The sequence below is a fragment of the Symphalangus syndactylus genome, chromosome 17 (assembly GCF_028878055.3).
Source record: "Symphalangus syndactylus isolate Jambi chromosome 17, NHGRI_mSymSyn1-v2.1_pri, whole genome shotgun sequence".
NCBI classification, from domain to species: Eukaryota; Metazoa; Chordata; class Mammalia; order Primates; family Hylobatidae; genus Symphalangus; species Symphalangus syndactylus.
The window spans coordinates 14,498,293-14,625,660 of NC_072439.2; the positions used below are offsets into that span (position 1 = coordinate 14,498,293).

General features: G+C 51.5%; 4 protein-coding genes across 26 annotated transcripts; 2 read left to right on the forward strand and 2 right to left on the reverse strand.

The window, feature by feature from the left end:
- The first annotated feature begins 6,173 nt into the window (after positions 1-6,173).
- Positions 6,174-89,516, forward strand: LOC129467060 (putative uncharacterized protein encoded by MIR7-3HG). Of its 17 annotated transcripts, XR_010116544.1 has the most exons (7): positions 6,174-6,702; positions 6,930-7,109; positions 7,435-7,571; positions 7,694-7,795; positions 7,875-7,960; positions 11,380-11,477; positions 14,317-15,246. XR_010116544.1 is itself a non-coding variant. In XM_063620857.1 (4 exons), the coding sequence occupies exons 1-4, from the start codon at positions 6,585-6,587 to the stop codon at positions 9,649-9,651; spliced, it is 441 nt and encodes a 146-aa protein (XP_063476927.1). In that variant the 5' UTR covers positions 6,182-6,584; the 3' UTR covers positions 9,652-9,864. The 17 variants fall into 17 exon arrangements, 6 of the variants coding, with proteins under 6 accessions (XP_063476927.1, XP_063476925.1, XP_063476926.1 ...); XR_010116545.1 differs by lacking the exons at positions 7,875-7,960; positions 11,380-11,477; positions 14,317-15,246 and adding an exon at positions 9,463-9,864 and having other exon boundaries at positions 6,178-6,520; positions 6,635-6,702; positions 6,982-7,109; XR_010116542.1 differs by lacking the exon at positions 14,317-15,246 and having other exon boundaries at positions 6,179-6,702; positions 11,380-12,897.
- On the forward strand, positions 29,385-33,428 carry FEM1A (fem-1 homolog A). 2 transcript variants are annotated; one of them, XM_055251382.2, is made up of 2 exons: positions 29,450-30,413; positions 30,564-33,428. In XM_055251382.2, exons 1-2 carry the CDS (start codon positions 29,701-29,703, stop codon positions 31,708-31,710), a joined length of 1,860 nt encoding a protein of 619 aa, XP_055107357.1. In that variant the 5' UTR covers positions 29,450-29,700; the 3' UTR covers positions 31,711-33,428. The 2 variants fall into 2 exon arrangements, with proteins under 2 accessions (XP_055107356.2, XP_055107357.1); XM_055251381.2 differs by having other exon boundaries at positions 29,385-33,428.
- TICAM1 (TIR domain containing adaptor molecule 1) lies at positions 54,380-70,996 on the reverse strand. The gene is made up of 2 exons (XM_055251335.2): positions 70,836-70,996; positions 54,380-56,967 (listed from the first exon to the last, which is right to left on the reverse strand). The coding sequence occupies exon 2, from the start codon at positions 56,829-56,831 to the stop codon at positions 54,699-54,701; it is 2,133 nt and encodes a 710-aa protein (XP_055107310.1). The 5' UTR covers positions 56,832-56,967; positions 70,836-70,996; the 3' UTR covers positions 54,380-54,698.
- PLIN3 (perilipin 3) lies at positions 77,284-107,514 on the reverse strand. 6 transcript variants are annotated; one of them, XM_063620818.1, is made up of 9 exons: positions 106,554-106,828; positions 100,951-101,033; positions 99,452-99,650; positions 99,216-99,298; positions 91,951-92,236; positions 87,334-87,533; positions 84,270-84,395; positions 84,092-84,166; positions 83,474-83,872 (listed from the first exon to the last, which is right to left on the reverse strand). In XM_063620818.1, the coding sequence occupies exons 1-8, from the start codon at positions 106,579-106,581 to the stop codon at positions 84,092-84,094; spliced, it is 1,080 nt and encodes a 359-aa protein (XP_063476888.1). In that variant the 5' UTR covers positions 106,582-106,828; the 3' UTR covers positions 83,474-83,872. The 6 variants fall into 6 exon arrangements, with proteins under 6 accessions (XP_055107313.1, XP_055107315.1, XP_063476885.1 ...); XM_063620817.1 differs by having other exon boundaries at positions 83,474-83,875; XM_055251338.2 differs by lacking the exons at positions 83,474-83,872; positions 84,092-84,166; positions 106,554-106,828 and adding exons at positions 77,284-78,474; positions 107,403-107,514.
- Between the last annotated feature and the right edge of the window lie 19,854 nt (positions 107,515-127,368).

A 127,368-nucleotide genomic window follows, 5' to 3' on the forward strand; every position in this document is an offset into this window, starting at 1 on the left:
ATGCTTTTTTCAGGAACCTCTGCAAGCTAAGAAGGGAGAATACAGCTTCCACACAAGGGCCTCCCAGGACTCAGGGCTGGTGAGCAAGCCAGGTCTGCAGGAAGTTGGCTTGACTCTGCAACCCAAAAGCCACATTTGGGGGGCTTGCATCTGGTCCCACTTCAGACTCAGGTACCAACCACATAATTTGGCTGAAAGTGGGGACTTTGGTCTCAAAAGGCAGCTCTCTCTGTTTCTCTGCTGTGTGAGCTTGGGCAAGTGTCTCAACTGTCTGTGCTTGCTTCTGCCCCTGGGAAATAGTGCTAATAAGCACCAAGCTTGGAAAGTTAATGTGAGCATGAGATGAAGAGAAGAGCCGGCACCTAGTAGATTTTCAATAAATGGTAGCTGGCATTATCATTTACACAGACTGGGGACTTATTGGAAGGAAGCCGTGACGGCCACAGAACCAACAGAAAGCTAGAAAATCACTTTTGAGAACAGACAGATGCCAAGAGAAGAGCCATTGAGGGGAGCAGCAAGATGGCAGGCAGGGAAATATCAAGCCTAGCCCCAGACAGCCTCCATCTTTCAGTATGACTACAGGCTAGCAATCCGACCTCTGTCTTCTTCCCTTTTCCCCATCTTTCAAACAGGAACAAAACAACAGGTCCTGGCTCCCTGGAGGATGAGGGTGTGAGTTGGAACAGCTACCCTTGGAAAGGTTCTGGAAGGTCCAAATCTGGAACTCATCGCATCATTGACAAATATCTATTGGGGCTCAATATTTCCAGGACACAGTGCTTCACGTTAAGGTTGCCAGAAAGTATGGCAAGCCAAGAAAAGAAACATCAAAGGGGGGTATAGGAAAGCTGGATTCTAGTCCTGGCTGGGCCTCTGACGTGCTGCTTGAGCTCTCTGGGCCTCAAGGAATTGAAAAGTAGCGGGGTTCTATGACAGGAAGGCCACCCTTCAGAGCCTTCTCTGCCCCCTGCTTGCTAGGCGTCCCTGGGGAAAATGTCTCCACCTCTCTGAGACTCAGTTTCCACATCAGAACAGTGAGATTCAGTCACTGTGCTGCAGGGCAGCTTTGAGGAGTAAATTAGATCATTCAGTCATTCAGTGAATTTCAGGCATTGGGAAATACAGTGCCAATTAAAATGGGCACGACCTGGCTCTCTATGGTCTATAAAACACTTAGCACATAGTGAATGACAGACAATGAGTACCAACATCGGGCCATCATCATCACCTGTAAAGTGCTTGGCACAAAATAGATGCTCAGTAAACCCTAGTTCATAATACTGCAGTAGTTCCAGGACCTACATTGCAAGATCCTCTCCTCTCCCACTGCGTCCAAAACATTAACGTGCCAGGAAGCAGGAACTGAGACCTTTATTAGGGATTCCCTGGGTGGCCTCAGGTCAGGAGGGTGACCTGCGTGTGGTCCTGTTTTCATGCCCTGCCTCTTCTGGGTAAACGCCTCTGCTAATCTCCCCTTGCCCGGGCTGCGGGTCAGGTTTCGGGGCCCCAGGCAGATGTTGTCCAGAGTAGCCCTGTTTCCTTAATCCTCAGGGCTCCAGAAATTGTCCTTAGAAGAAAGAACAACAGACTCGCTGAGGTCACCATCTGTGCAGTCTTGATTTGTAAATGCTCATGAGGGTGGCAGGAAAGAGGTCTCTATAGTAACGGCTGAGGAAGGGGCTGCCTGTGCCTGTTTGTGTGTGTGTGTGTGTGTATGTGTGTGTGTACGCGTGCACACAGGGAGGAGGAATCGCCCAAGACCCTTATTCCTAGACTTTTCTTTTCTACCCTGACGAGCTATTAATTAATACTCATTGCTGGCTTGTTATTCCCAGAGATAATTAGCTACTGTTCCTAACTGGAGTCGTGGGGCCATTTTCTAAATAGATTCGTTCGCCTCTGCCCACCCACACCTGTCTATCTCCCGGGACACAAGGAAATGATACAGAACACAGAGAGCCAGAGAGGAGAAAACCTGAACAAAGGGGTCTCTCCAGGAAGCTCAGATTCCGAGTGAATAGACAAGAGCAGAGCCTGAAGGAGCAAAGGCCCAGTGCACAGAAAGTTATTATGAAAATGCCAGCTATAACTGGGAGCGGTGGCTCACGCCTGTAATCCCAACACTTTGGGAGGCCAAGGCAGGAGGATCACTTGAGGTCAGGAGTTCGAGACTAGCCTGGCCAACGTGGTGAAACCCCATCTCTACTAAAATACAATCGCTCTGGAAAAGTTTGACAGTTTCTTATAAAGTTAAATATACACTTCCTATATGACCCAGCCATCACGCTCCTAGGTGTTACCCTAGAGATGTGAAAATTTATCGCCCACATGAAAGCCTGCATGAAAATATTTATAGCAGTTTTATTCCTAATAATCTCCAAACACAGAAGGTGTTCCAGAACCTAATGTCCTCGGACTGATGAATGGCTAAACAGGCCATAGTTCATCCACATGATGGAATACTACTTCATAATAAAAAGGAACTAACTCCGGGTTCACACAATAGCATGGATGGCTCTCCAGTGTATTCTACTGAGGAAAGGAAGCCAGGCCAGGTGCAGTGGCTCACACCTGTAATCCCAGCAATTTGGGAGGCCGAGGTGGGTGGATTGCTTGAGGTCAGGAGTTCCAGACCAGCCTGGCCAACACAGTGAAAACCCATCTCTACTAAAAATACAAGAATTAGCTGGGTGTGGTGGCGGGCACCTGTAATCCCAGCTACTCAGGAGGCCGAGGCAGGAGAATTGCTTGAATCCGGGAGGCAGAGGTTGCAGTGAGTCGAGATCATGCCACTGCACTCCAGCATGGGCAACAGAGTGAGATTCTATCTCTAAAATCAAATAAAATAATAAAATAATAAATAAAAATAAAAAGTAGCAAACATGCATGTGGGCGGAGAATGTACACACATATATATGCATGTACTTCTGGAAGGGCACAGGAAATGGAATGAACAATTGATAAGAGATTAAACCTTGGGGTTGGCAGACTGGGGTCCCCATCCCAACTCCCATACCCTCTCCCTGTGGTCCTTGGGCAAGCCCCTTCCCCTCTCTAGCCATCTATAAAACGTGCATATCAGCCAGGCATGATAGCTCATGCCTGGAATTTCAGCACTTTGGGAGGCCAAGGTGGGAGGATCGCTTGAGCCCAGGAGTTCAAGACCAACCTGGGCAACACAGGGCGACCCTGTCTCTACAAATAATTTTTAAAATTAGCTGGGTATGATGGTGCACACCTGTAGTCCCAGCTATTCAGGAGGCTGAAGTAGGAGGATTGCCTGAGCCAGGAGGCAGGGACTGCAGTGAGCCATGGTTGCACTACTGCACTCCAGCCTAGGTCACAGACTAACACCTTGTCTCAAAAAAAAAAAAAAAAAAAAGGTCTTTCTTTCTTCCTTCCTTTCTTTCTTTTTTTTTTGAGATGGAGTCTTACTCTGTCGCCCAGGCTGGAGCGCAGTGGTGCGATCTTGGCTCACTGCAACCTCCTTCTCCTGGATTCAAGTGATTCTCCTGCCCCAGCCTCCCAAATAGCTGGGATTACAGGCACTCGCCACTATGGCCAGCTAATTTTTTGTATTTTTAGTAGAGACAGGGTTTCACTGTGTTGGCCAGGCTGGTCTCCACCTCCTGACCTCGTGATTTGCCCACCTCGGCCTCCCAAAGTGCTGGGATTACAGGCATGAGCCGCTGTGCCCAGCCAAAAAGCCTGCCTTCCTTTCTCTCTCTCTCTCTCTCTCTCTCTCTCTCTCTCTCTCTCTCTGTCTCTCTCTCTATTTTGAGACAGAGTTTTGCCCTTGTTGCTCAGGCTGGAGTGCAACGGCGCAATCTCGGCTCATTGCAACCTCAAACTCCTGGATTCAAGCGATTCCCCTGCCTCAGCCTCCTGACTAGCTGGGATTACAGGCATGCACCACCACACCCAACTAATTTTTGTATTTTTTGTATTTTTAGTAGAGATGGGGTTTCAACAGGTTGCCCAGTCTGGCCTTGAACTCCTGACCTCAGGTGATCCACTTGCCTTGGCCTCCCAAAGTGCTGGGATTACAGGCACATGGCCAAAAAGTTTTCTTTTCTTTCTTTCTCTCTCTTTTTCTTTCTTTCCTTCCTTCCTTCCTTCCTTCCTTCCTTCCTTCCTTCCTTCCTTCCTTCCTTCTTGCTGTTTCTTTCTCTCTCTCTCCTTCCTTCCTTCCTTTCTTTTTCTTTTCTTTTTTTTTTTTTTTTTTTTTTTTTTTACGGAGTTTTGCTCTTGTTGCCTAGGCTGGAGTGCAGTGGCGCAATCTTGGCTCACCGCAACCCCCGCCTCTTGGGTTCAAGCGATTATCTTGCCCCAGCCTCCCGAGTAGCTGGGATTAGAGGCACGTGCCACCACGCCGGTTAATTTTAGTAGAGTCAGGGTTTCTCCATGTTGGTCACACTGGTCTCAAACTCCAGACCTCAGGTGATCCATCCACCTCTGCTTTTCAAACTGCTGGGATTACAGGCATGAGCCACCATGTCCGGCATTTTTTTTTTTTTTATACAAGATCTCACTCTGTCACCCAGGCTGGAGTGCAGTGGCATGATCTCCGCGCCCGGCTAATTTTTGTATTTTTAGTAAAGACGGGGTTTCACCATGTTGGCCAGGCTGGTCTCTAACTCCTGACCTCAGGTCATTCACCCTCCTCAGCCTCCCAAAGTGCTGGAATTACAGAGGTGAGCCAACGCGCCTGGCCGGGATCTATCTCATGGGGCTGCCCTGAGGCCTTCAGAGCACTCAGCAGATAGAATGTTTGGTGCTGACCCTGGCACAGAGTAAAAGCTTAGGGAAGGGCAAAGAGAAAGGGTGGAAGATCTTCCTGTGCAATCTGAGGAACTTCACTTTTGTCCTGGCCTGAATGATCAGGTCCTGTCCAGCTGTCCCTGATTTATATCCTAACTGTTCCTTCTACGCTTGCTCACCCTCCAGGGCCTGTTCCTTCCCCTACCCCCATGAGGGTCCTTACGCTGACTGTTCCTTCAACCCAATGTCCATACCAACATGTGAGCAGAATTTTCATGTCTTTATCGTCCCTAAAGGCAAGGTTGGTTGCTTAATTCATGTATGTATCTCCAGTGCCTAGCACAACAAGTTTGTTGAGCAAATAAATGGGTGGAATAGATCAGGAAAGAATAACAGCTGCATTATTAGAAAACTTACCATAAACAGACATGATTGCTAGTGCCATGCCAAGCCATACTGGGACCTCAGGCAAAAGGAAAAGTAGAAAGGCTGGTTCTGCCTTTATTTACATTTTGTATATTTTGTTCATTGTGGAATTTGGCATACATTTGGATTTCTTAAAACATTGCATCGATTTTTTTTTTGAGACAGGATCTTGCTCTGTCACCTAGGCTGGAGTGCAGTGGTGCAATCATAACTCACTGCAGCCTCGACCTCCTGGCCTCAAGTGATCCTCTCACCTCAGCCTCCCAAGTAGCTGAGACCACAGGTGCCGTTCTCTCTCTCTCTCTCTGTCTCTCTTTCTCTCTTTGTCTCTCCCTCTCTCCCTCTTTCTCTCTCAGAAATGGGGTCTATGTTGCCCAGGCTTATCTTGAACTCCTGGCCTCAAGTGATCCTCCCACCTTGGCCTCCCAAAGTGCTCAGATTACAGGCATGAGCCATTACACCTGGCCTGAAATATTATTACCTTGATTATTGAGTTTTTTGGTGCCCCTTTAAATTTTGCACCTGAGGCAGGTGCCTCACATAACTCACATTAGCCCCTGCCCTGATTACTTCTAACACGCAATCCACACCATATCATTAATTCCTGAGCAAATACTCTACTAGTATCGCTACTTCACAGTTGCAAAAACTGAGGCACAACTGTGCCCAATGTCCCAAAGGAAGGAGAAGAAAAATCTGAACTTGAACCCCAGTTTCTTTGTTTTTTGGTTCAGAGCCTGCCCAGTATAGCACTACAGTAAGCTGAATTTTATAAATTGGGTTTTGAGTTAAGGAATCAAAAGCTTCAGGCTTAAGTCCCACCTCTGCTCCAGAGTCTTCTGAGCTCTCCATTTTCACAGACGTCAGTTGCCCCAGGTGGAACTGGACTTTAATATTCTCCACATCCCTTTTTTTTTTCTCAAAACAGTTTACCAGCTTTTTCTTTCCTGAACCAGGAGCAATAGCAAAAATTGGGAATGGGAAGAAACAGGTGCCAGCCAGGACACCTGAACCAACTTGGAGCTCAGGAACCCAGGAGGGGATTGGAGAGAGTGAGGAGACTCCGTGGTCCACAATGAACGCTCCTTCCCCATCCAAAAAAATCCCCCAGCCCAGTTTTTGGGCAGATGCCAGACTTTTATTCTGAAGCGTGGGCCACAACCTATGAGGTAATCTTTGGAGCTTCATTCTGAGGCGGAATCCCATTGGCCAGTTGGGGAAGCCCCTCCCAGGATTCCTGGCGCTCCGCCTTCCCCAAAGCCTATAAAGGCGCAGGTCCCCGCCTCGGCAGCCACGGGACACCTGCATCTGCTAACAAGACTGGAAGCAGGTGAGGCACACAGAGCGGGAGGCCCGCAGCTGCGTGGGAGGAGGGGTGGTCCGAGGGACGTGGGATGCCGGGAATGAGGCTGGTTTGCAGGTCGGCGCATGGACATTTTCCCAGAAAGGGACAGAGACGGCGAAGTTTGACGGTCTGGAAAGCAGAGACCAGCGGGGCTGACTGCTTGGGAGGTAAGTTCTGGGGACGTGGTACAGGGTGAGGAGCAGGTATCAGTGCTAGTTGCGACCCCTCCGTGTCTGCCCCCACCACCCCATTGCCATTCTGAAGCTCCCCAGGAAGAAGCTAAGAGGGGAAATAAATTGAGTGGGCGTGGGGTTTCCCAAGAATCGGAGGAACCGAGAACGAAGAGGGGTGGGGGATCCGGGAAAGAGAGAGATGAAAATCAAGTTTTCTTCAGCACGAGGGACAGCTCTCCACCGACCGAAGGAGGAGAATGCTATTTATTTCAGCACCAAGTATCCAGACAGCGCCTCTCGGGAGGTCCGAGAAGTGAACTGCGATCTGTTTCAGCACCAGGGCTCAGGACAGTTCCCAGCGGGCTCCGTTTCGGCGCCAGAACCCTGGACAGCTCCCCCAGGTAAGGGGAGAGCCCTTTGACCCTGATTTTGTAGGGGGAGGACGATTGAGGGTGGTCTGAGGTGCCTGGCATTTCTGGAGACCTGCCCCTCATGTAATGGATTTTTAAACAAAGTATTTTCCAGATAAGCACACACAGGATTCTGCAATTTTCTTTTTTTCGAGACGGAGTCTTGCTCTGTCGCCCAGGCTGGAGTGCAGTGGCGCGATCTCGGCTCACTGCAACCTCTGCCTCCTGGGTTCAAGGGATTCTCCTGCCTCAGCCTCCTGAGTTTCTGGGATTACAGGCACATGCCACCACTCCCGGCTAATTTTTGTATTCTTAGTAGAGATGGGGTTTCACCATGTTGGCCAGGCTGGTCTCAAACTCTTGACCTCTTCATCTGCCCGCCTCAGCCTCCCAAAGTGCTGGGATTACAGGCATGAGTCACCGCGCCTGGCCCAAGTCCGGGATTTTCAACAGGTAAGATGCCTCACTGGGGTAACAGGTGCCTGCTAAGATGACATTACGGTGTCCCAGACTTCGGTGAGAAACCTTGTGCCAATCATTTTACATATATCATATCATGCCATCTTCAACCCTAGGACGTGGGTGTTACTGTGCCCACGTGACATTTGAGGAACCCAAGGCCCCGAGAAAGGCAGAAAAATAACCCACGCAGGGGCTCTCAGCCCACAAGTGAAGCTGTAAGTCAACCCCACCAGTCCAACTGCAAATCCCATGTCTCTGGCATGCCTGGGTGGGAGGTAGGCCCTTGGAGATCAGATCCTGCCTCTCTCCAGGAGAACCGGGACTGGAAAACAGGGAGTCAGTAGAGAGGCAGGAAACTCAGGTGTCACAGCTTGGCTCAGGTGAGAAGGAGGAGCTGGGCAGGGGTCTCAGACATGGGGCAGAGGGTGGTGAAGAAGATTAGAGTGTCTGTGGTCTAGTGCTGTGTGGAAGACTAGTGATTTTGTTGTTCTGATGTACTACGACAACAAGTCACAGCCGGCCTCATAGCGCAGACTCCCTTCGACCTTCGCTGTAAATGGGCTGGCCAGTGGGGGAGAACTGGGGAAGTCGGGGAGGAATCGCTTCCACTCGGAGTGGGGGCTGGCTCACTCCAGGGGATACAGGCACAGGCAAAGGAGGGAAGCAAACAAGGACATACATCCTGTGCTCATACAGCCATGCACCATGTATGGGGTTGGTCACATCACTCGTACGCCCCCACAAGCCTGGAGATAGAACATACCTGACTGTAAACCCAAGACCTCTAACCACCTCATGGCGCTTTCCTGGGAGACCCAATGAGGGAATATTTAAAGCCCTCCCTAGACCAGAGTTCTCAGGGTACTTTTCTATTAAAAAAAAAAATTTTTTTTTTTGGCCGGGCGTGGTGGCTCATGCCTGTCATCCCAGCACTTTGGGAGGCCGAGGCAGGTGGACCACTTGAGGCCAGGAGTTCAAGACCAGCCTGGACAACATGGTGAAACTCCATTTCTCCTAAAAATACAAAAATTAGCTGGGCGTTGTGGCGCATGCCTATAGTCCCAGCTACTCGGGAGGCTGAGGCATGGGAATCCCTTGAACCCAGGAGGCAGAGGCTGCATGACCCAAGATTGCACCACTGCACTCCAGCCTGGGCAACAGAGAGAGATTCTGTCTCAAAAAACAATTTTTTTTTTTTTTTGGTAAAGACATGGTCTCCTGCCTCAGCCTCTCAAAGTGCCAAGATTACAGGTGTGAGCCACCAAACCCAGCCTAAGGATACTTTTCAATAAAAGTTCCAGAAGTGGGCTGGGTGTGGGAGCTCACACCTGTAATCCTAACATTTTGGGAGGATGACATGGGAGGATTGCTTGAGCACAGGAGTTTGAGACCAGCCTGGGCAATATAGTGAGACCCTATGACGTGACACATGCCTGTAGTCCCAACTACTTAGGAAGTGGGAGGAACATTTGAGCCTGGGAGGTCAAGGCTGCAGTGAGCCATGACTGCACCGCTGCACTCCAGACTGGGCAACAGAACAACACCCTGTTTCAAAAAAAAAAAAAGTTTCAGAAAAGATTCTTTTCCTGTCTGCTACCCATCAGTGTCATGGGCCAGTCATAGGACAAGCGTGAACTTGTGCCCGGTGGTGACTTATGACATCATAAAGGCTCACCTCCTTTGCCAGATGTGATAGCTGACACTTGTAATCCCAGCACTTTGGGAGGCCAAGGTGGGAGGATAGCTTGAGCTCAGGAGTTCGAGACCAGCCTGGGCAACATAGCAAGACCTCATCTCAATAAAAAAATAATAAATAAATAAATAAATAAATAAGACTCACTCCCAATTCTCTGCAACGCCCTAAAAGTGACAAACTCCACAGGGTACCTGTTCTCCAGCCTCAGGGCTTTTGCCTTTGCTGTTCCTGCAGCTTGGAATGCACTCACCCCACCTCGACCCAGAGCTCCCCACAACTGACCCTGCCTTCTTCTGCAAGCTCCGTTTCATCAAGGGGAATGATGCTTATTGCCTCACCATTTCCCACGTGAAGTCTGTATTGACATTCTCATAGACCTGGGATATTGTGTCTGCAGCACATAGTCCAATTATTTTCATGTTATCTACTGACAGGTCTATTTGTCTCCCTGTTACACTGTGAGCTCCGTGAGGGCAGAAACAATGTTTGTATTTTCACTGCTGTGTCCCCAGTGCCTGGTCTGGGGCCCGGCACACAGCAGGCATATAATAAGCATGTGTTGAATCAATAAAGGTATCAAAGAATAAACCAATACATCAATCAATAAATGAATGAATGGCCTCAGCACACACAGGAAGATCCTTCTTCTATGTCTCCCCCAGAGAGATACTGGAGGGCAATGGTTGCTGGAGGTGTTTATTGGGGAAGCATAATTGAATTTGTGGACACTTAAGGGCCGGCCAGCCAACTCATAGCCCCAAGAGAGAGAGCCAGGCTCATTTAATTAGCAATTACAAGGCATTGATTCCTCATTAGCTCTGGCAACCCTCATCTCCCTCCTCAGCCTCAGACAAATGAAATCTTTCTCTCTCTCCCAGGAGTACTGCCTCAGTGGGTCCATTAACAAGCAGAGAAAATGAGATTAGAAGACACCTAAATGCCAGAGGCACTTTATGAATGGGCTGAGCAGAGGGAGGTTCAATGTCTGGGTTAGGTCTAATTGTGGGAGGTTTTCTGGTCTATTTAGAATTGCCCCCTGGGAATGCAAGGTCTTTCAGAAAGGAAAAGGCACAGAGATATTGCCATTTGGGGTCCTCAATGGAGGAGGACATTCTGCTATGGGTGTCTCCCAGTCACCCCAAATTAATCATTTCAAAGTGAACACTCAATCTGCCCAGCCCCTAGCTTCCTCCCCTGATGTGCCCATGAATATGACAGTCCCTCTACATGCCCAAGACCCTCCCCTCCTCATCCACTCCCCATGGTCCCCAAGATGAGTCACTGTGCTCAAATCCATCCTCTCTCCTGCAGCCCTCTCCCTCCATGACCTCCGCCTCCCTGCACGTCCTGATCTCATCACTGTCTCCCCTCTGAGCATACACACACATGCAGCCTGTTCATTCTCTACATGCAGCGAGGGGACTTTCCAGAACACACATCTGACCAAGTTCCACTCCTGCCTGTCACCCTTCCAAGAGCCCCACTGACTGCAGAATAACATTCAAATATCCGGTCAGGCGTGGTGGCTCACGCCTGCAGTCCCAGCACTTTGGGAGGCCAAGGCGGGTGGATCACTTGCACAGGACCACAGGCATGTGCCACCACACCCAGCTAATTTTTATATTTTTAGTAGAGAGGAGTTTCACCATGTTGGCCAGGCTGACCTCAAGTGATCCACCCGCCTCAACCTCCCAAAGTGCTGGGATTACAGGCATGAGTCACTACACCGGTTTAATTTTTTTCAGAGTCTCACTCTGTTGCCCAGGATGGAGTGCAGTGGCGTGATCTCGGTTCACTGCAACCTCTGACTCCTGTTTTCAAGCGATTCTCTTGGCTCAGCCTCCCGAGCAGCTGGGATTACAGGCACGTGCCACCACACGTAGCTAATTTTTGTATTTTTAGTAGAGATGGGGGTCTCGCCATGCTAGCACAGTTGGTCTTGAACTCCTGACCTCAAGTGATCCGCCCACCTTGGCTTCCCAAAGTGCTGGGATTACAGGCATGAGCCACTGTGCCTGGCCCTTATTGATTCTTTTTTTCTTTTCCTTTTTTTTTTTTTTTTTTTTTTTTTTTTTGAGATGGAGTTTTGCTCTTGTTGCCCAGGCTGTAGTGCAATGGCATGATCTCAGCTCACCACAACCTCCGCCTCCCGGGTTCAAGTGATTCTCCTGCCTCAGCCTCCTGAGTAGCTGGAATTACAGGTATGTGCCACCACGCTGGGCTAATTTTGTATTTTTAGTAGAGATGGGGTCTCTCTATGTTGGTCAGGCTGGTCGTGAACTCCCGACCTCAGATCCGCCCGCCTCGGCCTCCCAAAGTGCTGGGATTACAGACGTGAGCCACCGCGCCCGGCCAGCCCTTATTGATTCTTATTAAAGCCACACTAACCTTTTATTTCCCCCCAAAGACCCCTGGGAGCCCTCAGTTTTTCCTGGCAGTTTCATCTTTGTACCCCCCGCCTCCCCACACACATGCCTAGCTCAGTGCTGACATCCAATATTCACTTTGGATATAAATGCTTGTGCCTGAGCCTATCACCTTCATCAGACACAAAATCCTGGAGGCCACACACCCCTGTAAAGATAAGCCATTATCCACAGAGGTCCAACCAACTTACCACCCTCTCCCAGCCACCCTGAAGGACCCAGCTTGCAGCTGCCTACTCAATGGCTTTAGAAACTAAAAAAGGTGAATGAGTTTCCATCACTGCCCTCCTGGGCTTTGCTGTTATGGCTGGTTAACTTGACAGAAGAACATATTATACTTCATTTCGTGCCGTTGTCTTGTTGGAAAAAAAGTGACAGCTGGGTGCAGTGGTGCACACTGTAGTCACAGCTACTCAGGAGAATTGCTTGAGCACAGGAGTTGGAGTCTACACTGAGCTGTGATCGCATCACTACACTCCAGCCTGAACAACAGAGCAAGACCCTCTTAAAAAATATGTGAGAGAGGCTGGGCACGATGGCTCACGCCTGTAATCCCAGCACTTTGGGAGGCCAAGGCAGGCGGATTGCTTGAGCTCAGGAGTTCAGGACCAACCTGGCCAACATGGTGAAACCCTGTCTCTACCAAAAATACAAAAAAAAAAAAAAAAAAAAAAATGTCGAACGTGGTGTCACGAGCCTGTAGTCCCAGCTTCTAAGGAGGCTAAGGTGAGAGGATCGCCTGAGCTTGGAAGGCAAAGGTTGCAGTGAGCCGAGATCGCATCACTGCACTCCAGCCTGGGTGACAGAGCGAGACCCCATCTCAAAACAAAACAAAACAAAACAAAACAAAACAAAACAAAACAAAACGGGCATGATGGCTCACATCTGTAATCCCAGCACACTTTGGGAGGCCAAGGCAGGTGGATCACTAGGTCAGGAGATCGAGACCATCCTGGCTAACATGGTGAAACCCTGTCTCTGCTAAAAATACAAAAAAAAAAAATTAGCTGGCCGTGGTGGCATGAGCCTGTAGTCCCAGCTACTCGGGAGGCTGAAGCAGGAGAATTGCTTGAACCCAGGAGGCGGAGGTTGCAGTGAGCTGAGATCATGCCACTGCACTCCAGCCTAGGCAATAGAGCAAGACTCTGTCTCAGGAAAAAAAAAAAAAAAAAAAAAAGTGTGAGAGAGACCCCCTTCTACTCTGGCCATGAGCAATTAAATTATGATTTTAATCACCCAGAGTTAAGTGTCAGAATCCACAGGTTAGCCAGGTGCAATGTCTCATGTCCTGTCATCCCAGCTACCTGGGAGGCTGAGGTGGGAGGATGGCTTGAGGCCAGAAGTCTGAGACCAGTTTGAGTCTTACTATGTTGTGGGCAACAATAGTAAGAATCCCCTCTCTTAAAAAAGAAAGAGGAGGCTGGGCGCGATGGCTCATGCCTGTAATCCCAGCACTTTGGGAGGCCAAGGCAGGTGGATCACCTGAGGTCAGGAGTTTGAGACCAGCCTGGCCAACACAGTGAAACCTGGATCTATTAAAAATACAAAAATTAGCCGAGCATGTTGGCACATGCCTGTAATCCCAGCTACTTGAGAGGCTGAGGTGGGAGGACTGCTTTAACCAGGAAGGCAGAGGTTGCAGTGAGCCAAGACTGTGCCACTGCACCCTAGCCTGAGCAACAGTGAGACTCCATTTCAAAAAAAAAAACAAAAGCTGTCACTCCTCATTCTTCTTCCCACACTCCAGCCCCTGGCAACCATTTATCTGATTTCTATCTCTCTGGATTGGCCTGTTCTGGACATGTCATAGAAATGGGATCACACACTGTGTATCCTTTTGTGTCTAGCTCGTCCCACCTGAGCCTGATGTCCTCAAGGTTCTTGTAGCCTGTGTCAGAGCCTCATTCCTTTTCATGGCTGAGTCATATTCCATTGCATGGATATACCACATTTTCCTTATCCAGACACTGTTTTGATGGGTTTAGACACATGATCTCCTGCAAGGTTGGTGGTCTTATTCCATCCTATTTTGCAGGAGAGGAAACTGAGGCCCAGACAGGTCAAGCAAGTTGCTTGAGGTTGCACAGCTGCTGGTGGCATAGCCAGGATTTCAATCCAGGCAGTTACATCTAGGGTCTGCAAGTTGAACCCCTACCTTCTACTCCTCTAACAGTTCAGTATTCAGAGGCAATGTAGCAATCATTATCATTTTTTCAAAGATGGAGTCTCACTCTGTCGCCCAGGTTGGAGTGCAGTGGTGTAATCTCAGCCCATTGCAACTTCTGCCTCCCGGGTTCAAGCGATTATCCTGCCTCAGCCTCCCGAGTAGCTGGGATTACAAGCACCCATCACCACGCTCTGCTAATTTTTCTATTTTCAGTAGAGACGGGGTTTCACCATGTTTACCAGGCTGGTCGTGAACTCCTGACCTCAAGTGATCTGCCTGCCTTGGCCTCCCAAAGTTCTGGGATTATGGGCATGACCCACCGTGCCCAGCCCATTCCAGGCAGTTGGATCCGGTCTGCAAGTTGAACCCCTACCATCCACCCCTCTGACAGTTTGGTATTCAGAGACAACGTAGCAATTGTAATGTATCTCTCTGTCATTTTCCCAGGGAAGGATGCCAAGACGCAGACAGGAGCTTGTGGCGGTCACCCAGCAAATCATCCCCAGCTAGGGCTGGAACTGAAGACTCAGGCTTGGGGAGGGGTCAGTTCAGAAACCTTGAGGGTCTTCTCTGACGCCTGCTTGGCTCCCTTGCATATGTTTTGGAGAATTTTTTTGTAGGGAGGCAAGTGAGGGAGGAGGGCAGAACTTAAACGCTGCAACATTCAAGGGCTCAAACGGTAGTTGCCTCCCACCAGGGAGGGCAGGGGACCGCCAGAGACAGCCTTGATTATGTCCTGCACCTTAATGGGTCCTTCCTAAGAGAGTGGCTTTGGTTTCCATGACAACAAGCCGGCAGCATCAGAGCAAGAGAGTGGAGTCTCCTCCCCCGACCCACATCTGGTTCTGGAATCTCTACCTGTCTATCCCTGTCATTCCAAATCGCAGGAATCCAGCTGTGGCTCAGCCCAAGGCCAGAGGGGGCAGCCATGCAGTGGACAGCACTCCTTCTCTGTGGCTTGGCAGGCAGGAGGACCCCTGGCCCTGCCCCACGCTGGTAAGGAAGAGACGAATGGATAGAAATAGCATATGCCGGGCCTGGCGCAGTGGCTTACGCCTGTAATCCCGCATTTTGGAAGGCCAAGGCAGGCGGATCATTTGAGGCCAAGAGTTCAAGACCAGTCTGGCCAACATGGTGAAACCCTGTCTCTACTAAAAATACAAAAACTGGCCAGGTACAATGGCACGCACCTGTAATCCCAGCTACTCGGGAGGCTGAGACAGGAGAATCGCTTGAACCTGGGAGGCGGAGGTTGCAGTGAGCTGAGATCGTGCTATTACACTCCAGCCTGGGCAACAAGAGCGAAACTCCATCTTGAATGAAAAAAAAAAAAAATCTACAGCCAGAAAGGGAGCAGTGGCTCATGCCTATAATCCCAACACTTTGGGAAGCCAAGGAGGGATGATTGCTTGAGGCCAGGAGTTCAAGATCAGCCTGGGCGACATGGCAAGACCATGCCTCACCAATAAGTAAATAAATAAAAAATTAGTTGGGTGTGGTGGCACATGCCTATTGTCCCAGCTACTTGGGAGGCTGAGGAAGGAGGATTGTTTGAGCCCAGGAGGAGGAGGCTGCAGTGAGCTATGATTGTGCCACTGCACTCCAGCCTGGGCGACAGAACAAGCCCCTGTCTCAAAATAACAGCAACAAAACAAACAAACAAAACAAAACAAGACAAAAAAACTCTACAGCTAACAGTACACTTAATGGTACAAGACTGAATGCTTTCCCCTAGAATGGGACTAAGACAGAGACGTCCAGTTCTGTAGCCCAGGCTGGAGTGCAGGGGTGTGATCTCAGCTCACTGCAACCTCCACCTCCTGGGTTCAAGCAATTATCGTGCCCCAGCCTCCCATGTAGCTGGGATTACAGGCATGCACCACCACACCTGGCTAATTTTTGGGGGGTAATTTTAGAAGAGACAAGGTTTCGACATGTTGGTCAGGCTGGTCTCAAACTCCTGGCCTCAAGTGATCTGCCCACCTCAGTTTCCCAAAGTGCTAGGATTACAGATGTGAGCTACCATGCCCAGCCGACTCTCATCATTTCTTCCTCTTTTTTTTTTTCTCTTTCTTTTTCTTTTTCTTTTTCTTTCTTTCTTTCTCTTTCTTTTTCTTTCTTTCCTTCTTTCTCTTTCTTTCTCTCTCTCTCTCCTTCCTTCCTTCTTTTTTTTTTCTTTCTTCCTTTCTTTTTTCCTTCCTTCCTTCCCTCCCTCCTTTTTTTTTTTTTTTTTTTTTTTTTTTTTTGACAAAATCTCACTCTGTCACCTAGACTGGAGTGCAGTGGCGCTATCTCAGCTCACTGAAACTTCCGCTTCCCGGATTCAAGTGATTCTCGTGCCTCAGCCTCCCTAGTAGCTGGGATTACAGGCGCCCACCACCACGCCTGGCTAATTTTTGTATTTTGGTAGAGATGGGGTTTTACTATGTTGGCCAAGCTGGTCTCAAACTCCTGACCTCAGGTGATCCACCTGCCTCGGCCTCCCAAAGTGCTGGAATTACAGGCGTGAGCCACCGCATCCAGCTGCCACTTCTGTTCAATATTGTATTGGAGGTTCTAGCCAGTGCATAAGAAAAAAACAAAAAGTAAAGGCATCCACATTGCAAAGAAGTAAAACTGTGTTTATTCATGGGTGCCATGGTTCTCTATGTAGCAAATATTACAGAGTCTACAAAAGGTTGCAGCCGCCAAGAACAATATAAAACGTTAATTATATTTCTATATACTAGTAACAATCTTTCAGAAAATGAAATTAGGCCGGGTGCGGTGGCTCACGCCTGTAATCTCAGCACTTTGGGAGGCCGACGCAGGTGGATCACGAGGTCAGGAGATTGAGCCCATCCTGGCTAACACAGCAAAACCCTGTCTCTACTAAAAATACAAAATATTAGCCAAGCGTGGTGGCAGGCGCCTGTAGTCCCAGCTACTCGGGAGGCTGAGGGAGGAGAATGGCTTGAACCCGGGAAGCGGAGGTTGCAGTGAGCCAAGATCATGCCACTGCACTCCAGCCTGGGTGACAGAGCAAGACTCTGTCTCAAAAAAAAAAAAAAAAAAAAAAAAGAAAAGAAAAAGAAAAAGAAAATTACAGACCAGTGGCTCACACCTGTAATCCCAGCACTTTGGCAGGCCGAGGCAGGTGGATCACGAGGTCAGGAGATTGAGACCACCCTGGCCAACCTGGTGAAACCCCGTCTCTACTAAAAATACAAAAATTAGCCGGGCGTGGTGGTGCACGCCTGTAGTCCCAGCCGCTCGGGAGGCTGAGGCAGGAGAATTGCTTGAACCCAGGAGGCGGAGGTTGCAGTGAGCTGAGATTGCGCCACTGCACTCCAGCTTGGTGACAGAGTGAGACTGTCTCAAAAAGAAAAAAGAAAATTACAGAAAATTGTACACATGAAAGTTTCTCTTTTACTTGTTATGAGAAGGCAGGCATCCTGGGCAATATAGCGAGACCCCACCTCTACAAAAAATAAGAAATTAGCCAGTCATGGTGATGCACCTGTAATCTCAGCTACTTAGGAGGCTGAGATAGAAGGGAGGATTGCTCAGGCCTGGGAGGTCGAGGCTGCAGTGAGCTATGATTGTACCACTGCACTCCATCCAGCCTGGGCAACAAAGTGAGAGCCTGTCTCAAAAATAAATAAATAAATAAGAAAGAGAAAAAGCAGATACGCCTGCTACTCCATAACACTTCTGTTAGAAGGCTAGATGAGGGTGGTCTCTTAAGGTCCTTAATGAAAGAGAAAAAAGACAGGTTCTTGCTATGCTACCGAGGCTGTTCTGTAACTCCTGGGCTCAAGTGACCCTCCCACCTTGTCCACCAAAAGTGCTGGGATTTCAGGTGTGAGCTACTGTGCCCAGCCAGGGACCTCATCTTTGATGGAGAATTTCCCGAAAATGCTCCTTTTTTAAAGTAGGGTCTCATTCTGTAGCTTGGGCTGGAGTGCAGTGGCATGATCATGGCTCACTGCAGCCTTGACTTCCCGGGCTCAAGAGATCCCGCTGCCTCAGCCTCCCAAGTAGCTAACTACAGGCATGCACCACCACGCCGAGCTAATTTTTTTATTTTTTGTAGAAATGGAGTATCACTATGTTGCCCAGGCTGGTCTCAAACTCCTGGGCTCAAGTGATCCTCCTGCCTTGGCCTCCCAAACTGTTGGGATTACAGGCGTGAGCCACGACGCCCAGCTAAAATGCTGTCTTATGAGCAAGGGATGTCAATACAATATTGAATGTACCATACCTGCCAGGTTGTCCATCCTCTGCATTTTTGGTGCTGTCTCTTCCTTCCACCTGTGTGATGGTCTTAAAACATCCACAAACATCTAACTCTGTTTTCTTGTGAAGATCCGATTCTCTCCCCTTGGAAGTGGGCTAGACTTGGCAAATACGATGTGGCAGAAGTGACACTGTGACTTCTGAGGCTGCGTGATAAGAGGTGATATGATACAGCTGCTGCCTGGTTTTCTCTCTGGATGCTTGCTCCTGGGACCCAGCAGCCATCTTGTGAGGAAGCTCAAGCTACATGGAGGTGTTCCTGCTGGCAGTCCCAGTTGAGGTCCTTCAAGATGACTCCAATCCCAGCCTCCTTCTGACTTGAACCATATAAGAACCGCCCCCAGTGAGAACTGTCTAGCAGAGTCCACTCTCAGAATCATGACAAGTAATAATAATAGGTTGTTGTTTATGTCACTAACCTTTAGGTCATTTGTTAAGTCAACTTAGGTAGCTAGAGCAATCTGGAGCATTTGTTTCTTCCAAAGCTCTACCTAAAAAAAAATCCCTGTCCAGGCCGGGCGCAGTGGCTCACGCCTGTAATCCCAGCACTTTGGGAGGCCAAGGCGGACGGATCACGAGGTCAGGAGATCGAGACCATTCTGGCTAACATGGTGAACCCCGTCTCTACTAAAAATACAAAAAATTACCTGGGCGTGATGGCTGGCGCCTGTAGTCCCAGCTACTCAGGAAGCTGAGGCAGGGGAATGGCGTGAACCTGGGAGGCGGAGGTTGCAGTGAGCCGAGACTGCGCCACTGCACTCCAGCCTGGGTGACAGAGCAAGACTCCATCTCAAAAAAAAAAAAAAAAATCCCTGTCATACTTGAAGACCTAGCCTTGTTCATGAAGTATCTCCCAGGTTCCTCCTTCCTTCCCCAGCCGGATACAGTCCATTCATTCTACTGCATCCCCAACCACACAGTCTAACTTGAGTTATTCTCCTCCCATCAGATTCTGGGCTCTTGAGAACAACATCTGCTTGTTTACTGCTATATAACCAGGATCCAGCACGCAGCCCAGCACATAGCAGGTGCTAAGAATATAAATAAATGTGGCTGAATGTATAAATGAATGAAGAAATGAAACAAAGATACATACTAATGCCTTCAGGCTGTGCCACATTATATAAATCTATCTAGTCCCTTCAGGGAGTGGGAGACACACTGAGACTGTTTCTTAGAAACTAAACCATGGCATATTTTCCCAATGAACAGACAGTTCCCCGGAGAGGAAACAGACATCGTAAACAAACTCTTGGGGAACTGTGTGATTTGTTTAGTAATTATAGACAGGAAAATTAAAGCTACCAGCTAGCACGTGGCATGATTCCAGTTACTATTACTGCACCACAGATGACCCCAAAATGTTCAGGCTTAAAACAGTCATCACGGCTGGGCAGAGAGGCTCACGTCTGTAATCCCAGCACTTTGGGAGGCCGAGGTGGGCGGATCGCTTGAGCTCAGGAGTTTGAGACCAGCCTGGGCAACATAGTGAAACACTGTCTCTACACAAAAATACAAAAATTAGCTGGGCATGGTGGCACAGGCCTGTAGTCCCAGGTACTTGGAGGGCTGAGGTGGGAGGATTGCTTGAACCCAGGACGCAGAGGTTGCACTGAGCTGAGATCGCGCCACTGCACTCCAGTCTGGGCAACAGAGACAGACCCTGTCTTTTTTTTTTTTTTTAATTATTTTCTTATATCTTATGGATTCTGTAGGTCAGGAATTTGGGGCAGGGCTCCACTGGGAAGGTAGCCATTTGCCCAAGCCAGAGAGGCCTCAAGATAAATCAATCTTCCCCATATCTTTGTTTTTTTTTAAGTCAGGGTCTTGCTCTGTCACCCAGGCTGGAGTGCAGTGGTGCGATCATAGCTCACTGCAGCCTCCATCTCCTGGGGTCAAGATCCTCCCACCTCAGCGTCTCAAGGAGCTGGGACCACAGGTGTACATCACTGTACCTGGCTAACTTTTTAAATTTTTTCACAGAGACGGGGTCTCGCTGCATTGCCCACACTAGTCTTGACCTCCTGGACTCAAGCAATCCCTCATGTCAGCCTCTCAAATAGCTGGGACTACAGGCGTGCCCTACCATACTCAGCTCATTCTGCCCATATATTGATCTTGAACTTCTAGGCTCCAGAAATGTGGAAAAATAACTTTCTGTTGTTTAAGCCACTCAACCTGTGATATTTAGCTATGATCCAAGCAGACTAATACACTTACTCCTCTTCTCTTCTCTTTCCTTTTCTTTTCTCTTTTTTCTTTTTTTTTTTTTTTTTGAGACAGAGTCTTGCACTGTCACCCAGGCTGAAGTGCAGTGGCGCGATCTCGGCTCACTGCAACCTCCGCCTCCCGGGTTCAAGCAATTCTCCTGCCTCAGCCTCCTGAGTAGCTGGAACTACAGGAGTGCACCACCACGCCCAGCTAATTTTTGTATTTTGAGTAGAGACGGGGTTTCACTGTGTTGGCCAGGATGGTCTTGATCTCTTGATCTTGTGATCTGCCCTCCTCAGCCTCCCAAAGTGCTGGGATTACAGGTGTGAGCCACCGAGCCCAGCCTTGTTTGTTTTTTTTTTTTTGAGATAGAGTCTCACTCTGTTGCCCAGGCTGGAGTGCAGTGGCAAGATCTTGGCTCACTGCAACCTCCACCACCCAGGTTTAAATGATTCTCCTGCCTCAGCCTCCTGAGTACCTGGGATTACAGGCATGTGCCACCATGCACAGCTAATTTTTGTATTTTTAGTAGAGACGGGTTTCACCATGTTTGCCAGGCTGGTCTCGAACTCCTGACCTCAGGTGATCCACCCGCCTCAGCCTCCCAAAGTGCTGGGATTACAGGGGAGAGCTACCGTGCCCAGCCGAGACCAGTGTTCTAAGTGAAGTAACTCAGTAATGAAAAACCAAATACTGTGTATTCTCACTTATAAGTGGGAGCTAAGCTACGGGTTTGCAAAGGCATACAGAGTGATATAACGGGTGGGACACAGTGACTTACACCTGGAATCCCAGCATTTTGGGAGGAGAAGGAGGGAGGACCATTTGAGCTCAGGAGTTTGAGACAAGCCTGGGCAATATAGCAAGACCCCACAAGTATCTAAAAAAAAATTAGCTGGGTGTTGTGGTACATGCCTCCAGTCCCAGCTAGTCAGGAGGCTGAGGCGGGAGGGTCACTTGAGCTCAGGGGTTCAAGCCTGCAGTGAGCTATGATTGCACCACTGCACTCCAGCCTGGACAACAGAGCAAGACTTTATCTCAAAAAATAAAAATTTAAATTTAAAAAGTGGTATAATGGACAGTGGAGACTCAGAAGTGGGGAAGGAGTGGAGAGTGAGGGATAAAAAGCTACATACTGGGGCCAGACGCTGTGGCTCACACCTATAATCCCAGCACTTTGGGAGGCCGAGGCAGGTGGATCACCTGAGGTCAGGAGTTTGAGACCAGCCTGGCCAACATGGTGAAACCCTGTCTCTACTAAAAATACAAAAATTAGCCAGGCATGGTGGCGGGCGCCTGTAATCCCAGCTACTTGGGAGGCTGAGGCAGGAGAATCACTTGAGCCCAGCAGCTGAAGGTTGCAATGAGCCGAGATCTTGCCACTGTCCTCCAGCCTGGGCAACAGAGCAAGACTCTGTCTTAAAAAAAAAAAAGAAAAAGAAAAGAAAAGAAAAGAAAAAACCAAAGCAAAACAAGAAAACTATGTATTGGGTACAATGTACTCTACTTGAGTGACGGGTGCGCTAAAATCCCAGGCTTCACCACTATCCAATTCATCCATGTAACCAAAAACAACTTGTACTCCAAAAGCTATTGAAATTAAAAAAAATTTTTTTTGTTTTTGTGTTTTGTTTTTGAGATGGAGTCTCGCTCCATTGCCCAGGCTGGAGTGCAGTGGCGCAATCTCAGCTCACTGCAACCTCCGCCTCCCAGGTTCAAACGATTCTCCTGCCTCAGCCTCCCGAGTAGCTGGGACTACAGGCACCCACCAGCGCGCCCGGCTATTTCTTTTTTTGTATTTTTAGTAGAGATGAGGTTTCACCGTGTTAGCCAGGATGGTCTCGATCTCCTGACCTCATGATCCGCCCGCCTCGGCCTGCCAAAGTGCTGGGATTACAGGCATGAGCCACAGCGCGCGGCCTTAAATGTTTTTTTAAGGGTCCGTTTTGTTTTATTTTGCTCCCTGGTCTAGCTCAGCTCCAGAATCAGTGCAGACATGCAATATCCTCTCAGTAGATATTTATGGAATAAATAAATCTGTCTCATCTTTGGCATTGCTATGATGGGGTCTATTTTGTCTTTTTCTCTATTTATCCGAATGTTTAAAATATTTTTTTATTAGAAAAAAAAAAAGGAAGGCATCTTAGGATGAAAGCGCCCCCCACCCAACCCCCCGGTGGGGTTTGGCACATCCCTTGCTGTCCCCATCACCTCCCTGGCCCGTGCAGATGGCCTGGCCGTGGTTCTGCACGGGCCGCCGCGTTTAGGCGGTGCTGCAGCTAATGACACCCCGCAGTGTGTGCCTGGCTGGCCGCCCGAGATGTGCCTGTGCATGGCATGGGGACGTTTGCAAGCCTGGAGCCTGGCGCGGGGGCAGGTAGCGGGAGAACAGGCACGCAGATGGCAGAGGGGCTGGGGCGGGGACGCTTGCCTGGCGTGGGCCACAGTCACGACCCAATCGTAGCCCCCACTGTGTCTCTTCATAGTTGCATCCTTGGAAACCGGTGGGGCTGCAGGAAAAAAATTAAAAATCAGATGAAAGAAAATAAAGCAGTGGAGACCTCCAGAATGTGCCAGCGCCACAGAATAGTAGTCAGGGGGGTGCTGTGGTTACAATATGCTTCCTGGGTGATGACTTTATTCATTCCACAGATATTTATTAGTATTAGTATTAGTATTTGAGATGGAGTTTTGCTCCTGTTGCCCAGGCTGGAGTGCAATGGCACGATCTCAGCCCACGACCTCTGCCTCCTGGGTTCAAGCGATTCTTGTGCCTCAGCCTCCCGAGTAGCTGGGATTACAGGCATGCGCCGTCACACCTGGTTAATTTTTGTATTTTTAGTAGAGACGGGGTTTCTCTATGTTGGTCAGGCTGGTCTCGAACTCCTGACCTCAGGTGATCCACCCACCTCAGCCTCCCAAATTGCTAGGATTACAGACGTGAGCCACCGGGCCCAGCTTCCACAGATATTTATTGAGCACCTACTGTGTTCTAGAAACAGGAATGCAGCAGTGAACATGACAGAGAAGAGTCCCTGAACAAACATTCTAAATTTGTAAATTATACAGCAGGGTAGGTTGGAAAGTGATGTATGCTATGGGGGGAAAATAGGCTGAAAGGATCGTTCCACCTTGGCCTCCCAAAATAGTGGGATTATAGGTGTGAGCCACAGTGCTCAGCCTTAATTTTCAATATTGGCCATGATTAACAACTGGTCGGAAAAAAAAAATCCTGAAAATGTAATGATCAGCTCTTGTGAGTCAGTATACACCAACATCTGCACACTCTGGAGGGGTAAATTCTGTTTTGTTTGTTTTGTTTTGTTGAGACGGAGTCTCTCTGTTGCCCAGGCTGGAGTTCAGTGGCATGATCTTGGCTCACTGGAACTTCCTAGGGAGTTGGAGGGAGGGAGGAGGTTGGAGGGAGGGAGGAGGTTGGAGGGAGGAGGTTGGGGGAGGAGGTTGGAGGGAGGAGGTTGGAGGGAGGGAGGAGGTTGGAGGGAGGGAGGAGGTTGGAGGGAGGGAGGAGGTTGGAGGGAGGGAGGAGGTTGGAGGGAGGAGGTTGGAGGGAGGGAGGAGGTTGGAGGGAGGAGGTTGGAGGGAGGGAGGAGGTTGGAGGGAGGAGGTTGGAGGGAAGGAGGAGGTTGGAGGGAGGGAGGAGGTTGGAGGCAGGAGGTTGGAGGGAGGGAGGAGCTTGGAGGCAGGAGGTTGGAGGGAGGGAGGAGCTTGGAGGGAGGAGGTTGGAGGGAGGGAGGAGGTTGGAGGGAAGGAGGAGGTTGGAGGGAGGAGGTTGGAGGGAGGAGGTTGGAGGGAGGAGGTTGGAGGGAAGGAGGAGGTTGGAGGGAGGAGGTTGGAGGGAGGGAGGAGGTTGGAGGGAAGGAGGAGGTTGGAGGGAGGAGGTTGGAGGGAGGGAGGAGATTGGAGGGAGGAGGTTGGAGGGAGGGAGGAGGTTGGAGGCAGGAGGTTTGCTGATTTGTAGCATTTGCCCATTTCCCGTGGTGTAAATATTCAAGCCAAGAATGATTTCCAGCTACCACCAAGGAGCCATAGAACAGAGGAAGGGGGGCCGGACGCAGTGGCTCACACCTGTAATCCCAGCACTTTGGGAGGCTGAGGCAGGTGGGTCACAAGGTCAAGAGATACAGACCATCCTGGTCAACATGGTGAAATCCCATGTCTACTAAAAATACAAAAATTAACTGGGCGTGGTGGTGTGTGCCTGTAGTCCCAGCTACCCGGGAGGCTGAGGCAGGAGAATCGTTTTAACCCGGGAGGTGGAGGTTGCAGTGAGCCGAGATCACACCCCTGCACTCCAGCCTGGCAACACAGCAAGACCCCGTCTCAACAAACAAACAAATAAAAAAGGATAGGATAGTGGGAAGGAACGTGCAGGGGAACCCCAGCACACAGTATCCCAGTACCATCGGGCAGGGGCAGTGGACTTAAATAAACCAGGAAACATAGAACATAGTAGGACACAGTAACAAAAATAGTGAATTTGTGAACATTTGTTATTCGTTACCTTTGTTTTTGTTGCTGTTGTTGTTTTGGAGTTTTTGTTTTGTTTTGAGACGGAGTCTCGCTCTGTCACCCAGGCTGGAGTGCAGTGGCACCATCTGGGCTCACTGCAAGCTCCGCCTCCCGGGTTCACCCTATTCTCCTGCCTCAGCCTCCCAAGTAGCTGTGACCACAGGCGCCCACTACAACACTCAGCTAATTTTTTTGTATTTTTAATAGAGACAGGGTTTCACCGTGTTAGCCAGGATGGTCTCGATCTCCTGACCTTGTGATCCGCCCGCCTCAGCTTCCCAAAGTGCTGGGATTGCAGGCGTGAGCCACCGCGCCCAGGCCGGTTTTTGTTTTGTTTTGTTTTGTTTTTTGATAGAGTCTTACTCTGTCTCCCAGGCTGGAGTGCAGTGGTGCCATCTTGGCTCACCACAACCTCCGCCTTCCCGGTTCCAGCCATTCTCCTGCCTCAGCCTCCCGAATAGCTGGGAATGCAGGCACCCGCCACCATGCCCAACTAGTTTTTCTATTTTTAGTAGAGACAGGGTTTCATCATGTTGGCAAGGCGGGTCTTGAACTCCTGACCTCAGGTGATCCGCCTGCCTCGGGCTCCCAAAGTGCTGGGATTACAGGATTGAGCCACCACACTTGGCCTACAAACACTTTTTTTATTTTTTATTTTTATTTATTATTATTATTATTTTTGAGACAGAGTCTCGCTCTGTCACCCAGGCTGGTGTGCAGTGGCGCGATCTCGGCTCACCACAACCTCTGTCTTCCAGGTTCAAGCAATTCTCCTGCCTCAGCCTCCTGAGTAGTTGGGATTACAGGCGCCCACTACCACGCCAGCTAATTTTTATAGTTTTAGTAGAGATGGCGTTTCACCGTGTTGGCCAGGCTGGTCTCAAACTCCTGACCTCAGGTGATCCTCCTGCCTCAGCCTCCCACAGTGCTGGGATTACAGGCGTGAGCCACTGCGCCCGGCCTCAAAGCACTTTTAGACATGTTTTCTCTCTCACACTCCTGTGTTCTCATTTTATAGATGAGAAAGCTACGTTCAGGGAGCTTGGGCCACTGTCCAAAGCCATGCAGCTGTTTGGCCGTGGACTTGGTTGTTGAATCCAGGAATTCAGCTTTTAGAATTAACCTCTTGTCTGTGTTGAGAGGCAAATGGTTCATAAAGTATTTTCACTCAAAATGCTTAGCCTCCCTACAGTGCCAAATACTATAACAGGCAAAAAGAGTGTCCCAGGGTTTGACCAAGGTCCATCTGGCTGGAGCTTCTCATGTCCCTAAATGGTCTTATGGCCAGTCCCAGGTGCACTGTGGAAGTCTCAAGAGTAGACCTTCAACATGCAACTTTAAGCCGCTGTCCTATTATTGAACCACACTCCCTCTAATTTTTTTAAATAAATCGTGTAATTGCTTCGTGGAAAGAACAATTATATTACAAGATGTTGCCATCTGTGGAAGGACATTAAAACACAATGAAGTGGCCGGGCACGGTGGCTCACGCCTGTAATCCTACCACTTTGGGAGGCCAAGGCAGGTGGATCACTTAAGGCCAGGAGTTCGAGACCAGCCTCGCCAACACGGTGAAACCCCATTTCCACTAAAAATACAAAAATTAGCTGGGTGTAGTGGCGCACTCTTGTAGTCCCAGCTACTTGGGAAGCTGAGGCAGGAGAATCGCTTGAACCTGGGAGGTGGAGGTTGCAGCGAGCCAAGATCCCATCACTGTACTCCAGCCCAGGCGACAAGAGTGAAACTCCATCTCCCCCCCGCCCCCCAAAAAAAAATTACTTCAGGGTGTGTGTATGTATATTTCAAACGGTTGAATTGTTCATTAAAAACATTTCAAATATGCCACGAAATCCTATTTGGAGGCATTTCTTCATGTTGTACCACACATGAGAAAACATCAAAAAAGAATTGGTGGCCGGGCAAGGTGGCTCACGCCTGTAATGCCAGCGCTTTGGGAGTCCGAGGCGGGCGGATCATGAGGTCAGGAGTTCGAGACCAGCCTGACCAACATGGAGAAACCCCGGCTCTACTGAAAATACAACATTAGCCGGGCGTGGTAGCACATGCCCGTAATCCCAGCTACTTGGGAGGCTGAGGCAGGCGAATTGCTTGAATCCGGGAGGTGGAGGTTGTGGTGAGCCAAGATCGCACCATTACATTCCAGCCTGGACAATAAGAGTGAAACTCTGTCTCAAAAAAAAAAAAAGAAAACAAAAGAAAAAAAAAAGAAAAAGAAAACAACAACAACAACAAAAGAATACTTACACTCGTAGGTATTACCCAAGAGAAATGAAAACATATTTCCACACAAAGACCTGTACGCAGAAGTTTATAGCAGCTTTATTTGTAATCATCTAAAACTGGAAAGAACCATCACATAATGGATAAAAGAATGGTGGCTCATTCTTGCCATGGAATACAGCTCCATAATAAAAGGCAACGAGCTACTAATACACGCAACAGCATAGTTGCATCTTGAATGCATTGTGCTGAATGAAAGCAGCAGACCCCAGAGGCCACATACTGCATTTTTCCGTTTCTATGCTGTTATTATGAAATGCAGAGAACAGATCAGCAGTTACCAGTGGCTGCAGGTAGACAAAGGGGTTGACCAAAAGGGCATGAGATAACATTCTTTTTTTTTTTTTTTTTTTTTTTTGAGACGACGTCTCGCTCTGTCACCCAGGCTGGAGTGCAGTGGCACCATCTCAGCTCACTGCAAGCTCCGCCTCCCGGGTTCATGCCACTCTTCTGCCTCAGCCTCCCAAGTAGCTGGGACTACAGGTGCCTGCCACCACGCCCAGCTAATTTTTTTGTATTTTTAGTAGAGACGGGGTTTCACCGTATTAGCTAGGATGGTCTCGATCTCCCGACCTCGTGATCCAACCATTTCGGCCTCCCAAAGTGCTGGGATTACAGGCGTGAGCCACCGCGCCCGGCCGGCATGAGATAACAATTCTGAATGAAGATGCTGTTGAACATCTCGGTTGTGATAGTGGCTACATAACTGCATGTTTGTCACACCTGTTATATGTATTATATTTATTTATTTATCTTGGAGACAGGATCTCCCTCTGTCACCCAGGCTGAAGTGCAATGGTGCAATCACGGCTCACTGCAGCCTTGACCTCCTAGGTTCAAGCGATCCTCCCACTTCAGCCTCCCGAGTAGCTGAGACAACAGGTGCAAGCTACCACGCCCGGCTAATTTTTGTATTTTTGTAGAGATGGACTATGTTTCCCAGGCTGGTCTCGAATTCCTGGGTTCAAGCAATCCTCCCACCTCAGCCTCCCAAGGTGCTGAGATTACAGGTGTGAGTCATCTTGCCCGGCCAAACCTGTCCTCTTTATTAAAAATGCATTTTATTGTATATATATTACACCTCGAATAAACTTTAAAGAATTCGGGTCACCAAAGATTTCTTTTTCATAATATAATTCATTGTCAAAAAATGCCAGGAAATGGATCACCTTACAACTACTAGAATAGCTATTATCAAAAAGATGAGAGGTAACAAATGTTGGCAAAGATTTGAAGGGAACACTTACACACTATTGATGGTAATTTTAATTAGTATAGCATTATAGAAAATGGTATGGAAGTTCCAAAGAAAAATTTAAAAATAGAACTACCAGATGATCCAGCAATCCCACTTCTGGGTATTTATCCAAAGGAATTGAAATCAGCACGTCAGACCGGGCATAGTGGCTCACGCCTGTAATTCTAGCACTTTGGGAGGCTGAGGCGGGCGGATCTCCTAAGGTCAGGAGTTCGAGACCATCCTGGCCAACATGGCGAAACCCGTCTCTACCAAAAATACAAAAATTAGCCGGGCGTGGTGGTGCACGCCTGTAGTCCCAGCTACCGGGGAGGCTGAGGCACGAGAATCGCTTGAACCCGGGAGGCGGAGGTTGCAGTGAGCCGAGATTGCGGCATTGCCCTCCAGCCTAGGCAACAAGAGCGAGACTCTTGTCTCAAAAACAAAAACCAAAACCAAAAAAACCCCACAAAGTTATTGAAAGATAAGAAATAAAAATAAATACGTAAATAAAAGAAGGAAATTCTGACACATACTAGAATATAAATAAATGTATGTAAATGAATAAATGAATATATGAATGTGAGAATAAGAAGTGAGCGCGTCATTTTTTACCCTGTTCTCCCAGCTCAAAACGTTTTCGCCCCGTCCAGCTTTTCGGCCTCCTCCAGGAGCCCCCTGCCGGTGAACCGCTTGCCTATGCGCCAAGCCCAAAACAGACGCGTCCCCTCTAGTCGCGCTTAGCCTTCGGTCTCGGTCCTGATTGGCTCAGAGTCGCTCGTGATGCCTTTTGGGAAATGTAGTCCTTAAGGGTATCGCGCCTGCTTTTTCAATACGCTCTGACGTAGAGACAGCCACGGGAAGTACGTCACCAAATTTCGCCGGTTCCCACAAGCTAGGTCGTGTGGCGCTGCATGACGGGAATTGTAGTCCCCAAATTACTAGCTTCCGCTGCCATGCGCTGTGACTGGAACGCCAATTCCCACCATGCCGCGCGCTCACAGCTCGCAGGGGCTGTCCTGTGGCCTTTGGGGAAGTGTAGTCTTGAGCCCCCAAGATTCATTTTCTGTTCTATGGAGTGGGCCTACGCAAAGGACTCCATTTCCCGGCGTGCTACCATCCGTCGGGTCGCGGCAACCATTTTGTTCCGCCCGAGGAGACCCTAAGATGGCGGCGAGGGGGACGGTGAAGGTTGCCTCCCGCCCGTCCGGGCTCTGATCCTCCGTCTCCCCGTCCCCCGGCGGCCGGCCCATGGCCTGGCGGAGGCCCGAACCATGGACCTCCGCACCGCCGTGTACAACGCCGCCCGTGATGGCAAGCTGCAGCTGCTCCAGAAGCTGCTCAGCGGCCGGAGCCGGGAAGAACTGGACGAGCTGACGGGCGAGGTGGCCGGCGGGGGGACGCCGCTGCTCATCGCCGCCCGCTACGGCCACCTGGACGTGGTGGAGTACCTGGTGGACCGGTGCGGCGCGAGCGTGGAGGCCGGTGGCTCGGTGCACTTCGATGGCGAGACCATCGAGGGCGCACCGCCGCTGTGGGCCGCCTCCGCCGCCGGCCACCTAGACGTGGTGCGGAGCCTGCTGCACCGCGGGGCCTCGGTGAACCGCACCACGCGCACCAACTCCACGCCCCTCCGCGCCGCCTGCTTCGACGGCCACCTGGAGGTGGTGCGCTACCTGGTCGGCGAGCACCAGGCCGACCTGGAGGTGGCCAACCGGCACGGCCACACGTGCCTCATGATCTCGTGCTACAAGGGCCACCGTGAGATCGCCCGCTACCTGCTGGAGCAGGGCGCCCAGGTGAACCGGCGCAGCGCCAAGGGCAACACAGCCCTGCACGACTGCGCCGAGTCCGGCAGCCTGGAGATCCTGCAGCTGCTGCTGGGGTGCAAGGCCCGCATGGAACGTGACGGCTACGGTATGACCCCACTGCTCGCGGCCAGCGTGACGGGCCACACCAACATCGTGGAGTACCTCATCCAGGAGCAGCCCGGCCAGGAGCAGGTCGCAGGGGGAGAGGCTCAGCCTGGGCTGCCCCAAGAAGGCCCCTCCACCAGCCAAGGGTGTGCGCAGCCTCAGGGGGCTCCGTGCTGCAGCTCCTCCCCAGAGGAACCACTGAACGGGGAATCTTACGAAAGCTGCTGTCCCACCAGCCGGGAAGCTGCCGTGGAAGCCTTGGAATTGCTGGGAGCTACGTATGTGGATAAGAAACGAGATCTGCTTGGGGCCCTTAAACACTGGAGGCGGGCCATGGAGCTGCGTCACCAGGGGGGCGAGTACCTGCCCAAACCGGAGCCCCCACAGCTGGTCCTGGCCTATGACTATTCCAGGGAGGTCAACACCACCGAGGAGCTGGAGGCGCTGATCACCGACCCGGATGAGATGCGCATGCAGGCCCTGTTGATCCGGGAGCGCATCCTCGGTCCCTCGCACCCGGACACTTCCTATTACATCCGTTACAGGGGTGCCGTGTACGCCGACTCGGGCAATTTCGTGCGCTGCATCCGCTTGTGGAAGTACGCCCTGGACATGCAACAGAGCAACCTGGAGCCTCTGAGCCCCATGACCGCCAGCAGCTTCCTCTCCTTCGCGGAGCTCTTCTCCTACGTGCTTCAGGACCGGGCCGCCAAAGGCAGCCTGGGCACCCAGATCGGCTTTGCAGACCTCATGGGGGTCCTCACCAAAGGGGTCCGGGAAGTGGAACGGGCCCTGCAGCTGCCCAGGGAGCCCGGAGACTCAGCCCAGTTCACCAAGGCGCTGGCCATCATCCTCCACCTGCTCTACCTGCTGGAGAAAGTGGAGTGCACCCCCAGCCAGGAGCACCTGAAGCACCAGACCGTCTACCGCCTGCTCAAGTGCGCGCCCAGGGGCAAGAACGGCTTCACCCCTCTGCACATGGCTGTGGACAAGGACACCACAAACGTGGGCCGCTATCCCGTGGGCAGATTCCCCTCCCTGCACGTGGTCAAAGTGCTGCTCGACTGTGGGGCCGACCCGGACAGCAGGGATTTTGACAACAACACCCCGCTACACATAGCAGCCCAGAACAACTGCCCGGCCATCATGAATGCCCTGATCGAAGCAGGGGCCCACATGGACGCCACCAATGCCTTCAAGAAGACGGCCTACGAGCTGCTGGACGAGAAGCTGCTGGCCAGGGGTACCATGCAGCCCTTCAACTACGTGACCCTGCAGTGCCTTGCAGCCCGGGCCCTGGATAAGAACAAGATCCCTTACAAGGGCTTCATCCCGGAAGATCTGGAGGCGTTCATCGAACTGCACTGACCTGCCCGGAACGCCTGCACCCTCACCTCTCCCCTCTCCTGCTGAGAGGGGGGAAATGGGGCTGGGGGATAGCGGATGCTTGTTCTTGCCTCCTTCATGCACCAATCAGGAGAAGGGTTCTGCCTCCCATCCCCTTCACCTGCAGACAGGGTCGGAGGTGTTAGTGAGCCTTTGGTGCTAGAAGCCTTCAGGGTCACGTGCTAAGAGGACAGTCTTTCTCCGGGAGCCCGCTCACTCATTCTGAGTTATGAGAAGACACAAGACCTTCCCCACATCCTGTCTGCCCGGGTTACGGAGGCCTTTGCCTTGTTACCTAGAGGCGGAGGGACTGAAGCCATTGCGTTCCTTCCCTGCTAGAAACAGGAAGAGGTTGAGGACGGTTTGCCTTCCCTTGTCCCTTTACGTGGCTGGAGAACTCCAGCTGCTGAATACAGCGTTAGGACTGGGGGCTCCTGAGATGAGAGTTTGAAATTCAGGGAATGAGACCACCTCTCATTTCTTCCAGCATGATCACGCCCTGCTCCCATGCCACCGTAGTCCCTGGCAGACAGGCAGGGCTCTGCCCAGGGCAGCCTGCCACTTGCATAGCTTTTGGTTGGTTTGGTGTTCTGTTTATTTAATAAGTGGGCAGGTTGCAAGCGTTGCACAGAAATTCTAAGATTTTACTGCCTTTTTTTTTTTTTTTTTTTAAGAAAGTTGTTTGTTGGACTCCATAAGTGAATTTCAAGCAGTGAGGATTTTGTGGTGCCTGAGATGGCTGAGGCCACAGGGAGTGAGCTGTATGTGTGAGGAATTTGGTGAGCAAGATAAAAGTCCATGGCGTCGGTCCCTAAAACATGGGCGACCGTACATTTTTATACATCTCCACTCTACGGCCTTTTACAGGCTTTCTGATTTTCCAGACCTTTCCAATTTTCCATTCTCATTAGAGAGAGAACTGTGCTTCCAAACAGAAATCAGGAGTGACCACAAAGCCTGACCACACTGCCACCCAGCAAAGAACTGGCACAATTGGTTTGGGTCTGCATTGCCACAGTGCCCGAGTTAAAACTACAGGCCACTCTGCCTCGCAAACCTCACATGGCCTCTGATTTCGTTGTGGGTGCATCCACAGGTGGCCCGAGCTGTTTTTTCAGCTGCTCCCAGGATTGAGACCCAAGTCATCATGAAAAAGGCCCAAGTACAGTCTTAATGCGATAAATCCACTAGCTAAGATGAGTGCCAAGACCAGCCCTCCAGCCGAGGTTTGGACAAAGTCTCAGGTTCTCGTGACTCAGGGTAAGGTGCTGGGGCTGCCAGAGGACCTGCCCCAGCAAGATTTTTCTCAAGAGCGAGACTACATCAGCCTGGGCAGACGGGAGCAGGTTCTTGGCCGGCGTAGGCAGCAGCGAACAGCAGCAGGGAAGCCATTCCCACTACATCCTCCCTGCAGTAGCCACGGCCAGGCCCTTAGGAGGAGCAGCGACCGCGGGTGTCCAGAAACGTCCTGTCCCTGGATGGAAACTAGGTCTCGTTTGGATTTTTTTTTTTTTTTTTTTTTTTTTTTTTGCCGTGTTAGTTAGGAAATTATTTATTAATTTACAAGACAGGTTTTAACTCAGCCAAGGTGGGAAATGGCGTCCCTGTCCCTCCCAAAGCACAGAGCACAGAATTGAGGCCGTTTACATCGCGAGTCTCCGTGCTGGTGTTTAAGTCATTAAAAAGATATTCAAAGAGAATCGCCTGCCTGATGCGTCCTTGGCGCGGGTTAACTGGGGAAGTCGGAGGTGGGTGGGTCAGTCCATGGCATTGGTCTGAGTGAACAGAGAGCCCTCGGGCCACCTCCCCTAGCCAGAGGTGTTTCTGTGTTATATGCTGGGGCTTTTTTTTTTTTTTTTTTTTTTTTTTTTGAGACAAGAGTCTCACCCTGTCACCCAGGCTGGAGTGCAGTGGCGCGATCTCAGCTCACTGCAACCTCTGCCTCCTGGGTTCAGACGATTCTTCTGCCTCAGCCTCCTGAGTAGCTGGGACTACAGGCATCTGCCGCCAAGCCCAGCTAATTTTTATATTTTCCGTAGAGGCAGGTTTTGCCATGTTGGCCAGGCTGGTCTCAAACCCCTGGACCCAAGCGATCCTCCCACCTCAGCCTCCCAAAGTGCTGGAATTGCAAGCATGAACCATTGCACCTGGCTTCTATGTTATGTACTGGGGCTTTGTGTAAAATTTCATTTGAAAAACAGTATGTTGCTGTTTGAAAAAAAGCCTGGGCAACATAGTGAGAGCCTGTCTTTACAAAAATAAAAAATAGGCTGGGTACAGTGGCTCACATCTGTAATCTCAGCACCTTGGGAAGCCTAGGCAACATTGTAAGACCTCTGTCTCTACAATTTTTTTTTATTTTTTTTGGGACAGAGTCTTGCTCTGTCACCTAGGCTGGAGTGCAGTGACACCATCTCGGCTCACTGCAACGGCTGCCTCCCGGGTTCAAGCGATTCTCCTGCCTCAGCCTCCTGAGCAGCTGGGACTGCAGGCATACACCACCACGCCTGGCTAATTTTGTATTTTTAGTAGAGACGGGGTTTCATCATATTGGCCATGCTGGTCTCAAACTCCTGACCTTGTGATCCACCCGCCTCGGTCTCCCAAAGTGCTGGGATTATAGGCGTGAGTCACCGCCAGCCTCTACAATTAATTTTTAAAATTAACTGGGAATGGTGGCATGCACCTGTAATCCCAGCTACTTCAGAGGCTGAGGTGGGAGGATCAGTTGAACCTAGGAGGTTGAGGCCACAGTGAGCCATGATTGCACCACTGCACTCCGTCCTGAGCAACAAAGTGGGACCTTTTCTCAAAAAAAAAAAAAAACCTCTAACTTAGTCCAAACCCCTGCTTTGGGGTAGGGTTACCCCTAGAAGAGAAGGGTGGTTCCTTTAAGGTGGGGAGAATGAAGTTCACAGGAAGCCTCCCTCAGGAGGGGCTGGTGCCTGAGGAGCTGGGACAGGGATGATGGAGAGCTGTGTGTTGGTGTTTGTGTTTTTGGTCAAACCGAGGCTGCCTTCCAGCAAGACTCACCGATGGAGCCAGTAAGCTTCTTTGGTGAACTTGGATTTCCTAGAGCTGGTTCAGGCTTAGTGGGGAAATCCCCCTTCCCTTTTTCTTTTTCTTTCTTTTTTTTTTTTTTTTCGAGATGGGGTCTTGCTCTGTCGCCCAGGCTGGAGTGCAGTGGTGCAATCTCGGCAACCTCCGCTTCCCGGGTTCAAGTGATTATCCTGCCTCAGCCCCCCGAGTAGCTGGGATTACAGGCATGTGTCACCACGCCTGGCCTCATTTTTGTATTTTTAGTACAGACGGGGTTTCACCACGTTGGCCAGGCTGGTCTCGAATTCCTAACCTCAGGGGATCTGCCCACCTCAGCCTCCCAAAGTGCTGGGATTATGGGTGTGAGCCACCACGCCTGGCCCTTTTTTTTTTCCTTTATCTGCCATCTCATCTCACCTCCTTGTGTAAACTTGTTCCATTCTAAAATCCTGGTTTTCTCCATATTAGAACAGTCAAACCCCCACCAGAAAGCACCACCCCGTTAGCTGGGTCTGTGGGATTTTGCTGAGCCCCTGCCATGTGCCAGGCGGGTTCCAGGCCCCCTTGTGGATAAGGATTGAGCTGTTGATACGAACGTCCGGTTAATCCCTGTGCGCCTGCCTCACGTGGCAGTAGGGAGAGGCCCTGCTGTGGGGTGCCGCATGCTGCTTCCATGGTGCATTGGGTTGGAGGGCTTTTCTCCCAAGGGTGGGTGTCTCCCATCTCTTGGCTTCACGCACCTGCTGTCTAGTTTGATTTGGGACTGGACAGTGCCACAGGTGACAGCTGTTGGGCTGTTGTTTGACTGTTTGGTGTTGCATCAAAGGAGTGGGTTTGAATCAGCAGGTGCTCTCAAAGCTGTCTCCTGGCAGACACAGTACTAGTGAGCATTTATTGAGCACCTACTGTATGCCAGGTACCATTCTCTGTAGTTAAATGCACTGCCTGTTTACACAACAGCCCTGTAAAGGAGGAAAAACATATCAGAGTCCCATGGATGGAACAAAAATAATGAAGTAGGAAAAACAGCCCTCTTAAGATGAAGGTCATCTTTTATTTTTTTGAAACAGAGTCTCTCTCTGTCACCCAGGCTGGAGTGCAGTGGCACGATCTCAGCTCACTGCAAGCTCAGCCTCCCGGGTTCACGCCATTCTCCTGCCTCAGCCTCCCGAGTAGCTGGGACTACAGGCACCCACCACCACGCCCGGCTAATTTTTTGTATTTTTAGTAGAGACAGGGTTTCACCACGTTAGCCAGGCTGGTCTCCATCTCCTGACCTCGTGATCCGCCCGCCTCAGCCTCCCAAAGTGCTGGGATTCCAGGCGTGAGCCACCGCACCTGGCCAGATGAAGGCCATCCTAAAGCTCTACCAGTTTCAGGTGAGGGCTGATCCAGCTGATCCCAATTGTTCCTAAAGACCTGGTTGATGGCTCCCTTGAGACTGGGGTGAGGTGGGTGTCCCAGGATGACCACCAGCAGAAAACAGAGCATCTTTCTCCCAGTCAAAAGCCAAAGTAGGACCTATCTAAAGTAGGTCCTGGTCGGGCACGGTGGCTCATGCCTGTAATCCCAGCACCTTGGGAGGCCGAGGCTGGAGGATTGCTTGAGCCTAGCAGTTTGAGATCAGCATGGGCAGCAAAGTGAGATCCTGTCTCTACAAAAAAAAAAAGAATTAGCCAGGCATAGTGAGATGTAGTCCCAGCTGCTACTGGGGAGGCTGAAGCAGGAGGATTGATTGAGCCCAGGAGTTTGAGGCTGCAGTGAGCCTTGATGGCACCACCACACTCCAGCCTGGGCAACAGAGTTAGACCCTGTTTCAAAAAAAACCAAACAGGTCCTGTATGGCAGGTGGGGGAACTGAGGCTACTAAGAGACATTAAGATTCCTAAGGACGGCTGGGCACAGTGGCTCACGCCTGTAATCCCAGCACTCTGGGAGGCTGAGGCCGGCGGATCACGAGGTCAGGAGACCGAGACCATCCTGGCTAACATGGTGAAACCCCATCTCTACTAAAAATACAAAAAGTTAGCTGGGTGTGGTGGCGGGCGCTTGTAGTCCCAGCTACTCGGGAGGCTGAGGCAGGAGAATGGCATAAAACCGGGAGGCAGAGCTTGCAGTGAGCCAAGATGGCACCACTGCACTCCAGCCTGGGGGACAGAGCATGAGACTCCCTCTCAAAAAAAAAAAAAAAAAAAAAAAAAAAATGCCTAAGGACACAGACAGTACATGAAGGAAAGGCCGAGATTGGAACCCAGGACCATCGGAGTTCATACCTTGTGCTGATTCTCCATCGCGGACAGCAGACACATGGATCCCTTTCTCCTGCTTTCTGGTGTTGTTTTGGCACAAGCTCTCCCATCCCTGGGGCAGGTGGCCCTCCTGCCTCCGCATCCTGAGCGTCTGTTTCCCTCGGGGATCTGCCAGAATCAGCCCCCTAACCCCAACAAAATCACTCATAAAAATAATCTGAGCTAAATGCTTGCTTTGAAAGCTCAGACCTGGGGATTGTAACTTTAGCCTCATACCTTCTGATGAAGGCCATCTTAAAGCTCTACCAGTTTCAGGTGAGGGCTGATCCAGCTGATCCCAGTTGTTCCTAAAGACTTGGTTGCTAGCTCCCCTGAGACTGGGGTAGGGTGGGTGTCCCAAGGTGATGACCAGGAGAAAAGAGAACACCTTCCTCCCAGTCACATCCCAAGATTCGTGACCGAGCGTGGTGGCTCATGCCTGTAATTCCAGCACTTTGGGAGACCGAGGCGGGTAGATCACGAGGTCAGGAGTTCGAGACCAGCCTGGTCAACATGGTGAACCCCTATCTATTCTAAAAATACAAAAAATTAGCCAGGCGTGGTGGCGGGCACCTGTAATCCCAGCTACTTGGGAGGCTGAGGCAGAAGAATCGCTTGAACCCGGGAGGTGGAGGTTGCAGTAAGCCGAGATTGCACCACTGCACTTCAGTCTGAGCAACAGAGCGAGACTCTGTCTCAAACAAAACAAAACAAACAAACAAAAACAAAAAACACCAAGATTCGCTCTGACTGGACCAGCCTGGGTCCCATGTTCTTCCATGACCCAATCCTAGTAGCCCAGGAGTGGGATGTGCCAATTGGCTTGGCCTGACGAGGGCCCCCAGAGGGTCTGTAATCCATGTGTACCTGGAGTTGCTGTAAAATGGGGCCATCTGGCCGGGCGCGGTGGCTCAAGCCTGTAATCCCAGCACTTTGGGAGGCTGAGGTGGGTGGATCACGAGGTCAGGAGATGGAGACCATCCTGGCTAACATGGTGAAACCCCGTCTCTACTAAAAATACAAAAAATTAGCCGGTGTGGTGGCGGGCACTTGTAGTCCCAGCTACTCAGGAGGCTGAGGCAGGAGAATGGCGTGAACCCAGGAGGCGGAGCTTGCAGCGAGCTGAGATCGTGCCACTGCACTCCAGCCTGAGCGACAGAGTGAGACTCCGTCTCAAAAAAAAAAAAAAAAAAGGGGGCCCTCAACGCCATGGAGGGTAGCAAAAAATGTTCACAATAATAAAATGACTACCTTATGTTGATCAGTGAAGAGAAAAGCTCAGAGAGCTCAAGTGGAGCACCTGAGGCCACACAGCCAAGAGGGTGAGCCAAGTCGTTTGTGGTTAAATGCACTGCCTGTTTACACAGCAGCCCTCTAAAGGAGGAAAAACATATCAGAGTCCCATGGATGGAAGAAAAAAATAATAAAGCAGGAAAAACAGCCCTCTTAAGAGGAAGGCCATCTTAAAGCTCCACCAGCTTCAGGTGAAGGCTGATCCAGCAGATCCCAGAGAAACAGGCTCACAGAGAGGGGAGGGGGCTTGTCTAAGCTTACCCAGCCCGGAAGCATCGGGGTCAAAGCTTAACCTTCCCTGCTGGAAGGTGTCGAGAGCCAGGCAGCCCAGCCTGACCTGGGAGATCGGGAAGTGGGGGACCCCCAAACTCGCCGACTGCCTTTCCCAGGCTGCTGCCAATCTGATTCCACGGAACTGAAGTCGGGACCTGGAGTTCTGCTCATTTGCTCATCTACTCAGTCAGTGACTTTCTCAGACCCTCCCCAGCCCTTTGAGGGTCTCGGTCACTGCTGCGTCCTCAGCACCCAGACCAGGGTCTGTCCCACGCCAGGTGGCCTGTAAATATGGGCTGAGTGAGTGAACAGTGAGCGAGTTGGGAATTCACGTCCTCCTCTGACTACTCGGGGCAGCAGCAGGGTACAGAGCAGGCCCCGATGGCTTTGCCAGACCCCAGGGGCCGCCACCCCCATGGAATTCCAGGACTGTTATCCGAGCAACGTCGACGGGGGGAGAACGCCCCTGCCCAAGGTTAAAGATAGCACCGCTCGAATCACGTCACAGGCCAAAAAGGCCAGATTACCCACCAGGGACATTGAATCCGTGTCCCAAGAGAGAGGGGTGGGGCGGGGGTGTGGATTCCTGCGGGGAGCTTCGGGCCTGGAAAAAACAGAGGGTGCTCTGACTGAGTGTTTACCAAAACATGTATTAGGCAAGACCCGGGCCAAATGTGGGTGGCACCGCCCCTGTGCTGGGCCAGGAGAATGTGCCCGCACTGGTCCCAGATCCTGTTTCTCCAGGGGGTTGTACAAGACACCTTGAACTTCTTCATGAACTGGGACATTCAGAATTCCCCGGAGCAACCCCCTCCCTCCGTCCTGTGCCTTGATATCTCCTACTAAAGCTTGTCTTTGAATGTCTGTTAACTTAGTAGACATGATTTAATTATTGATATTAATTCAAATGTATTAATTTGAATTATTAACTTATTAATCATTTGATGTCGATTAAAGCAATGATCTTTATCCAATGTCATCTCCTCCATGAAGCCTTCCCGGATTATCTAAGGTGCAGCCCCACAGCTGGGGACAGTGGCTCATGCCTATAATCCCAGCATTTTGGGAGGCTGAGGTGGGAGGGTTGGTTGAGCTCAGGAGTTCGAGACCAGCCTGGACAATTTAGTGAGACCCACCCCCTCATCTCTACAAGAAATATATAAAAATTAGCTGGGTGTGGTGGTGTGCACCTGTGGTCCCAGCTGCTCAAGAGGCTGAGGTGGGAGGATGGCTTGAGCCCAGGAGGTGGAGGCTGTGGTGAGCTGTGATTGCACCACTGCCCTTCAGCCTGGGTGACAGAGGGAGACCCTGTCTCTAAACAAACAAACAAACAAACCAATACAAATTGAATGGCATTTACATTTTTAATGGCTTCTACATTTTTTAATGGAGATATAATTTGCAAAACATAAAATTCACCATTTTAACGTGGATAATTCAGGGGCTTTTAGTATATTTACACGGTTGCACAACCATCACCAAGATCTAATTCCCAAAAAATAAAGGTTGATTTTTAAAGCCTATTTAAATAAAAATATTAAATGGCTCAAGCAATAGAAAATACATTAAACAGCCAGGCACAATGGCACATGCCCGTAAGCCCAGCCACTCAGGAGGGTGACATGAGATCATCACTGAGGGCCCAGAGTTCAAGACTAGCCAACAGAGCAAGACCCCATCTCTTAAAAGAAAAAAGAAAAGAAAATACATTGATTTTGGCCAGGTGTGGTGGCTCACGCCTGTAATCCCAGCACTTTGGGAGGCCAAGGCGGGAGAATCACTTGAGGTCAGGAGTTCAAGACCAGCCTGGCCAACATGGTGAAACCTCGTCTCTACTAAAAATACAAAATTAGCCGAGTGTGGTGGTGGGTGCCTGTCATCCCAGCTACTCGGGAGGCTGAGGCACGAGAATCGCTTGAACCAGGGAAGCGGTGGTTGCAGTGAGCCAAGATCGTGCCATTGCACTCCAGTCTGGTCAACAGAGTAAGACTTTGTCTCAAAATAAATAAATAAATAAATAATAAAAAATAAAAATAAAGACAGGAGTCTCACTATGTTGGCCAGGCTGGTCCCAAACTCCTGGGCTTAAGCGATCCACCTCAGCCTCCCAAAATACGGGGATTACAGGAAAAAGCCACTGCGCCCAGACACTCCTTTTCCTGGGAAGATATAAAGTTTTGCGGCTTCCCTTGGAAACTGGAAACCATGGCAGCCTCCCAGGGCTATAATAAGGCCGCAGCCACTGAACAGGTTAAAAATAAAAGATCCCCGCCCAGGGGCACTTGGGGATGGCATTTGTGAACCCAGGCAAACCCCAGGGCTGCAGGGAGACACTCTTGGGGGAGGGGACTGGAAAAGAGCCTGCTGTGTGGCCTCAGGCTGGCATCTGCCCCCTCTGGGCTCTAGCTGGGCTGCAAACAACATTAGACAGAGATTTCCAAAGATCCCACAGCTGCGCACCCCTGAGGATTAACTCTGCCTCTAATTTGTCTCTGAGGGGCCTTTCTGGCTCATCCTAGTCCCAGCCTTGCAGTCTCACCGTGTGACTTTGCTTTTTTTTTTTTTTTTTTTTTTTTTTTTGAGACGGAGTTTCACTCTTGTTGCCCAGGCTGGAGTGCAATGGCTCAATCTCGGCTCACTGCAACCTCCGCCTCCCAGGTTCAAGCAATTCTCCTGCCTCAGCCTCCCGAGTAGCTGAGATTACAGGCATGCGCCACTACGACCGGCTAATTTTGTATTTTTAGTAGAGACGGGGTTTCCCCATGTTGAGGCTGGTCTTGAACTCCTGACCTCAGGTGATCTGCCCGCCTCAGCCTCCCAAAGTGCTGGGATTACAGGCGTGAGCCACCGCGCCTGGCCCCCTCACTGTGTGACTTTGCAAAGCAACACTACCTCTCTGTGCCTCAGTCTCTCCATCTGCACAATGGGGCAAAGAGAGCCCTGGTGACCTGCGAATGGGGATAGGTATTTGGCTGTCATTATTGTTGCAGTGTATTATTTACGTATTTTTTTTTTTTTTTTTGAGATGCAATCTCACTCTGTCGCCCAGGCTGGAGTGCAGTGGGGCTCACTGCAACCTCCGCCTCCTGGGTTCACGCCATTCTCCTGCCTCAGCCTCCCGAGTAGCTGGGACTACAGGCATCCGCCACCACACTCGGCTAATTTTTTGTGTTTTTAGTAGAGGCAGGGTTTCACCGTGTTAGCCAGGATGGTCTGGATCTCCTGACCTCGTGATCCACCCACCTCGGCCTCCCAAAGTGCTGGGATTACAGGCGTGAGCCACCGCACTAGGCTTATTGTTGCAATTTACGGAGGGACGAGGGGGCTGTTGGCATGGCTGGGGACTGGGCACTTTTCAGGGAGCCTCCTTTGGGCTCTCTCTTTGGAGCAGGCCCAGGAAAGAGGGACCGTCTGCTCCTCAGCCGGGGGGTCGGGAGAAGCTGGAACCGCTGTCCGATGGTGCCCTCTGGTGGCACTGTCTGCTCATTGCGGCACCTTCTGGGTCCCCACAGATAGTTCATGCGCCCCCTGTCTCCAGGCTTGGGGGACACAAGGCCTGCACCATGGTGGGCCACTCTGGCTCCCCTCGGTCCCTTGGAAGCTCCACGCTCCCTCCTACCCCTCAGGGTTGTTGCCTGTGCCCTGCCCTCCACCCGGAGTGCCCTTTCCTTCCTGGGGGCTGCAGAGAGCTCTGAGCACTACTGGTGGGTTCAGATCCCTGCCCCTGGGTCCCCACCCCCTATTCCTTCTGCATCCCCATCACACCCAGGGCAAGCCCACACGAGACCATCCATTCCCGTGTCTGCTTCCCCTTGGAGCTGTGAGCCCTGTGAGGGCAGCAGCGGGATCCGTCCCAGAAAACAGCGTTCACCCGATCTGAAGCCATTCCAGGCATACAGTAGATGCTCAATACACACTGCTCAACGAAGGAATGAATGGATAATGGGGGGAATGAACAAAATACACCAGCTAGCAGGAAGCGAACGTGGAATCGAGAAACGGAAAAACTGACTTGAGGCCAGGCACAGAGGCTCACGCCTGCAATCCCAACACTGGGAGGCCAAGGCGGGAGGATTGCTTGAGCCCAGGAGTTCGAGACCAGCCTGGGCAACGTGGTGAAATTCCATCTCTACAAAAAATGTAAGGCTGGGCGCAGTGGCTCACGCCTGTAATCCCGGCACTTTGGGAAGATGAGGCAGGAGAATCATTTGAGGTCAGGAGTTTGAGACCAGCCTGGCCAACATGGTGAAACCCCGTCTCTACTAAAAATACAAAAAAAAATTAGCTGCGTGTGGTGGCACATGCCTGTAATCCCAGCTACTCAGGAGGCTGAGACGGGAGGATTGTTTGAGCCTGGGAGGTCCAGGCCACAGTGAGCTGTGATCACACCACTGCACTCCAGCCTGAGCAACAGTGAGACCCTGTCTCAAACAAACAAAAAAAAAGCAGCTGGGCATGGTGGTGCATGCTTGTAATCCCAGCACTTTGGGAGGCCGAGCTGGGCAGATTGCTTGAACCCAGGAGTTTGCAACCAGCCTGGGCAACACAGCAAAACCCCATCTTTACAAAAATTACCTGGGTGTGATGGTGTGCACCTGTGGTCCCAGCTACGCAGGAGGCTGAGGTGGGAGGATTGCTTGGCTGGAAGGGTTGAGGCTGCAGTAAGCTGTGATCAGGCCACTGCATTCCAGCCTGGGTGACAGAGTGGGACCTTGTCTCAAAAAAAAATTAAATAAATAAAGTTTTAAAAAGACTTGGGCATCCACCAGGCATGGTGGCTCACGCCTGTCATCCCAGCACTTTGAGAGGCCGAGGCGGGTGGATCACTTGAGGTCAGGAGCTCGAGACCAGCCCAACCAACACAGTGAAACACTGTTTCTACTAAAAATACAAAATTAGCTGGGCATGGTGGCATGTGCCTGTAATCCCAGCTACTTGGGAGGCTGAGACAGGAGAAGCACTTGAACCCTTAGGAGGCAGAGGTTGCAGTGAGCTGAGATCGCACCACTACACTCCAGCCTGGGCAACAACAGTGAAACTCTGTCTCAAAAAATAAATAAATAAGTAAATAAACTTGGTGGTCAATTCAAATTCGAATATTTTATTTTATTTTATTTTATTTTTTTTGAGACGGAGTCTCGCTCTGTCACCCAGGCTGGAGTGCAGTGGCGTGATCTCGGCTCACTGCAAGCTCCGCCTCCCGGGTTCACGCCATTCTCCTGCCTCAGCCTCTCCAAGTAGCTGGGACTACAGGCGCCCGCCACCACGCCCGGCTAATTTTTTGTATTTTTAGTAGAGACGGGGTTTCACCGTGGTCTCGATCTCCTGACCTCGTGATCCGCCCGCCTCGGCCTCCCAGAGTGCTGGGATTACAAGAGTGAGCCACCGCGCCCGGCCTCAAATTCGAACATTTATTGAGCATCTGCTATGGGCCATACCTTGAGAGCCCACAATAAAGTCCACAGACATGTGGGTCATGGATAAGTTGATTGTATTTGTCTCAAACTCCATAGCGCTGTGGAAAGATGAAGCATATTCAGGGGATCTGGTGGGTGCTGTTTTGAATGAATTATATTATATTATATTATATTATATTATATTATAAATTTTAATTTTTTTGAGACAGAGTCTTGCTCTGTCACCCAGGCTGGAATGCAGTGGTATGATCTTGGCTCACTGCAACCTCTGCCTCCCAGGTTCAAGCAATCCTCCTGCCTCAGCCTCCTGAGTAGCTGGGATTACAGGTGTGCACCACCAGGCCCAGCTAATTTTTTGTATTTTTGGTAGAGACGGGGTTTCACCACGTTGGCCAGGTTGGTCTTGAACTCCTGACCTCAAGTCATCCCCCTGCCTCGGTTTCCCAAAGTGCTGGGATGACAGACGTGAGCCACCATGTCCGGCCTTGAATGAATTTTAAATGAGGTGCTCAAAGAAGCCTCCATTGAGAGGGTGAGGCCTTTGATACCACAGGGAATCAAGAGAGAGCATCCCGTTCTGTCCCCCAGGCTGGAGTGCAGTGGTGTGATTGATCATAGCTCATTTCAGCCTCGAACTCCTGGGCTCAAGCGACCCTCCCACCTCAGCGCCTGGAGCAGCTGGCACAACAGGTGCCCACCACCAGCTCAGCCAGATGGTGACATTTGAGCAAAGACCTGAAGGAAGTGACGAGGGAGGCATGTAGGTACCTGGGGGAAGGGCATTCCAGGCAGAAGTCACAGCCTGTGCAGAGGCCCTGAGGCAGGACCGCACCCAACATGTTGGAGGAACAACGGGAAGGCTCACATGGCTGGAGCAGAGTGACAAAGTCCAGAGGTCAAGGCAGATGGAGAACTGACCCTGGATTTAACAACACAACATCACCAAGGACCTTGAGCAGAGCAGTTTATTTTTATTATTTTTATTTTATATTTTATTGTATTTTTTTGAGACAGAATCTCGCTCTGTCGCCCAGGCTGCAGTGTAATGGTGAGATCTCGGCTCACTCCAACCTCCGCCTCCCAGGTTCAAGCGATTCTCCTGCCTCAGCCTCTCGAGTAGCTGGGATTAAGGTGTGCACCACCACGCTCAGCTATTTGCTGTAATTTTTGTGGAGACGGCGTTTCACCATGTTGGCCAGGCTGGTTTCGAACTCCTGGGCTCAAGTGATCCACCCGTCTCGGCCTCCCAAAGCGCTGGGATTACAGATATGAGCCACCGTGCCTGGCTGAGCAGAGCAATTTCTGGGACATGCGGCTGGGGTTGGTGGTGGATGGTAATAGTTTCACAGGAAGGACAGGACAAGAAGAGGATCCTGGGGGGCCTTCTGGAAATTCTGTTCTGGTGCAAAGCCTGTAGGAAGTGAAGCTCCACCCTGGCCCCTGCCTTCCAGAAGGGCCCTTTGTTTTCATGGCCAGAAGCTGTGCAGCCTCAGAGACTTCCTCCTTTCAGTTCCTGGAGGGAGCCCGCAGGGCCGGGCCAGGGCCTGGGTCATGCAATCTCTAGCTTCAGCATCAGGGTGACCCCTGGCAAAGGCTCAGCATCATGCCAAGCCCAAGAGGGCAACAGATGCTTCTAGAAGAAACTAAGGGCCAGGCGCAGTGGCTCACGCCTGTAATCCCAGTACTTTGGGAGGCCAAGGCAGTAAGATCGCTTGAACCCAGGAGTTTGAGATCAGCCTGGGTAACATAGTGAGATTCTTTTCTCTACAAAAAATACAAAAATTAGCTGGGTGTGGTGGTGCCTGCCTGTAGTCCCCGCTACCTGGGAAGCTGAGGCTGGAGGACTGCTTGAGCCCAGGAGTTCAATGCTACAGTGAACCACGATCTTGCCACTGCACTCCAGCCTGGGTAACAGAATGAGACCCTGTCTCAAAAAACAGGATGGGCATCAGAAAAGATATTCATGTTTTGCTCAGTGAGAGAAGGCAGACACAAAAGGCCACACAGTGTGTGATCCAATTTCTTTTTCTTTTTTTTTTTTTTTTGAGGTGGAGTCTCGCTCTGTCACCCAGGCTGGAGTGCAGTGGCACAATCTCGGCTCACTGCAAGCTCTGCCTCCCGGGTTCACGCCATTCCCCTGCCTCAGCCTCCCGAGTAGCTGGGACTACAGGCGCCCACCACCACGCCTGGCTAATTTTTTTATATTTTTAGTAGAGACGGGATTTCACCGTGTTAGCCAGGATGGTCTCGATCTCTTGACCTTGTGATCCACCCGCCTCGGCCTCCAAAAGTACTGGGATTACAGGCGTGAGCCACTGTTCCCGGCCACATGGTCCAATTTCTGTGAAATGTTCAGGACAGGCTCATCCACAGAGACAGGAAGGGGATGCATGGGTGCCGGGGCTGGGGGGAGGCAGTGGGCAGTGTCAGCTGATGGTTCCAGTGCTGCTTTTTGGGGTGATGAAAGTTTCTGAAATTAGATAGTGGCAATAGTTGCATAATATAGTGAAAACAGTAAAAACCACTGACGTCTCCACTGAAGAAATAACAGGACCAGGCGTGGTGGCTCGCGCCTGTAATCTCAACACTTTGGGAGTCCGAGGTGGGCAGATCACCTGAGGTCAGGAGTTCAAGACCAACCTAGCCAACATGGTGAAACTCCGTCTCCTACTAAAAATACAAAAATTAGCCGGGCGTGGTGCAGGGCCCCTGTGATCCTGGCTACTCGGGAGACTGAGGCAGGAGAATTGCTTGAAACAGGGAGGCGGAAGTTGCGGTGAGCCGAGATCGCACCACTGCACTCCAGCCTGGGCAACAAGAGCAAAAACTCCATCTCAAAATAAGTAAATAAATAAATGGGACATTTTCTTTTTTTTTTTTCTTCCTATTTTTCTTCAAGGCTGTTAGTCTCCCAGGGAATCTGGGCCTTCGTGGCCACGTGGGGCCGGCAGTCGGTGGCCACCAGAGGGCGCTGGGGCAGCGCAAATCGCAGCTGAGCCCCTAGCGCTGGGGACCTGGTCCTGCCTGGAGCTGCCTTCCAGACCCTCCAGAACTTCACCCATGCTGTACCACCTTCTAGAATTCTCTCCCCGCCCGTGGCTCATTTTGATGTAGGCCTGAGGTCTTAGCTTACTTCCTTCTTTCAGAAACTTCCCTTAATCTCCCCAGGCCAGTCTAGGGTCCCCTTTGGGGTCCCACAGCTTCCCCATCAGAGTCCCCATCACCCCATAACTGCCTGATACTGTCTGTCTCCAGCACTGGACAACATAGATTTTTTTTTTTTTTTGAAATGGAGTTTCTCTTTTGTTGCCCAGGCTGGAGTGCAATGGCACGATCTCGGCTCCCTGCAACCTCCGCCTCCCAGGTTCAAGCAATTCTCCTGCCTCAGCCTCCCGAGTAGTTGGGATTACAGGCAGAAGCCACCACGCCAGGCTAATTGTTTTGTATTTTTAGTAGAGACTGGGTTTCTCCATGTTGGTCAGGCTGGTCTTGAACTCCCAACCTCAGATGATCCGCCCGCCTCGGCCTCCCAAAGTGCTGGGATTACGAGTGTGAGCCACCGCGCCCAGCCGACAACACAGATTTTTTTCCTGAGGAAACAAAACAGATTTGTCTTGGTCACTTCCACAGTGACCACCAGCATAGAGCTCGCACACAGGAGGTGCTCAATAAATGTTGACAGATAGGTGGAGGGATGACTCCACCTCCTCCTCCCTCACTGTCCAGTTAACCAGGGCAAGGAACGTATGTCCCCAGGACCCCGTAGAGACTTGCATACAGCAAGTGCTCAATAATTGTTTCTCAAAAGAATTCACAGGCCAGGGGCGGTGGCTCACACTTGTAATCCCAGAACTCTGGGAGGCTGAGGTGGGTGGATCACTTGAGGTCAGGAGTTCAAAACCAGCCTTGCCAACATGGTGAAACCCCATCTCTACTGAAAATACAAAAATTATCTGAGTCTGGCCGGGCGCGGTGGCTCACGCCTGTAATCCCAGCACTTTGGGAGGCCGAGGCGGGCGGATCACAAGGTCAGGAGATCGAGACCATCCTGGCTAATACGGTGAAACCCTGTCTCTACTAAAAATACAAAAAACTAGCCAGGCGAGGTGGTGGGCGCCTGTAGTCCCAGCTACGCGGGAGGCTGAGGCAGGAGAATGGCATGAAGTCCGTGGGGTGGAGCCTGCAGTGAGCCGAGATTGTGCCACTGCACTCCAGCCTGGGTGAAAGAGCGAGACTCCGTCTCAAAAAAAAAAAAAAAAAAAAAAAAAATTGTCTGAGTGTGGTGGCACCCGCCTGTAATCCCAGCTACTCAGGAGGCTGGAGCGGGAGAATCCCTTAAACCTGGGAGGCGGAGGTTGTGGGGGGCCGAGACTGTGCCACTGCACTGCATCCTGGGTGACAGAGTGAGACTCTGTCTGTCTCAAAAAACAAACAAACAAAAAATATGGAGGCAATGAATTAACGGTCTACGCAGCCTCCATATGGGCTAGAATCCAGGAGAGAACACCTAACTCCTTCTTCTGCCCCTGCAGTTCAGTTATGTGGCTGTGAGAGCTCAGATAAGTGACTCCACCTCTCAGGGCCTCAGTTTCTTCATCTGTAAACAACGAACAATGATGATCCCCTTGGCCCAGGGCCTGGATACCCCCCAGGGATAAGGCCCTCAGGTCCTGGGGGCTTTTTTTTTTTTTTTTTTTTTTGAGATGGAGTCTTGCTCTGCCACCCAGGCTGGAGTGCAGTGGCGCGATCTCGGCTCACTGCAAGCTCCACCTCCCGGGTTCACGCCATTCTCCTGCCTCAGCCTCCCGAGTAGCTGGGACTACAGGCGCCCACCACCACGCCCGGCTAATTTTTTTGTAATTTTAGTAGAGACGGGGTTTCACCATGTTGGTCAGGATGGTCTTGATCTCCTGACCTCGTGATCCGCCCACCTCGGCCTCCCAAAGTGCTGGGATTACAGGCGTGAGCCACTGCACCTGGCCTCTTTCTTTCTTTCTTTTGTTTTTTTGAGACAGAGTCTTGCTCTGTCACCCAGGCTGGAGTGCGGTGGCGCGATCTCGGCTCACTGCAACCTCTGCCTCCCCAGTTCAAGTGATTCTCCTGCCTCAGGCTCCTGAGTAGCTGGGATTAAAGGCAAGCATCACCACGGCTAATTTTTGTATTTTTAGTACAGACAGTGTTTCACCATGTTGGTCAGGCTGGTCTTGAACTCCTGACCTCAGGTGATCTGACCACCGTGCCCGCCCCTCAGGGCATTCAAAATGACCCTCCTTTACAGATATACAGGAGGTACGTGGAGACAGCTAGGAATGGGAGTGCCAGAACTGAGGTCCATGGTACAGATGAGGAAGATTAGGCCCAGAAAAAGGCTGCGGGCCAGGCACGGTGGCTCACGCCTGTAATACCAGCACTTTGGGAGGCCGAAGCAGGTGGATCACCTAAGGTCAGGAGTTCGAAACCAGCCTGGCCAATATGGTGAAACCCCATCTGTACTTAAAAAAAAAAAAAAATTAGCCGGGCATGGTGGTGGGTGCCTGTCATCCCAGCTACTCGAGAGGCTGAGGCAGGAGAATTGCTTGAACCCAGGAGGAGGAGGTTGCAGTGAGCCGAGATTCCACCATTGCACTCCAGCCTGGGCAAGAAGAGTGAAACTCTGTCACAAAATAGAAGAAGAAGGAGAAGGAGAAGGAGAGGAAGAGGAAGAGGAGGAGGAGGAAGGGGAAGGGGAAGAGGAAGAGGAAGAGGAAGGCTGCATCTTGCCCCAAGTGCCACAGTATCTCAGCAAGAAGCAGGGGTTTGAACCCGCTGTTCCTGCTGCCAAGGCCAACATGGCTTCTCAGCACAGCCTGGCTGACCTGGGACAAGTGGTTTCCTGGGCCGAATACTTTTTCAGTCACTTTAAGGAGCAGGAAAGGGTTCTCTCAACTGGGCGCCCTGAATGTGCCCACATCTCCTCTCCTCTCGTCTCTACCTGGTCCAGCCCCAGCCAATATCACTCACCCACACCAGTGCAGTCGCCTCTACCCTGGTGCCCCAGCGCTTGCCCTTGCCCACCAAGGTCTGTCCTCCCTGCAGTGGCCACCAGAGGGCGCCTGTGAGCACCGGAGTCAAGTCCCGTCCCTCCTCTGCCCACAGCCCTCCATGGCTCCCACCTCCCTGGGGGTCAAAGCCCAAGACCTCTCCATGACCCACCAGGCCCTGTTTGACCTGCCTCATCCCCTTTTCGCCCTCCCTTCCTCCCACTCTCCCCCTCCCTCACTCTGCTCCAGCTTCCTTGCTGTTCCTCCAACACACCAGGTGCCATCCTGCCCCCAGGGCCTTTGCTTGGGCTGTGCCCTCTGCCTAGAAGGTCATGCCGACTTGCACCTCCAGCCCTTCCCATGACTGACTCCTTTTCTTACCCCCAAGTCTCAACTCCAACACCCCTTCCTAGAGAGCCCCTTCTGCCACCCCGGCTGAAGTTCTTTCTCCTGGGATGCTCACCACCCCTTCTTTTTTTTTGGAGATGACTCTTGCTCTGTTGCCCAGGCTGGAGTGCAGTGGCGCGATCTCGGCTCACTGTAAGCTCTGCCTCCCAGGTTCATGCCATTCTCCTGCCTCAGCCTCCCAAGTAGCTGGGACTATAGGCGCCCACCACCATGCCCGGCTAATTTTTTGTATTTTTAGTAGAGACGGGGTTTCACCGTGTTAGCCAGGATGATCTCGATCTTCTGACCTCGTGATCCGCCCTCCTCAGTCTCCCAAAGTGCTGGGATTACAGGCGTGAGCCATTGCACCCAGCCTGTTTTTTGTTTTTGAGAGTTTTGCTCTTGTTGCCCAGGCTGGAGTGCAATGGCCCGATCTCGGCTCACCACAACCTCCGTCTCCCGGGTTCGAATGATTCTTCTGCCTCAGCCTCCCAAGTATCTGGAATTACAGGCGCGTGCCACCACGCCTGGCTAATTTTTTGTATTTTTAGTAGAGACGAGGTTTCACCGTGTTAGCCAGGATGGTCTCGATCTCCTGATCTCGTGATCCGCCTGCCTCAGCCTCCCAAAGTGCTGGGATTACAGGCGTGAGCCACCGCGCCCAGCCTGAAGCCTCTTCACTTTCTGAAACTATTTTGCTTCCTTCTTTGATAATTTGTTTACTATTCCTTCCTCTCCTCCCCTACGGAAATGACAGCCAATGACTAATCACTTCTGTCTGGGACAATTCCCAGCACACTGTAGGCGCTCGAAGAACGTTGGTGACATGAAGAAATAGCCAGTTCACTGCCCCTGCTCAGGTATTTGCAGCCGGTTCCTGCCTGGATGGTCCGAAACCCTCTGTGGGGAACAATCTCACTGCACCCTGGAATCTCATCTCAGAACTCTGCTCCCCAGGTTTCACTTCAGGGCCGCTGCGGCTGCCACCGGGACCAGAGCTCTGACAAACTCTGAGTCAGCGACTAAAATAGCAAGTGGTGCATGGCTGCTGGGTGATTCACACCAGCCTGCTTCCACGTGGCTGGGCAATGGAGGAAGGAGCCTGCAAAGTCAAATCAGGTTGTCAGGAGGGAGGGGCCCCTCAGCTTCCCGGCTCAATGAGTCCAGTTTCACCTTCGAGGACCCTCCTTTGTTTCCTCCCTTGGAAGTTCAGCTCCTTCCATTGTGATTCCCCGTTTCTGATCTGTGTGACTTTTGGAGTCAGAATTAACCTCTCTGGGCCTCGGTTTTCCCCATCTGTAGGGTGGGTCCATAATAGAAGCTTCTACCTTGTGGGGTCATTTTGAGCATGAAAATGTGTTTATTTATGTATTTAATTTTTTGTTATATAGATGAGGGCTTCCTATGTTGCCCGGGCTGATCTCGAACGTCTGGCCTCGCCTCCTTATGTGCCAGGACAACGGGCCGGTGCCACCGTGCCTCCCTATTTATTTTTATTTTTATTTTATTATTTTATTATTATTATTTTTTGAGATGGAGTTTCACTCTCGTCACCCAGGCTGGAGTGCAGTAGCGCAATCTGGGCTCACTGCAACCTCCACCTCCTCAGTTCAAGCGATTCTCCTGCCTCAGCCTCCCGAGTAGCTGGGATTACAGGCACCCACCACCACATCCAGCTAATTTTGTATTTTTAGTAGAGACAGGGTTTTACCATGTTGGCCAGGCTGGTCTCGAACTCCTGACCTCAGGTGATCCACTCACCTCAGCCTCCCAAAGTGCTGGGATTAGAGGCATGAGCCACCACGCCCTGCCTATTTTTATTTATTTATTTACTGATACAGAGTCTTGCTCTGTTGCCCAGGCTGGAGTTCAGTGGCGCAATCTCAGTTCACTGCAATCTCCGCCTCCCAGGTTCAAGCAATTCTGCTGCCTCAGCCTCTCAAGTAGCTGAGACTACAGGTGCGTGCCACCACGCCCAGCCGGTTTTTCTATTTTTAGTAGAGACAGGTTTCATCATGTTGGCCAGGCTGGTCTCGAACTCCTGACCTCAAGTGATCCGCCTGCCTTGGCCTCTAAATGTGCTGGGATAACAGATGTGAGCCACCATGCCTGGCCAATTTATTTATTTATTTTTTTAAAAAGAGTTGGATGTCTTACTCAGTTGATAAATAAATACATAAATAAGAAAGATGCGGCTGGGTGTGGTGGCTCACGCCTGTAATCCCAGCACTTTGGGAGTCCAAGGCAGGTGGATCACCTGAGGTCAGGAGTTTGAGACCAGCGTGGCCAACAGGGCGAAACCCCATCTCTACTAAAAATCCAAAAATTAGCCGGGTGTGGTGGCGAGCTCCTGTAATCCCAGCTACTCGGGAGGCTGAGGCAGGAGAATCGCTTGAACCCGAGAGGTGGAGGTTGCAGTGAGTCGAGATCTCTTCACTGCACTCCAGCCTGGGTGAGAGAGCCAGACTCCATCTCAGGAAAAAAAAAAAAAAAAATAGAGATGGGGTTTCATTATGTTGCCCAAGCTGGTCTTGAATTCCTGGCCTCAAGCAACCCTCCCACTTCAGCCTCCCAAAGTTCTGGGATTAATTACAGATGTGAGCCACCACAGCACCTAGTCTTGTTTATGTATTTAGACACTCCAGAATCAACACATGTTAAGTGTCCAACAACCTTGGCTCCATTCTTATTCTTTTTTGTTGTTGTTTGTTTGGTTTTTTTTGTTTTGTTTTTTGTTTTTGAGACGGAGTCTCGCTCTGTCGCCCAGGCTGGAGTGCAGTGGCGCGATCTCGGCTCACTGCAAGCTCCGCCTCCCGGGTTCACGCCATTCTCCTGCCTCAGCCTCTCCGAGTAGCTGGGACTACAGGCGCCTGCCACCACGCCCAGCTAATTTTTTTTGTATTTTTAGTAGAGACGGGGTTTCACCGTGGTCTCGATCTCCTGACCTCGTGATCCGCCCGCCTCGGCCTCCCAAAGTGCTGGGATTACAAGCGTGAGCCACCGCGCCCGGCCCATTCTTATTCTTAGAAGGTCTGTCACCCTGAAAAATATTAATCCCTTCCATGTGCGTCCCCACACTTAATGAGTGCTGCACCTGCTACCCAGGTACGGTGTACCTGATATGTGGTTCTGCATATGATCTGCTGAGGCCTTGAAACAACAGCCTCCACAGACCCATTTCTCAGATGAAAAAGCAGAGGCTCCGACAGGGGAGGCACTTGCCCAACGTCACACAGTGGCATCAGAGTCCAACCTTGGTGGGGGCATCAAGGCAGACCCCAAAGAGAAAGGAAGGGCTGCAGCAAAAACTGCTAAATGTCCCGCAATGGCATTCATTCAAATTCATTCATTCATTCATTCACTCATCCATTAATTCACTCACTCATTCATTCATCCACTCATCCATTCACTCATTCATTCATTCATTCACTCCCTCGTTCATTCATTCACTCACTCATTCATTCATTCACTCACTCGCTCACTCATTCATTCATTCATTCATAGCTCACTGCAGCCTTCGCCTCCTGGGCTCAAGCAATCCTCCCACCTCAGCCCCCTGAGTACTTGGGACTACAGGTATGCACCACCACGCCCAGCTAACTTTTGTATTTTTGAAGAGACAGGGTCTCACCATGTTGCCCAGGCTGCACCCTCCCCGCCCTCAACAATATCTCTTCCCTCCACCTTTCCTGGTATTAGAACCCAGACTCGGGAGGCACGTGGCCGTTCAGAAAGGACTACATCTCCCAGTGTTCCTTGCGGCAGGAGCAGGGCCATGTGATTATTTTCTGGCCAATGGGATGAGGGCAAAGGCCGGTCTACGCCCTCCAAGAAGAGGCGTGCACTTCCCGCTTCCGGTTCCTTTTGCGGGAGCAGGAGCCACGTGTTTTATAACAAATAGCCAGGCAGAAGGTGTCCCAGAGGACAATGGCGCTGCGGAAGCATTCAATAAATATTTATTATAATTAAAAGACCGTAGCAATACCCCCACCACCAAGACCCCTCACCCAGAAATAGAGAGATTGCAATTGTAAACACCGTATCCAGTTCTGACCACCCTGAAAGCCAGGGCATCATCGTGCCCGTTTTGTCCTAAATGAAGGGCTCCCAGGCAATGTCCTGAAAGTGGCAGATGACCCCATCTCCCACTGTCCACAGGGCACGGGGCAGACCGGGGTGGTCTATGGGGTCCTGCCCAAAGCTGATGCCTGGGTCCAGGGGTGTTCCCCAGGTGGTCAAGCGAGGACATGCGGTCATTCTGCCTCCTGCGTCTTGTCCTCGGGCGCCTGGGACCCTCTCTGGTTCCACATATGGTTGTTCAGCCCCAGCTGTACCATCTGTGCATGGTGGATAATGAGGGGTTGCAGTCCTGGTCTCTGAGGGGGTGCAGGTGAGGCCGTAGGGAAGGCTGGGGACTGCGGGAAGGGCAGTGACTGTGGGAAGGCTGCTGGCTGTGGGGAGGGCGGTGGGGGGGTGCCAGCCTGCCACGCGTGCAGGGGTGGTGGCTGCGGGCACCCCGGCCAAGTGGGAAAGGGTGGCGGGGCTCCCAGGGGCACCTGGCCCCCAAAGGGCATTCGAGCCCCAAAGGGCGCCCCAGTCCCAAATGACATGTGGCTCCCAAAAGCCACCTGGAGCTGCTCTATCTGTGCCTGGTAGGACAAGTAGCTCTGGAGGTAGGCCGAGTAGGCTGTGTTCAGTGCCGCCGCCTGCATCCGCTCACCGTCCAGGTGTTGGCTCTGTTCCCTCAGGGCTCGGGTGTCCTGTTCCTTCCTCCACATGGTCTTTCGGGCCTGAAGCCTGTGGGGCTTGAAGGTGTTGGCCACCTTCCTGGCGAAGATCTGGGAGTGTTCGTCCAGCCGCACCAGCCCGGAGAGCAGGCTGGCCGTGTCGGAGCTGAGCTGGGCGGGGGAGCTCTCCAGGGGCAGGAAGGGGATGACACAGTCTGGCGACCCCTGTCGCGTGAGGTTGCTCATCATGGCTTGGTTCACCTGGTGCAGGCTCAGGCGACAGTCGAAGTTGGAGGTGAGAAGTAGGATGATGAAAGCTGAGTGGTCTATGGCGTCCTGCAGGCAGCTCAGCTCCCCGCGCCCCGGCACCTGGAAATCCTCGCAGAAGGTAGCCCCGTCGGGCACGCCAAGGGCCTCCAGCTTCTCCCGGACCCGCAGGGCGATGTGTTCGTCCGCCCTGGCATGGAGGATCACAAAGTTATAGAATTTCTGTTCCGATGACGATTCCAGGGAGGAAGGGAACAGGGGGGTGGGGGTCAGGTGAGCTGAACAAGGGGCTGATGAAGGAGGAGGAGGAGGAGGGGATGTTTCTGGGGTGGTAGGAGTAGGTGGGCATGGCCTGGTATTTGGAGAGGTGGTATCTTCTACAGAAAGTTGGAGAGGCGTCTGGTCTTTGACAGAGCAGAGGTTTTTGACTGGCTCCAAAATAGGCAAGGGGAGAGACTGGGGGCCTGCAGACCCCTCGGTGCACTCCACCGGGTAGTTGGTGCTGGTTTCTGGAGCTGTGGGGGTATCAGGGAGGCCAGTGGAGGTTGCATCTGGGGCCACTTCAGGAAGCCCAGGAGGTGGGCTGCTTGGCAGCTCTGGGGGACTGACAATCTCCCCCGATGGCGGCCAGCTCATCTCCTCAGGCTCCTGGCAGCCACCGGGGACAGGCTCGGGCACCAAGCTGGCCTGGGGGTCGTCACAGAGCTTGCTGGGCCCATGTGGGCTGCGGTGCAGGCTGAGAAAGGGCATGGTGGGGGACTGGCTGATTTCCAAGTTGCTGGCCAGGGAGGCGGGGCTGCCAGTGGATCGCAGGGAGCACCCTTGGCTCCAGTCTGAAACACCGTCAATGGGGCGTGGGAGGCTCCTGGTCCCAGAGGGCAAAGCCGAGGATGGTGGGAGGCAGCCCAGATTGGACTGGAGCGTCCGGATGCTCCCTGGATCCCCAGCAATGTCCCACCCACACCGGTTTCGGGCCTCATCCTGAAGTTCCCCCAGCCGGTGGTCGGCCCTGGAGCTGAGGGTGCGAAGGGCTTCCTGGTAGGCCACGTCCCGCAGCGAGGCCGGGCACAGCCTCTCCTCAGCCAGCAGGTGGTATAAGCGGGCCACAGCCCAGGACACGTCTGGGGGCTCCTCTCGGTCCTCGGTGCTGTCCACGCCAGCCCACTGGCGGGCCACCAGCCGGGCCACCGCATCGGCCTTCAATGCCTCTAGAGAGATCCTGGCCTCAGTTTCCTGGCCCAGCTTCAGGAGAACCATGGCATGCAGGAGGTCCTGCCCCTGGCAGCCTGGGCGTGGGGTCTTCAGTTTGTGCTTCAGATACAAGAGCTTGTCCTGGCCTGCTGCACCTAGAATGTCGAAGGCGCTAGGAAGTGACGGGCCCGTGCAGGCCATGGGAACAGGTGGGTGCAGCCTCCGGCAGCAGAAGCTGGGGGTGGTGAAGGCATGTTCCACACTGCCCGTCTTCTGCACACCCGGCGTCCCCTACCCATTCACTGTGCCAGGTTCCGCAGGAGCTGCCCAAGCAGATCTGTAGGAAACAGGAGAAGCGAACACACTTACCCCCAAGAAAGGTCAGCACGGGAAGGCGGCCCACACACCCCTGCCTGCTTTCCCCGCCTGCCACCCAGACCTAGCCAGGTGACCTTCGGCAACACCTTGCCTCCTTCAACTTCCAACTTCCATTTCTTCCTCTGCAAAATGCTATGAGGCCAGTGTGGTGGCGCGGGCCTGTGATCTCAGCACTTTGGGAAGCTGAAGCAGGAGGATCACTTAAGCCCAGGACTTCAAGACAAGCCTGGGCAACATAGCCAGACTCCATCTCCACTAAAAATTTAAAAATTAGCTGGGCTGGGTGAGGGGGCTTACGCCTGTAATCCCAGCAATTTTGGAGGCCGAGGCAGGGGATCACCTGAGGTCAGGAGTTCGAGACCAGCCTGGCCAACATGGTGAAACCCCGTTTCTACTAAAAATACAAAGAATTTGCCAGGCGTGGTGGTGCACTCTTGTAATCCCAGCTACTCGGGAAACTGAGGCAGGAGAATCGCTTGAACACAGGAGGTGGTGGCTGCAGTGAGCCAAGATCATGCCACTGCACTCCAGCCTGGGCAGCAGAGTGAAACTCCGGCTCAAAAAGCAAAAAAAGTAGCTGGGCGTGGTGGCACGTGCCTATTGTTCCAGCTACTCCGGAGGCTGAGATGGGAAGATCGCTTAAGCCCAGGAGGTTGAGGCTGCAGTGAGCTATGACGGTGCCACTGCACTCCAGCCTGGGCAACAGAGTGAGACCCAGTCTCGAAAAAAAAAAATGCTATAGTCTGAGACTTACCTGGTGTTACCTGAGAGGTAAACACTATTACACTATTTTCCCCATTTACAGATGAAGAAAGTGAGACACACAGAGGTGATGTCACTTGCCCAAAGTCACACTATCAGTGGATGGCAGAGGACGGATTTCAACCCAGGCAGTCTGGCTGTGGAGGCTGTGTGCCTAATGGCATACACTTATAGACTTGTTTTGGGGAACTGAGTTGTATTAACACAGAGATACTTCTGAGCTTGATGACTGAAAGCCAGTAGGTGCTCAATACATGCTTGCTAAATAAAGTAGTCAGCCTCGGCTGGGCACAGCGGCTCACACCTGTAATCCCAGCATTTTGGGAGCCCGAGGAGGGTGGCTCACCTGAGGTCAGGAGTTCAAGACCAGCCTGGCCAACATGGTGAAACCCCATCTCTACTAAAAGTACAAAAAATTTAGCTGGGTGTGGTGGTCTGCGCCTGTAGTCCCAGCTACTCAGGAGGCTGAGGCAGAAGAATCGCTTGAATCCGGGAGGCAGAGGTTGCAGTGAGCAAGGATCGCACCATTGCACTCCAGCCTGGGCAACAAGAGCGAAACCGCGTCTCAATAAATAAATAAATAAATAATCAGCCTTCTAGATGGTCCTCGAGGACCCAACATCCTGGTATTTGCAGTCTTGAGCAGTCCTTCCAACACTGTCCCAGAGTTGGACTATGAGATTAACAGAATATGGCAAGGGAACCGGGCGCCACATCCGCTCATTTTTCATGAGAAGCCAGAGATCTAGAGTTTTAGAAATCTGCTCATTCTTCTCGGGATGACAATCAATTCCAATATTTTAAAGAGACCTTGTGAGTTTAAAAAACGTTTGGGCCGGGCGCAGTGGCTCATGCCTGTAATCCCAGCACTTTGGGAGGCTGAGGCGGGCAAATCATGAGATCAGGAAGTCGAGACCAACCTGGCCAACATGGTGAAACCCCGTCTCTACTAAAAATACAAAAAATTAGCCAGGCATGGTGGCAGGCGCCTGTAATCCCAGCTACTCAGGAGGCTGAGGTAGGAAAATCGCTTGAACCCGGGAGGCGGAGGTTGCAGTGAGCCGAGACTGTGCCATTGCACTCCAGCCTTGGCAAGACAGTGAGACTCCATCTAAAAAAAAAAAAAAAATTTGGAGCCAGGCCTGGTGGTGTGTGCCTGTGTCCCAGCTACTCGGGAGGCTAAGGCAGGAGGATTGCTTGAGCCAAGGAAGTAGAGGCTGCAGGGAAGGATATATACATAGCATTCATTCATTCATTCATTCATTTAAGAAGTAATTTTTTGGCCGGGCACGGTGGCTCATGCCTGTAATCCCAGCGCTTTGGGAGGCTGAGGCAGGTGGATCACAAGGTCAGGAGTTCAAGACCAGCCTGGCCAACATGGTGAAACCCTGTCTCTACTAAAAAAAAAACAAAAAAAACAAAAAAAACAAAACTTAGCTGGGCGTGGTGGCGTGTGCCTGTAATCCCAGCTACTTGGGAGGCTGAGGCAGGAGAATCGTTTGAACCTGGGAGGTGGAGGTTGCAGTGAGCCGAGATCAGGCCACTGCACTCCAGCCTGGGCAAAAGAACAAGACTCCATCAAAAAACAAAAAACAAACAAAAAGAAGTAATTTTTAGCCAGGTGCGGTGGCTCGTGCTGCTAATCCTAGCACTTTGGGAAGCCAAGGCGGACAGATCACTTGAGGTCATGAGTTCAAGACCAGCCTGGTTAACACGGTGAAACTCCCATCTCTAATAAAAAAAAAAAAAAAAAAAATTGCCGGACATGGTGTCGGGCACCTGTACTCCCAGCTACTCGGGAGGCTGAGGCAGGAGAATCACTTGAACCCAGGAGGCGGAGGTTGCAGTGAGCCGAGATCGCACCAGTGCATTCCAGCCTGGATGACAGAGCGAAACTCCGTCTCAAAAAAAAAAAAAAGTAGTAATTTTTTTCAGTATCTGCCATGTATTGGGTACTAGTGAATATACCAGTACGCAGACAAGGAAAAACAGCAATAGACTCTTCCCTGGTGCAACTGACTGTCTAATGGTATGTTAGTTATATGTAATATATAAGCATCACATATATTACATACGACAATATAACAGGCATGTGTGGATACACACACACACTTACATGCAACCACTTATTTGAGGACTTACTACATGCTATATTGTGCTCCCCTCTGTTCTTTAAACTGGGCACAGTCCTGCCTCAGGACCTTTGCACTGGCTGCTCCCTCTATCTATATCACTGTTACCCCCCAGGTATCCCTATGGCTCACTTGCTTACCCTCCTTCATGTTTTTGGTCAAGCCTGTCCTGATCCCACTGTGCAGATCTCCCTTTGACAGGGGCCACAAAAGATGGCCCACCATTTTTTTTTGTTTTTCTTTTTTTTTTTTCTTTTTTGAGACAGAGTCTCACTCACTCTTGTTGCCCAGGCTGGAGTACAATGGCACGATCTCGGCTCACCGCAACCTCTGCCTCCCGGGTTCAAGCGATTCTTCTGCCTCATCCTCCCAAGTAGCTGGGATTACAGGCATGCACCACCATGCCTGGTTAATTTTATATTTTTAGTAGAGACGGGGTTTCTCCATGTTGGTCAGGCTGGTCTCGAACTCCCAACCTCAGGTGATCCACCCATCTCGGCCTCCCAAGTGCTGGGATTACAGGCATGAGGCACCCCACCCGGCTTTTTTTTTTTGAGACAGAGTTTCACTCTTGTTGCCCGGGCTGGAGTGCAATGGTGCAATTTCAGCTCACCGCAACCTCCGCCTTCCAGGTTCAAGCAATTCTACTGCTTCAGCCTCCCGAGTAGCTGGGATTACAGGCATGCGCCGGCACGCCTGGCTAATTTTGTATTTTTTGTAGAGACAGGGTTTCTCCGTGTTGGCCAGGCTGGTCTTGAACTCCCGACCTCAGGTGATCCGCCTGCCTCTGCCTCCCAAAGTGCTGGGATTACAAGCGTGAGCCACCGTGCCAGCCAATTGTTTTTTATTTTTGTCTTGTTTTGAGACAGAGTCTCGCTCTGTCGCCCAGGCTGCAGTGCAGTGGCGAGATCTTGGCTCACTGCAACCTCCATCTCCTGGGTTCAAGTGATTCTCCTGCTTCAGCCTCCTGAGTAGCTGGGACCACAGGCGCCCACCACCACGCCTGGCTAATTTTTGTACTTTTTATAGAGACGGGGTTTCACCATATTGGCCAGGCTGGCCTCGAACTCCTGACCTTGTGTGATCCGCCCACCTTGGCCTCCCAAAGGGCTGGGATTATAGGTGTGAGCCACTACACCCAGCCAATTGCTTTTATAAATAAAGTTTTATTGCAACACAGACATCCTCACTCACTTACATATCATCCATGGCTGCTTTCCCACTAGAGTGATGGAATAGCTACAACAGAGACCATGTAGTCTACAAAGTGGAAAATATTCACTCTCTGACCCTTGACAGAAAAAGTCTGTAGACACCTGGGTTATGAGACAGGCATGTGATTTTTTTATTTTCCATTCCACAGAGGGGCAAACGTGACTGAGATCACACAGCTAGTGACTGATAGAGCAGCCATTTGATGCCAACGTTTGTAACTATAACACCAAGTGCCTTTTAATTATTATGGGGCATGACTGGCTATTATGGGTTCAATCGTGTCTCTCCCCAAAATCATATCTTGAAGTGCCAACCTCCAGTAGCTCAGAATGTGACTAATTAAAAGGCCTATTTTTGGTTTGTATTTGGCTTTGGTGTTTTTGTTTGTTTGTTTGTTTTTGATGTTGAAAGTATTTTTATTTGGCCGGGCGTGACGGCTCATGCCTGTAATCCTAGCACTTTGGGAGGTGGAGGTGAGCTGATCACTTGAGATCAAGAGCTCGAGACCAGCCTGGCCAACATGGTGAAATCCCGTCTCCACTAAATATACAAAAATTACCCAGGCGTGGCCAGGCGCGGTGGCTCACGCCTGTAATCCTAGCACTTTGGGAGGCCAAGGTGGGCAGATCACCTAAGGTCAGGAGTTCGAGACCAGCCTGGCTAACATGGTGAAACTCCATCTCTACTAAAAATGCAAAAATTAGCTGGGCGTGGTGGTGGGCACCTGTAGTCCCAGCTACTCGGGAGGCTGAGGCAAGAGAATAGCGTGAACCCGGGAGGCGGAGCTTGTATTGAGCCAAGATAGCGCCACTGCACTCCAGCCTGGGTGACAGAGCAAGACTCTGTCTTAAAAAATAAAAAAAAAATTAGCCAGGCATGGTGGCACACGCCTGAAATCCCAGCTACTCAGGAGGCTGAGGTGGGAGGATTGGTTGAGCCTGGGAGGTGGAGGCTGCAGCAAGCAAGCTAAGATCTCACCACTGCACTCCAGCCTGGGCAACAGAGCGAGAACCCGCATCAAAAAAGGAAAAGGCGGGGGGCATTTAGATACAGACACATAACTGCACAGAAGGAAGATGATTTGAGGAGACCCAGGGAGAAGGCAGCCGTCTGCAAGCTAAGGAGAGTCCTCAGAAGGAACCAACCCTACGACACCTCGATCTTGGACTTCCAGCCTCCATAACTGTGAGAGAATAAATTTCTGTTCCTTAAGCCATCCGGTCTGGGGCACTTTATTACCACAGCCACAGCAGCTAATACACTGCATGTACTCGCAGTCTAGACCAGCCTAAACACTCTCTGTCTGTGTTGTCCAGGATGGCAGTCCCCAGCTACCTGTGTCTACTGGGCACCTGAAATGTGGTTGTGGTAGTGAAGACACACTGAATTTTAATTTTTTTTTTTTTTTTTTGAGACAAGAGTCTCGCACTGTCGCCTGAGCTGGAGTGCAGTGGCGCAGTCTCGGCTCACTGCAAGCTCCACCTCCTGGGTTCATGCCATTCTCCTGCCTCAGCCTCCCGAGTAGCTGGGACTACAAGCGCCCGCCACCATGCTGCCCGGCTAATTTTTTGTATTTTTAGTAGAGACAGGGTTTCACCGTGTTAGCCAGGATGGTCTCAATCTCCTCACCTTGTGATCCGCCCGCCTCGGCCTCCCAAAGTGCTGGGATTACAGGCGTGAGCCACCGCGCTCGGCCAATTTCTTTTTTTAGATGAAGTCTTGCTCTGTCGCCCAGGCTGGAGTGCAGTTGTGTGATCTTGGCTCACTGCCACCCCCCATCTCCTGGGTTCAAGTTATTTTCCTGCCTCAGCCTCCCCAATAGCTGGGATCACAGGCACATGCCATCACACCCGGCTAATTTTTGTATTTTTAGTAGAGACAGGGTTTTGCCATATTGGCCAGGCTGGTCTTGAACTCCTGACCTCAAGCCACCTGCCTGCCTCGGCCTCCCAAAGTGCTGGGATCACAGGTATGAGCCACCATGTCTGGCTTGAATTTTAACTTTTATCCAACTTATTTATTTATTATTATTTATTTTTATTTTATTTATTTTTTTTTTTTGGAGACAGAGTCTCGCTCTGTCATCCAGGCTGGAGTGCAGTGGCGTGAGCTCAGCTCACTGCAACCTCCGCCTCCCACGTTCAAGAGATTCTGCTGCCTCAGCCTCCCGAGTAGCTGGGATTACAGGTTCGCACCACCATGCCCGGCTAATTTTTGTATTTTTAGTAGAGATGGGGTTGCCTCATATTGGTCAGGCTGGTCTCGAACCCCTGACCTCAGATGACTCACCTGCCTTGGCCTCCCAAAGTGTTGGGATTACAGGTGTGAGCCACCGTGTCTGGCCACATGTTCTTACTTCTAAGGGTGAGCTGAACATTGAGTACACAAGGACACAAAGAAGGGAACAACAGGGCTGGGCACAGTGGCTCATGCCTGTAATCCCAGCACTTTGGGAGGCCGAGGCAGGTGGATCACCTGAGGTCAGGAGTTCAAGACCATCCTAGCCAACATGGTGAAATCCCATCTCTACTAAAAATACAAAAATTAGCCAGGTGTGGTGGCAGGTGCCTGTAGTCCCAGCTACTAGGGAGGCTGAGGTGGGAGAATCACCTGAACCCCAGAAGTTGAGGCTGGAGTGAGCAGAGATCATGCCACTGCACTCCAACCTGGGTGACAGAGCAAGACTCTGTCTCCAAAAAAAAAAAGGGAACAAAAATACCGAGGCCTGCTTAAGGGTGGTGGTGAGGAGGAGGGAGAGGATCTAAAAACTGCCTATTAGGGTCAGGCACGGTGGCTCACGCCTGTAATCCTAGCACTTTGGGAGGCCGAGGCGTGTGGATTGCCTGAGCTTAGGAGTTCGAGACCAGCCTGGGCAACATGGTAAAACCCCGTCTCTACTAAAATACAAAAAATTAGCCAGGTGTAGGCCGGGCGCGGTGGCTCACGCTTGTAATCCCAGCACTTTGGGAGGCCGAGGCGGGCGGATCACGAGGTCAGGAGATCGAGACCACGGTGAAACCCCGTCTCTACTAAAAATACAAAAAAATTAGCCGGGCGTGGTGGCGGGCGCCTGTAGTCCCAGCTGCTCGGAGAGGCTGAGGCGGGAGAATGGCGTGAACCCGGGAGGCGGAGCTTGCAGTGAGCCGAGATTGCGCCACTGCACTCCAGCCTGGGCCACAGAGCGAGACTCTGTCTCAAAAAAAAAAAAAAAAAAAAAAAAAAATTAGCCAGGTGTGGCAGTGTGCACCTGTAATCCCAGCTGCTTGGGAGGCTGAGGCAGGAGAATTGCTAGAACCTGGGAGGTGGAGGTTGCAGTGAGCCGAAATGGTGCCATTGCACTCCAGCCTGGGCGACAGAGCGAGACTCCGTCTTAAAACAACAACGACAACAACAAAAAACTACCTATCAGGTATGACAGTTATTACCTGTGTGATGGAATAATCTGTACATCAGACCCTGTGACATGCCATTTACCTATATAACAAACCTAGACATGTACTGGTTAATTTTTGTATTTTTGTAGAGATTGGGTCTCACCATGTTGCCTGAGCTCAAGTGAGCCTCCCACCTTGGCCTCCCAAAGTGTTGGGATTACAGGCGTGAGCCACCGCAGCCGGCATTTTATCTAATTTTTAATTAATTAAGGTAGGGTGCAGTGGCTCATGCCTATAATCTCAGCACTTTAGGAGGCTGAGGTAGGAGGATCTCTTGAGCCCAAGAGTTTGAGACCAGCCTGGGCAACAGTGAGACCCATCTCTACAAAAAATAAAAATAGGTGGGGCACGGTGGCTTACACCTGTAATCCCAGCACTTTGGGAGGCTGAGGCAGGTGGATCACCTGAGTTCAGAAGTTCGAGACCAGCCTAGCCAACACAGTGAAACCTTGTCTCTACTAAAAATAAAATTAGCAGGGCGTGGTTGCGGGTGCTGGTAATCCTAGCTACTTGGGAGGCAGGTGGATCACCTGAGGTCAGGAGTTCAAGACCATCCTAGCCAACATGGTGAAGAGACAGGAGAATCACTTGAACCTGGGAAGCAGAGGTTGCAGTGAGCCAAGATCGAACCATTGCACTCCAGCCTAGGCAACAAGAGCAAAACTCCGTCTCAAAATAAATAAACAAACAAATAAATAAATAAAATAAAATTTAAATAATTAGCTGGGTGTGGTGGTGCATGTCTGTGGTCCCAGCTACTTGGGAGACTGAGGTCAGAGGATCGCCTGTGGCCAGGAGATCAAGGCTGCAGTGACCAGAGATCATGCCACTGCACTCCAGCCTGGGCAACAGAGTGAGATGCCGTTTCAAAAACAACAAAATTAAAAAGGTATGGAAGATGCCTCATTCATAATGGAACATTATATTGGAACATGTTGGGTAATATTGAGTTAAATAAAATATATTATTAAATGCATTTACATACTGGATTAAGAAAATGCATTATTAGGAGATATATATATATATATATTTTTGAGATGGAGTCTTGCTCCATTTTCCAGGCTGGAGTGCAATGGCATGATCTCGACTCCCTGCAACCTCTGCCTCCCAGGTTCAAGCGATTCTCTTGCCTCAGCCTTCCGGGTAGCTGGGACTACAGGCATCCGCCATCATACCTGGGTAATTTTTGTATTTTTAGTAGAGACAGGGTTTCTCCATGTTGGCTAAGCTGGTCTCGAACTCCTGACCTCAAGTGATCTGCCAGCCTCGGCCTCCCAAAGTGCTGGGATTACAGGCGTGAGCCACTGTTCGCGGCTGCTTCATGTTATATTTCTGTTGGACAGCACAGTTTTAGACATCTCCACTACAGTCCAGTAATATTGGAGTATGGCCCATTTTCGACACAAGGAAACAGAGGCACAGAGAAGTTGAGTAAGTAGTCCAGAGTCACACAGCTTATAAAGGATACAGCTGGATTGGAACCCAGGCTGTCTGGTTGTAGAACCCACTGAGCTTTTTGGCTCCTTTTAATATTTCCAGATTTAACACAGACTCCAGCTTATGTGGACCTGGTTATAGGGCCTGAGAAACAGCCTCAGCTAGTTTTAATTAAACTAATGTTCATGAAATAAGCATATGGCCTAAGTACTCCTCTAGAGAAGTGGAGGATAAAAGGTTTTTCCTAATAATCTTAGGAAATAACAATAATAATAATAATAATAAAATAGTGCAGGCACAATCAGACAATAAGAAAAAGGCCAGATGCCCAGCTTCTATCTCTGTTGTAAGCTCTACATAAAATGGGATAAAAATGAAAATGGGCCGGGCGCGGTGACTTATACCTGTAATCCCAGCACTTTGGGAGGCTGAGGCGGGCGGATCATGAGGTCGGGAGATCAAGACCATGCTGGCTAACACGGTGAAACCCCGTCTCTACTAAAAATACAAAAAATTAGCCAGGCGTGGTGGCGGGCACCTGTACTCCCAGCTACTCGGGAGGCTGAGGCAGGAGAATGGCGGGAACCTGGGAGGCAGGGTTTGCAGTGAGCCGAGTTGGCGCCACTGTACTCCAGCCTGGGTGACAGAGTGAGACTCTATCTCGAAAAAAAAAAAAGATCTTATATTCAGGTGGGACCACAAGTCGGCCAAAACTTTTTGAAATGATCAAGACAACTACTTGGAATATGGTCCAATACTCCCACCCCCCGTTAAGTTCGATGATCCACGAATCAACTGCTCTTTCCACCTCCCAGGGGTTCCTGGGAACGGTTGTGTGTAAAACTTACAAAGCAAAAAGCAAACATACATTGGCATGTACTCTCCAATTTTTAGCTGATAAGAGGGCATAGATGATAAAGTGTGGAGAAGGGTCGTGCTGGGACAGGGTAGCAGTGGGGCTGGGCGTCATGCTGAAAATTGAGTTTAACACTTAGAATTCACACTCTTTTTTTTTTTTTTTTTTTTTTTTGAGACAGAGTCTCGCTCTGTCGCCTGGGCTGGAGTGCAGTGGCGCAATCTCAGCTCACTGCAAGCTCCACCTCCTGGGTTCCCGCCATTCTCCTGCCTCAGCCTCCCGTGTTGTTGTTTTTTGACAGGATCTTGCTCTGTTACCAGGCTGGAGTGCAGTGGTGTGATCGTAGCTCACTGCAGCCTCAACCTCCTGGGATGAAGAAGTGATCCTCCCACTCAGCCTCCCAAGTAGCTGGGACTGCAGGCACAGGCCACCATGCCCAGCTAATTATTAATGTTTTATAGGGACGGGGTCTGGAACTCCTGGGCCCAAGCGATCCTCCCACCTTGGCCTCCCAAAGTGCTGGGATTACAGGTATGAGCCACTGCACCCAGCCTATATGTCAGTAAAATATATATACATATATATGTATTTTTTAGATGGAGTCCCACTTTGTCGCCCAGGCTGGAGTGCAGTGGTGTGATCTAGGCTCACTACAGCCTCTGCATCCTGGGCTCAAGTGATTCTTGTGCCTCAACCTCCTGAGTAGCTGGGATTACAGAAGCCTGCCACTACACCCAGCTAATTTTGTTTTTTTTTTTTGAGACCGAGTCTCCCTCTGTCGCCAGGCTGGAGTGCAGTGGCGTGATCTTGGCTCACTGCAACCTCCACCTCCTGGGTTCAAGCAATTCTCCTGCCTCAGCCTCCCGAGTAGCTGGGACTACAGGTGCACGCCACCATGCCCAGGTAATTTTTGTATTTTTAGTAGGGATGGGGTTTCACCATGTTGGCCAGGATGGTCTTGATGTCTTGATCTCGTGATCTGCCTGCCTTGGCCTCCAAAATTCTAGGATTACAGGCGTTAGCCACAGCGCCTGGCTAATTTTTTTTTTTTTTTTTTTTTTTGAGACGGAGTCTTGCTGTGTCCCCCAGGCTGGAGTGCAGTGGCGCAAGCTCGGCTCACTGCAAGCTCCGCCTCCCGGGTTCATGCCATTCTCCTGCCTCAGCCTCCCGAGTAGCTGGGACTACAGGCGCCCGCCACCACACCTGGCTAATTTTTTTTTTTTTTTGTATTTTTAGTAGAGACGGGGTTTCACCGTGTTAGCCAGGATGGTCTCGATCTTCTGACCTTGTGATCCGCCCGCCTCGGCCTCCCAAAGTGCTGGGATTACAAGCTTGAGCCACCGCGCCCGGCCAAGCGCCTGGCTAATTTTTGTAATTTTAGTAGAGACGGGGTTTCAGGCTGTTCCCAGGCTGGTCTCCAACTCCTGACCTCAATTGATCCGCCTGCCTTGGCCTCCCAGAGTGTTGGGATTCCAGGCATGAGCCACTGTGTCCGGCCTGTATAGGACTCTTAAAGTAGTGCCTGGCACACGTGTGCCCCACGAACATTAGCATGCAAGACTGAAACCTCCTTGCAAGAAGGACTCAGGGGAGTTTTGCAGAAAACGCTACAAAGCCAGCCAGACTTAGAATCATCAAGGCAGGAGACCTCCACCTGTATTCCTGGCAATCTCTAAAATCACGTGATCTTTCTTCTCATTCTCTCTGTCCACGGGCCTGAACTCAACTCTATTTCAGTGACTGTTCCAGCTTCCCCCGCCCGCCTCCCCTGCCCACTGCCACCTCCACCTTCTCGAGACCCAGCAAGTTTCATTTCTTACTGTCCATGGCTGGGACAAAGTCCACTCCCCACTCTGAAAAGCAGGCGCCTGGCAGGATAAAAACACCCACGGGGTAGGGGGGTTCTGGCTCTGCCACCTGCTGGCTTGTGTGGTCTGTTTCTCAGCCTCAGCTTCCTCATTTATAACACCCACATGAACTGGTACTTAGGATGAAGGGGAGTCTGTTTTGAAGCTTTGATGTGAAAATATGGTTAAAAACTTTAGATCAGTGCCCAGCAAGGAGCAAGAGCTTGATATAATAATATTAGTGTGACAATAAATATTGGCAGACTTTTTCTCTTCCTCTTCCTTTTTAAAAAATTTTTTGATTTTTAATTTCATTTCTTTTTTTTTTTTTTTTTTTTTTTGACACAGAGTCTTGCTGTGTCGCCCAGGCTGGAGTGCAGTGGTGCAGTCTCGGCTCACTGCAACCTCCGCCTCTTGGGTTCAAGCGATTCTCCTGCCTCATCCTCCCGAGTGGCTGGGATTACAGGCACGCACCACCACACCTGGCTAATTTTTGTATTTTTAGTTAGAGACAGGGGTTCGCCATGTTGGCCAGGCTGGTCTCAAACTCCTGACCTCAGGTGATCTGCCTGGGATTACAGGCGTGAGCCACCGTGCCCCACCCCCATTTCATTTTTTTTAGAGACAGGGTCTCACTCTGTCACCCAGGCTGGAATGCAGTAGTGGGATCACGGCTCACTGCAGCCTTGAACTCCTGGGCTCAAGCAAGCCTCCCACCTCAGCCTCCCGAGTAGCTGGGACTACAGGTGTGCGGCACCACACCTGGCTAATTTTTGTATTTTTGGTAGAGACAGGGTCTCACCCATGTTACCCAGACTCCTGCGCTCAAGCAATCCTCCTGCCTCAGCCTCCCAAAGTGTTGGGATTACAGGCATAAACCACTGCACCCGGCTAACTTTCTTTTTGAATTTTTTTTGTAGAGATGAGTCTCACTATGCTGCCCAGGCTTGTCTTGAACTCCTGGGCCCAAGTGATCCTCCCACCTCGTCCTTCTTAAATGTTTTAACCACCTCTCCCACTCTCCCTCCCACACTCTCATGCAGTCTTTCATGCATCGAATATGCATTTACTGAGCACCTACTAGGTCCAGGAACTGTTCAAAGTGCCACTGCATATCAAGGCGGGCACATCCGCCCTCACAGAGCTCCCAGTCTGGTTCAGGGAGACCAAGAGTAAGCGAGAAAATAACCCAAGATCATTTCAGAGAATGAAAAGTAACGTGAAAGCCATGAGCTGGGGGCTGTTTGGCTCTGAGAGACTGGCTGGGAAGGGGCTACAGGGGACGACGGTGGTCAAGGGAGTCCTTTGCGGACAGGAGGTGACGCTGAGCTGAGACCTAAAGGAGCTGAGGGAGGAGGCTGGGTGGAGATCAGGGAGGAAAGCTTCCGGAAGGTGAAGCCACCTGCCCCAAAGGCCCTGGGGCAAGACTGCGCCTGGCGAGCTGGAGGAACAGTGAGGAAGCCCATGTGGCTGGATAACCATTAGGAGCGGGAGAAAGGAAGAAGGTGTGCGGTGGTACAGGGTGTGAGGTTGGGATCCTGGGTGTCAGGGAAGAATTCGGGGTGTCAAGGAGGAATTTGGGATGTTGGGGAGGGATCCTGGGTGTCAGGGAGAAATCTGGGATATTGGGAAGGGATCCTGGGTGTTGGGGAAGAATCCAGGGTGTCAGAGAGGGATCCTGGGTGTCACAGAGGAATTCGGGGTGTCAGGGAGGGATCTTGGGTGTCAGGGAGAAATTCAGGGCGTTGAGAGAAATATGGGGTGTCAGGTAGGAAGCTTGGGCGTCAGGAATTTGGGGTGAGAAGGAATACGGGGTTTCGGGTAGGAATCCTGGGTGTTGGGGAGGAATCTGGGGTGTCTGGGAGGAATCTGGGGTTTGGGGGAGGAGTCAGGCTGTCGGGGAGGAAGCCAGGGTGCTGGGGAGGATCCCCACAGTGGGGGAGGATCTGGGCCACCAGCGAGGGGAGCTGGAGGTTGAGGGGAACGTCGACCTCCCAACGCGCGGCGCCAGGCCCCCCCACCGGGGCCCTAAGAGGGAGGCCAGGTGGCCTGGAGTCCTGGCGAGCGGCGCCGGCGCAGGGCCATCCCCCACACCCTCGACACCTTCTCCAGCTCAGGCCCATCCTCGCCCCTTCCCCACCTACCAGGGATCCGGGGCTGCCGGCTGCGCCACTGGGTCCTGGGGGCTGGGGCTTCTGCGGAGTTGCCCGCGGACCGTAGCGGGCTGAGTGCGCTGGCTCCACCCTGCGGCCCGCGCCCTGGGAAGGAAGCGCGCCGCCCCTTCCGCGTCCCGGGTGAGTGTGGGACGTGAGGTCACGGTTTCGGAGTCCTGCCCCGCAGCACCGGGAAAGTCCCCGGGGCGCCCCGCACCCATGCGCTTTCTCCCCAGCCCTTGCTGTCACGCTCAGCAAGCGTGAGCACCTACTGTGTGCAGGGGGCCAGAAGAACTCGCATGTGCCCTCGGGGAGGCCACAGTCATCTGGGCTGGGGTCCCAGATGAGAAAGTAATCACAACTGTAAAGTGGGATCAACTCCGTTAGCGATAGGTGCTTTTCAGGAAATAGATGTAGCAGCTGTTTTTATTTTATTTCTATTGTTTTATTATTTTCTTCTTTTCTTTTCTTTTTTTTTTTTTCCGAGACGGAGTTTCGCTCTTGCCGCCCAGGCTGGAGTGCAATGGCGCGATCTCAGCTCACTGCAACCTCTGCCTTCTGAGTTCAAGTGATTCTCCTGCCTCAGCTTCCTGACTAGCTGGGATTACAGGCATGTGCCACCACGCCTGGCTAATTTTGTATTTTTAGTAGAGACGGGGTTTCTCCACGTTGGTCAGGGTGGTCTCGAACTCCCGACTTCAGGTAATCCACCTGCCTCGGCCTTCCAAAGTGCTGGGATTACAGGCGTGAGCCACGTGCCCGGCCTAATTTTATTATTACAATAATTATTATTATTTGAAACGGGGTCTCCCTATATTGTCCAGGCTGCTGTCAAACTTCCAGGCTCAAGCAATCCTCCCGCCTTGGCCTCTCAAAGTGCTGGGATTACAGGTGTGAGCCACTGCACCTAGCTTATAATATTATTTTTAACACCACATTAGATAAGATCTAATAATCACAGTGATTTTGCAGTGGTGACAAGTGTCAGATGTGTTTCCTGTTGCAATGCAATCTGAAAGTGTCTGTGGCTTTTATTAGGGACAAAGGGACAAAGTCCCAGGTCCTGCGGCTGCCTTCATTAATAATTGAGGAAATGGTAATTATCAGTTACAGTCAGTGAAAATAAAGATGTGAATTTTTTTTTTCTCCCATCAGAGTTCACAGAGACCCTGAACACCCCTAAGAGGCTCAGGGACCCCAGGCTGAAGTTCACCTAAAAGTTCTTGTGGGGAGATAGCAATGGAAGTTATGTTGATGTCAAATCCCCCACAGTTCCCCTTATTGAGTACTTCTCTCCAGTGAGGGAGAAATTTTATTGAACACTGACTGTGTTCCAGGAATCTCTAGGCTCTGGGAATACAGTAGCCAGGAAGACAGAAATGGTCTTACCCTTCAGGGTCTCCAGGGCTGGTGGGGGAGAGAACATTAAACACATCCGCCCGGCCTCTCTATCTCCCACCCCAATATTACCAATTCCAGGAGTGTCTAATAGGTGCTTGTCCCCATGCAAAACTGTGCCCAGACTCTTTTTTTTTTTTTTGAGACAGAGTCTCGCTCAGTCACCAGGCTGGAGTGCAGTGGCGCAATCTCGGCTCACTGCAACCTCAGCCTCTCGGGTTCAAGCGATCCTCCTGCCTCAGCCTCCCGAGTAGCTGGGAATACAGGTGCATGCCCCCATGCCCAGCTAATTTTTGTACTTTTAGTAAAGATGGAGTTTCACCATGTTGGCAAGAATGGTCTCGATCTCTTAACCTTGTGATCCACCCGCCTCACCCTCCCAAAGTGCTGGGATTACAGGTGTGAGCCACTGCACCCAGCCTTTTTTTGTTTTTTCTTAACAGATGGGATTTCACTCTGTCGCGCAGGCCGGAGTGCAGTGGAGCCATTGTAGCTCAAAGCGACCTCCAATTCTGGGCCTCAAGTGATCCTCCTGCCTGAGCCTCCCAAGTAGCTGAGACTACGGGCACGCAACACTGTGTTGAATTATTTTTTACATTTTTCTTTTAGAGACAGGGTCTCACTATGTTACCCAGACTGGTCCCCGACTTCTAGCTTTAAGAGATTGTCCCAATTTGGCCTCCCAAAGTGGTGGGATTACAGACGTGAATCACCGTGACTGGGCTTTGGTGGTCATCTGATCAATATCTTTTTTTTTTTTTTTGAGACAGGGTCTCAGTCTGCCACCCAGGCTGGAGTGTAGTGGTGTGATCACTAATCACTGTGGCCTTGACCTCCTGGTCTCAAGCGATCCTCCCACCTCAGCCTCCCAAGTAGCTGGGACTGCAGGTGCATGCCACCAGGCCTGGCTAATATAATTTTTTTTTTTCTTTTGTAGAGATGATGTCTTTCTATGTTGACCAGGCTGGTTTCAAACTCCTGACCTCAAGCAATCCTCCTGCCTTGGCTTCCCAAGGTGTTGGAATTACAGGCATGAGCCACCATGCCTGGCTTGATCAATGTCTTAAAACAACCTTTTCTCCATCAAAATGGGTTTGATGGTTCCCATTTTACAGATGAGAAAACTGAGGCTCAGAGAAGGTGATGGCTGAAGCATTGAGACTTCCAGGGCTGCAGATGGGTGAATTTGGCCACTTGCAGAGAGGTGCAGTTGCCCCCTCTCTTCTTCAGTAAAAGAAACAGGCCAGGTGTGGTGGCTCATGCCTGTAATCCTAGCACTTTGGGAGGCTGAGGCGGGAGGATTGCTTGAGCCCAGGCGTTCAAGGCTAGCCCTGGCAACACAGTGAGATCCCATCTCTACAAAAATTAAAAATAAAGAAAAAATGAGGGCTGGGAGCAGTGGCTCACGCCTGTAATCCCAGCACTTTGGGAGGCCAAGGCGGGTGGATCACGAGGTCAGGAGATCAAGACCATCCTGGCTAACACGGTGAAACCCCGTCTCTACTAAAAATACAAAAAAATTAGCCGGGCATGGTGGTGGGCACCTGTAGTCCCAGCTACTCAGAAGGCTGAGGCAGGAGAATGGCATGAACCCGGGAGGGGGAGCTTGCAGTGAGCCAAGATCGCACCACTGAACTCCAGCCTGGGCAACAGAGCGAGACTCCGTCTCAAAAAAAAAAAAAGAAAAAAAAAAGAAAAGAAAAAATGAGGCGTGGCGGCACGTGCCTGTAGTCCCAGCTACTTGGGAGGCTGAGATGGGAGGACCACGGGAATCCAAGAGGTTAAGACTGTAGTGAGCTATGATCATGCCACTGCACTCCAGCCTGGGCAACCGAGAGAAACCCTATCTCAAAGAAAAAATAAAAATAAAAATAAAAAAGAAAGATAATATTCCAGTAAAAGTCCAAGTTTTTTTCTACTTTCCTTCTCCACCACCTCCCCTAGAAGCCTCCACCCACAAGCCCATCCATTCTGTTTTCCACTTTTTTTTTTTCTTTTTGGAGACAGAGTCTCGCTCTGTCACCCAGGCTGGAGTGCAGTGGCACGATCTTGGCTCACTGCAACCTCCACCTCCTGGGTTCAAGCGATTCTCCTACTTCAGCCTCCTGAATAGCTGGGATTACAGCTGTGTGCCACTACGCCCAGCTAATTTTTGTATTTTTAGTAGAGATGGGGTTTCACCATGTTGGCCAGGCTGGTCTCGAACTCCTGGCCTCAAGTGATCTGCCTGCCTCGGCCTCCCAAAGTGCTGGGATTACAGGCATGAGCCACCATGCCTGGCCTGTTTTCCACTTCTGCACACATATCCACAGATCCGTGATCATGATACTGAATATTCTTTGATCTGATTTTCCTTTTTAATTCGCATAGGACAGAGTTCAGCAAACTGTTTTTTGTAAAGGACCAGACAATAAATACTTTCGGCTGGGCGTGGTGGTTCACGCCTGTAATCCCAGCACTCTGAGAGGCCGAGGTGGGCGGATCACGATGTCAGGAGATCGAGACCATCCTAACATGGTGAAACCCCGTCTCTACTAAAAATACAAAAAATTAGCTGGGCGTGGTGGCGGGCACCTGAAGTCCCAGTTACTCAGGAGGCTGAGGCAGGAGAATGGTGTGAACCTGGGAGGTGGGGCTTGCAGTGAGCTGAGATCGTGCCACTGCACTCCAGCCTGGGCAACAGAGCGAGACTCTGTCTCAAAATAATAATAATAAATTTACTGTATTCCATTGTCAATACATCTTTGACACTTTTGCAAGTCAACATATGTATCATGTATGATATTCCAAAACAGGCATTGCTACCTTAAAATGTGGTAGTTACGAGCACCGTGGAGAGAACTTGACTCTTTGAGTCCGAATTCTTTTTTTTTTTTGAGACAAAGTCTCGCTCTGTTGCCCAGGCTGGAGTGCAGTGGCGTGATCTTGGTTCGCTGCAACCTCTGCGTCCCGGGCTAAGTGATTCTTGTGCCTCAGACTCCCAAGTAGCTGGGCTTACAGGTGTGTGCCACCACACCCAGCTAATTTTTGTATTTTTAATAGAGAGGGGGTTTTACCATGTTGGCCAGGCTGGTCTTGAACTCCTGACCTCAAGTGACCTGCCCACCTTGGCCTCCCAAAGTGCTGAGATTACAGGTGTGAGGCACCATGCCTGGCCTGAGTTCAAATTACTACTCAGCTATTAGTAGCTGAGGTGGGGCTGAGGGTGAGCTCTCTGGATTACACCTCATTTTCCCTGGAGATAATAGCATCTATCTGATGGGATTGGGAAAAAGATCGGGTGAGAGCCAGATGCAGTGACTCTCACCTGTAATCCCAGTGCTTTGGGAGGTTGAGTGGGAGGTCGCTTGAGCCCAGGAGTTTGAGACCAGCCTAGGCAACATAGCAAGACCCACATCTGTGTGTGTGTGTGTGTGTGTATATAAAATTTAGCTGAGTGTGACGGTGCACGCCTGTAGTTCCCAGATGCTCAAGAGGATGAGGTGGGGCCAGGTGTGGTGGCTCACACCTGTAACCTCAGCACGTTGGAAGGCTGAGGTGGGCAGATCACTTGAGGTCAGGAATTCGAGACCAGCCTGGCTAACATGGTGAAACCCCGTCTCTACTAAAAATACAAAATTACATCCTGGCTAACACGGTGAAACCCTGTCTCTACTAAAAATACAAAAAATTAGCTGGTCATAGTGGCGGGCGCCTGTAGTCCCAGCTACTCGGGAGGCTGAGGCAGGAGAATGGCATGAACCCGGGAGGTGGAGCTTGCAGTGAACTGAGATCGCACCACTGCACTCCAGCCTGGGTGACAGAGAGAGACTCCATCTCAAAAAAAAAAAAAAAAAATTAGCCAGGCGTGGCGGTGCACGCCTGTAATCCCAGCTACTCGCTACTCGGGAGGCTGAAGTGGGAAAACCACTCGAACCTGGGAGGTGGAGGTTGCAGTGAGCTGAGAGAGCACCACTGCGCTCCAGCCTGGGCAACAGAGTACAACTCTGTCTCAAAAAAGACGAAAAAAAAAAAAAAGGCTGGCACAGTGGCTTACGCCTGTAATCCAGCACTTTGGGAGGCTGAGGCGGGCAGATCACTTGAGGTCAGGAGTTCAAAGCCAGCCTGGCCAATATGGCAAAACCCCATCTCTAGTAAAATTCAAAAATTAGCTGGGAATGGTGGTGCACGCACCAGTAATCCCTTGATGTGGCTGTTGGTTATAGGGAGTGGATTCCTATGTAGCATTCATTGAACTGTCCATTTAAGATTCATATACTTGGGTGCATATGAATTCAACTTTAATACAGATTAACAAAGAGAAAGTAACATGTGGTTGGTGACGGGGAAAATGAACCCTCTCGTGGACTTAGGGTGGGAGTGAAAAGACTGACAATGATTTGGCCAACAGTCTAGCAGTATTTAGTAAGACTGAGAATGTATCTTTCCCATGTCCCTGGGAGAAGTCCCTGAAGTTCCCCTTCTCTGTAGCTACCGCAGAGAAACACTGTAGATTGTCACCTGGATTTTTTTCTGAGATGGTATCTTGCTCTGTTGCCCAGGCTGGAGTGCAGTAGTGCAATCTTGGCTCACTGCAGTCTCAAATTCCTGGGCTCAAGTGACCCTCCCACCTTACCATGCCTGGCTAATTTAAAAAAAAAAAAAAAATTGTGTAGAGATGGGGTCTTGCTATGTTGCCCAGGCCAGTCTCAAACTCCTGGCCTCAAGCGATCCTCCCACCTCGGCCTCCCAAAGTGCTGGGATTACAGGTGTGAGCCACTGTGCCAGGCCTGCTAGTGTCTTGATCTTGGACTTCCCTGCCTCCAGAACTGTGAGAAATCAATTTCTGTTGCTCATAAATTACTTAGCCTGGCCAGGCACTTTGGGAGGACATGGCGGGAGGATCACTTGAGCTCAGGAGTTCAAGATCAGCCTGGGCAACATAGCAAGACCCTATCTCTACAAAATAAATAAATGAATAAATAAATTACCCTGCCTAAGATAGTTCTGTTCTAGCAACAGAGACAGATGAAGTCACACACACGTACACACATGGCCTGTATGCAGTTGTGGGTGAAGTTTATTAAGGCAATACTGAACACCAGAGCATTTCAACAAGGCTTACCAGACAGGCCCCAGCACCTTTCTACTCTACAATGAGGCTCAGAAGCTCAGTGTTCCACCCCATCCCCAGGAGGCCCACTTAGGCCAGAAATCCCAAGTCCCTTAGCTACAGGCTGCTATCCAGGGACGTCGGTGTAAACGAAGTGGGATATGAACTACGTCCCTGATTTTTTTTTTTTTTTTTTGAGACTAAGTCTCACTCTTGTCCCCTAGGCTGGAGTGCAATGGCACGATCTTGGCTCACTGCAACCTCCACCTCTCAGGTTCAAGAGATTCTCTTGCCTCAGCCTCCTGAGTAACTGGGATTACAGGCGCCTGCCACCACGCCTGGATCATTTTTTTTTGTATTTTTAGTAGAGACGGGGTTTCACCATGTTGGCCTGGCTGGTCTCGAACACCTGACCTCAGGTGATCTGCCCGCCTTGGCCTCCCAGAGTGCTGGGATTACAGGTGTGAGCCACCGCGCCCAGCCTATATTCCTGATTTTTAACAAGGAAAAAAAAAAAAAATCTGCGGGGGAGAACTTTCCTGAAAAATATTTTTTCTGGACATCTCTCTCTACTGACTGATAGGGTGAGGCTCAGAACAGGCTTCTTCCAAGCTCGGAGAGGCTAAGAGATGGGTCAACTGGGTGATGCCCGTTTTGAGAGCCTTCGTTTCCCAAGCGGACAGCACAGAAGAGCTGGGAGGAGTGGCTAGAAAATCAGTTTGAAATGAGCCCTGGGTTGAGGACTCAGGAGCACAGCTGCAGCACAGAGACAGGGCCTGCTGAGTCCTCTCCTCTCCCCTACTTCTCCTCTGGGGTTTTCTCAGTGATTCCAGGGGCAAAGGGTCCCACGAGCCACGTGACAGGTGTGTTCTGGGCCACGTATTCCACCATGTGGTCCAGGGCCTCGCGGGCGCTGGCGACGCGCTCGCGGCTCTGGGCCAGGATGCTGCTGGACAGGTCCTGGAAGGAGTGGATGCTAGAAAAGGTGGCCTGGAGGTCCTCCACCTGGCGGCGGGCCTGCTGCACCTGGTCTTTCACATTGGTGGGGAGGCCCTGAATGCTGGACCCCAGGGAGGTACAGGTGGCCTGCAGTTGCTGGGCAATGTCCCGGAACATGGTAAGCGCCCGGGACTCGACCTGCTGAGAAGGGAGATGAGGACACCAATCAGGACCATTTGTTTCAGGAAAGGCGGTTGGAGCTGAAGCCAGGGAAAGAGGGGAAGAGGGGTTCTACCACTGACCTTGGGGAAAACACTTTCCATAGGCGAAACTTTTTTTTTTTTTTTTTTTTTGAGACGGAGTCTCACTCTCTCGCCCAGGCGGGACTGCAGTGGTGTGATCTTGGCTCACTACAAGCTCTGCCTCCCAGGTTCACGCCATTCTCCTGCCTCAGCCTCCCAAGTAGCTGGAACTACAGGTGCCTGCCATCACGCCCAGCTAATTTTTTGTATTTTTAGTAGAGACGGGGTTTCACCATGTTAGCCAGGATGGTCTCAATCTCCTGACCTCGTGATCCGCCCGCCTCGGCCTCCCAAAGTGCTGAGATTACAGGCATGAGCCACTGAGCTCGGCCTTTTTATTTTATTTTTTTCTTGAGACAGAGTCTCACTCTGTCGCCCAGGCTGGAGTGCAGTGGCGCGATCTCGACTCACTGCAAGCTCCACCTCCCAGGTTCACGCCATTCTCCTGCCTCAGCCTCCCGAGTAGCTGGGACTGCAGGCGTCCGCCACCACGCCAGGCTAATTTTTTGTATTTTTAGTGGAGACGGGGTTTCACCGTGTTTTCCAGGATGGTCTTGATCTCCTGACCTCGTGATCCGCCTGCCTCGGCCTCCCAAAGTGCTGGGATTACAGGCGTGAGCCACCGCACCCAGCCGTTTTTTTTTTTTTTTTTTGAGATAGAGTCTTGCTCTGTTGCCCAGACTGGAGTGCAGTGGCATGATTTTGGCTCACTGCAACCTCTGCCTCCCGGGTTCAAGTGATTCTCCTACCTCAGCCTCCCAAATAGCTGGGACTACAGGTGCATGCCACCACACCCGGCTAACTTTTGCATTTTTAGTACAGATGGGGTTTCACCATGTTGGTGAGGCTGGTCTTGAACTCTACCTCAAGTGATTGACCCTCCTCAGCCTCCCAAAGTACTGAGATTACAGGCATGAGCCACGGCGCCCAGACTCTTTTCTTTTAATTAGAAACAGGATCTCACTTTGTCACCCAGGCTGGAGTGCAGTGGTGTGATCATAGCTTACTACAACCTCTAACTCCTCAGCTCAAGTTATCCTCTCATTTCAGCCTCCTGAATAGCTGGGACTACAGGCACTCACTACCACGCCCAGCTACATTTTTAAAATTTTCTGTAGAGCCAGGATCTCACTAAATTGCCCAGGTCTTAAACTCCTGGGCCCAAGTGATCTGCCCACTTCAGCCTCCCAAAATGCTGGAATTACAGGCACGAGCCACTGCATTTGGCCACTAGTCAAAATTTTTAAAAGGCATAGACAAATCACCAAAGAAGATATAGGGAGAGCCCATGAAAAGCTGTTTGACATTATAAGTCATTGAGGAAATGCAAATCAAAGCCATAAGGAGGCCTGGCATGGTGGCTCATGCACTTTGGGTAATCCCAGCACTTTGGGAGGCCAAGGCGTGTGGATCACCGAGGTCAGGAGTTCAGCCTGATCAACATGGCGAAACCCCCATTTCTACTAAAGATACAAAATTAGCTGGGTGTGGTAGCAGGTGCCTGTAATCCCAGTTACACAGGAGGCTGAGGCAGAAGAATTGCTTGAACCTAGAAGGCGGAGGTTGCAGTGAGCCAAGATCATGCCATCGCACTCCAGCCTGGGCAACAGAGCGAGACTCCGTCTCAAAAACAAAAAACAAACAAACAAAAAAACAAAAAAAACCCCACAAGGTATCAGATGATACCCACTGTCAGTCAAGAGGCGGAGAAATTGGAAGCCTCACGTATTGCTGGTGGTATAGTTACTTTGGAAAACAGTCTAGTGGTTCCTCAAAATGTTAAACCATAGAATTATCACATGACTCAGCAATTCTAGTTGTGGGTGTATGCACAAGAGAAACGGAAACATACGTCCACACACAAAGACATGCACATAGGGGCATAGCAAAAAGTAGAAATGCCTCAAGTGTCCTTCGGTTGATAAATGGGTGAACAGAATGTGATCCATCCATACAACAGAATATGACTCAGCCATGGAAAGTCATGGGGGCCGGGCGCGGTGGCTCACGCCTGTAATCCCAGCACTTTGGGAAGCAGAGGTGGGCGGATCATGAGGTCAGGAGATCGAGACCATCCTAGCTAACACGGTGAAACCCCGTCTCTACTAAAAATACAAAACATTAGCTGGGCGTGATGGCGGGCGCCTGTAGTCCCAGCTGCTCGGGAGGCTGAGGCAGGAGAATGGCGTGAACCCTGGGGGCGGAGCCTGCAGTGAGCAGAGATTGTGCCATTGCACTCCAGCCTGGGAGACAGCGAGACTCCGTCTCAAAAAAAAAAAAAAAAAAAAAAAAAAAGAAAGTCATGGGGATTTGACCCAGGCCACAGCATGGATGAGCCCTGAGGACGTCACGCTCAGCGCGAGAGGCCAGACACAAAAGGCCAAACAGGGTGTGATCCCATTTCTATGAAATGTCCAGGACAGGCCCATCCACAGAGACAGGAGGGGATACGTGGTTGTGAGGAAGAGAAAATGGGGCAGTGACTGCTGATGGGAAAAGGGTTTCTTTTTAGGGGCATGAGATGAGATAGGGATAGTTGCGCAATGCTAAGAACCAGTTATGTGTATGCTTTAAACGCATGACTTGTATGGTATGCAAATGATATCTCAATTAAACTGTTAAAAAGAGGCTGGGCGTGGTGGCTCACGCCTGTAATCTCAGCACTTTGGGAGGCTGAGGAGGGTGGGTCACGAGGTCAGGAGATTGAGACCATCCTGGCTAACACGGTGAAACCCCGTCTCTACTAAAAAAATACAAAAAAATTAGCTGGGCGTGGTGGCGGGCGCGTGTAGTCCCAGCTACTCGGGAGGCTGAGGCAGGAGAATGGCGTGAACCCGGGAGGTGGAGCTTGCAGTGAGCCGAGATCGCGCCACTGCACTCCAGCCTGGGTAACAGAGCAAGACTCCATCTCAAAAAACAAAACAAAACAAAACAAAAACTGTTAAAAAAACAAAAAGTGGAAGCCAGGCTGGGACAGCCTGGAAGAACTTTCTAGGCAGAAGTTGTAAACCATCGGGGGAGAACGTCGTTGAAATCAGGTCCTTGAAAATTTCCTTGGCCAGAGAGTGAGAAGAGCACAGACAGGGTTCGAGACCAGCTTGGCCAACATGGTGAGACCCCGTCTCTACTAAAAATACAAAAATTAGGCCGGGCGCAGTGGGTCAGGCCTGTAATCCCAGCACTTTGGGAGGCCAAGACGGGTGGATCACTTGAGGTTAGGAGTTCTAGACCAGCCTGGCAAACATGATGGAACCCTGTCTCTACTAAAAATACAAAAAAATTAGCCAGGTGTGGTTGTGGGCGCCTGCAATCCACAGGAGATTGAGGCAGGAGAATAGCTTGAACCCAGGAGGTGGAGGCTGCAGTGAGTTGAGATCACGCCACTGCACTCCGGCTTGGGTGACGGAGTGAAACTGTCTCAAAAATAAATAAATAAATAAAATTAGGTGGGCGTGGTGGCAGGTGCCTGTAGTCCCAGCTACTAGGGAGGCTGAGGCAGGAGAATTGCTTGAACCTGGGAGGCAGAGGTTGCAGTGAGCCCAGATCATGACATTGCACTCCAGCTGGGGTGACAGAGTGAGACTGTATCTCAAAAAAAAAAAAGGCACGCACTGGGAGGTAGGGTTCTGCCCAGAGCCCTGGCAGCTGTAGGACTCTGGACTTGAGCCAGGGATTACAGGAAGGTGCCCACGTGAGAGAGACAAGATCTGGTTTTTCATTTGAAAAGTCATTCTGGCTGCTGTGCTTAGCAGTCAGGGAAACAGGAGACAGTTTTAGGCGGCAGGCGGTCCCAGTTCTGCCTCCCAAACAATTTGCATTTATAGAGATATTCACGATATCTTTATGCATATCACTTTTGTAGCCCTTACTATGTGCTTTTGATATGATCTCATTTCAGTTTTTTAAAAATTGATCTGGTTCCGGGCACGGTGGCTCACGCCTGTAATACCAGCACTTTGGGAGGCCAATGTGGGCAGATCACCTGCGGTCAGGAGTTTGAGACCAGCCTGGCCAGGATGGCGAAACCCCATGTCTACTAAAAACTATAAAAATTAGCCGGGTGTGGTGGCGCATGCCTGTAATCCCAGCTACTGGGGAGGCTGAGACAGGAGAATCGCTTGAACCCAGGAGGCAGAGGTTGCAGTGAGCTGAGATTGTGCCACTGTACTCCAGCCTGGGTGACAGAGCAATAAATAAATAAATAAATAAATAGGCAGGGCGCGGTGGCTCACGCCTGTAATCCCAGCACTTTGGGAGGCCAAGGCGGGCGGATCACAAGGTCAGCAACCAAGACCATCCCGGGTAACACGGTGAAACCGCGTCTCTACTAAAAATACAAAAAAAATTAGCTGGGCATGGTGGCGGGCGCCTGTAGTCCCAGATACTCGGGAGGCTGAGGCAGGAGAATGGCGTGAACCTGGGAGGCAGAGCTTGCAGTGAGCTGAGATTATGCCACTGCACTCCAGTCTGGGCGACAGAGCGAGACTCCATCTCAAAAAAAAAAATAATAAAAATAAATAAATAAATAAATAAATAAATAAATGATCTGGGGTCGGGTGTGGTGGCTTATGCCTGTAATCCCAGTGCTTTGGAAGGCTGAGGTGGGAGGACTGCTTGAGGCCAGGAGCTCAAGACCAGCCTGGGCAACACAGTGAGATCCTGTCTCTACTAAAAATTTAAAAAAAAATTAGCCAGGCATCGTGGCACATGCCTGTGTTCCCAGCTACTTGGCAGGCTGAGGCGAGAGGATTGCCTGAATCTGCAATGGCGAGGCCACACTGACCTGTGATGGCATCACTACACTCCAGCCAGGGCAACAGAGTGAGACGCTGTCTCAAAAATAAATAAACAAATATTTCAAAAATTGATATATAATCCACACACCATAAAACTCACCCTTTGAAGTGTACAATTCATTGATTTTTAATATATTCACAAGGTTGTGCAAATACTACCTTCATCTAATTTCAGGACATTTTCTGTTTTTTGAGACAGAATCTCCCTCTGTTGCCCAGGCTGGAGTGCAGTGGCGCGATCTCGGCTCACTGCAACCTTCCTTTGCCCCTGGGGAGCTTAAGTGGGTGGTGGGACAGGCAGCGAGACCCATCAGAGAACACAAGAAGCCAAGGCTTGAGATAGAGTGGAGGGGGCCGGAGAATACTAGTCAGAAGTTGCTGCTAGGGGCTGGGCTCGGTGGCTCATGCCTGTAATCCCAGCACTTTGGGAGGCCGGGAAGGGTGGATCACTTGAGGTCAGGAGTTCAAGACGAGCCTGGTCAACATGGTGAAATCCTGTCTCTACTAAAAATACAAAAAAATTAGCCAGGCGTGGTGGTGAGCTCCTGTAACCCCATAACCCCAGCTACTAGGGAGGCTGAGGCAGGAGAATCACTCGAACCCAGGAGGTGGAGGTTGCAGTGAGCCAAGATCATGCCATTGTACTCCAGCCTGGGTGACAGAGCAACACTCCGTCTAAAAAAAATAAATAAATAAGGAAAAGAAAAAAAGAAGCCACACCTATGCATGCCCAAGAGGAGAAATCAAGGCAGGCTTCCTGGAGGAGGTGTCATTAGCTCCCCAAAGCAGATGAGGCTAGGAAAATCATTAGAAGCAGGTAGGCCCATGAAGCAGAGGTGTAGAGAGTGGCATCGGGACTCCAAGTAACCCAGGCCACCCCCCAGTCCCTCATGGGTACCTCTGGCTTGGGCGGCTCCTTCTCGGGGCCCTGGAGCTGCTTCTGGTTCCAGCTGAGCCACATCTGGTGCAGCTTCTCCTGGCCTTCTACCAGCTTCTGATCAATGCCTTGCTTGACAGTTTCCATCTGGGGCAGGGGAGAGAGAGGTGAGGGAAGGAGGCTCCCCTGGGAGAGGCGGGATTCCAGAAGGAACCCGGGGAATCCTTCCATCATCTGACTTATATGACGGTCTAGAAAAGAGAAAGGGAGGGAGGGAGGAAGGGTTTCCTGGCTACGGTGAGCTCTGGGGCCTTTGGTTTAATCATTGACACACTCAGGGTCTGTGTGGTTGGTGCAAAGAAGGGCTGCGCATCCCCTGTAGCTCCTCCCATTGCGTCAATTTCTCCTGTGCTTGCAAGGGAGCCTGGACATGTGGCTGGCTTTGGCCAATGGGACATGAGCAGATGGAACTAGCAAAGGCTTAAAAAGTGCTTGTAGGCCGGGCATGGTGGCTCACGCCTGTAATCCCAGCACTTTGGGAGGTCGAGGTGGGCGGATCACCTGAGCTCAGGAGTTCAAGACCAGCCTGACCAACATGGTGAAACCCTGTCTCTACTAAAAACACAAAAATTAGCGGCCGGGCGCGGTGGCTCACGCCTGTAATCCCAGCACTTTGGGAGGCCGAGGCGGGCGGATCATGAGGTCAGGAGATCCAGACCATCCTGGCTAACACAGTGAAATCCCGTCTCTAATAAAAATACAAAAATTAGCTGGGTGTAGTGGTGGGCGCTTGTAGTCCCAGCTACTTGGAAGGCTGAGGCAGGAGAATGGCGTGAACGCGGGAGGTAGAGCTTGCAGTGAGCCGAGATCATGCCACTGCACTCCAGCCTGGGCGACAGCACAAGACTCCGTCTCAAAAAAAAAAAAAAAAAATTTGCCAGGCATGGTGGTGCACATCTGTAGTCCCAGCTACTCGGGAGGCTGGGGCATGAGAATCGCTTGAACCTGGAAGGCGGAGGTTGCAGTGGGCTGAGATTGCGCCACTGCACTCCAGCCTGGGTGACAGAGCCAGACTCCGTTTCAAAAAAAAAAAAAAGTGCTTGTAATGAAATATGACTCAGCTTTCCAAAGGAATGAAGCAGGCTGACTTCCGCAATCCCAGCACTTTGGGAGGCCAAGGGGGTTGGATCACTTGAGCTCAGGAGCTCCAGAACAGCCTAGGCAACACAGTGAGACCTCATCTCTATATATTACATAAAGTTCAAGGGAAAAGAAAAATAGTCGGCCAGGCGCGGTGGCTCACGCCTGTAATCCCAGCACTTTGGGAGTCCGAGGCGGGTGGATCATGAGGTCAGGAGATCGAGACCATCCTGGCTAACACGGTGAAACCCAGTCTCTACTAAAAATACAAAAAATTAGCCAGGTGTGGCGACGGGCACCTGTAGTCCCAGCTACTCGGGAGGCTGAGGCAAGAGAATGGCATGAACACAGGAGGCGGAGCTTGCAGTGAGCAGAGACTGTGCACCACTGCACTCCAGCCTGGGGGACAGAGCGAGACTCCATCTCAAAAAAAAAAAAAAAAAAAAAAGAAAAAGAAATAAAGAGGAATGATGGCAGACATATGCTCCAAGATGGGTGATGGGTGAACCTTAGAGGCTGCAGTGAGTCATGACCATGCACTCCAGCCTGGGCAACAGAGTGAAACCCTGTCTCTAAAAAAAAAAAAAAAAAAAGTCATTAAGATAAATGAAGCTATCCATTAGGGTGGGCTCCAGACCATAAAGGGCTGGGCTCCTTAAATGAGGAGATGATTAGAGCCGTGCGTGGTGGCTCATGTCTATAATCCCAGCACTTTGGGAGGCCGAGGCGGGCGGATCACTTAAGGTCAGGAGTTTGAGAGCAGCCCAGCCAACACAGTGAAACCCCATCTCTACTAAAAATACAAAAATTAGCCAGGCGTGGTGGCAAGTGTCTGTAATCCCAGCTACTCGGGAGGTGGAGGCCCAAGAATCACTTGAACCCAGGAAGTGGAGGTTGCAGTGAGCTGAGATTGCACCACTACACTCCTGCCTGGGCAACAGAGCCAGACTCCGCCTCAAAGAGAAAAAAGAGATTAGGACACAGACATACACAGAGGGAAGGGACGACCACGTGAAGACACGGAGAGAAGATGGCTGTCTAGAAGTCAAGGAGAGAGGCCCCAAAAGGACACTCTGATTTTGGACTTCCAGCATCCAGAAATGTGAGAAAATAAGTATCTGTTGGTTACATTTCCCAGGCAGTGCGACTTTTTTTTTTTTTTTTTGAGATGGAGTCTCACTCTGTCTCCCAGGCTGGAGAGCAGCAGCATGATCTCGGCTCGCTGCAATCTCTGCCGCCCGGGTTCAAGCGATTCTCCTGCCTCAGCCTCCTGAGTAGCTGGGATTACAGGTGCCTGCCATTATAGCTGGCTAATTTTTGTATTTTTAGTAGAGATGAGGTTTCACCATGTTGGCCAGGCTGGTCTTGAACTCCTGACCTCGTGATCCACCTGCCTCAGCCTCCCAAAGTGCTGGGATTACAGGCATGAGCCACTGCATCTGGCTGCGATTTTTTTGTTTTTTGAGATGGGGTCTTGCTCTGTTGACTAGGCTGCAGTGCAGTGGTACAATCATAGCTCACTGCAGCCTCCAACTCCTGGGCTCAAGCAATCATCCCACCTCAGCCTCCCAAGTAGCTGGGATTACAGGCACGCACCACCACAGCCGGCTAATTGTTTTAAATTATTTTTTGTAGAGATGGGGACGTACTATATTGCCCAGGTGGGTCTCAAACCCCTGAACTCATGCGATCCTCCTGCCTTGGGCTCCCAAAGCACTTGAGGGACTCAAAAAAGAGGTGTGAGCCACTATGCCCGGCCCCAGACAGTGTGGTTTGTGGCAGCAGCCTGAGCAAATGAGTGTACAACCAGATACGGTGCCAGGAGCAAGCGGGTATGGCCCCGCCAGCATGCAGAGGGGTGAGCGATAAGCCACTGAGCTCTGGGTGGGTGTCTGCTGCGGGGTGAAGGCTGCTGGCTCAGGGCCCCAACTCCCCGGAACCTCACCAGGCTTAGGGCCTGTGACAGCTGCAGCAGCGCCTCCTGTGCCCTCTGCTTGGTGGCTCGAAGCTTGCCCAGCGAGTGCTCATAGGCGTGCTGCCGCAGCCTCTCCGACAGGGAGCCCAGACGTACGAAGTAGCTCTGTTCCTGCCGCTGCTGCTGCACGGATGCGACGTCGAAGCCATCCAGGGACGTGGCGATGCGGGCTGCAAGGAAAAGGAGAAGAGTCTCTGTGAAGACCAGAACACACAGCCGGGCTTGTCCCATGCAGACGGTCCCAGGAATCACTGTCCAGTTTATTTCTTTATTTAGAGACGGAGTCTCGCTCTGTCGCCCAGGTTGGAGTGCAGTGGTGTCATCTTGGCTCACTGCAACCTCTGCCTCCCGGGTTCAAGTGATTCTCCTGCCTCAGCCTCCTGAGTAGCTGGGATTACAGGTGCCTGCCATTGTACCTGGCTAATTTTTGTATTTTTAGTAGAGATGGGGTTTCACCATGTTGGCCAGGTTGGTCTCGAACTCCTGATCTCCAGTGATTCATCCGAATCGGCCTCCCAAAGTGCTGTGATTATAGGCGTGAGCCACCACGCCCAGGCATGCTGTCCAGTTCATACCCCAGTTCTACTTCTTATAAACCTTGAAGGCCTGGGAACAAAGGATTCTGCCTTGGTTTTCCCTATCTGCAAAATGGGGATAAGGAAAATTAAACCTCACAGGAATCAGAGACCTTAGACTAGCGGGAGGGTCTCAAGCTATGGCCTGCAGGCCAGACCTGCCTTGGACAACCTGTGAATATAGCCCTGAATGTTCATTATGCAGTCCTGCAGAGAATAACAGCAATACATCGCATATACTACAGAGGTCCCATAACATTATAATACCATAGGCTGGGCGCAGTGGCTCATGCCAGTAATGCCAGCCCTTTGGGAGGCCAAGGCGGGCAGATCACTTGAGGCAGGGAGTTCAAGACCAGCCTGGCCAACATGGCTCTACCCCATCTCTACTAAAAATACAAAAATTAGCCAGGCGTGATGGCACTAGCCTGTAATCTCAGCTACTTGGGAGGCTGAGGCAGGAGAATCGCTTGAACCCGGGAGGTGGAGGCTGCAGTGAGCTGAGATCACACCACTGCACTCCAGCCTGGGTTGAGAGTGAGACTCCGTCTCAAAAAAAAAAGATAATAATGACATTTCAGCCAACAATGGACCACATATACTACAGTGGTCCCATAAGATTATAATACCATATATACTGTATTTTTCCTGTACCTTTTCTTCTTTTTTTTTAAGACAGGGTCTTGGTCTGTTGCCCAGGCTGGAGTGCAGTGGCACGATCTCAGCTTACTGCAGGCTCAACCTCCCAGCTTCAAGCTGTCCTTCAACCTTGGCCTCCCGAGTAGCTGCGACTACATAAAGTTGGGAGTACGGCAAGACACCTGGCTAATTTTTGTATTTTTTGTAGAAATGGGGTCTCACTATGTTGCCCAGGCTGGTCTTGAACTCCTGGACTCAAGCAATCTGCTCGCCTCAGCCTGCCTAAGTGCTAGGTTTACAGGTGTGAGCCACTGCACCTGGCTTCCTGTACCTTTTCTATGTTTAGATCTGTTTGTTTTGTCGGTTTTTATTTTTTAAAGTACAATGTTGCTCTGTTGCCCAGGCTGGAGTGCAGCGGTGCGATCATAGCTCACCGTAGCCTTGACCTCCCAGGCTCAAGTGATCCTCCTGCCTCAGCTCCCAAATAGCAACTGGGACTACAGGCGTGCACTAGCACACCCAGCTAATTTTTAAATTTTTTGTAGAGACGGGGTCTCGGTATGTTGTCCATGCTGGTCTGGAACTCCTGGGCTTAACTGATCCTCTCACCTCAGCCTACAAAGTGCTGGGATGACAGGTGTGAGCCACCGCGCCTGGCCTCCTCCCATGTTCGTAGGTTCATATGTATATATGCATGTATTTATTTATTTATTTACTTATTTTATTTGTTTTTTTGAGACAGTCTCACTCTGTTGCCCAGGCTGCAGTGCAATGGCATGATCTCAGCTCACTGCAACCTCCACCTCCCGGGTTCAAGCGATTCTCCTGCCTTAGCCTTCTGAGTAGCTGGGATTACAGGCACGTGCCACCATGCTTGGCTAATTTTTGTATTTTTAGTAGAGACGGGGTTTCACCATGTTGGCCAGGCTGGTCTCAAACTCCTGACCACGTGATCTAGTTGCCTCAGCCTCCGAAAGTGCTGGGATTACAGGCATGAGCCACCACGCCCAGCCTTTATTTTTTTTGAGACGGGGTTTCGTTCTTGTTGCCCAGGCTAGGGTGCAATAGCGCAGTCTCGGCTCATCACAAGCTCTGCCTTCCAGGTTCAATTGCCTCAGCCTCCCAAGTTAGCTGGGATTACAGGGATGCGCCACCACACCAGGCTAATTTTGTATTTTTAGTAGAGATGGGGTTTCTCTACGTTGGTCAGGCTGGTCTCGAACTCCCGACCTCAGGTGATTCATCCGCCTCAGCCTCCCAAAGTACTGGGATTACAGCCATGAGCCACCGCGCCCAGCTGCATGCATGTCTTTATTTAATCCTGCTCCTTCTGTACTCATGCTTTTTTTTTTTTTTTGAGATGGAGTCTCACTGCCGCCCAGGCTGGAGTGCAGCGGCCCAATCTCAGCTCACTGCAACCTCTGCCTCCTGAGTAGCTGGGATTACAGACATCCGCCACCACGCCTGGCTAATTTTTGTTTTTTCTTTTCTTTTTTTTTTTTTTTTTGAGACGGAGTCTCGCTCTGTCACACAGGCTGGAGTGCAGTGGCGCGATCTCGGCTCACTGCAAGCTCCGCCTCCCGGGTTCACGCCATTCTCCTGCCTCAGCCTCTCCGAGTAGCTGGGACTACAGGCACCCGCCACCACGCCCGGCTAATTTTTTGTATTTTTAGTAGAGACGGGGTTCCACCGTGGTCTTGATCTCCTGACCTCGTGATCCGCCCGCCTCAGCCTCCCAAAGTGCTGGGATTACAAGTGTGAGCCAACGCGCCCAGCCGTTGTTTTTTCTTTTCTTTTCTTTTTTTTTTGAGACAGAGTCTAGCTCTGTTGCCCAGGCTGGAGTGCAGTGGCATGATCTCGTCTCACTGCAAACTCTGCCTCCCAGGTTCATGCCATTCTCCTGCCTCAGCCTCCCGAGTAGCTGGGACTACAGGTGCCTGCCACCACACCTGGCTAATTTTTTTTTTTTTTTTTTTTTTTTTTTTTTTTTTTTTTAGTAGAGATGGAGTTTCACTGTGTTAGCCAGGATGGTCTCAATCTCCTGACCTCGTGATCTGCCTGCCTCGGCCTCCCAAAGTGCTGGGATTACAGGCGTGAGCCACCATGCCCGACCTAATTTTTGTATTTTTAGTAGAGACCGGGTTTCACCATGTTGGCCAGGCTTGTCTCAAACTCTTGACTTCAAGTGATTCGCCCACCTTGGCCCACCAAAGTGCTGGGATTACAGGCTAAGCCACCGTGCCCTGCCTATATCCTAAGCTTCTTATTTGCAAAAATCCCAATCCCAGCACTCTGGGGGGCTAAAGCAGTAGGATCACTCCAGCCAAGGAGTTCTAGATCAGCTGGGATGACAGAGGGAGACCCCGTCTTTACAAAAAATTAAATAAAGAAAAATTAGTTGAGCATGATGGGATGTGTTTGTAGTCCCAGCTACTCGGAGGCTGAGGTGGGAGGCTCACCTGAACCCAGGAGTTTGAGGCTGCATTGAGCTATGATCGCACCACTGCACTCCAGCCTGGGCAAGAGAGTGAGACTCTATCTCTAAAACAAACAAATAAAAAAGGGTCAGGCATGGTTCACACCCGTAATCCCAGTACTTGGGGAGGCTGAGGTGGGCAGATCACGAGGTCAGGAGTTCGAGACCAGCCTGGCCAACATAGTGAAACCCCATCTCTACTAAAAATACAAAAAATTAGCCGTGTGGTGGCAGGTGCCTGCAATCCCAGCTACTCAGGAGGCTGAGGCAGGAGACTCACTTGAACCCGGGAGGCAGAGATTGCAGTGAGCTGAGATCACGCCATTGCACTCCAGCCTAGGTGACAGAGAGAGACTCTGTCTCTAAATAAATTAATTAATTAATTAAAGAAGAATATCAAATAAACAGTGCAGGGAGTGCAAGTATATGACCGAGATGACTGGAGTGGGACGTCTGGCCTTGCAGGAACGCCAGCATTGTTGTCACAGTTCAGTAAGATCTCAAGTTTAGACACATATTTATGCAGGAGCGGAGTGAGCGAAGAGGGAAGAGGAGGAGGGCGGGGAGAGGACAGGGCAGGTTGTGCAGGACCTTTCGGGCTGTGACGAGGACTTGGGCTTTGATCCCAAGGGAGCTGGAGTCCACGGAGGGCTGTGGGCAGAGGAGGGGACGGGCTCTGACTCAGGTAGTCACAGGCGCCCTCTGGTGGCTGCTGTGGGGAGGAGACTGTGGTGGGTGAGGCGAGAGCTGGTGAGCGTTAGTGATGAGATTCCAAGATGCCGGGGAGAGGTGGCAGCGACAAGGTGGCAGTGAGGCACAGACCCCAGGAGGCCGACAGCGGCTTCCGGTCAGGGGGCCTGGGGAGGGGTCCCAGAGCAGCCCGCTGGCCACACTTACCCAGTTCGGCATCCGTAAGGGGCAGGTGGTTGTCCACCCACTCCTCTGACTTCCCCAGCACCGTGTCGACCCCACTCAGCACCATCTGGCCCACGCGGGAGCCCATGACCGATTGGACCCCGCCGGTCACTACGGACTTTGTCTTGTCCACGCCGCTCTGCACAGCACCACGGGTCGCATCCACTGCCTCCGACACTCGGGTGGCCACCGTGTCCTTGGCGCTAGACACCATCTCTCGGGCCCCCGACACCTTGGACGAAACAAGCTCCTTGGTGTCCGCCAGGACCTAGGAGAGGCAACAGCATCAGCATCTCTGCCTTCCCTCCATATCTGGGCACCCCTCCCCTGCACCCCAACTTCCAGGGAGACCGAGGTGGGGAGTGCCATCCCCCAGGTGACCCAGCATCGCTGCCTTCCCTCCGTACCTGGGCACCCCTCCACTGCACCCCAACTCCCAGAGAGACGGAGGCAGGGAGCGCCATCCCCCAGGTGACCCCAGCATCTCCGTCTTCCCTCTGTACGTGGGCACCCCTCCCCTGCACCCCAACTTCCAGGGAGACCAAGGCAGGAAGCGCCATCCCCCAGGTGACCCTGAGTCTGGAGTCGTGGGCATGACCTCATACTCTGCAGCCAGACTACCTAGGCTCTGTCCCTAGCTTGCGACTTCTCAGCTGTGTGGCTTTGGGCAAGTCACTGTACCTCCCTGTGCCTCGTTTCTTTTTCTTTTTTTTTTTTTTTTTTGGAGACAGGGTCTTGCTCTGTTGCCCAGGCTGGAGTGCAGGAACACCATCTCAGATCACTGCAACCTCTGTCTCCCGGGTTCAAGCAGTTGTCCTGCCCCAGCATCCCAAGTAGCTGGGATTACAGGTGCCTGCCACCACGCCTGGCTAATTGTTTTTTGTTGTTGTTGAGATGGAGTTTCACTCTTGCTGCCCAGGCTGAGTGCAATTGTGTGATCTCGGCTCACTGCAACCTCCGCCTCCTGGGTTCAAGCGATTCTCCTGCCTCAGCCTCCCGAGTAGCTGGGATTATATGCATGTGCCACCACGCTCAGCTAATTTTTTATTTTTAGTAGAGATGGGGTTTCACCATGTTGGTCAGGCTGGTCTCAAACTCCTGACCTAAAGTGATCCGCCCACCTCGGCCTCCCTAAGTGCTGGAATTACAGGAATGAGTCACTGCATCCTGCCTGTTTTTTTTTTTTTCCAATTTAATTTAATTTTTTTTTGAGATGGAGTCTCTCTCTGTCACCCAGGCTGGAGTGCAGTGGCACAATCTCGTCTAACTGCAAACTCCACCTCCTGGGCTCAAGTGATCCTCCCACCTCAGCTTCCCGAGTGAGTAGCTGTGACCACAGGCACATACAACTTCTGGCTATTTTTTATCTTTTCTTTTTATTTATTTATTTTTTTTTTTTGAGATGGAGTTTCACTCTTGTTGCCCAGGCTGGAGTGCAATGGTGTAATCTCGATTCACTGCAACCTCTGCCACCTGGGTTCAAGTGATTCTCCTGCCTCAGCCTCCCAAGTAGCTGGGATTACAGACACATGCCACCATGCCAAGCCGATTTTTGTATTTTTAGTAGAGACGGGTTTCACCATGTTGGCCAGGCTGGTCTTGAACTCCTGATGTCAGGGGATCCACCTGCCTGGGCCTCCCAAAGTCCTGGGATTACAAGCGTGAGCCACTGCGCCCAGCCTTATTTTTTATTTTTTGTAGAGACAAAAAATACAAAAAATTATCCAAGTGCAGTGGTGCACGTCTGTAATCCTTACTACTCTAGAGGCTAAGGCGGGAGAATCCCTTGAACCTGGGAGGTGGAGTTTGCAGTGAGCCGAGACTGCACCACTGCACTCCAGCCTGGGCGACAGAGCAAGACTCTGTCTCCAAAAAAAAAAAAAAAGCTTTGCATGGAATCCTTTGACTAGGCCCCACCCAGCACATAGTGAGCGCTCATCTATCAATACCTGCTGTTCTAGAATCTAAGTCTTTTTTTTTTTTTCTTTTGAGACAGGGTCTCACTCTGTCACTCAGGCTGGAGCGCAGTGGTGCAATCATAGCTCACTGAAGCTTTGATCTCTTCGGCTCCAGTGATCCTCCCACCTCAGCCTCCCGAGTAGCTGAGACTACAGGTACACACCACCACACCCGGTTTATTTTTTTATTTTTTGTAGACACAGGGACTCTCCATGTTGCCCAGGCTGATTTCGAACTTCTGGCCTCAAGCAGTCCTCCTGCTTTGGCCTCCCAAAGTGCGGGGATGACTGACGTGAGCCACTGTGTCCAGCTGAAGCTAAGTCGTTAGACAGATCTCTATGCAGAGGGCTCTGTGCAAAGTTGAAAACCACACCTGCCCCATTCCTACCCAAGTTGGTGCTTCCCTGAAGACAGTCCTCTTGTACTCATGAGAGCTCGTCTTTTTGTGGGGGAAAAGGGTGTGAGAGTCAAGTTTTTTGTTTTTGTTTTTTTGACACAGTTTTTGCTCTTTTCACCCAGGCTGGAGTGCAATGGCACCATCTCGGCTCACTGCAACCTCCACCTCCCAGGTTCAAACGGTTCTCCTGCCTCAGCCTCCCCAGCAACTGGGACTACAGGCGCCCACCGCCACACCTGGCTAATTTTTTGTATTTTTAGTAGAGACGGGGTTTCACTGTGTTAGCCAGGATGAGCCAACGCCCCCGACGAGAGTCAGGTTTTAACAGCAGCACTACTCAGTGAACACGCACGTTCTCACACTGGCCTAGATTAAAACCTAGCTCTGACAACACCACCGTCCCCGAGAACCTGGGGAAAGTTACCTCTTCACAAAGGGGGAAAAAACTCATAGGGCCCAGAATTGAGAGAGCATTGCACCTCTCAAAAAGTCAAGAGCTCACAGCAGGCCAGGCACGGTGGCTCACACCTGTCATCCCAGCACTTTGGGAGGCTGAGGTGGGAGGATCGCTTGGGCCCAGAAGTGTGAGAACAGCCTGGGCAGCATAGTAAGACCTCACCTCTACAAAAAAATACAAAAATTGGCCGGGCACGGTGACTCACGCCTATAATCCCAGCACTTTGGAAGGCCGAGGCAGCTGGATCACCTGAGGTCAGGGGTTTGAGACCAGCCTGGCCAACATGGTGAAACCCCATCTCTACTAAAAATACAAAAATTTGCTGGGCGTAGTGATGGGCGCCTATAATCCCAGCTACTTGGGAGGCTGAGGCAGGAGGATCACTTGAACCCAGGAGGCAGAGGTTGCAGTGGGCTGAGATCACACCACTGCATTCAGCCTGGGCAACAGAGCGAGACTCCATCTCAAAAAAAAAAGCTCACAGCTGCAGCTCCGTTCAACGACCTTGAAGAATTCACCCTGAGCTTATCCCTTCTACAAACAGAAGGACTGTTGGCTTCCCACGGTATCAGTGGGAGAGAAAGGGAATGCAACGGCTTGGCCCTGAGACGGGGGCTCCTGGTTGACGTTTCCCATCTTCCTGTGAGCTCAGCAGTTTCCATCCCCCCTCAGCCAGGACCACTACTGGTCTTTGCTGATAAGGTGTAGGCATGGCTGGGCACAGTGGCTCACAACTGTAATCCCAGCACGTTGGGAAGCCACGGCAGGTGGTAGGATTGTTTGAGCCCAGGAGTTTGTTTTTTGTTTTGTTTCTGAGATGGAGTCTCGCTCTGTTGTTCTGATCTCGTGATCCGCCTGCCTCGGCCTCCCAAAGTGCTGGGATTACAGGCGTGAGCCACCGTGCCCAGCTAGCCCAGGAGTTTGAGACCAGCCTGGGCAATATAGCGAGACCCCATTCCTACAAAAAATTAAAAAATTAGCCAGGTGTGGTGGTGCACACCTGTAGTCCCAGCTTCTCAGGAGGCTGAGAGCTGGGAGGATTGCCTAAGTCTAGGAGGTTGAGGCTGTAGTGAGCCGAGATCATGCCACTACACTCTAGCTTGGGCAACAGAGCAAGACCTTGTCTCAAAAAAAAAAGGCGCAAGTTGACAAGTTGACACCCGCTCTGCTGTTTCCCAGCTAAGGCCATTTCTGCATAAATGGGAGGCGAGGAAGTGTAACCATGATGGGACAGCACAGCCCCCTGGCATACAGTAGGCACTCAATAGCGGATGGATGAATGAGCTGCCTGTCCCTGCAGGTGGTCTCAGGGAAAGTCCAAGGATGCTGGGATGCGGCTGGCTTGTCTTGCCTCCAACCCAGGGATCACCTATTTCTGATGCTAGATACCCAGACACAAGCAGGTGGTACCCGAGGGTGGCCCTTCTGTAACCACTGGGCTGAAGCGGACATGGAGCACCTGAATACTTAATAAGCATCTACCTGCCGGGCGCGGTGGCTCACACCTGTAATCCCAGCACTTTGGGAGGCCAAGACGGGCAGATCACCTGAGGTTGGGAGTTCGAGACCAGCCTGACCAACATGGAGAAACCCCGTCTCTACTAAAAATACAAAATTACCCAGGCATGGTGGTGCATGCCTGTAATCCCAGCTACTCGGGAGGCTGAGGCAGGAGAATCACTTGAGGCAGGAGAATTGCTTGAGCCTGGGAGGTGGAGGTTGCAGTGAGCCGAGATCACACCATTGCACTCCAGCCTGGGCAACAAGAGCAACACTCCGTCTCAAAAAACTAAAAAAAAAGCATCTACCCTGTGCCAGGCTGCCCACTGGGCACTGGACACAGCCACAAAGCAGGTGGCCTGTGCCCTGGTCCCAGCTGGGGAGCCAAACAATAACCGATTAAGCTTCACAGTTATCTGAAGGAGGGTGTTTTTTTTTCTTTTTTGAGACAGAGCCTTGCTCTGTTGCTCAGGCTGGAGCGCGGTGGCGCGATCTCAGCTCACTGCAACCTCTGCCTGCCAGGTTCGAGTGACACTCGTGCCTCAGCCTCCCAAGTAGCTGGGATTGTAGGAACTCACCATCATGCCTGGCTAATTTTTGAATTTTTAGTAGACATAGGGTTTCACCATGTTGGCCAGGCTGGTCTCGAGCTCCTGACCTCAAGTGATCTGCCCGCTTCGGCCTCCCAAAGTGCTGGGATTAAGGCGTGAGCCACTGCGCCTGGTCTCTGCCTAATTTCTTCATCCCAGGCTGTTATAGGTTGAATTATGGCCCCCTCAACCCCAAATTCATATGTTGAAGACCTGATCCCCAGGGGTAAGAATGTGACTGTATTTAGAGACAGAGTATTTAAAAAGTGGTGATTAAGGGAAACTGAGGTAGCGCACAGTGGCACACTCCTATAATTCTAGCACTTTGTGGGGCTGAAGCGGGAGGATTTGCTTGAGCCCAAGAGTTGGAGACCAGCCTGGGCAATATGGCGAGACTCTGTCTTGACAAAAAGTACAAAAATTAGCCAGGCGTGGTGGATGCACCTATAGTCCCAGCTACTCAGGAGGCTGAGGCAGGAGGATCTGTTGAGCCCAGGAGTTTGAGAACAGCCTGGGCAACATGGTGAAAACTCGTCTCTACAAAAAATTAAAAATAGCCAGTCATGGTGGTGTGTGACTGTGGTCCCAGCTACTTGGGAAGCTGAGATGGGAGGATCACTTGAGCCCAGGAGTTCAAGGCTGCAGTGAGCCATGATCACACTACTGCACCCCACCCTGGGTGACAGAGTGAGAACTTGTCTCAAAAAAAAAAATTTTTTTTTTTTATGTGAAGAGCCGACATTTGATACAAGCCATGCCCTGTTCTAGGCCTTCAGGTATTAACCCCAGGTCAGCATCGCCATTCCGTAGAAAAGAAAGTGGATCACCTGAGGTCGGGAGTTCAAGACCAGCCTGACCAACATGGTGAAACCCCATCTTCTACTAAAAATACAAAAATTGGCCAGGTGTGGTGGCGCATGTCTGTAATCCCCGCCACTCGGGAGGCTGAGGGGGGAGAATTGCTTGAACCCGGGAGGCGGAGGTTGCAGTGAGCTGAAACCGCACCAGTGCACTCCAGCCTGGGCAACAAGAGTGAAACTCCATCTTAAAAAAAAAAAGAGGGGGCCGGGCACGGTGGCTCACGCCTGTAATCCCAGCATTTTGGGAGGCCGAGGCGGGCGGATCACGAGGTCAAGAGATCGAGACTATCCTGGCCAACTTGGTGAAACCCCGTCTCTACAAAAAATATAAAAATTAGCTAGGCATGGTGGCGGACGTCTGTAACCCCAGCTACTCAGGAGCCTGAGGCAGAAGAATGGCTGGAACCCGGAGGTGGAGGTTGTAGTGAGCCGAGATTGCACCACTGCACTCCAGCCTCGCAACAGAGCAAGACCCGGTCTCAAAAAACAAACCAAAAGAAAGTGAGGCTCACAGAGGCAAAGTAACTTGTGTGAAGGCCACCCAGTTGCTGAGGGGTAGGACACAGTTTGGAACATGGTGTTTTTTTTGTTTGTTTGTTTTGTTGTTTTTGAGACAGAGTCTCGCTCTGTCGCCTAGGCTGGAGTGTAGTGGTGCGATCTCGGCTCACTGCAACCTCCGTCTCCCGGGTTCAAGCGATTCTCCTGTCTCAGCCTCCCGAGTAGCTGGGATTACAGGCACCCGCCACCACACCCAGCTAATTTTGTATTTTTCCGTAGGGACAGGGTTTCTCCGTGTTTGTCAGGCTGGTCTCGAACTCCCGCCCTCAGGTGATCCCCCTGCCTCGGCCTCCCAAAGTGCTGGGATTACAGACATGAGCCACCGCGCCCAGCCAGGAACATGGCGTTTCGATGTTTTCACTTTCCTGCCTCCAACCTTTTCTGACTAATAAAATAGTTATGGGGGTGGCAACATTCTGTGTAAAGGGCCACATAACTAAGATTTTCAGTACCGTGGGTCACAGTCTCTGTCACAACTACTCAACCTTGCCATTGTAGGGTGAAAGCAGTCATAGACAATATGTAAATAAATGAGCATGGCTGTGTGCCAATAAAACTTTATTATAAAAACAAGTGGGCTGGGCACCGTGGCTCATTCCTATAATCCCAGCACTTTGGGACACCGAGGCAGGCGGCTCACCTGAGGTCAGGAGTTCGAGACCAGCCTGGCCATCATGGTGAAACCCCATCTCTACTAAAAATACAAAAACCAGCCGGGCATGGTGGCAGGCGCCTGTAATCTGGCTCGCTTTGTAATTATTCCTTCAGCTGCCCTGTGGGGAGTGGATTCGGGGTGGGGATGGGAACCGACAGGAGAGGGAGCAGGGAGGATGCCATCACGCTTGTCTAGTTAAGCTGGGACCAGCGCACTCCACACCCAGGTAGCTCCCCGTCTCGACGGAGCCCCCGAGGACGGACATCATTACCTTCTCCGTGGGCTGCTGCAGGACGGGGAGATTCTCCTCCAACTTGTCCAGCCCCCTGTGGGCGTATTCGCTGGCTGATGCAACTGCCAAAAAAAATTAAGATGCAAATGTGACTGTTGGAAGGTCACCTAGTAATGGTTCAGGGGGACAGGACCAAAAGCTGGGTAAACCCCTCTACTCCCCACCCAGGGAAATGGCCAGAAGGGGGATTCAGTGCCCCCTGGGACTTCACCCACTCTGGGGCTCCAGCTTGGAGAGGATCGGCTGAGCCCCGCTGACAGCGGCCGCCGTGAGGGTCCTCACTCCCTTCTCTGCCACGTCGCAAACGGTCTTGACATGCGGGTAGCTCTCCTTGGTGGAGGCATAAGCCGCAGATACCATGTCGCAGGTGGAGCTGATGAGAGGCATGCTGGCCACACGGTCCACCACACTGGGCTACAGGAGAGAAGGGGCTCAGGCAAACTGGGCGGGGGAGGATGCGGAGCTCAGCCGGAAACTCAGGGTGTCCTGCGGTTTTGCTCTCACTCCCGGCCAGTGAGACGGCTCAGTTTACCCACACTTTGCATCCAGGCAGTTGCACAAGCCAGGAACCTTGGGGTTTCACCACGTGCTTCATTTTTATTTTGTTTTTGAAACGGAGTCTTGTACTGTTGCCTGGGCTGGAGTGCACTGGCGTGATCTTGGCTCAGTGCAACCTCCACCTCCTGGGTTCAAGCGATTCTCCTGCCTCATCGTCCTGAGTAGCTGGGATTACAGGTGCCACCATGCCCAGTTAATTTTTTTGTATTTTTAGTAGAGACAGGGTTTCACCATGTTGGCCAGGCTGGTCTTGAACTCCTGACCTCGTGATTCGCCCACCTCAGCCTCCCAAAGTGCTGGGATTACAGGCGTGAGCCACCATGCCCGGCCCACGTGCTTCCTTTAACACAGCCTATTTACGTGACCCTGCACTTTATCCCAGCGATGTGCCAGGTGGTGATAAGGGACAAGAGTCCCATTCTCATGGCAGTTAGGGTCTAAACTGGGGGCTGCAGACCACAGCCCATGGGTCACATCCAGCGCACCACTTGATTTTTTAATTTTAATTATTTCTGGGGCCAGGCGCAGTGGCTCACGCCTGTAATCCAAGCACTTTGGGAGACCGAGGCGGGCAGGTCACTTCGGGTCAAGAGTTTGAGACCAGCCTGGCCAATATGGTGAAACTCTGTCTCTACTAAAAATACAAAAATTAGCCGGGCGTGGTGGCGCATGCCTGTTACCCCAGCTACTCGGGAGGCTGAGGCAGGAGAATCGCTTGAACCCAGGAGGCAGAGGTTGCAGTGAGCCGAGATGTCACCACTGCACTCCAGGCTGGGCAACAGAGCAAGACTCCATCTCAAAAAAATATATATAAAATAAAATCACCTGAGGATGAGAGATCTGGAATAGAAACTGGCTTCCTAGGAGGTCCCTGAGAGAGCCTTCAGAGGTGAGGATGATTTGGCTTAGCGGTTGGGGAGGGCAGGTAGTTTCAGACAGAACCCTGCTCCCTCAGGCCCTCCAAGGGCCTTTGAGATTCCCCCCTCCCAACTGGGGACACCAGTGAGTGGTCCATACCCCACTGAGGAATAAATCCCTTTGGCTCCGTGAGCTGCTGGCAGATCCCTGGCTCTCTGCCAGGGCACCCTGGTGTGGGAAGCGTCGTTGCACAGGAATCACAGGGTCGGGGCAGTCCCTGGTCCTGGCCCTTCCTCACCTGCTGGACCGGTTCTTCCGCTGTCACCTGGGTGCTGCCATCAGCCTCTGCCCCGTTGGCAGACATGGTCTCTGCAGCAGACACTGTGGAGAGAGGAACATCAGGTACAGCCTGCTTGGCCCCACCTTCCAGGAGAAAGTCCAGGCCCACGCTGCAGCTGGAAGACAGGGTTCACACCTGCCCATGACTTACAGCCATGCCTTTCAGTCCTTAGCAGGCACAAGAGTGACCTCTGGACTTTGTTCAATAGCAAGTGCTGATTCTAAAGCTTCGGGATGGGGCTCACCTGGTCCCCTATTTCTTTTTTTTTTTTTCTTTGGAGACAGTCTTACTCTGTCGCCCAGGGTGGAGTGCAGTGGGGCAATCTGGGCTCACTGCAACCTCCGCCTCCCGGTTTCAAGCGATTCTCCTGCCTTAGCCTCCCGAGTAGCTGGATTACAGGTGCCTGCCACCACGCCCAGCTAATTTTTGTATTTTTAGTAGAGATGCGGTTTCACCATATTGGCCTGGCTGGTCTTGAACTCCTGACCTCATGTTCCACCCACCTTGGCCTCCCAAAGTGCTGAGATTACAGGTGTGAGCCACCACACCTGATCCTTTTTTTTTTTTCATTAAAGACAGGGTCTTGCTCTGTCACCCAGGCTGGAGTACAGTGGTACAATCACAGCTCACTGCAGCCTCTAACTCCTGGGCTTAAGGGATCCTCCTGCCTCAGCCTCCCAAGTAACTAGGACTATAGGCACACACCACCGTGCCTACTTAATTTTTTCTTTTTGGGTAGAGATTGTATCTTTTTTTTTTTTTTTGAGACAGAGTCTTGCTCTGTTGCCAGGCTGAAGTGCAGTGGCACGATCTCGGCTCACTGCAACCTCCACCTCCCACATTCGAGCAATTCCCCTGCCTCAGCCTCCCGAGTAGCTGGGATTACAGGTGCGTGCCACTACACCTGGCCAATTTTTTGTATTTTTTTTAGTGGAAACGGGGTTTCACCATGTTGGCCAGGATGGTCTCGATCTCCTGACCTCGTGATCCACCCGCCTCGGCCTCCCAAAGTGCTGGGATTATAGGCGGGAGCCATTGCGTCTGGCCGATGGTATCTTGCTATGTTGCCCAGGCTGGTCCCGAATTCCTGGTCTCAAACAATCCTCTTGCCTCGGCCTCCCAAAGCGCTGGGATTACAGGCGTGAGCCACCGTGCCCAGCCCTGACCCTGCATTTCTAAAAGGCTCCCAGGCAGTGTTGGTGCAGCTGGTCCCTGGGATACACGTCAGGAAGCAAGGCTTGCGAACAGTCCCTTCCAGGGCTCACCTGTACTCCAGCAAGCCAGGTATGACCTCAAACCTCTGTAGACGACAATTTGCCAATAGCTGTCAAGTTCCAAGAGCCATCTTCCCCTTGACCCAGAAACCTCACTTCGGGGAAGATCCCACACCTGTGTTTCCGCATGGGCAGAGCTGTGTGGACTTACTGGCCACAACATGACACTGGAAACAACCTGGATGCCCAGCGAAAGCCGAATAAGAAAACAACAAGTGTGGCCAGACACAGTGGCTCACGCCTGTAATCCCAGCACTTTGGGAGGCTGAGGTGGATGGATCATGAGGCCAGGAGTTCGAGTCCAGCCTGGCCAACAGAGTGAAACCCCGTCTCTACTAAAAATACTAACATTAGCCAGGCATGATGGTGGGCACCTGTATTCCCAGCTACTCAGGAGGCTGAGGCAGGAGAATCGCTTGAACCCAGGAGGCAGAGGTTGCAGTGAGGTGAGATGGCGCCACTGCACTCCAGCCTGGGCAACAGGGTGAGAGTCCGTCTCAAAAAACAAAAACAAAAACAAAAATAAGTGTATCCCAATGCAGTGGCTAAAGAATGAGATTTAAAGGCCCGGTGCAGTGGCTCACGCCTGTAATCCCAACACTTTGGGAGGCCAAGGCGGGCAGATCACCTGAGGTCAGGAGTTCGAGACCAGCCTAACCAACATGGAGAAACCCCCATCTCTACTAAAAATACAAAATTAGCCAGGCGTGGTGGTGAATGCCTGTAATCCCAGCTATTCGGGAGGCTGAGGCAGGAGAATTACTTGAAACCAGGAAGCGGAGGTTGCAGTGAGCTGAGATTGTGCCGCTGCACTCCAGCCTGGGCAACAAGAGCAAAACTCCATCTCAAAAAAAAAAAAAAAAAAAAGAGAGATTTAAATGTAACTGACATGGGCTGGATGTGGTGGCTCACACCTCTAATCCCAGCACTTTGGGAGGCCGAGGCAGGAGGATCACCTGAGGTCAGGAGGTGGAGACCAGCCTGGCCAACATGGTGAAACCCCATCTCTACTAAAAATACAAAAATTAGCCAGGTGTGGTGGTGCATGCCTCCATGTTTAGTTATCCCAGCTACTCGAGGCTGAGGCAGGAGAACTGCTTGAACCCAGGAGGTGGAGGGTGCAGTGACCTGATACTGCACCACTGCACTCCAGCCTGGGTGACAGAGCAAGACTCCCATCTCAAAAAAAAAGAAAGAAAAAAGAAAAAGAAAACAAACAAAAGACTAAGTGTAACTGACATGACATGGACAAAGATCTACTCAAGGGATAAAATGTGTTAAATAGGGCCAACTTTGTTTTCTTTTTTGAGACAAATTTCCACTCTGTCGCCCAGGCTGCAGTGCAGTGGTACGATCTCGGCTCACTGCAACCTCTGTCTCCTAAGCTCAAGCGATTCTCCCAGCTTGACCCTGCAAGTAGCTGGGACTACAGGCACGCACCACCATACCTGGCTAATTTGTGTGTGTGTGTGTGTGTGTGTGTGTGTGTTTGACAAGGAGTCTTGCTCTGTCACCTAGGCTGGAGTGCAGTGGCGTGATTTCAGCTCACTGTAACCTCCGCCTCCCGGGTTCAAGCGATTCTCCTGCCTCAGCCTCCCGAGTAGGTGGGATTACAGGCATGCACCACCACGTCCGGCTAATTTGTTGTATTTTTAGTAGAGATGGGGTTTCACTATGTTAGTCAGGCTGGTCTCGAACGCCTGACCTTGTGATCCACCCGCCTCAGCCTCCCAAAGTGCGGGGATTACAGGCGTGAGTCACCACACTCAGTCATGTTTTTTTTTTTTTCTTTTTAAGTAGAGATGGGGTTTTGCCATGTTGCCCAGGTTGGTCTTGAACTCCTGAGCTCAAGGGATCCGCCCGCCTTGGCCTCCCAAACTGCTAGGATTACAGGCGTGAGCCACCACACCCAGCCAAAGTTTAGGCTTTTTTAAAAAAGTGAGATAACATGCCTGCCTGCACTGCAGAGCTATGAAGTGCAGGTCAGGGGTGTGGGGAGGACGGGGCTCCCCAGGTGAGTCTCTGCAAGTGGGATGAAGCCACAACTCCCTTTTCCTGGACTAGTGAGATGTAGCTGGGACACCATAATCAGACGAGATTCTCAGGGGGAAGCCAGGAGTCCCAGCTCCACCTATGCTGTGCTCCCTGGAGCAAGGCGCCTTCCCCTCCTCTGACCTCGGTCATCCCACCTGTAATATGAGGCTAAATGGTTGGGCACATGGCTCACACCTGTAATCCCAGCACTTTGGGAGGCTGAGGCAGGTGGATCACGAGGTCAGGAGTTCGAGACCAACCTGGCCAACATAGTGAAACTCCGTCTCTACTAAAAATACAAAAATTAGGTGCGGGTGTGGTGGCGGGCGCCTATAGTCCCAGCTACTTAGGAGGCTGAGGCAGGGGAGTTGCTTGAACCTGGGAGGCAGAGGTTGCAGTGAGCCAAGACTGCGCCACTGCACTCCAGCCTGGGTGACAGAGGAAGACTCCATCTCAAAGAAAAAAGAAAAAGCCGGGTGCAGTGGCTCACACCTGTAATCCCAACACTTTGGGAGGCTGAGGTGGGCAGATCACCTAAGGTCGGGAGTTGGAGACCAGCCTGACCAACATGGTGAAACCCCATCTCTACTAAAAATACAAAAATTAGCCGTGCATGGTGGCCGACACCTGTAGTCTCAGCTACACGGGAGGCTGAGGCAGGAGAATTGCTTGAACCTGGGAGGCGGAGGTTGCAGTGAGCCAAGACTGCGCCACTGCACTCCAGCCTGGGTGACAGAGGAAGACTCCATCTCAAAGAAAAAAGAAAAAGCCAGGCATGGTGGCTCACGCCTGTAATCCCAGCACTTTGGGAGGCTGAGGCGGGCAGATCACCTAAGGTCGGGAGTTTGAGACCAGCCTGACCAACATGGTGAAACCCCATCTGTACTAAAAATACAAAAATTAGCCGTGCATGGTGGCTGACACCTGTAGTCCCAGCTACACAGGAGGCTGAGGCAGGTGAATTGCTTGAACCTGGGAGGCAGAGGTTGCAGTGAGTCGAGATCACACCACTGCACTCCAGCAACAGAGCGAGACTCTGTTTCAAAAAAAAAAAAAAATGGGGCTAAAGGTCATGCCTGCCTTATGGGCTGCTTTCCCGGGGAATTCTGGTGTGAGACTAAGAACCTGTGGCCTTGACTCTGAGCATCTTTTCCCAGAGGAATGAAGCCCCGCCTCCTGGTGGCCTTGCTTCGATGTCCCCTAAGCAGAACTCAGCAAAATGATGATGTTTTGCGAGCACTAGATCTGGAGTCCAGACTGGGCTCTCTTTCCTTTTTTTTTTTGAGACAGAGTCTCACTCTGTCGCCCAGGCTGGAGTGCAGTGGCGCAATCTCAGCTCACTGCAAGCTCCGCCTCCTGGGTTCACACCATTCTCCTGCCTCAGCCTCCCGAGTAGCTGGGACCACAGGCGCCTGCCACCAAGCCCGGCTAATTTTTTGTATCTTTAGTAGAGACGGGGTTTCACAGTTTCACTGTGTTAGCCAGGATGGTCTCGATCTCCTGACCTCGTGATCCGCCCGCCTCAGCCTCCCAAAATGCTGGGATTACAAGCGTGAGCCACCATGCCTGGCCTTGTTTTTTTTTTTTTTTTTTTTTTGAGACTGGAGTCTTGCTCTGTTGCCCAGGCTGGAGTGTAGTGGCGTGATCTCGGCTCACTGTAACATCTGTCTCCCAGGTTCTAGCGATTCTCCTGCCTCAGCCTCCAGAGTATCTGGGATTACAGGCGCCCGCCACCACGTCCGGCTAATTTTTATATTTTTAGTAGAGGCGGGGTTTCACCATGTTGGCCAGGCTGTTCTCGAACTCGTGACCTCAAATGATCCGCCCACCTCAGCCTCCCAAAGTGCTGGGATTATAGGTGTGAGTCATCATGCCCAGCCCAGACTGGGTTCTAATCCCAGCTTGGCAACTCACTAGGAATAGGAGTTTGGGAAGGCAGCATTCCCTAGGAGTCTTGCTTGCCACGTCTGTGAAATGTGTGTAAGTGTTTCACAAGAGTCTGGAGTCCCTGCGGACTGGAGGAGACACTGCTCCGGGGAAGCTCAGCTCCGTGCCCGGCACGTAGTAAGTGCTCCATAAACCATCTCACCGCACTCTGGCTTCCACGGACAAAGGGGTAAAGCCAGCCAGGAACCAGCTTCCTGCTAAGTACAAAAGTCCCCCAACTGGGAAGTCAGGTGAGAAGACATACCTACCTCCCAGTGATCATTGCCTAAATCTATGCTTCTCACCTCCTTCCCAGCCTGAGCTCACCTGAGCAGGGGGCCAGGTAGGCAGGCATCAAAGTCCTGGTCTCGACCGATTCTCAAGTCCCACTTAGGACTCAGGCAGCTTCCTCCCGTCCCCTCTGTCCACCATGACTTCCTGGAACTGGTGTAAGCAAGGGTGGCCATGGCAGATGTCAACACCCTATGAAACCCCTGGGGGTCAGTGACCTGCCTTGCCGCTGGTTCCAGAAAGGGAGCTCCAGGCCTGACTCAGCCATCCAGCAACTTCAAAGCATGCTAAGGCTGGACTTCCAAAATTCCAAGAGCCCCAGGTCCCACTGCCAGGCCCACCCGGGACAAGAATCCCAAAGCAGTTAAGGGGTAGGCCTTCCTACTTTTAAGCACCTCGCCGCCACGCCCACCCGAAGGAAGTGGGCAGGCTTTACGCAAGACATCTGTAGGGGAGGGGGCTTTGCGGTGGCGGGGGGTGTCTCTGAAGACCCCGGAAGGGAGGGCGGAGATTCTGCCCGCAGGAGGAAACTTGCCTGCAAACTGCGTTTCCAAAAGCAAACTGTTCAAAATTTAGAGAAAACCTGGTGGGCGGGGGGCGGTATTTAGCTCACCCCCCTCAATATCACCCCTTCTAAGGGGCTCTTTTGCCCCTCAAAAGTTCCAGGAAGTGAGAAGAGGGTTTCAAAGTCTGAGCTTCGTTGCAGAAGTTGGATTTTTCTGGGGGGAGGGGTGACCAGCCTGGGCTGAAGACCCCTCCCCAGGCCGCAGAGTCCAGGAAATCCCACCCCCGAGAAAGGCTCTCTCCGACCCCTCCGCCCCTGGGGTGCCCCAGGACTCGGTGGACACCGCCTCCCAGCTCAACTGAGGCGCCCCCGCCACTCACCGCGGTCAACGGGACGTCCCAGGAGCAGTGGCCGCGACTTCCAAACCAGCTTGGAAACCGTCCGGGCCGGGGCGGGGCTGGCTTTTGCTGCGCGGTAGGTGGGGGGGCGCACGGGAGTGACGGGCGAGAGGACCAATCAGATTGAGGGAATGCCCGAGCCAGGCCCGCCCCTCTCCTCCCTGCCCCGCCTCCACTAGGTCCCGCCCCTCGCCAAGTGGCGAAGTACGGGAAGGACTCCGCGCCCTGCCCCTGAAAGGGAGGGGGCACTCCCGGACCACGCCTGTCCCAGCCACGGGACCCCCGCTCCGCAGCTGGGGACCCTATGAAGTTGGCCCTGGGAGGTGAGTGCGATCGGGGGCGCCGCACGGTTGCTGGGATTCCCCAGGTCGCCCATTTCCCCTGTGGCCAAACTGAGGCTGCGAGAACCCTGGGAGAGTTGCAGGGTGACCCTCGCCAGCGCGTCAGGGGCCACGCCCTCCACCATGGGCTCCAACTCAGCTATTTATATATATACACACACTTTTTTTTTTTTTTTTTTTGAGACACGGTCTCGCTCTGTCGCTAAGGCTGGAGTGCAGTGACGCGACCTTGGCTCACTGCAGCCTCCACCTCCTGGGTTCAAGCGATTCTCCTGCCTCAGCCTCCTGAGTAGCTGGGATTACAGACACATGCCACCACGCCCGGCTAATTTTTTGTATTTTTAGTAGAGACGGGGTTTCACCATGTTGGTCTTGAACTCCTGACCTCAAGTGATCTGCCCGCCTGGGCCTCCCAAGTTGCTGGGATCACAGATATGAGCCAGCACGCCCGGCCCAACCCAGCTATATGAGTGACTTGAACCACCAGGGGAACTCGTCCAGCCTCCAGCCTGATCTGCCCAACGTCAGACCACTTCATCCTCCCAGCACTGTATTGTCTTTTTATCATCCCTATTTTGCAGAGAAGGAAACTGAGGCCTAGAGAGGGTCAGCCAGGGGCAATGCAGGGGTCAGGCTCCAGGCTCTGTGACTGCTGGATCAACCTTTTCCTGAAGCTGCCCCCACTTGGATTTTACCCCACCCCTCTCCACCTCCCAAATTATTTATCCTCTTGGTCTATAAACCAAGGTCTCAATCTCAGATGGACCTAGGGTCCATGGAGGAGGTGAATATTTCTGCTTAGGAGGTGGCAGTGATGCTCTGCTTAGAGGGGCAGGGGAGAGCAGTGCCCTATGGGAGACCCACCTGGAGAGTCACAGATTCGCAGGAAGTTCAAGCCGTAGACATGTCCTGCCTGTTAGGGAACAATTGAACCAAATGAAACCCAACTGGGGCATTGTCCGGCCCAGGGGCCACCAGTTTGCCACCTCTGCTAAATTATTTGAATAGAATGAAGCTTCTGGTAGCTTTAGAAAGAACATGGGAAAAATTGGGTGTCTGTAACTGCATTTTTTGGGGGGGTTGAGTGGGGACAGGGTCTATGCTAGCACTGTCCTATAGAACTTTCTGCAGTGTTGAGAGTGTTCAAGAATTGTGTGCCATCCAACATTGTGGCCAAAAGTACCATGTGGCTAACGCACAGTGAGAAGCTGAATGTTTAAATTTTTTTTTTTTTTTTTGAGACAGAGTCTTGCTGTGTCGCCCAGGCTGGAGTGCAACGGCACGATCTCGACTCACTACAACCTCCACCTCCTGGTTTCAAGCGGTTCTCCTGCCTCAGCCTCCCAAGTAGCTGGGATTACAGGCGTGCGCCACCACACCCAGCTAATTTTTGTATTTTTAGTAGAGAAGAGGACTCACCATGTTGGCCAGGCTGGTCTCGAACTCCTGGCCTCGAGTGATCCACTTGCCTCGGCCTCCTAAAGTGCTGAGATTACAGGTGTGAGCCACAGCGGTTGGCCTGAATGTTTAAATTTAAGTAACTTCAGGCAGCTAGTGAGATTCTCAAGTGAATCTGAGACCCCATTCCATGACATTTGTAACAGGCTTTTTCCTTCTCATTCACTCATTCAACCATATTTATTGAGTCCTTGCGCTGGGCACAGCGGTGAGCTAAACAGATAAGAATTCCAGCCCTCGTGACACACACTACCCAGTGGGAGAGACGAACAAGGAACAACATAAGTGAGTGAACTTTACAATGGGTCACGTGGTAGGACAGCAAAGGACGAGACGAATGTGGGGGCTGCAGGGATTTTGTTCTTGTTTTTTGTTTTTGAGATGGAGTCTCACTCTGTCACCCAGGCTGGAGTACAGTGGCACGACCTCGGCTCACTGCAACCTCCGCCTCCCAGGTTCAAGCAATTCTCGTGCCTCGACCTCCCAAGTGGCTGGGATTACAGGCCTGTGCCACCATGCCTGGCCAATTTTTGTATTTTTATTTTTTTAGTAGAGATGGGGCTTCACCATGTTGGCCAGGCTGGTCTCGAACTCCTGACCTCACGTGATCCCCCAGCCCTGGCCTTTCAAGGTGCTGGATTATAGGCTTGAGCCACCGCACCTGGTGGGGCTGCAGTTTTTAGTAGGGAGGTCAGAGGAGGCATTTCTGAGTGACATCCAAGAAGAGAAGAGAGAGAGGTCAGGAGGGAACCATGCCCAGTTAGGGGGAACAGCATTCCAGGCAGCAGGCACAGTCCATGCAAAGACCCTGAGGCAGGACCACACCCTGTGTGTTAGAACAGTGAGGTGTAGAGTGAGTGAGAGAGAGGGAGGAGGGGAGGGCTGGGACGGCTCAGAGAGGGGAAGTGACTCATCCAAGATTCAAGGTCAGTGGGAGATTTGCCTGGTAACCCTCAGCTTCTTAGTGACCTTGAGTAACAAAATAGCTGTGGTCTAGGGGATGAGCCCGGTGATTTTGCCCCACGCCTTTTTTTTTTTTTTTTCTGAGACAGAGTCATCTCCCAGGCTTTCAGTTCTTCTTGAGGGCAACATCTGCCCAGGAGTCCCCTCCTGGCCTCCCACAGCCCTAGGGTGAGAGGTAAGAAATAGCTACTCCAGCACTTTGGGAGGCCGAGGCGGGCGGATCACAAGGTCAGGAGATCGAGACCACGGTGAAACCCCGTCTCTACTAAAAATACAAAAAATTAGCCGGGCGTGGTGGCGGGCGCCTGTAGTCCCAGCTACTCGGAGAGGCTGAGACAGGAGAATGGCGTGAACCCAGGAGGCGGAGCTTGCAGTGAGCCGAGACTGCGCCACTGCACTCCAGCCTGGGTGACAGAGCGAGACTCCGTCTCCAAAAAAAAAAAAAAAAAAAAAAAGAAATAGCTACTGTTTGCCGGGCGCAGTGGCTCACACCTGTAATCCCAGCACTTCAGGAGGCCGAGGTGGGTGGATCACCTGAGGTCGGGAGTTTGAAACCACCCTGACCAACATGGAGAAACCCCATCCCTACTAAAAATACAAAATTAGCGGGGTGTGGTGGCGCATGCCTGTAATCCCAGCTATTTGGGAGGCTGAGACAGGAGAATCACTTGAACTTGGGAGGTGAATGTTGCAGTGAGCCAGACTGCACCATTGCACTCCAGCCTAGGCAACGAGAGCAAAACTCTGTTTAAAAAAAAAAAAAAAAAAAAAAGAGAGAAAAAATAAATAGCTACTGTTGGCCGGTGGCTTACGCCAGTAATCCCAGCACTTTGGGAAGCCAAGGCAGACAGATCACTTGAGCTCAGGAGTTCAAGACCAGCCTGGCCAATATGGCGAAATCCTGTGTCTACCAAAAATACAAATTAACCGGGTATGGTGACGCATGCCTGTAATCCCAGCTTCTCCACAGGCTGAGGTGGAAGGATCGATTGAGACTGGAGGGGTGGAGGTTGCAGTGAGCCAAGATTGCACCACTGCACTCCAGCCTGGGTAACAGAGCAAGACCTTGTCTCAAAAACAAAAATGAGGTAGCTGCTGTTTTCTGGGCTATTTCATTACATTATTCAGCAGCCTGATTCCCATTGTCTTTTATTATTTATTTATTTATTTATTTTTGAGATGGAGTTTTGCTCTTTCGCCCAGGCTAGAGTGTAGTGGCATGATCTCGGCTCACTGCAACCTCCACCTCCCGGTTTCCAGCAATTCTCTGCCTCAGCCTCCCAAGTAGGTGGGATTACAGGCGCCCACCATCGCGCCTGGCTAATTTTTTGTATTTTTAGTAGAGACGGGGTTTTGCCATGTTGGCCAGGCTGATCTTGAACTCCTGACCTCGTGATCCACCCGCCTCTGCCTCCCAAAGTGTTGGGATTACAGGCGTGAGCCACAGCACGTGGCACTATTTATTTATTTACTTATTATTATTATTATTTGAGTCGGAGTCTTGCTTTGTCACCCAGGCTCGAGTGCCGTGGCTGGATCTCTGCTCACTGCAAGCTCTGCCTTCCGGGTTCACGCCATTCTCCTGCCTCAGCCTCCCAAGTAGCTGGGACTACAGGCGCCCGCCACCACGCCTGCTTAATTTTTTGTATTTTTAATAGAGACAGGGTTTCGCCATGTTAGCCAGGATGGTCTCGATCTCCTGACCTCATGATCCGCCCGCCTCAGCCTCTCAAAGTGCTGGGATTACAGGCGTGAGCCACCGCGCCCGGCCAGGACGCCTAGTTCTTTCTCACTGAGAAGAGGGGAACGGCAGTGAGCATACTGCCACAAGGTGGCACTGCTGGTCCCAGATGGGTCCCTGCCTGGCACAGGTGTTCCCTGTCTCTCCTCTGACCCTTCCTTCCCTCCATCCATCCATCCATCCGTTTTCAAGCATGTCCTATTGAGTGTGAGCCAGGGCAGCGATTCACTGGACATGCAGTCATTCAACAAACAATTATTAAGCACCTGCTGTGTGCCAAGCCTGTGCCGGGCAGCCCTGGAGACAGACACAGGATGGCAGGATTGCATTAAGACTTTTGGGGCCAGCTGTGGTGGCTCACACCTGTAATCCCAGCACTTTGGGAGGCCAAGGATGGTGGATCACCTCAGGTCAGGAGTTTGAGACCAGCCTGGCCAAGGGACAGAAACCCTGTCTCTATTAAAAATACAAAATTAGCCGGGCATGGTGGCGCATGCCTGTAATCCCAGCTAGTTGCGAGGCTGAGGCAGGAGAATCGCTTGAACCTGGGATGGTGAGGTGAGAATTGCTTGAACCCTCTCTGAGCCATCTCTGCCCTCCCCTCCTCCCTCCCTCTCGCTCACTCTTTGCACTCCAGCCTGAGTGACAAAAGCGAAACTCTGTCTCAAAAAACAAAAAAAAAAGACTTTTGGGGCCAGGGACGGTGGCTCAGCTCTTTTGGAGGTTGAAGCCAGAGGATCACTGGAGGCCAGGAGTTCGAGACCAGCCAGGCCACATAGCAAGACCCCGTCTCTGCACAAACTTAAAAAATATAGCCAGGCATGATGGTGCCCGCCTGTGGCCTCGGCTACTTGGGAGGTTGAGGAGGGAGGATTGCTTGAGTCCAAGAGGTGTAGTCTGCAGTGAGCTGTGATAGCACCACTGCGCTCCAGTCTGGGCGACAGAGCGAAACCCTGTTTCAAAACAAAAAACAAACAAACAAAAAAAGGCTTTTGGGGCTGGGCACAGTGGCTCATGCCTATAATTCCCAGAAGATTGGGAGTCTGGGGCAGAAGAATCACTTGAAGCCAGGAGGTTCTGTTTTGTTTTGTTTTCTTTTCTTTTGAGCTGGAGTGTGACCAGGTGGATAAAATAGAGGGTTATCCGGGCTGTGATGGGGTGCACAAGCATGGTGGAGCCGGGGGCAGGTGCAGGACCGAGGCGGGTGAGAGCAGTTCTGGAGACTTTCAGGATGAGGTGATGTCTAAGCTAAGCCCTGAGAAGTGAACAGCGATCAGACAGGTAAAGGCACCAAAAAGCTCTTTCAGGCCAAGGGAACAGAGAGTGCTAAGACACAGAATAAGACTGGAGTATACAATGCGGTGGGGGTGGCATCAGGGAAAAAAAGATGAAGCTGGACAGACTGGCTAGGGTCAGGCTGCCAGATCTAAGGGCACTGGGGAGCCACAGTAGGTTCCAGAGCAGGAGCAGCAAGGGCACGTTGGAACATTTGAAAGATCTCTTGGGCCACCCTGTGGATAATGATTCAAAGGGAATAAGACTGGAGGATGAGGAACGGGAGGAGGAAAGGAACCAAATGCTTCAGGTAACTCCGGAAGAAAAAGTAGGACATAGGTGGTGGCAAGGCCAGATATGGTGGCTCACGCCTGCAATCCCAGCACTTTGGGAGGCGGAGGTGGGAGGATCGCTTGAGCCCAGGAGTTCGAGACCAACCTGGGAAACATAGTGAGACCCTGTCTCTGTTTTGTTTGTTTGTTTTAGAGAAAGAAAATAAAAAGAAAGATGGTGTTGGAGGGAGAACAGTCACAGTAGCATTCATTCATTCATTCGGGGAATATTTATTTTTATTTTTATTTATTTATTTATTTTTTGAGACGGAGTCTCGCTCTGTCACCCAGGCTGGAGTTGGAGTGCAGTGGCGTGATCTCAGCTCACTACAAGCTCCGCCTCCTGGGTTCCTGCTGCTTCTGCCTCAGCCTCCCGAGTAGCTGGGACTACAGACGCCCACCACCACGCCCGGCTAATTTTTTTTTTTTTTTTTTTTTTTTTTTTTTTTTAGTAGAGAGGGGTTTTCACCATGTTAGCCAGGTTGGTCTCGATCTCCTGACCTCATGGTCCGCCTGCCTTGGCCTCCCAAAGTGCTGGGATTACAGGCATGAGCCACCGCGCCCGGCCTATTTTTATTATTATTATTATTTCTTTTTTTTTTTTTTTGAGATGGAGTCTCGCTCTGTTGCCCAAGCTGGAGTGCAGTGGCGCGATCTCAGCTCACTGCAACCTCCGCCTCCCGGGTTCAAGGGATTCTCCTGCCTCAGCCTCCCGAGTAGCTGGGACTACAGGCACATGCCACCACACCAAGCTATTTTTTTGTATTTTTAGTAAAGACGGGGTTTCACCGTGTTAGCCAGGATGGTCTCAATCTCCTGACCTCATGATCTGCCCACCTCGGCCTCCCAAAGTGCTAGGATTAGAGGCGTGAGCCACTATAAATAAAAACAGCCTTATTATTATTTTTTAAGAAGAAGTCTAGCTCTATCGCCCAGGCTGGAGTACAATGGCGTGATCTTAGGTCACTGCAGCCCCCGCCTCCTGGGCTCAAGGGATTCTCCTGCCTCAGCCTCCTGAGTAGGTGGGATTACAGGTGCATGTGACCACACCTGGCTAATTTTTAGATTTTAAAATTTTTTTAAGTTTTATTTATTTATTTATTTGAGATTGAGTCTCATTCCGTCACCTGAGCTGGAGTGCAGTGGCGCGATCTCGGCTTACTACAACCTTCACCTCCTGGTTTCAAGCGATTCTCCTGCCTTAGCCTCCCGAGTAGCTGGAATTATAGGCGCCCGCCAACATGCCCAGCCAATTTTTGTAGTTTTAGTAGAGATGGGATTTCACCATGTTGGCCAGGCTGGTCTCGAACTCCTGGCCTCAAGTGATCTGCCCGCCTCAGCCTCCCACAGTGCTGGGATTACAGGCATGAGCCACCGCGCCCGGCCAGGGCCTGGTCTTTATCTTGGGAGCAACGGGCAGCAATGTTGGATTCACAGAGAGGAGGGCCCTCATCAGGCCTCTGGGGAAGGGAAGGGGCCTGTGAGATGCAGGGACTAGCAGGGGCCTGGGGGGTCTGGGGGGCCAGTGGGAGGTGATGGTCCGCAGAGGGTCTGCAGGGGGTGCAGGCAGAGGAGAGAGAGACTGTACACAGAAAGTGGACAGGTGAGGCTGAGACAGGCGTCGGGTTGGGGGTTCAGGGGGCAGGGCCAACCTTGAGGCACGGATCCAGCAGAGGAGCATGTTGGGGGATATGGATGAGGATGAGCTCAGTTTGCCTCTTCCAGAACCCCTGGCCTAAAGTTGCAGGGTTAGCAAATAAAAATACAGGACACCTGGTTAAATGCAAATCTCAGCTACTTTTTTTTTTTTTTTTTTTTTTGACAGAGTCTCGCTCTGTCGCCCAGGCTGGAGTGCAGTGGCGCGATCTTGGCTTGCTGCAAGCTGTGCCTCCTGGGTTCACGCCATTCTCCTGCCTCAGCCTCCCAAGTAGCTGGTACTACAGGCGCCCACCACCATGTCTGGCTAATTTTTTTTGTGTTTTTACTAGAGACGGGGTTTCACCGTGTTAGCCAGGATAGTCTCGATCTCCTGACCTCATGATCTGCCTGCCTCGGCCTCCCAAAGTGCTGGGATTACAGGCGTGAGCCACTGCGCCTGGCCTTTGTTTTTTTTTGAGACAGGGTCTTGCTCTGTTGCTCAGGCTGGAGTGCAGTGGTGCAATCAGGGCCCACTGCAGCCTCGACATCCTGGACTTAAGCAATCCTCCTACCTCAGCCTCCCAAGCAGCTGGGAGTACAGGTGCATGCCACCACATCTGGCTAATTTTTGTATTTTTCATACAGGTGGGGGTCCCACCATGTTGCCTAGGCTGGTCTTAAACTCCTAGGCTCAAGTAATCCTCCCACCTTGGCCTCCCAAATTGCTGGGATTACAGGTGTGAGCCACCACGCCTGGCCATGTGAATAATTTTTAGCATAAGTGTGTTCCAAATATTTTGAGACATACTTATGCTAAAAATTTTTCATTTAATGGAGTTCAGTGGCTCACGCCTATAATCCCAGTGCTTTCGGAGACAGAGGCAGGAAGATTGCTTGAGCCCAGGAGGTCAGGGCTGCCGTGAACTATGATTGCACCACTGTACTCCAGCCTGGGTGACAGAGCAAGACCTTGTCTCAAAATAATAATAATAATATTAATAATAATTCATTTTGGGCCGGGTGCGGTGGCTCACGCCTGTAATCCCAGCACTTTGGGAGGCCGAGGCGGGCAGATCACGATGTCAGGAGATTGAGACCATCCTGGCTGACACGGTGAAACTCCATGTCTACTAAAAATACAAAAAATTAGTTGGGCGAGGTGGTGGGCGCCTGTAGTCCCAGCTATGCGGGAGGCTGAGGCAGGAGAATGGCGTGAACCCTGGGGGGCAGAGCCTGCAGTGAGCGGAGATCGCGCCACTGCTCACTCCAGCATGGGCGACAGCAAGACTCCGTTTCAAAAAAAAAAAAAAAAAAATTCATTTTGGCCGGGCACAGTGGCTCACGCCTGTAATCTCAGCATTTTGGGAGGCCGAGGCGGGCAGATCACTTCAGGTTAGGGGTTGGAGACCAGCCTCGCCAACATGGTGAAACCCCGTCTCTACTAAAAATACAAAAATTAGCCGGGCGTGCTGGCGTACGTTTGTAATCCCGGCTACTTGGGAGGCTGAGGCAGGAGAATCCTTTGAACCTGGGAGGCGGAGGTTCCTGTCAGCCAAGACCGCACCACCACACTCCAGCCCGGGTGACAGAGGGAGACTCTGTCTCAAAAAATAATGATAATGGCCGGGTGCGATGGTTCACACCTGTCATTCCAGCACTTTGGGAGGCCAAGGGGGTGGGGTGGATCACCTGAGGTCAGGAGTTCGAGACCAGCCTGGCCAACATGGTGAAACCCCCGTCTCTACTAAAAATACAAAAAATTAGCCGGATGTGATGACATGCACCTGTAATCTCTGCTGCTTGGGAAACTGAGGCAGGAGACTCGCTTGAACCCAGGAGGCGGAGGTTGCAGTGAGCCAAGATCACGCCATTGCACTCCATCCTGGGCAACAAAAGCAAAACTCCGTCTCAAAATAAAAACAAAAACAAATAATAATAACAACGACAATAATTCATTTAACTGCCTGTCTTGTAATTAACCTGGCAACTCAGCCAGACCTTGTCCACGTTGCCCCCCGCCACATTGTGGCTCCAGCAACCGTGTGGACACCTGACCAGCTGTGGCCTAACGGTGAGAAGGCAGAGGATTTTGTCTCTGGCAGTTCGGGCTCGCTGCAGGAAGCCAGGGGTCTTTTAACATGCAGGCCCTGGTCTGTCCCCACCCCCAGGCCCTCATGGCGCCAGCTGCCCGCTGCCCCCTGTGAGGCGCTGGCGGGCGTGGGGGAGGGGAACAGCTCTGAGACCCACTGTCCCCTCTCCTGGGCCAGAAGTGTCCTATTGGCTTGCATGCCCATCCGTGGAATGCCCGAGGGGAGCCCGGGCCAGGCCTCCACCTGGCCATTGTGTCCTGCACCCTCCGTCGCTGGTGGCCCGTCCGGCTCTGAGCCAGACATTTAAGACTTCCTGGGCCTCCCACAAGTCCTGCAGGCAGGCAGGCAGATTCTTTGTCCATGTCCGGGAAGGACGGAGGCCTGGGGCAGCTGCCTGGGAATCAGATCCCACGGGGCCCTGCAACTCCATTCCTTGGGGCCACAGCCATCCCCCTAGCCAACCCCTCCCTGGAGAACCATGTCCAGGATGGCCAGGCCTGGCGGCTCTGGGCACGGCCCTCCCAGTGCCAGCTGCCAGGATGTGCCAGCCGCGTTGGCGGGGAGAGAACAGGCCGTTCTTGGCTCTCCCGGCTGCCTCTTTGTTCCCGGGCGGAGGTGGGGGGCTGTTGTCCTGGCAACCAGCCCCTTTTCCCCAACACAGTCACACGAGGTGAAAACTGGGGGCACCTCAGGCCTGGGGGTTCGGGTCAGGTAGGGTCCCTGGTCACCTAAGGTGGCCGAGGATCTCCCTCCTCCCCGCCAGCCCGGCTTCCTCAGAGTTCATATTTCCCGGACGATGAGGGAGGCCGGGTCACCCCGCCAACTTTTGGGGATTGGAATGCCGGAGGTGGCGGCAACAGGGGGCGGACGTTCCCGGCGGGGCAGGCACCGTGGTGGTGGCAGCTGCTAGTCCCCTGCCTGTCCCACGTCCCCCAAGTGGGAGGCCGCAGCTGGTGTGGGTGACTTTGGTTCCCGGGGCGGGGGAGGGTTATTTTGGGTGTAGGGGCCAGGGAGAATGAGAGGCCCCTCCACGGGGGCAGGAAGTGGGGCGGCCCCAGCTGCATTCTCCCGTTGGCCCACCTGGCGTGGCGGGTACCGCTGCCGCTGCACAGGAAGTGTCCCCAACGCCTGCCTGTGTGGTCCACTGAGTCTAGGGCCTGGAAGTGGGAGGCAGCTGGCGAGGAGGGGGCAGGGACCCGCTGGGGGTGCTGCAGAGCAGATCAGAATCTTCCAGAAGAGTCCCGCTGAGGTAATGGTGGTGCCTATGGAGTGAGTGGTGACTTTGGTTCAGGCCATTTATATGCATTGGCTGGTTTAATCCAGTGTCTTCCGGAGGAAGATGCTAGGAATAAATCCCCCTTTTACACATGGGGAAACTGAGGCTCAGAAACAGAAGCGACTGGCCCAAAGTCATTCAGCAAATAAACAGCTGAGGCCAGGCGTGGTGGCTCAGACGCCTGTAATCCCAGCACTTCAGGAGGCCAAGGTGGGTGAATCACCTGAGGTCAGGAGTGTGAGACCAGCCTGGACAACATGATGAAACCCTGTCTCTACTAAAAATACAAAAATCAGCCGGGTGTGGTGGCGGGTGCCTGTAATCCCAGCTACTTGGGAGGCCGAGGCATGAGAATTGCTTGAACCCAGGGCAGGGGTGGAGGTTGCGGTGAGCCAAGATCGTGCCACTGCATTCCAGCCTCGGCAAGAGAGCAAGACTGTCTCAAAATAATAACAACAACAACAACAACAACAAAACAGCAGAGGCCGGGCGCCATGGCTCATGCTTATAATCCCAGCACCTTGGGAAGCTGAGGTGGGCAGATAGCTTGAGCCCAGGAGCTTGAGGTTGCAGTGAGCTATGATCACGCCACTGCACTCCAGCCTGGGCGACAGAGCGAGACTCCATTTCAAAACAAAATAATAATAATAATAATTAATTAATAAACATCAGAAGTGGGATTATCATGCATAGCATTTTCTATCAGATATATTAACTCCACAGAGGCCTCCAAGTATATACTGTACAGCGTAGCTCTCAACCAGGGGTGAGTCTGCCCTCCAGGGCCCATGGGGCCATGTCTGGGGACATTTGTGGTTGTCACGACTGGGGGTTGCTCCTGATATGGAGTGGGTGGAGGCCAGGGATGCTGCTCAGCACCCTTCAGTGCCCAGGATGGCCTCGCCACAGAGAAGGAACCCACTCCTAATGTAGAGTTACGTGCGGTGGCTCACACCTGTAATCCCAGCACTTTGGGAGGCTGAGGCAGGCAGATCACTTGAGGTCAGGAGTTTGAGACCAGCCTGGCCAACATGGCGAAACCCCATCTCTACTAAAAATATAAAAATTAGCCAGCCGTGGTGGCACGCGCCTGTAATCCCAGCTACTCAGGAGACCGAGCCAGGAGAATCCCTTGAACCTGGGAGGTGGAGGTTGCAGTGAGCCGAGATCACACAACTGCACTCCACCCTAGTAGACAGAGTGAGACTCCGTCTCAAAAATACGTACATACTATACATACATACATACATTTCCCATCCTGGGGTCGTTCATATCAGCCTGTCAGAGTTTAGGCAAGCAGTGAGTATTCACAGTGGTTCACATCACTGGTTTGGTTGAACTGGTTTCGAATCCTGGCTCTGCAGTGAGTTTGCTGTGTGACCTTGGGCAAATCAATGAACCTCTCTGATCCTCAGTTCCTGGGCATTGGTAGTGGTATCTTCCTCAGGGCTGTCTGGACTACGTGAGATGATGCAGGTAATGAGCTTAAGACAGTGTCATGCCCAAAGTGAGGGCCCGAGAAATGTGACCCAGATCACTACTGTTACTATTCAACCCACAAACATTTCTTTCTTTTTTCTTTTTTTTTTTGAGACAGAGTCTCGCTTTGTCGCCCAAGCTGGAGTGCAGAACCTCTGCCTCCAGGTTCAAGCCATTCTCCTGCCTCAGCCTCCCAAGTAGCTGGGATTACAGACATGTGCCACCACACCTGGCTAATTTTTGTTTTTGTTTTTGTTTTTCAATGTTTCCAGTTTCTTTTTTTTTATTATTATACTTTAAATTTTAGGGTACATGTGCACAACATGCAGGTTTGTTACATATGTATACATGCGCCATGTTGGTGTGCTGCACCCATTAACTCATCATTTACATTAGGTATACCTCCTAATGCTATCCCTCCCCCTTCCCCCCACCCCATGACAGGCCCTGGTGTGTGATGTTCCCCTTCCTGTGTCCAAGTGTTCTCATTGTTCAATTCCCACCTATAATTTTTGTATTTTTAGTGGAGACGGGGTTTCACCATGTTGGCCAGGCTGTCCTGAACTCCTGACCTCAGGTGATCTGCCTGCCTCGACTTCCCAAAGTGCTGGGATTACAGGCATGAGCCACCTTGCCAGGCCTAGGAAATTTAAAATTAACATTTGTGGCCAGGTGTGGTGGCTCACACCTGTAATCCCAGCACTTTGGGAGGCCAAGATGGGAGCATCACTTGAGGTCAGGAGTTCAAAACCAGCTTGGACAACACAGTGAGACCCCCATCTCTATTTGAAAAAAATAAAATAAAAAATAAAATTACATTTGTGGCTCTCATGATCACTAGCATTGGCTTAGAGGAAGAAATAGACATGAATTGACTGAATGTGGTGGCTCTTCTCTGTAATCACAACAGTTTGGGAGGCCAAGGCAGGAGGATTGCTTGATTCCATGAGTTCAAGACCAGCCTGGGCAACATCGAAAGACCACATCTCTACAAGAAACTTTTCTTTTTCTTTTCTTTTTTTTTGGGGGGGAGGGATGGAGTCTCGCTCTGTCGCCCAGGCTGGAGTGCAGTGGTGCGATGTCGGCTCACTGCAACCTCCGCCTCCCGGGTTCACAGCATTCTCCTGCCTCAGCCTCCCGAGTAGCTGGGACTACAGGCACCCACCACCATGCCCGGCTAATTTTTTGTATTTTTAGGAGAGATGGGGTTTCACCATATTGGCCAGGCTGGTCTTGAACTCCTGACCTCGTGATCCGCCCACCTCGGCCGCCCAAAGTGCTGGGATTACAGGTGTGAGCCACTGCACCCGGCCATACAAGAAACTTTTAAAAAGAAGTAGATGCTGGGTGTGGTGGCTTATGCCTGTAATCCCAGCACTTTGGGAGGCAGAGGCGGAGGGATCCCGAGGTCAGCAGTTCGAGACCAGCCCGGCCAATATGGTGAAACCCTGTCTCTACAAAAAATACAAAAATTAGCTGGGTGTGGTGGCAGGTGCCTGTAATCCCAGCTACTCAGGAGGCTGAGGCAGGAGAATCGCTTGAACCGGGTAGGCAGAGGTTGCAGTGAGCCAAGATCGAGCGACTGCATTCCAGCCTGGGTGACAGAGTAAAACTCCGTCTCAAAAAAAAAAAAAAAAAAAAAGAGAGAGAGAGAAAGACATGAATCCGGTGGGGCGCAATGGCTTATGCCTGTAATCCCAGCACTTTGGGAGGCCGAGGCGGGCAGATCACTTGAAGTCATAAGTTTGAGACCAGCCTGGCCAACATGGCAAAACGCCGTCTCCATTAAAAATACAAAAATTAGGCAGGCATGGTGGCATCCACCTGTAGTCCCAGCTACTCAGAAGACTGAGGCAGGAGAATCACTTGAACCCAGGAGGCGGAGGTTGCAGTGAGCCGAGATCACGGCACTGCACTCCAGCCTGGGTGACAGAGCGAAACTCCAACTAAAAAAAACAAAAATGCAATTGTGGCTGGCGGCAGTGGCTCACACCCATAATCCCAGCACTTTGGGAGGCCGAAGCAGGCGGATCACTTGAGGTCAGGAGTTTGAGACCAGCCTGGCTAACGTGGTGAAACCCCGTCTCTACCAAAAAATATAAAAATTAGCCAGGCACGGTGGCTTACACCTGTAATCCTAGCTACTAGCTACTAGGGAGGCTGAGGTGTGAGGATCGGATTGCTTGAATCTGGGGGGCGGAGGTTACAAGGTTACAGTGAGCCAAGATCGTGCCACTCTACTCCAGCCTGATCAACAGAGTGAGACCCTGTCTCAAAAAAAAAAAAAAAAAAGGCAATTGTTATTAAACTTCGAGATCTTGAAAAAAGAAAAAAGAACAAAATGCAATTGTCATTACAGCAGTCTGTTTTCTTTTTTTTTTTTTTTTTTTTTTTGAGACGGAGTCTCGCTCTGTCGCCCAGGCTGGAATGCAGTGGCGCAATCTCGGCTCACTGCAAGCTCTGCCTCCCGGGTTCACGCCATTCTCCTGCCTCAGCCTCCCGAGTAGCTGGGACTATAGGCGCCCGCCACCACGCCTGGCTAATTTTTTGTATTTTTAGTAGAGACGGGGTTTCACCGTGGTCTCGATCTCCTGACCTCGTGATCCGCCCGCCTCGGCCTCCCAAAGTGCTGGGACTACAAGCGTGAGCCACCGCGCCCGTCCTCTTTTTGTTTTCTTTATCTTTTTTTTTTTTTTTTTTTGAGACGGAGTCTCGCTCTGTTGCCCAGGCTGGAGTGCAGTGGCATAATCTCAGCTCAGTGCAAGCTCCGCCTCCCAGGTTCACTCCATTCTCCTGCCTCAGCCTCTGGAGTAGCTGGGATTACAGGCATCAGCCACCATAGCTGGCCAATTTTTTTGTATTTTTAGTAGAGACGGGGTTTTACTGTGTTAGCCAGGATGGTCTTGAACTCCTGACCTCGTGATCCACCCACCTTGGCCTCCCAAAGTGCTGAGATTATAGGCATGAGCCACCGCGCCCGGCCAGCAGTCTCTTTTTTCTGTTCCTTTTTTTTTTTTTTGAGATGGAGTCTCGCTTTGTTGCCCAGGCTGGAGTGCAGTGGTGCTATCTTGGCTCACCACAAGCTCCGCCTCCCAGGTTCACACCATTCCCGTGCCTCAGCCTCTCGAGCAGCTGTATTTTTTGTATTTTCAGTAGAGACGGGGTTTCACCATTAGCCAGGATGGTCTTGAACTCCTGACCTCGTGATCCACCTGCCTCGGCCTCCCAAAGTGCTGAGATTACAGGTGTGAGCCACCGCACCTGGCCCAGCAGTCTCTTTTTTCAAAATCCCTCTGTGGGTGTCACCTGGCCCTAGGCTTGCTCCAGCGACGCTAGTCTCCTTTCAGTTCCATGCTCCTGTCATGTTCCCTTATATGTCAGGCCTTTGCATAGGTTGTTCCCTCTGCCTGGCACACTCTTCCCTGTTTTCTGCCTAGCCAACTGCGCAAATCCTTCAGATCTCATTTCAAGCACTGCTTCCTTAGGGAAGCTTTCACGGAGCTCTGATAACGAGCCGCTATGCATCTGTCCCATGGGGAACGTGGCAGAGAAGGCTTTTGACACTTTATTGGTAGAATTTGTTGATTCATGTCTATTTCTTTTTTGTGTGTGTGACGGAGTTTCACTCTTGTTGCCCAGGCTGGAGTGCAGTGACACAATCTTGGCTCACTGCAATCTCCGCCTCCCGGATTCAAGCGATTCTCCTGCCTCAGCCTCCTGAGTAGCTGGGATTAAAGGTGCTTGCCACCACGCCCTGCTAATTTTTTGTATTTTTAGTAGGCACGGGGTTTCACCATGTTGGCCAGACTGGTCTCGAACTCCTGACCTCAGGTGATCGGCTCGCCTCAGCCTCCCAAAGTGCTGAGATTACAGGTGTGAGCCACTGCCCCTGGCATTTTTTTTTCTTTTTTTTTTTGAGACAGAGTCTCTGTCACCCTGACTGGAGTGCGGTGGTGTGATCTCAGCTCATTGCAACCTTTGGCTACTGGGTTTAAGGGATTCTTGTGCCTCAGCCTCCTGAGTAGCTGGGATTACAGGCGTGCACCAACACGCCTGGCTAATTTTTGTATTTTTAGTACAGACAGGGTTTCGCCATGTTGGCCAGGCTGGTCTTACACTCCTGACCTCAAGTGATCCGCCAGCCTCGGCCTCCCAAAGTGCTGGGTGACAGATCGAGATCCTGTCTGTAAGAAAACAGTACAACACAAAAAAACTAAGTGTCTCGGCTGGGTGCGGTGGCTCACGCCTGTAATCCCAGCACTCTGGGAGGCTGAGGCCTGCAGACCATGTGTGGTCGGGAGTTCAAGACCAGCCTGACCAATATGGAGAAACCCCGTTTCTACTAAAAATACAAAATTAGCCGGGCGTGGTGGCGCATGCCTGTAATCCCAGCTACTCACAAGGCTGAGGCAGGAGAATTGCTTAAACCCAGGAGGCAGAGGTTGTGGTGAGCCGAGATCATGCCATTGCACTCCAGCCTGGGCAACAAGAGTGAAACTCCTTCTCAAAAAGAAAAACAAAAAAGACTAGATGCGGTGGCTCATGCCTGTAATCCGAACTCTTTGGGAGGCTAAGGCGGGTGGATCACAAGGTCAGGAGATCGAGACCATCCTGGCCAACATGGTGAAACCCTGTCTCTATTAAAAATACAAAAATTAGCCGGGCATGGTGGCAGGTGCCTGTAAATCCCAGCTACTAGGGAGGCTGAGGCAGGAGAATCACTTGAACCTGGGAGGTGGAGGTTGCAGTGAGCCGAGATTGCACTACTGCACTCCAGCCTGGGCAACAGAGCAAGACTTCATCTTAAATAAATTAATTAATTAATTAAGTGTCTTAGTTGGTCCCACCCTATGGAGAGGCTGGGTTTTCCAGAATCTTCTGGAATGTGGCAGAGGCCATCATTTAAATGCAAATGTGTCATGGCTGCAGGGTTGACAGACGCCCTGCAGCAAGAGGGAGGGAGGTACCAGTATGTTGCAGTTGGAAGGTGGCTGGAGAAGTATTTCAGAGCCATTCCCCCAAGAAGACAAACCCTGGACCAGTCTTTTTAAATTTAAATTTAATTTAATTTTAGTATTATAAAGAAAAATTTAAAAACAGGCTGGGCGCAGGGGCTCACGCCTGTAATCCCAGCACTTTGGGAGGTCGAGGCGGGCGGATCACGAGGTCAGGAGATCAAGACCATCCTGGCTAACACGGCGAAACCCCGTCTCTACTAAAAATACAAAAAAAATTAGCTGGGCGCGGCGGCGGGCGCCTGTAGTCCCAGCTACTTGGGAGGCTGAGGCAGGAGAATGGCATGAACCCGGGAGGCGGAGCTTGCAGTGAGCCGAGATTGCGCCACTGCACTCCAGCCTGGGCAACAGAGCGACACTCCGTCTCAAAATAAAAAAAAGAAAGAAAAATTAGTAAACAGACACAGGGTCTCGTTATGTTGGCCAGGCTGGTCTTGAACTCCTAACCTCAAGACATCTGCCCCCTTGGCCTCCCAAAGTGCTGGGATTACAGGCACAAGTCCCAGCGCCCAGCCTCAGCCACGGTTTCGTTTCAGGCATGCAGGGCCTTGCAGGCGAAGCCAGGCCTTTGGGATTTTACTTCAAATGCTGTAGGGACCTGATGGAGATTTTCAGTGGAGGAACGGGATGGCCTGTTTCATGTTGAGAGTCCTTTTGTTGCTCCAGGAATACAATTGACAAGCACAGTCCAGGATGCCCAATTAAATCAGAATTTCAGATAAATAATACTTTTTTTTGTGACAGAGTTTTGTGCGCTCTGTCTCTCTCTCTCTCTCTCTCTCTATATATATATATATATATATATATATTTTTTTTTTTTTTTTTTTTTTTTTTTTTGAGGCAGAGTTTTGCTCTTGTCATCTAGGCTGGAGTGCAGTGGTGCGATCTTGGCTCACTGCAACCTCAGCCTACCAGGTTCAAGCGATTCTCCTGTCTCAGCCTCCCGAGTAGCGGGGATTACAGGCGCCTGCCACCATGCCCAGCTAATTTTTGTATTTTTTGTAGAGATGGGTTTTCTCCATGTTGGCCAGGCAGGTCTCGACCTCCTGACCTCAAGTGATCTACCTGCCTCAGCCTCCCAAAGTGCTGGGATTACAGATGTGAGCCACTGCGCCTGGCCATCAGTGAATGATTTTTAAGCATAAGTATATCCCAAATACTGCTTGGGATATACTTATACTAAATACTTCTATTCCTCTAAAATCCAATTTAGGTTGGGCACGGTGTCCCAGGAGGTTGAGGCAGGAGAATCGCTTGAATCCAGGAGGTGGAGGTTGCAGTGAGCCAAGATCAAACCATTGCACTCCACCCTGGGAGACAGAGGGAGACTCCATCTCAAAAACAACACAAAACCAAAAAAGGTGGACAGAGCAGGGTAGACGCAGGGGACGGGGAGAAGTGGGAGATTCTGGGCAGTGTGGAGACAGAGCCCCTCTGGCTTATTGATGGATTGCACATGGGCAGATGCCACAGGCTCATGACTAGGAAGACTTTGGCATTGATCCCAAGTGCGGGGGAGGAAGCCGAAGCTGCTGTAGGCAGAGGAGACACAAGATCCGAGTCGGGTATGAGACCCACAGAGCAGCCCTGGGGCTCAACAGGAACCTCTGTGAATTACACCAGCACACAGTTTCTCCCCCTGTGTACTGTGACATTGTGGGTGGCTTTTTTTTTTTTTTTTTTTGAGACAGGGTCTTGCTCTGTCACCCAGGCTGGAGTGCAGTGGCGCGATCATGGCTCACTTCAGCCTCGACCTCCCAGACTCAAGTGATCCTCCAGCCTCAGCCTCCCTAATAGCTGGGACTACAGGTGTGTGCTGCTACAGCCAGCTAATTTTTCATATACATATATATATATTTAGACTGACTCTTGCACTGTCACCCAGGCTGGAGTGCAGTGAGGTGATCTCAGCTCACTGCAACCTCAGCCTCCCAGGTTCAAGAGATTCTCCTGCCTCAGCCTCCCGAGTAGCTGGGATTACAGGTGTGCAGCATCATGCCCAGCTAATTTTTTTTTTTTTTTTGAGACGGAGTCTTGCACTGTCACCCAGGCTGGAGTGCAGTGGCACGATCTCGGCTCACTGCAAGCTCCGCCTCCCGGGTTCATGCCATTCTCCTGCCTCAGCCTCCCAAGTAGCTGTGACTACAGGCGCCCACCACCACACCTGGCTAATTTTGTTTTTGTATTTTTAGTAGAGATGGGGTTTCACCGTGTTAGCCAGGATGGTCTCGATCTCCTGACCTCGTGATCCACCTGCCTTGGCCCCCCAAAGTGCTGGGCTGGGTGTGAGCCACTGTGCCCGGCCAGTTTTTCTTTCTTTCTTTTTTTTTTTTTTTGTAG

What these genes read in the sequence shown, in the direction of transcription:
- TICAM1 (XM_055251335.2), bottom strand. Translation starts at nt 56,831, where the DNA reads ATGGCCTGCACGGGCCCGTCACTTCCTAGCGCCTTCGACATTCTAGGT.
- FEM1A (XM_055251381.2), top strand. Translation starts at nt 29,701, where the DNA reads ATGGACCTCCGCACCGCCGTGTACAACGCCGCCCGTGATGGCAAGCTG.
- LOC129467060 (XM_063620855.1), top strand. Translation starts at nt 6,585, where the DNA reads ATGCCGGGAATGAGGCTGGTTTGCAGGTCGGCGCATGGACATTTTCCC. An exon ending in CGGGGCTGACTGCTTGGGAG is followed by an intron (nt 6,703 to 6,929) that starts GTAAGTTCTGGG and finishes AGTTTTCTTCAG; the next exon opens with CACGAGGGACAGCTCTCCAC. An exon ending in ACCCTGGACAGCTCCCCCAG is followed by an intron (nt 7,110 to 7,434) that starts GTAAGGGGAGAG and finishes TTGTATTCTTAG; the next exon opens with TAGAGATGGGGTTTCACCAT.
- PLIN3 (XM_063620815.1), bottom strand. Translation starts at nt 106,581, where the DNA reads ATGCCTGCCTACCTGGCCCCCTGCTCAG. An exon ending in CGGAAGAACCGGTCCAGCAG is followed by an intron (nt 99,651 to 100,950) that starts GTGAGGAAGGGC and finishes TCTCTCCTGTAG; the next exon opens with CCCAGTGTGGTGGACCGTGT. An exon ending in TGCAGCAGCCCACGGAGAAG is followed by an intron (nt 92,237 to 99,215) that starts GTAATGATGTCC and finishes TGCCTCTCCTAG; the next exon opens with GTCCTGGCGGACACCAAGGA.